At 35.6% G+C, this 144,179-nt stretch overlaps 6 protein-coding genes and 2 long non-coding RNA genes across 22 annotated transcripts; 6 read left to right on the top strand and 2 right to left on the bottom strand.

Moving 5' to 3' along the window:
• Window positions 1-21,139: 21,139 nt before the first annotated feature.
• Window positions 21,140-32,007, top strand: LOC18439927 (uncharacterized). Of its 3 annotated transcripts, XM_088863029.1 has the most exons (13): window positions 21,140-21,177; window positions 21,605-21,690; window positions 23,968-24,170; window positions 24,514-24,714; window positions 24,873-24,944; window positions 25,186-25,281; window positions 26,714-26,793; window positions 27,246-27,321; window positions 28,532-28,742; window positions 29,039-29,235; window positions 29,652-29,751; window positions 30,499-30,588; window positions 31,101-32,007. In XM_088863029.1, the coding sequence occupies exons 3-13, from the start codon at window positions 23,991-23,993 to the stop codon at window positions 31,811-31,813; spliced, it is 2,016 nt and encodes a 671-aa protein (XP_088719155.1). In that variant the 5' UTR covers window positions 21,140-21,177; window positions 21,605-21,690; window positions 23,968-23,990; the 3' UTR covers window positions 31,814-32,007. The 3 variants fall into 3 exon arrangements, with proteins under 3 accessions (XP_088719155.1, XP_006850145.2, XP_088719156.1); XM_006850082.4 differs by lacking the exon at window positions 21,605-21,690; XM_088863030.1 differs by lacking the exon at window positions 21,605-21,690 and having other exon boundaries at window positions 23,968-24,208.
• A 10,724-nt stretch (window positions 32,008-42,731) lies between these two features.
• LOC18439925 (uncharacterized) lies at window positions 42,732-54,429 on the top strand. Of its 2 annotated transcripts, XM_006850080.4 has the most exons (12): window positions 42,732-43,304; window positions 46,403-46,605; window positions 46,943-47,140; window positions 47,300-47,371; window positions 47,620-47,715; window positions 49,172-49,251; window positions 49,673-49,748; window positions 50,996-51,206; window positions 51,488-51,684; window positions 52,104-52,209; window positions 52,898-52,987; window positions 53,451-54,429. In XM_006850080.4, exons 1-12 carry the CDS (start codon window positions 42,743-42,745, stop codon window positions 54,170-54,172), a joined length of 2,613 nt encoding a protein of 870 aa, XP_006850143.2. In that variant the 5' UTR covers window positions 42,732-42,742; the 3' UTR covers window positions 54,173-54,429. The 2 variants fall into 2 exon arrangements, with proteins under 2 accessions (XP_006850143.2, XP_088719154.1); XM_088863028.1 differs by lacking the exons at window positions 42,732-43,304; window positions 46,403-46,605; window positions 46,943-47,140; window positions 47,300-47,371; window positions 49,172-49,251 and having other exon boundaries at window positions 47,685-47,715.
• On the bottom strand, window positions 54,179-57,895 carry LOC148782699 (uncharacterized). Its single transcript, XR_016052828.1, has 2 exons — window positions 56,981-57,895; window positions 54,179-56,002 (listed from the first exon to the last, which is right to left on the bottom strand). It is a non-coding gene; the product is annotated as an uncharacterized LOC148782699 (long non-coding RNA).
• LOC148782698 (uncharacterized) lies at window positions 56,856-60,147 on the top strand. The gene is made up of 2 exons (XR_016052829.1): window positions 56,856-59,559; window positions 59,872-60,147. It is a non-coding gene; the product is annotated as an uncharacterized LOC148782698 (long non-coding RNA).
• A 6,503-nt stretch (window positions 60,148-66,650) lies between these two features.
• Window positions 66,651-70,664, top strand: LOC18439923 (uncharacterized). The gene is made up of 6 exons (XM_020670767.1): window positions 66,651-66,731; window positions 67,471-67,714; window positions 68,178-68,374; window positions 68,744-68,849; window positions 69,702-69,791; window positions 70,198-70,664. Exons 1-6 carry the CDS (start codon window positions 66,651-66,653, stop codon window positions 70,662-70,664), a joined length of 1,185 nt encoding a protein of 394 aa, XP_020526426.1.
• Window positions 70,665-75,496: 4,832 nt separating this feature from the next.
• LOC18439922 (large ribosomal subunit protein eL31) lies at window positions 75,497-91,053 on the top strand. The gene is made up of 2 exons (XM_006850077.4): window positions 75,497-75,672; window positions 90,590-91,053. Exons 1-2 carry the CDS (start codon window positions 75,590-75,592, stop codon window positions 90,867-90,869), a joined length of 363 nt encoding a protein of 120 aa, XP_006850140.1. The 5' UTR covers window positions 75,497-75,589; the 3' UTR covers window positions 90,870-91,053.
• Window positions 91,054-110,537: 19,484 nt separating this feature from the next.
• Window positions 110,538-119,809, top strand: LOC18439920 (uncharacterized). Of its 10 annotated transcripts, XM_088863020.1 has the most exons (10): window positions 110,749-110,945; window positions 111,050-111,105; window positions 112,355-112,445; window positions 113,956-115,130; window positions 115,385-115,673; window positions 116,015-116,224; window positions 117,008-117,181; window positions 118,223-118,423; window positions 118,755-118,868; window positions 119,303-119,809. In XM_088863020.1, exons 4-10 carry the CDS (start codon window positions 114,070-114,072, stop codon window positions 119,654-119,656), a joined length of 2,403 nt encoding a protein of 800 aa, XP_088719146.1. In that variant the 5' UTR covers window positions 110,749-110,945; window positions 111,050-111,105; window positions 112,355-112,445; window positions 113,956-114,069; the 3' UTR covers window positions 119,657-119,809. The 10 variants fall into 10 exon arrangements, with proteins under 10 accessions (XP_011625465.1, XP_088719145.1, XP_006850138.2 ...); XM_011627163.3 differs by lacking the exons at window positions 110,749-110,945; window positions 111,050-111,105 and adding an exon at window positions 110,538-110,639; XM_088863019.1 differs by lacking the exons at window positions 110,749-110,945; window positions 111,050-111,105 and adding an exon at window positions 110,538-110,639 and having other exon boundaries at window positions 112,355-112,528.
• A 4,731-nt stretch (window positions 119,810-124,540) lies between these two features.
• LOC18439919 (ESSS subunit of NADH:ubiquinone oxidoreductase (complex I) protein) lies at window positions 124,541-140,612 on the bottom strand. 3 transcript variants are annotated; one of them, XM_088863027.1, is made up of 2 exons: window positions 140,143-140,612; window positions 124,541-124,924 (listed from the first exon to the last, which is right to left on the bottom strand). In XM_088863027.1, exon 1 carries the CDS (start codon window positions 140,514-140,516, stop codon window positions 140,154-140,156), a length of 363 nt encoding a protein of 120 aa, XP_088719153.1. In that variant the 5' UTR covers window positions 140,517-140,612; the 3' UTR covers window positions 124,541-124,924; window positions 140,143-140,153. The 3 variants fall into 3 exon arrangements, with proteins under 3 accessions (XP_088719153.1, XP_020526244.1, XP_006850137.1); XM_020670585.2 differs by having other exon boundaries at window positions 124,803-124,939; XM_006850074.4 differs by lacking the exon at window positions 124,541-124,924 and adding an exon at window positions 139,769-139,999.
• Between the last annotated feature and the right edge of the window lie 3,567 nt (window positions 140,613-144,179).

Here is a 144,179-nt window from a genome sequence, read left to right as displayed (position 1 = left end):
TGGGGTGAAGCATTGCATACTGCTATGTATATTTTAAACCGAGTTCCCTCAAAATCTGTAGAGAAAATACTTTATGAGTTATGAACTAGACGTAAACCACTATTAGAACATTTAAAAATTTGGAGTTGCGATGCTCATGTACTTATCCCGAGCCATGAGAGATCTAAGTTGCAAGCCAAAACTAAAAAATGCTCATTCATAGTGTACTCTGATACTTCTAAGGGTTATAGATTTTATGACCATGAGATCAAATCTTTGGTTGAATCTAAAGATGCACATTTCTTAGAAGAATATATAAAAATATGCAAACTATCTTAAAGATATACATGAGTTAGACAAAAACAAAAGAGTAAATGAAAATATAGAAAATTATAAACCTAATGTAGAAAGCCTTGATAACTACATAGATAGTGGGAATGATACATTTGAGCTTACTAATGTAGATGATAATGAACCTAGGAGAAGTTCTAGGAACAGAAGAACACCATATCATTTAGAACAATGGTTTAAAAAGCGGATCGGTGACTCGAATCGGGCGCCTAAAAAACCGATCCGGATCGGCGAATCGGTGATCCGGATCTAGAATCGGCTGAATCGATCGGATTAAAGCTTCAAAAAAATTCGAAAAAATTATTAAAATTCATTATAAATGTTTTTTTTAGGAATCTAATAAAAAATGAGGGTACTACATTATTAACTTTCTTTTTTTTTTATCAATTTGTGAATATTGAGATGTTCTTTCCCCGTATAAACTTATTTTAACTATTAAATTTGCATCACATGAAAGAAAAATCATAGAATTATCATGGATTAAATATAATTATATATGGATGATTATAAAGAGTAAACTAATCAATGAAAGAATGGCCATTAAAATCTCGTTTTGGCGAAAAACCCTAACCCGCTAAAAAAACCCAAACTATTACAGCCTAACTAAGTATAATCCAAAATTATTACAACTTCACTAATTATAATATTATATACTAAAATTATAATTATTAGTTTATATTTTATAATTATTTTATTAGACAAATAATAATAAATTTAAAATATTTTATACTGTTATCTAATTTAAAATGTATTATTGACAACTGTGAGAAAAATAGTACATTACATGATTTATAATGTAAAAATTCATAAATAAAATAAAAGATTTGGTTATCAATGTTAAAATTAATAAAATACGTACAAATTTTGGAAATAACACTTCAATTTTTCAAAAATTTATTTTTTTAGGTTTCTATGATAAATTTAGTTAAAGAGATTGTTATGGAGATTTCAAATAGAATAAAATTTTTATTTTTATTTTTTTTATACCTTTCATATTATTTACAAAAATAATTATACCACTATATACAACAAAAATTAACTGTTATATAAAAAATTAATTTTTTTATTTTTCATTTTTTTATGTCTTTCATATTATTTACAAAAATATTTATATTTATACCAACCACTATATACACAACAAAAATATTTATATTTATACCAACCACTATATATACAACAAAAATGCAACACATGCCCAAGGGGATTCGAATACAACAAAAATATTTATATTTATACCAACCACTATATACACAACAAAAATGCAACATATGCCCTAGGGGATTCGAATGCAACACATGCCCAAGGGGATGCCCAAGGGGATTCGACCTTGGGAACTCAAGTAAAAAAATCAAAGGCATAACCATCAAGTCATCTAACTACATGTAATTATAAATTGCTGATTAATACACTATATTTACATTTCGTTTTCATTTAATGATGTTTGGGAATTATCCCACATCGAAAGATGGGTATTCAACTTTGGTATATAAATACCTATGCAATATGAACTATAAAATGTGTGTAAAAATATTAAGGCAACCTCACACGTGCGTTTGGATACACGTGTGCACGAGTGAGTGTGCGTGGGGCACGCTCGCATGTGCGCTTGGACACACGTGTGCACGCGTGAGTGTGCAGGGGGCACGGTCGCAAGTGTGCTTGGAAACATGTGGGCACGTGTGAGTGCTTGGGGCATGCTCACACGTGCGCTTTGACACACGTGTGTGTGTGTGTGAGTGTGCGTGGGGCATGCTCGTACGTGCGTGTCATGCGTTACGTGTGTGAACCGAGCTGAACCGGATGGGAACCGGCGGTTCCACTCTAGAACCAGGCGGTTCCCGATTTTTGGTTGAAACAGGCACGGGCACGCGTGTTTCCGAGTCGAACCGGGCGATTCCAATTCGACTCACCGTTTTTTAAAACACTGATTTAGAACCATATTAGGGTTTTATTTGCATAGACACTTTAGACCAATACCATAACTTTACTTGTGCAGGGGGGCACGGTCGCACGTGCGCTTGGAAACATGTGGGCACGTGTGAGTGCTTGGGGCACGCTCACACGTGCGCTTTGACACACGTGTGCATGTGTGAGTGTGCATGGGGCACGCTCGCACATGCGTGTCATGCGTTACGTGTGTGAACCGGGCTGAACCGGATAGAATCGGATGGGAACCGGCGGTCCACTCTAGAACTAGGCAGTTCCCGATTTTTGGTTGGAACCGGCACGAGCAAGCGTGTTTTCGAGTCGAACCGGGCGATTCCAGTTCGACTCGCCGTTTTTTAAAACACTGATTTAGAACCATATTAGGGTTTTATTTGCATAGACACTTTAGACCAATACCATAACTTTACTTGTTAAGTTATTCTTGAACCTTCCAATTATAAACAAGATAGTAATTATGATGAATCTGATTTTTGGAATAATGTTATGAATGAAAACATGGATTCTATAACTAAAAACCATGTATGGGATTTGGTAGATTTGCCTAGTGGGGGAAAACCCATTAGTTGCAAATGTATATTAAAAAGAAAACTCAAGGTTGATGGTAGTATAGATAAATATAAAGCCAACTTGTTGCTAAAGAGTATAACCAAAATGAATGTATAGATTTTATTGATACTTTTTTTCCAGTAGTTAGATTTCTTTTTGTTATGATTTTGATGTCTATTATGGCTAATCTTGATTTAGAATTGTTTCAAATAGATGTTAAAACTACATTTCTCAATGGAAATTTAAACGAAGAGATGTACATGTTACAACTTGACGGATATATTGTTGAAGGCAAAGAAAATAAAGTGTGCAAACTAATTAAATCACTATATGGATTAAAGCAATCTTCTAGACAATGGTATTTAAAATTTCATGATGTAATTATGAAACTTAGTTTTATTTCTAATGAAAGTGATAATTGTATTTATATTTAGATTAGTGGGAGTAAGATAGTGATATTGTCTTTATATGTGGATGATATTTTGATTATTGGAAATGACATAGATATGATTAATGAAACAAAATCATGGTTCAAATATAATTTTGGAATGAAATATATGGGGGTTGCATCATATGTTTTAGAAATTGAAATTACAAGAAATAGATACAAAATGATGCTCAGTTTATCTCAAGAGCATTATTTAGAATTCGTTCTTAAAAAATTTAAAATAGATTTATGCAAGCTGGTCTCTACCCTTGATGATAAAGCAGTTAAGTTATCCATTGATTTATTCCCTACTAATGATAATGATTATATAAGAAATATTCCATACACTCAAACAATTGGGTGCATTAATTATATTGTGGCATGCACTAGGCCAGATCTATATTTTGTTGTTGGACTTGTTAGTAGGTATCAAAAAAACCTCAGAGTGATACACTGGCAAGCCTTAAAAAAGATATTAAGATATATCCATGGAACAGAGATGCAATCTCAAGGTTCTTCCGTTAGACCTCAGGGTTACTCTGATGCAGATTAGAGGAGTGACTATGATGATAGTAAATCCACTTCGGGTTTTATTTTCACACTTGATGGAGGTGTTATATCATGGTGCAGTAAAAAACAAGATTGTGTTGCGTTATCAACCTTGGAAGCATAATATATGGCTTGCAGTTTAAGATCACAAGACGCTATTTGGTTAAGAAATATTATCATGGATTTAAAGTTGGAATGCATTGAAAATGGGCCTATAAACATGTTATGTGATAATAAAGCAGTCATTGCCGTTCTCAAGTATTTAAAAATAAACTCTAAATCCAAGCACATTCGCAGAAGGTACCACGATATTTGAGATGTAGTGGAATATGGAGATATAACAGTTAATTGTATACCTTCAAATGAGATGGTTGCAGATCCATTGACTAAAGCTTTGAGTCAAGAAATATTCGAGAAACTTATAGCAGCTATGAGACTGAGATAAATCCAAATGAAAATCGAATAATGGTGTATAAAACTATATTGATGGGTTTATGAAAATCCCATGTAGAAAACATGAAGCAATGCCATATACAAATGTCAAAGAGCCTTCAGTCTGGGTATATGGAAATCCCATGTAGAAAGCATGAGACGATGTCATGTACAATAAATTAAAGGGCCTTCAGGCGAAGTAGGAGATGTTGGAAATATGGCCTATCAAGCCTTTTTATCCCGAGAATTTATTTTTCAATAATAGTACATAATTCATATTGTATAGTATATGTGAAATCCCATGTGTTTGACATGAGCCAATGTTATTTACTAGGATCCATTTTTGGAGCTTTTATAGGATGTTGCATTAGAGGGAAACCAAGTGTAACTGGAGGGAAAACCTGGTGATGTGTTTGGATTCTTTGTAAGAATTGTTTTTCTATATTATAAATATACAAAATTATATAATTTCTAAATATATTTTATCAAATTGTAATAATGATTGGATGACATCCTATTATGTAAGTCATTAGTGCACTAATGACAAGTTTAGCTCATTAAATAAGATTGATACTTTAGTGACAACTTGTTAATCCTAATTAGCTGCACTTAAGGGAATTAAGGCAGGAGTTATACTTAGATTTCAACTTCTATAAACCATGAATATGAGGGTTACAAACTTAATGGTTATCTATAAAAAGGAGGTTAACCCCTCAAGATACAGACGGATAGAAAAGAGGTGAATGATATTCATCAAAGAGGACTCTCAAGGTTGCCTGTCACCGGATAGCTTGGTCTATAAGATTTGGTATGGAACCTTAGGTCCCTCATGTGATTTAAGGACAAATCAGAGTAAGTTGTTTGTCGATTTCATTTTATTTATTTATTTATTATTGGGTCTAACAAACTGTCCCACATGGTCTATAGAAAAAAAAAATCTCCATACCCAAAGGATCTCTAACCACACCACCACATCCTACGGGACATGGGTTCTCAAAAGAGCTTCCATCAAAGTTAAACTTGACCCATCTGTGAAGGGGAGGAGTCCATCTACTTCTAATCGTAGGTCGGTGTACTTGCTATCGAATCAAATCATGAAGATTGAGAAGAAGATCAATCTTTGATCCACCAAAACCTTCGTTTGTATTAGATAACCAAAACCACACATTTTGAATAATCTTCTCTTTTACACGATCTATAAAGGCTCCTCTCACACACAATAAATAATAAATAAACATATGTTCATGTTCCAATATCGAGGCCCATAACTCATTTCTCTTCCTCTTTTTGTTCTAAGGCCACTATTCTTGGTATTACTTCACTTTAAGTTCAGCTTTCCTAATTTAATTATGGGTGCGGTTTGTATAAGGTTACCTCCTTATACTGAAATAAGGCACACCTCCTTATATGAAAATCTATTTTATCCATAGTTATAAAATTTAAAATTACAAAAAATGGTACATATCAAGCTAATAAAAAAAAAACACTTGGAAATCCTAAAAATAGACGGTCTAGATAATTTGTTATAAGATGCACTATTTTTTAACTTGAAATTATTTTTCTTCATATCCATACATCTTGAGATCGAGATGAATAATGGGAAGGTTGTCCGACAGCAAAACACCCTATTCTATAGTAATTTTTGAGGTGCACCTTATTTCAATTGTTTGGTGCAACTTATTTCAATAGTATAAAGTTGCACCTTTATATAAACTTTTTCCTGTAGTTATTCCCCTTAACATTGCATATGGAGTTTTTTTGTTTTTGGTGAGTTAGTAGGGAGAGGGCACCTATCCTTGGTAGGAATTGAGCCTAGGACATTTTGCTACTTTGTTGCTTCTCCAAACATTCCCCTAAACTTTATATAAACATTGCATATGGAGTTTTTTTTCTTTTGGTGAGTCGATGGGGAGAGGGCCCCTAAACTTTGTATAAACATTGCATATGGAGTTTTTTTTCTTTTGGTGAGTCGATGGGGAGAGGGCCCCTACCCTTGGTAGGAATTGAGCCTAAGACATAACATTACAAATCGTCAAGTACTAACCAATTCAGCCCGGGTTCTTTTCCTAGGACATAGCATTGTATAATTGAGTTTACTCGCAATTTGTTTTTCGATGCCTTTCCTCTATGAGCATTTTGCTATTTTCTTAGCTCAGTGCATATGTCATAGACTTTGTTGCTTTCATTATTTCACTTCACTCCTGTATCCCTATCTCAAAGATATGCATAATAATACCTTTTGAATTAGTTGAAAGATTTTGCTTTTTGAATATCAATTTTTTCAAAATTTAGCTTTTAGATAAACTTGACCTATATTAAGGTTTATCCCACATCACATGACAACAACCTATGATGTGTATGTTAGCTTAGGGTTTGCCTTATAGAAACCATACAGCATTTCAAGCTTGCAATATGGACCACAACGATTTATTCCTCACAACCACGTCATAAAAACATTTGCTTCCATTTGCATAAATCAATGTCCTACCTTATGTTGGAGGTGTACATAATAAGATAGTATGATAGAGATGTTCAGGGTTTGGAAACTTTTGGGGAAGCATTCGTTTGAGTGAGTCCACTCTCCTAACATCTATTTTGGACATGGATTTATTATTCAAAATTTTGTAGGTCCATCATCCAGACCATAAATAAATAAAAAAACAGCTTTCAACTTTCCAAAAATGATTTGTTTTTGTTTCTTTTTCTTTTTCCCTGTTTTTTTTTGGGTTCTTTGTTTTAGTTCTTCAAAATCTTGAGATCTACATGGTTTTTAGAGTTTGAAATTCATCAATCTGAAATGAAAATGAACTTACAAATGATTTCGAATTGTATTATAAATCCTAATTTGAAAAGAAGAAGAAAAGAGTTACACATGTGTCTGTACCGAATGCTTTTTTGATGCTTAGTGACAATTATCACATGATATTATCGGTGGGGAGTTTTATCAGGATATTGTCATATTTGTTTTTTGTTGGGAATTTACAGGGATAATTATCTGGACTTAAAAACATCAAACCCATATATTATTTAGTACGTAATAAATTTATATCAATGTTAGTAAATATAAATTAAAACTATACATAAGTAAATACATAAATATATTGAGCATTTCATAATGATAAATTTGACCATAAATTTTAAGGTACGACAAAACTTAAAGAGTGTGTATACTTTGCTCCCTCAAGAGCATAGTTTACTTGTACTCCCTTCGTCCAAAGACTCCTTTGGGATGATATCTATAGGTTTAAGAGGTTATATTCCCAAAATCTGGGATCGTAAAATTAATTATAAGTAGGATTTTACCCGAGGGAGTAAATGAACATTCTACTCTTAAGGAGTAGAATATCTTTTTAGCCAATTAAAATATCAAAAAATCACCATCCAACTTATAGCTTTTATTTACATGTTGAATGTCAATTCCTTTGCAAATTGTTTCTTGTTTGACATGATAACATTTTGGAGCTATTTTTAGGTAACGACATGTTTCTTCTCAAATTCAAATTGACTGTTTCTTTTAGAACACATTCATGATGTTAGGGTTTTGAAACCCCAATCGGGAGGCTGAATCGATCAACGGACCGATCCAGATTGTCGACCTGGGCCAAATCGCATCAATTCTCAAGTGAGAGAATCGGTCCAAAAAAATTAAATAAATAGTTTAAATCTGAAAAAGAACTGAAATTTTGGGAAAAAAAAAGAAGAAAAAACTGGAATATGTGGGAGCCGAGTGATCCGGCTGACCACCCTAGTTCCTGATTATCTAACAAAAAGGGGTGCTCAAATCAGATCGATTCTGAGTTCCAACTAAGAACCAGGTTGTTCCCTATCAGCTCCTAATTTGGATAAGTGATTCCCTGGCTGAAAAATTATTTCCTCATGATAATAATGGCAACCTTAAATTATTGTGATATATCAATTTTCAAGATTATATAATATGAGACCTTTTACTTGTAGTATAAAGCAATCACAATCAACTCGACCCAGTAAAATTCTATGGCTTGGACTACGTCATTAATTTCGAAAATTTTTATTTAAAACTTTGAGCCAAGTCAATAGCAAACTCCTAGCTACGTGCTTTGATAGCCACCTGATTTGACATCCAAGCGGTGGTAACAACTGTCCTTGTTGAAGCAAATATTAGCATATACTTTCCCTTGAGTAAATTTAATTAGGATAATATTTGAACTATTATCAACATTTGCAATCATCTTAATAAAATAAGAGAAAAGTTTATATAAAGCCAAGGTTCTAAACAATCAAATTCGAGCTTACCTCATCATCTCGACATCAAGATGCATGAACCTGAGAAAAAAATGGATTTCAAGTTTTGAAAATAGTATATTTTGAAACACACTTTTGGATAGTCAAATTTCAAGATTTTCAAGTTTTCATAGATCTCTCAATCTACACTATTTTTAAAGCTTTAAACTTTATAAATAAATGCTCTAAACAATCAAATTAGAACCTACCTTCACAAATAGTATCGAGAAATATGGTTTCAATATTGGAAATCTTTATAATAGCCTTAAAATATATTTTTATTTTTATTTATAAAGTTTAAAACTTTAAAAATAGTGTGGACACTATTTATTAGATAAAAAGTTAGGGAAAATAAATCAAATCAATTAAATAAATATATTTATTTATCTATCGAAGATAATTATAACTCGAGGTAGACACTAGACTAAGAAGAGACAAGTGCTCATTATGACGAAGTTATATTCTTCTCAAATGCTCTCTCTCTCTTAATATTAAGTACAAGTGGCGACACACACACACACACACTCTCTCTCTCTCATTCATAATGGTAAGTGCAAGTAAAATGTCGTCCCAAAGGCTGCGTTGCACATAAATGACGTAAAATCTCGGTGGTGCACCGTTCGAAAGCGACACTGGCTAGGAATTTCGAGATAACGACTCATACAGAAGGAAAAGCCAAAAAGATATTATACTCCTGCGGGATTATATTTTTCATTTGCTTCCTTGGATACAAGGCAAATTTTGGGATGCAACATCTTCAACTTATAGATTAATCTCAATACAAAAAGTTTCTTAATTGCACCCTCTGCGTGATTGAAAGAAATGTTTTCTCAAGATTGAATAGAGGCTGTCTAATTTTTAGAAAATTCAAACTTTATTTTTTTTCCATTGAAATTGTTCTTAGATGGTTCCCAAAATTTTAAGTTGAAAAAAATCTTCCAAGTAAGTCTTCTGATCAATGAAGTAGATATAAACTATGCTCCAGCAGGAATAGGAAAAATAGAAAAAAATGTCGACCTAAAATACTACTCAATTTTGAAAACTCATCATTTTCAATGCTAATAAAAGGAGGGAAAAGTTTATATGAGACCGGGTTCAGGATATAAATACATTTTAAATCGTTCTACATTAGATCTATGTATAATGTTGTGTCAAAAAGTCTAGAATTTATTCATCATCGGTTGATGACCGAGAGGTCAAAAGGGATGGACTTAAGTTTAAAATAACCAATTTATAAAGTTTCAATTAAAACCTATTTTTATTGAATTCATGATAATGATGGTCGAGATTATTAAATTATAAATTTTTTTAAGAGAGTTAAAACATAGATGTTAACTTTCATGGGCTTACGAAGAATACTTTTGAGATTTTATCTTCTTGTTTAACATCCCCAAAATTTAAGCCATGAAGAATACTCTTTTATTAAAGTTGGGAAAGTAGAGAATGAGACCATTTAGTTTTTGTAGAAGGTGAGACATTAATCTTGATCATTGGATGTGAAATTGGGTGGCTGCAGTTATTCCATTGATCAAGCCCAAACTTCAAAAGAAATTTTTTTGAAATTGATGATACATCCAAGCCATCACACTTCACATCAAATAGTTATAAGTAGTTGTGACCGCTTTGTATCAAAGATAAATGATCTCCTTGCATACAATCCCGTTAAAGTTTACCAGAGAAAATAAATAGACACTATGCTTATGAAAAAGGTTTAACCCCACATATAATCATCAAAAGAGAACCATCGGACCCTCTCTCTCTCTCTCTCAAAGAGATAGTCAAGTGTTGCTCCTAAATGGTCCTTTTAAAATGTTTGAAGATATTAATTTACATCCTACTTTCCAAAGTGAATGTTAAGCAAGTCACATTACCGTCATAATATATTAAAAGCCAGTACGGGAAACGGGTTGGGTTGCAGTAGTAGCACTCTCCTACCTCAATCATCACGTTTCTATTTCCGTTGATACTGTCCTACTAACATCTTAAAAAAACTAACTATTTTTTTAAAAAATAAATAAAGAAATAATTAAAAGAAAAAAAAAAGATACCTTTTTTCTAATCAAATGGAATAATAGTCCCCTTAATGTGTCACTTTTTTCTTTTTTTGATAATATATATATATATATATATATATATAAGCAATGATCCAATGCAACGGTTGTATCATAGTATAATGAAACGGCACTTCTAAAAAATCATGTTTGTGGTATTTGTATGACTCCAAATTTTGCACGCACACTCTCTTCATTTCAATAATCAATCCCCCCAATAAAAAAGTTCAATTTGAATCCTAGATATGGTAACAATGAGTCTCATCCAAAAACGAATCTAGACAATTCATTTTGTGAATTTCAAGTTCTTAGCCTTTATAACTTCAAAATAATTTGTTTTTTTTAAACATTGTTTATCTAATGATAATAAAGCCATCCAAAAAAAATAGAAATGAAAAAATCCTTCTAAGGCTTAAATCTAAGCATCTTACCAAAATGAACGGCCTATATTAATTGGGCTAAAAAAATACTTTCTAAATTGTGTTTTCAATTTTTTCTTTTTTGTGAGGTCATAAGTCTCAATATGTTCTCACATTACTTCTAACTATATACTTTTGGGCCTATTCATTGTATTTTTTTAGCCTTCTACTTGAACCAATTTGCACTTCCTAGCATGTTTTATACTGCATATGTGTTGCACACACCCAACCCATCTAATTCTATTTTTTCTCATTTTACCACCTATTGGAACCACACTTAAGTTTTTTTCTAATGTATTCTTTTAAAATTCTATCATCTCTTGTCTTGCCACTCATCCATCTCAACATTTTCATCTCAGCTACACTCATCCTATGAGTATATTGTTTTTTGACAGCCCAACATTCTGCCCCATAAAATAACGATGCTTGTGGGCCCAATTTGGTGGGTTTTAAAACATGGAGAGAGAGAGAGAAAACATTATGTGGAAATGTGTAATTTTGGAAATGGTACAAACGTGGACAATGGGCCATCTGTTAAAAAATATCTATTTTTTTGTATTTCTGGGCATTAAGTCCCCATAGTAAGTGTATTACAGAACCCGCGTTACAAAATCCAAACAACAGTACCCCATGATACAAAACCCTAAAACCCAAAAAACGTGAGTACAAAAGCCTTATTGTAATGAGGAATAATCCAATGCAACGGTTGTGTCGTAGTATAATACAACGACACTTCTAGAAAACCATGTTTGTGGTATTTGTATGACCTCAAATTTTACACACACACCCTCTTCATCTCAACAATCAATCCCCCCTTCCTCCTCAAAAAAAAAGTTCAATTTGAACCCTAGATATTATCAAAATGAGTCCCCTTCGAAAACAAATCTAGACCATTCATTTTGTGAATTTCAAGATCTTAGCCTTTATAACCTCAAAATCATTTTTTTTCCTTTTTTAACATTGTTCATCTAATAATAATAAAGCCATCCAAAAAAGTTGAAAATAAAAAAAATCTTTCTAAGGCCTAATTTAAGCATCTCATCAAAATGAATGGCCTATGTTAATTGGGCTAAAAAAATACTTCTAAGTTATGTTTTAATTTTTTTTTTTTTTTTGTAATTGTTCATTAGAATATAAAGAGTGTATATTTCAAAATTTGGATCAAACAAATGGCTACAAGATGGCTTTTTAAAGTTGTTGCATCATATTACTATACAACAGTTGCATGAAATCATTGCTCTATTGGAATATTTTCCTAATTCACATAAACAAGTAGGGTGTATACAGTTGTGTTTGTATACAAATCAAATAGATACTGTACATGTTCACAACATCACAGTCAAGAAGGAATCTTGGATGGATGGGAGACAAGCTTGTCGCCGTTAGGGTCATTATCTACTTGACCCCACATTTGTGGCCTTGCTTGAAACGTTAACGCTTTAATGCTATTCTTAGGGTTTTTGAGTCGACCTTACCCACCCAAAAGGGAATTAGAAAATGAAAGTTATCTACAAATCTTCTAAATATTGCGATACACATTAATGTTAGGGAAAATTGCATAAAATCTTCAAAAATAGATTTTTTAATCAATTTACCCTAACCTAACTTTTTCTAGCAACTTCTTCCCAAAAAACCATGTTTTTTCGCAAATACCCCAATACAAAAAGTTTATTATTATTACTTTTTGACAAACATATCCTTCCCGTACATAATAAATCATTTTTGTATCCCAATAAAAGAAAACGTCGGACCGCACTTGTAGAACACCGAATTGCTCACTTCAAAACGCCGGATTGCACCTTCAAAATGACGTACCGCCACTTCAAAAGGCCATACTGCCTCTTCAAAATCCCGAACCGTTATTTCAAAATGTCTAACTGCCCATATCTCCAATACCATAATCCCTGGACTGCCACATTGAAACGTTGGACCACCCATTCCAGACCGTCTCCTCCAAATGACGGACCGCCCCGTTATTTCAAAATGTCTAACTGCCCATTTCTCCAATAGCATAATCCCTGGACTGCCACACTGAAACGTCGGACCACCCATTCCAGACCGCCTACTCCAAACGACGGTCATAGCATAATCCTCGGACTGCCACAATGAAACGTCTGACCACCCATTCCAGACCGTCTCCTCCAAACGACGGACCGCCTCTCAAGCGAAAATAATTTGTTAGGTAAGGGAAGGGTATTTTCGTATTGGAGGGTTATTTGCTAGGAAATATAGTTTTTTAGAAAGAAGTTGTTAGGAAAAGTTAGGTTGGGGTAAATCTATTTTTGGGGTTTTTTTTACAATTTTTCCTCGATGTTATTTCAAGGTATTATCTACTTTGAATAAAAAATGCAGCTTTAAGCCTTTTTCCTTTCCATGATAAAAAGTTATACCAATGCATTGAAAATTTCACTTTCAAGAAATGCCTCTTTTCACCTGTTGTCCTTCTCTTTTGATGTAAATAGTTGGATGATTCAATCGACAACAAGGTATCGTAATTTAACATTAATTTAGGTGTTTTGTTGGAGTATGGTTCCTTTTTGTTTGCTTTTTTTAGTGTTAATGAAGTATCTTTTCAAAAAGATTTCCCTTTTAATATGCCCCTCTTTATTTTTGTATTAAAAAGTGTTATTCTTTTAGTGTTTTTTTGGACTATTCAATATTTTTGCCCATTTGCAACTATTTGAACTCAAAAGATATGGTAAAGCATTAAATTGTTCATCTCTTATAGATAAATTTGATAAATTCCATTTTTAAATAATAAATATACGTTTGTTAGATCAATCGCTTGTGAAATATGTTTTTCCAGATGTATTTCAAAGGATGGATAACCTTAATGTTGTTTTCCGAATGTATTTCAAAGGATGGATAACCTCAATGTTGTGATTCCTAATACGTTTGAGATCAGGGGTAATCAGGTAGTGTGGAAAATTAACCTCCCTTACAATAGGATATCGGATGAACTATTTGCAAGGATAGATAACCCTAATGTTGTTTTTTCGGATGTATTTCAAAGGATGGATAACCTCAATGTTGTGATTGCTAATACTTTTGAGATCAGGGATAATCAGGTGGTGTGGAAAATTAAATTAACTTCCCTTACAATAGGATATCGGATGAACTATTTGCTGAATTTCCTGCCTTGTTATCGTTACTTAATGATGTATATATCCCTCAAAATGCAGTTGACGAGGTAGTTTGGGATATTGATGCAGATGGAATATTTTCCATGAAATCTATGTATCTATTCCATGATCGATGGAAATGGTCAATACCTGAAATTGCCAAAATTGGTGGTCAACACCTGGAAGTGCCTTTACCGCCAAAAGTTAAGCTTTCTTATGGTTGGCAGTTCAAGATAAGGGGTAAACTATTGATAATCTTATTGAGAGAGAAGAGGTAAACTATTGATAATCTTATCAAGAGAGAAGATTAGGCAGTTGAAGATAAGGGTCCATTGATAATCTCATCAGGAGGGAGGGAAGATTTCATTGAATATACGTCTCTTGTGTAAGGAGGAAGATTTTGTCGAAATCTTGTGCAAGGAGGATGGTGAAACAGGTGCTCATTTGTTTCTCCATTGTCGATTCACGTATAGAATATGGCTATGTTTCTTTACCCAGATTGGGATAGTTATGGTTATACCTCCGGGTATAATTTTAAACTTATCGCTCTTTTTTTTTATCTCTCTTTTGTATAGAATAAGGCGATGTTTCTTTACTCAGATTGGGATAGTTATAGTTATACTATAATTTCAAACTTATCGCTCTCTTTTTTTTTGCCGCTCTCTTTTTTTGCTTGGTGAGAGGATGGTATTTATCTGTTATAAAAGTAGGGCATATCGCTCTCTTTTTTTAGCAAGCAAATGGTGAGAGGACGGTATTTATATGTTATAAAAGTAGGGCAAGATATTTTGGAAGTAAAAGTAAGGAGAAATTTAATGAACATATTCCAAGCCAAGATATTTTGGAAGTAGACGTGAGGAGAAATTTAATGAACATATTCCCAATGGGCTTTATCAAATGTAGACCAAAGGCATGAGACCATTAAATGTAGACCAAAGGCATGAGACCATTTTCGATGGGTGACCAAAGGCATGAGACCATTTTCGATGGGTGACCAAAGGCATGAGACCACTTTCGATGGGTGTCAAACTTAACTTTGATGGTAGTTAGGTTTAAAGTGTTTAAATTTAACTTTGAAGGTTTTTAAACTTAACTTTGATGGTAGTTTGTTAACTTAACTTTGATGGTAGTTTGTTAAGGAAACCTGGTTAGATTTAAGGTGTTTAAACTTAACTTTGATCTTAGTTTGTTAGGGTAATCTGGTTAGGCGTTTTTAAAATTAACTTTGATGGTGGTTAGGTGTCTTTAAACTGAATTTAACTTTGATGGTATAATTTGGTTAGGTGTCTTTAAAATTAACATTGATGGTAGTTAGGTGTCTTTAAACTTAACTTTGATGGTAGTTTGTTAGGGAAACCTGGTTAGATGGTTTTCGAGGAGTTTGTTGGGGAAACCTGGTTAGATAGTTTTGGAGGAGTTTGTTAGGGAAACGTGGTTACATGGCTTTTTTGTTTGGAGGAGTTTGTTAGGGAAACTTGGTTAGATGGTTTTTTTGTTTGGAGGAGTCTGTTAGGAAACTTGGTTAGATGGTTTTGGAGGAGTGGGAAGGGATTAGGAAGAAAATGGTTTCGGAGGAGTGGTAAGGGACAAAGAAGGAAATACTCTGTTTTTACTCATGCAGGTCTACTCGGAAGAAAACAACTAACCATACAAAATTCATGGTCTAAAAAATGACCTGAAAATGTTTGTGACAATAAATTTAGGTACTTAGGACTTGAGGGAGCTTAGGTCTTGCTGCAGATCTTGGACTTATCAAACCGCCTTGAGAGAGCTTAGGTCTTGCTCCAGATCTTGGACTTATCAAACAGCCTTGAGAGAGCTTAGGTCTTGCTCCAGATCTTGGACTAGAGAGCTTAGGTCTTGCTCCAGATCTTGGACTTATCAAAGTTTTCTTTTGTGCATGTTTATCGCGTGGGTCTTGCTACAGATCTTGTACTTATCAAGGCATTTATTTTGTGCATGTTTATAGCAAAGCAAATGTGCTGCTGTTTGGCTGATTTTTTGGCTAAAGGGTATTTCCTTAACATAGGGAATTCTTTCTGATTATGTAATTTCTTTCTAGTTACTTTTTTTAATAAAGTTTTAGTACTTCTATTAAAAAAAATTAAGGATTTGAGATAAGTGAGAATTTATATAAAGCCCTATTGTTTGAGGATAAATAATTTTTTACATGGGGTAATTTTTCAAATAACAAAAATTCACGTATCTTCCTTTTTTATGCATGTCATGTATCCGTTATATTAAATTAGTAAATTTTTAAACAATAAAAAATAGTATTTCAAACATAAATAATTTTTACAAAATAATTTTAATATTTGATTGGAAGTAGAAAATAAAAAGATTCATGAAATTTTTTAACTTTAACAAATCTTACCTATTAGGACCGTATTATTGAATGATCAATTATATTTTTGCGTCCTTTATTTTAAATAAAAAATTTAATTGAGAAATCCAGAAGTTAACCTATTATGCATGTATTGAAACCTTATTTACATCCCTTTCATATCATTTATTTTATAATATCAAATCATTCGCAGCAATAAAAAATATTGTATACGAAAGTGCCCAATTTCTTTTTTGAAAGAAAGATTAAAAAATAAAAATAAGAAATATGGCATATTGTTAATTTCTTTTGATTGTTTAATTAAGAAATTTATTGATAGTTTAAATAAGGGATATGATACTTTCTTAATTAAATGAAAGATTTAATAAAACATTGAAAACCTTATTTTTGGTAAGATTTAACCCATTTCTCAATGCCCTTACTAGAAATCTCAGCATCACTAATTACGTTTATATCGAAACTCTCTATTTAGTAAGATAAGATTGTTTATTCCTAACGGCTATGATCAAATCAATTGAAAACGAATGTCTACGATTGCACGATGACATGAATTTTAGGAATAGATACAATTTAGAGAAAGATGGTTTGGTTTTGGATTTGGATTGGGAGAACATTCACTCTAATGTCTCTCTTAGGACGATGTTACATAGGAATGGATCTTGAGATGTAGGGCTATCAAAACCCGGCTACTACTGTCTTAACCCAAGCCCGATCTCTCTCTCTCCACACACGCACAAACTCACTCTATATCTCACAAACTCACTAACAAATACACAACATAGGCACGAACATGCATACTCATTATTTTGTATTAATTATCAAATACACATTTTTTCAATTATTGAAGATTTAACCCTTTTGTACTATTCCAACTCTTTAACATTTAACCCTTTGTACTATTCCAACTCAAAATCATGGGTAGGTGGGCATTTTGAAATTAAATCAAAACAGATGAAAAAATTTAAATATTTATTATCTTAAGTGCATTTTTTGATAAATTTCTCTATAATAAAAGACACTTTCAGAAAGAAGTTAACAACAAAATGTATACAATGTGAGGAGTTTTTGGATAAATAGGAGATAAATTTATTGTCAGCTTTTTATATATAATATGTGTAGGCAAAGTAACTAAATAATGAAAGGATATAACTATAAAAGAACCATAGGACTCTTCCTAGTTCCTTCTATGGGGAGAATTTATGAGAAAGGAAAGTAGTAGTTGAATCTCTCTCTTTTTAAACTACTCCCATCGCCCACTGAAATATGAGAGAGATCACAAGTCTTACAAAAGTTTATGCAAGTGCGGGGCTCTGAACAATCAAATCATGGTGTACTTCAAAAATTTCACTAAAACGGTTTGTTTTGATGCCCAAATATCCATAAATTGATCATCTTGACCTCAAAATATATGGACAGAGAAAAAAAATGGATTTCAAGTTTTGGAATGCATTTTTTGACCGTCAATCTTCAAGTTTTCATAGATCTGTTCGATCTATGCTATTTTTTAAGCTTTAAATTTTATAATTAGAGATGAAAATATATTTTAGGCTATCAGAAAGATTTTTAGAAACCACATTTCTCCATACTATTAGAAGGTGTGCTTTACTTTGATTGTTTAGAGCCTAAGCCTTACATAAATCGTGAAAGAAAAGTATATATTGTATATCCAGTTAATATGAAATGTGTATATTTTAATCTGATTATTTAAAAAAAGTAGACACAATATCTTGTATTTATTGTATTTTCCCTTTCCAAATATACAAATTACAATATGCACTTTTCTGGATAGACCATGTATATTTTCCTTTCACATTTCCATTCGTTACAAAATAGATAAATATATGGGATAGACACTAAAGAGTAGATAGACAAATATTTGATATGTAAAAAAAACAAAAAAGTATTGGATATGTATGGTTCTTGCAAAGCATGTCTCCAAACTCTCATCCTTTTTTTTGAATTTTTGTGGAATGATAGTTGTAACTCCGTACTCACTTGTCTCTCGGGTTAAATGGATGGTAGACATTTGTATTTATAGCATACACCTGTGGGAGCAAGCTATAACCTTACTCCACCGGGCAAAAGATCGACATAGGATAATTTATTTTTCAATCCAAATTCTTGACATCTACTTTAGTACCACCACATGAGTAACTTAAAGAAAATAAAAAAAGAACAATCATTTACTAAACACTGATATCTAGGAAAGGGGTTGGGTTGTGCTTGTAGCACCCCCATGTTTAGTTACCACATTGTGCGATTCCAATCTTGTTTATGAAAAAAATATATATATTATGTATCTCGTTAATATGGAAAGTATATATTATAGTCAATATGTATATATATATATATATATATGCCTAATTACCACATTGTGCGATTCCAATCTTGTTCATGAAAGGAAAATATATATTGTGTATCTCGTTAATATGGAAAGTATATATTGTCGTCAGTATATATATATATATATATATACTTACCAAATTGTGCGATTCCAATCTTGTTTATGAAAGGAAAATATATATTATGTATCTCATTAATATGGAAAGTATATATTATAGTTCATTTGTTCTTGTAAAGCTGTTTTCTTTTCCATTCTCTATTTTTTTTTTTTTAAAGGCTGGTCGCTAGGTGTGACTGAATATTATCCTCCAGCAGAAGCAAATAATCTTTTTTTTTTATGGGCAATACAGTCTTGTTACAAAACAATTATCCAAAATTTTCTTGTAAAAAAAGAAGAAAAAACAATCATCCAAATTAGATAGAGTATTTTATACAGATTTTTTTGTCAGCACGTAATCTGAACTTCCCTACTTTGTCACTCATCCATCTTCTTCTACTGTTTTTCTACGTGGACTATGCCCAGCCCCTCGTATCTACAAAGATAAGGCCATTAAAAACAAAACGCTTCAAGATTAGTACAGTATAGTTAAGATAATTAGCCCCTAATTTAAATTTGAAAAATGCTTAAGCTCTCTACAAATATAATGCCATTAAAAACAAAACGCTTCAAGATTAGTACAGTATAGTTAAGATAATTAGCCCCTAATTTAATTTTGAAAAATGGAATATTTATTCTATACTAACTCTTACTCACATTATAAAAGCCACTCTTCTTCTTCTTCTTAATCAGGGTTTTTTGGATTGTCCATTTGTTTTGGTGTTGGCTTTTGTTGGTGTTGCTTTGGGTTTTGAGAACACTCTCTCTCTCTTTGAGTTTTTTTTTTTTTTTTTTTTTATGATTTTCTCTCTTTTAAATTTTACTTCTCTCTTAATCATAAATTTTACTCTGCATTTTGCATTTTGCATTTTAGCACCTGTTTTTCTTTGCATTTGGATACTCCTGTAGTAGAAATTTTCTCTCTTAATTTACTATTTCTCATCTGCGATTTCAGTGTTTGTTTTTACTGGTATTGTTGGGTTTGAAATTACTGGTATTGTTGGGTTTGGAATGTTCTCTCTCTAAATTCGTTTGGCCTTGCGATTTCAGTGTTTGTTTTTACTGATATTGTTGGGTTTGAAATTACTGGTATTGTTGGGTTTGGAATGTTCTCTCTCTAAATTCGTTTGGCCGTACTTTCTCTTTTTCGATTGCTGTTGTTTTTTTCTTTAAATTCGTTTTACCGTACTTTCTCTCTCTAGATTGCGTTTGGCTCTTACGTGATTCAAAAGTAGAAGTTAAAGAGAGAGGCATTAGAAGAATCATCAAAGAATCCGAAGAGAGAAAATAAGTTTAAGGTTATGGCAGAAGAGTTATCTTCAAGCACTTTGACCCAATGTACGCCTCTCTGTTAATTTCTCTCTCTAGAATTTCTCTCTCTAGAATAAGAACACATTGTGTAGTTAGTTTCTCTCTATAAGATCAAGTTGCTGATACAGTGTATTCGTGAGCCTACTGTCAAGTACACAAAACAAAGCAAACAGTTCTTCTCTCTACTTTTTCTCTCTAAAAAAAGTTAAATTTCTAAAAATGAAGAAAAGGACATGAAAATGAACAATTAACCCGTGAGCTCTCTGTCTTAGTCTGAAATCTATTCCTGTAAACGTACGTCTCTTGTTTAGATCACATGCATTCTTGATTCAGACGTTGATCTCTTTCTCTCTCTAAAAACTTGTTTTTTAGCAAAATTCAGTTCTCTCTCTCCACTATAAATCGACCCATCACTCCTTTTGAATCAGGCCATTTTTCAAGGAATGAATTTAATGGGTTTCTCACTCCTCTCTCTCTCTAGAATTCTCGGGATCTTCCCTGTGTTCTTACTGTTTTTAGCCCAAGTTTTCAGCAAAGAGTGCACCAACTCAATAACTTCCTCTCACTCAGCTCGTTACGCCCTTCTCTCGTCTTCAAATGACACTTTGAAAGAAACAATTTCCTCTCCCTTTCATCTCACCCACACTGATGATGCACAGTGGTCCTCTCTCCTCCCTTCTCAACTCTTGAGAGATAAGGACCAATTCAGCAACATGGGTACCGGCGTCGAGCTCGACTGGTCGATGATGTACCGACAAATGAAGAACTCTAACAAGGGAAAACAGAGTAATTCTCTCAAGGAAGTGGCCCTGCAAAATGTGCGTTTGGATCCGGATTCGATCCATGGGATGGCTCAACAGACCAATTTAGAGTACCTGTTAATGCTTGATGTGGATAATCTGGTTTTTAGTTTTAGAAAAACAGCAGGTTTGCCAAATCCTGGTGTAGCTTATGGAGGCTGGGAGGCTCCAGATTGTGAGCTTAGAGGCCATTTTGTTGGTGAGTTTCTCATATGATTTTACTACTTCACTGAGTTTTTTCTTGAGTCTTTTTGGGTGTTTGATTTAGTGTTAATAATGGATTTTTTGGTTATAAATTGTTTCTTCTGTTTTTGTTACTATATATTGGTTTGTTGTTATAATGTTTCTGGTAATTCATTTGATTTGGTTGCTTTGTTAACATGATTTTCTATATATTTGTACTGTTATTATATTGTTTTCTATATATTGTTTTTTATTTCGTTTATGTGTTATGATGGTTTATTCGTTAGTTGTTTGCTGAGTAGTTATTTGTTTTTATTGATGTGACTGAATATTAGATTTGCTAATGTCATTAACAATTTGATTTGGTTAGGGGCATCGTCTGATTCAAAATTGTTTGCTAATGTGATTTGATTGATGAGATTTATGTGATTTGGCACTTTTAGAATCTTGATTGGTTCGGCGAACCGATACGGGTTTGGTCCGAGTCAAAACGGGTCTATCCAGTACGTCAAGACCTGCTGAGGCACTGGTTAGTTAAAACTCTATTATAACTTTGATAATTGTGTTTTGGGTGCTGTTTTTTTAAAGTGGTTTGTAATACGGTTTTGAAGTTTTTCTTGGAGTTAATTTGGGCAAGGTTGCAACTTAAAAGGCAAGAATATCATATAATTAAGGGTGCGGTCAGGTTGCAACTTTAATGGTAGATTTAAGGTTATTATAATATACATTCTGTATTTTAATTGAACAGTGTAGATTTGGTGTATTTTTTTAGACAACCTTAATATGTTGATATTTAGTTATTGGAGCTCAGAAGCTTAGATTGAATCTAAGCCGATCCAATGATCACGATTTTATTTTATATTTTAATTTCAATTTTTTTTATAAATTCAAATCATTTAAAATTAAATTTTGGACGTGTATTAAATCTAATAAAAATATCAAATAATAATAATTCACAAAAAATAAATTGATCACAATACCCTCAAAATATTTTAAAGGTATTTTGGTTATTTTATATTTTATAAATTATTTTTAAATAATTAGATAAAATTAAATTAAAAAATGAGATCGTAACAATCAAATCGACCCAGATTTGATTCATATGTAACTGTGAGCTTATGGGCCTACGTCATCATTTCCTTTTAGTTATTACAAATAAATACTTGAGAGTACGAAGCTCATGTTTGGAATTACTTTGTTATGACCCCATATTTTAAACGAAAATTGTTTCATGTAGACTGGATTTCTACATATGTGGTCCAAAAAGTGTGAAGCATCCATCTTAAAGATGGATGCAAGTAGGTGTTCCATCTAAAAATAATAGAAACTAACGATCGAAATGTTTTCTTGCTAGAATTATTATTTCTAGTTTTTTTTAAAAAAAAAAATATTTCATACTCATGATCTCCATGTTAGAGATTACATATCCTTAAAAATGAAGTCTTAAAATCAAAATAAATTTATTAAGAGGCCCACATTTCTAGGCTTAGCAACATAGAAACCGGGTCCTATTTTAAATAGTATGACTCTACTAAGTGGTCCATCTGAACTCTTTTCTACGCTTCATCAATTGGATAACTGTGTCATGGTTCAATGGAGTACAGTGTACAGTACTCCAGAGAGCCATCCACATTCTGTTCCTATGATTGATGGCTAAGATTGATTGTAACTGGGTGAATGCCCTACTGTCCAATATCTACCTTTCATCAGCAGGAACAGATAGTGCACTCCCTTTGGAGTACCTTACACCATAGTCATTTGATAATGGTACTTTTTTTGCTTTTCTATGCAAATTCTTTAACCATGTCTGGTTTATAACTTTATATTACTCTTTAATTATTATATTATTTTTTTAGGAGTTTTAGCTTTAGAAAAAAGTGGAAAGGGTACTTTATTAAGGATGAAAGTTTCTATATGGCCTTGGCGAAAATAAAATAAAGCCTCATGTCAAATCCCGGAATACACTTTCTGCAACAGAAGTCTCCATAATGGCTCTAAAATCAATTACCAACACCAACGATAAAACTTGAAACTCAAAAATGGTGCAGCCCATGCGGATCTTTGACCACTTATTTTTAGGGTGAAATGGATGGTCTAGATAATTTGTTACAATATAATCCTAATTTTTTTTCAACCATAATATTCAAGCCGAGATGATCAATGCAAAAGCTCTCCCATCCTTGAATTGCAATTTCTTATGAAGTGAGGCTTTACTTTTTTTTGACAGGGATCAAACCATTTTCCTTTTATTAATGTTCAGAATGATGATATAGTAGTTGTAGCATGTAAGACTTGAAAAATGAGCACACAGTCTGATTAATGTGATACTCTTAAATGCTAAGAAAAATTGGCAATTCAGTGTCTCTCTTGATTCCACTCACACAAAGGCATGCAGATATGCATTAAGAGAGAGAGAGAGAGATTCAGGTTTTGACAAACTAATACCCTGTTGGTAAATAACAATTCTAAAAGGTGATAAATACTTAGTGGAGAGCATTGATACCTTTTTGGTCCTATAGTTCTGTTATTGTATATAGCTGACTGTTTATCTCAGATTCTCATTATCTTCAGATTCATTGTCTTTATACATTAGCCTATGCATATTCTTCAACTAGGATCAGAATATGAAAAAATTTCATTAGCTTATCGAAATAGGCCTATATGCTGAAAGAAAAAAGCATGTGTAATAGATTGCTATAAGATCACCTATCCTTTTGAAATTGCTTAAATCCCCCTACTCTTAAGGAAGGATCAGAAATTCTTTTCTTGCTGTTGATGTTTAATGATCACAATTGGCATGATGCAGGACATTATTTGAGTGCTTCAGCTATGATGTGGGCAAGTACCCACAATGCCACTCTCCATGACAAAATGACTGCAGTAGTCGATGCACTCGATGAATGCCAGAAAGCCATGGGATCTGGCTATCTTTCAGCTTTTCCATCTGAGGCATTCGATCGACTTGAAGCTATAAAGCCTATTTGGGCCCCATACTACACAATTCACAAGGTAGAACATTGCATGCGTATAGATACACAATTCACAAGGTAGAACATATGCATGTGTAGATACTTAAATATGTGAACGCATATTTACATTTACATGAGCATGTACTGATGGTTGGGTTTAAATAAATGTGATTTGATATTGGCAAATGATAAGACCTGTTTGGCTACCATACTACAATATTTGCAAGGTGCCTCTATAGATACAAATACCTACCTGTATGCGTAGAAGTGTAATCATGTTGGTTGAGCTCAAGGGAATGTGAATCAAGACATAAAAAATTACATACAAGTCTATTCCCCTGTTTTTTTTATAGACTTGGTAAATGAATGACTATGTTTGACAGATCATGGCTGGTCTTTTGGATCAATACACTTTTTCCGGAAATGCTCAAGCCTATCAAATGGTACTTTTAATGGCCGAGTACTTTGGCAATCGCGTGAAAAATGTTATAGAAAAATACACCATTGAGAGGCAATGGACAATACTTAATATGGAGGAAAGCGGTGGCATGAATGATGTCCTCTATCGACTGTATGACATCTCGGTAATCTTCTTTGGATACTTATTGATGTTGCTGTCCTATTTCATACTTTGTAGACCTCTGTCCTTTGCAGTACTAGTTAATCAGATAACTCCCTGCAATTTTTAACCTGTTTTCCTTTTTTCATTAATAAGTTGTCTTTGAATGTCTTACAAATGCAGGGAGATCAGAAGCATTTAGAATTGGCACATCTGTTTGACAAACCATGCTTTCTGGGGATGCTTGCATTGCAGGTCCAATATTCTACCTATCTCCATCCATATGTTCTGTTCTGTTATTTGTGAGAATTTCTTTTTTCAGTTTCATCCCTTTCACACAAACAAATATTAATGCATCTTTGTATATATATCTATGTCTGTGTATGTGTACTAGCGTGCATATGTGCACTTGACCAAAAGTAGAATGGAGACATTTCATTTTTTTGGTAATCAATAAATTGCTAATAAATGCTGGTCCTTCTCTCATTTCGTGCAGGAGGATGATCTTTCTGGTTTCCATACTAATACACATATTCCACTTGTTGTTGGAATTCAAAGGCGTTATGAGGTTACTGGTGATCCACTTGCCCAGGTGAGTAGTCTATGACATGATAATATCTTTATGTGAAACTTTTTGTCAGATAAACATGTTTGAATCTGTATGTTGTTGGGATTGTGTTTCTTTTGTAAATTCTTAGCAATTGATTGTTTTAATTTTTAAATATGTTTCTAAGACTAGAGGAGAGATTGATACCCTCAATGCTTATGTTTATATATTATAACAATTTGTTCAAGGGCATTTCAAGCATTGTATGTTGTATCCTTCCCATTTTATCCTCGAGGATAGCTTATCATTTCCTTCATTCTTCTTATATTTATATTTTAGCTGAAGGCCTCTTTCTAGTCATTGAGTCCTTACACTTTGACCTAGTGGTACACACATGGTTTGTAGCAGGAGGCAAGGGTTTGACCCTTGAAGTATGTTCATGAAAACAAACCAAACTGGACTCCCCTTTTGGTATTCTCATTCTATTCATTGAGAAACATTGCAGGTTCTCTGTTATTCTGATGTTGTCTGACATTATAGAATGAAATGATACATCCCTCTATGTCATAATTTACCCCATGAACACCATGTAGAATTAGCACTAAAAACCATGGAGGAGGTCCACATCAATGTGGATAAAGATATTTTATAATTCAAGGTGATGTATGTGAACGTACACTTGTAAAGGTTCTATGGATATCTACATTCTATGCTCCAGTAACATGTGAACAGGACATGAGGCCTTAAAATGATCTACCGAATTGCGTGGGAAATATTTGTCTCCTCCCTTGCTAGAAACTTAGAAAAATAAATAATGGGACCCACAAGTTATTTAGGTGTTTCTCTGCGAACAACTGATTTTAGCACTTCTAAAGCATTTTCACGCATGCGGTGACTGGTTTTAAAGGGCCCAAATTAAGAGAATCTGATCTATGTTCATGTTAGCATGAATCAACTCCTTGATGATATCTCCATGGAGATTACTAATCTATTTTTTCATTGATGGTTTTCTATTTTAATAAGTCTTTTTGTCACGAATCGTTGTAAATGTTGTGTTTGTCATATTTATAATGTTCATATCCAATTGATAGGTGTTTTCTTTCTATTTTGTTATTATTTCTCGTATTGTCTTAGTAATACTGTAAAGTTTTTATATCATATGTATAAGATGTGCTATAGACCCATCTCGGGATCCTAAATGGATGAAGATATATTTCTCGTTAAAAGATATGAGATATTCCTTAATTTATTTGTTGCTTTTCCAATTCCTACATTATATCAAGAAGGAAAATGGTTCGAATGAAATGCTTATAAGCCAATTCATTCCATGCTAGAATTTCTGCCCATTCTCTTGGTCTTGGAATGCCAGTTTAAATGTTGAAATGCTTTGGAACATGTGCTCTCAAACACAATAGCTTCAGAAAAATCATCAGAAAGTTACGTGGGTATGAGCTAATTATTACTTTTGGTGTAATAGGCAATGGGAACGTACTTTTTGAATATCGTCAATTCATCTCACACCTATGCTACTGGTGGTACATCTGTCCACGAGTTCTGGTAAGAAACTAAGGACACTGAGAATTTTATTTCCTTCTTTTTTGTTTCAATGATATCCAAAAAATTGAAACACTTCATTAAATAAATTAAAAGAGAATGAGGTGACCCTCTCTCTCTCTCTCTCTCTCTCTCTCTCTGTGAGTGTGTGCGCGCCTGCTGCTAGTGCTCAGTTCAAGTCCACCTCACCCTCCCGCATTCTCGCACTGAATTGTAACTGATAAAGACCAGGAGGGAGGGAGACGCACCCATTCTAGCTATAACTATTCCACTTATGTTATTACAATTATGAAGTGTTGAATGTTTCCTTCGCGATGAACATTGAATGCTTTTAACGGATGCCATTTAGAAGAACAAATTTAGGATTTGATCTATTTTCAGCTTGATTATATTTCAAATCCTGTATATACCATGCATTGTTCGATAATCTCCTAGGCATGATTATTTGTTTCCAGGTCTGACCCAAAACGCCTTGCTACAACGCTCGAGACAGAGAATGAAGAATCATGTACAACTTACAACATGCTCAAGGTCTGCAATTCTTTTCTATAGTTTGAAAGCCCAAGATATGTTTCTCCTAATAATAGTTCTGATGATTTCTTGAATAGAAAATTCTTCAAATTTTAAGACACTCTTGGAATAATCATGTCATGTGAAATGCACTATGCTAACCATATTTAGATGTTTTCTGCAATTTAGAATGCCAACTAAATGTGGCATTAGGACCATATTTGCTTAAAACTTCGTATGTCTCCAACTATTTTGGAAAGGAAAAAAGTTTCCTAAAGTTTCCAGAAATTCCGACAAGTTTACATCAAAAATGCATTCATACACACATAGAAAGATATATCCATATGTTTGTGTGCATGTGTATGTGCATGCATGTGCATGAGTACACATAAATACATCATCTCAATATCGATGCCTAAATATGCATGAGTTTAACTACACCAAGGCCTCAATATGGCATACAACCTTGCTAAATGTGTAATGAATGATTCTGGTCAGTGTTTATAGAACTGGTGAGCTGGCTTTAAGGCCTGGGTTACTGGTCCAGGTTTAAAGACACCCGAACTCACCAGGTTTCCAACGGTTTATTTTTTATATTTGGTTTCCATAGAACTTTTCATTCGAGAAACAGCCGGTTCCAATCTGGTTCACTGATCCAGACTGTTTCAGCTAGCGACCAGTTCGATAGGCCAGCGAAGCTTTAAGGCCTGGGTGACTGGTCCAGGTTTAAAGACACCTGAACTCACCAGGTTTCCAACGGTTTATTTTTTATATTTGGTTTCCATAGAAATTTTCATTCGAGAAACAGCCGGTTCCAATCTGGTTCACTGATCCAGACTGTTTCAGCTAGCGACCAGTTCGATAGGCCAGCGAAGCTTTAAAACACTAATTTCAACTATGGCTGATTTGTTGATGCAAATTTTTCTTTGGAAGTAGTGCAGGAAACCAGTAGTGCACCTAATTGGTGCCTAAAACAGAGTTTGGAACTAATTTAGACCTTTCTTGATATATATAAGTCCATAATTGTTTCTTCTAATGGTAGTTCTGTTTAATTGCTGATATCTTCTTGATAATTATTTCATTTCAAATATGTTGTTTACTTCTAGTATATGTTCATTTAATTTACTGTTGGATCAATATGGTTTACATTTGCATATATCTATTTCTGAAATATAGTAATCTATCATTAATTTGCCCCTATAACCCCTGTTGCCTGTTGTCATGATTATAGGTTTCACGTCACTTGTTCCGATGGACCAAGGAAATTGCGTATGCCGATTACTACGAGCGCGCTTTGACAAACGGTGTTTTGAGTATCCAAAGAGGGAGACAACCTGGGATCATGATTTATATGCTACCTCTAGGTCGCGGGGTGTCCAAGGCCATATCTCTTCATAAATGGGGAACTCCATTCACTACATTTTGGTGTTGTTATGGAACAGGTTGAATTATTTCTTCCTTTGGTTCATTTTTCCTCAATTGGATGTAATATCTTACAAAATAGCTAAGTATTTTATGATTCAATTTTCCATGGTTTTTCTTAGTCCATTGGATTATAGCATACTTTCCCTTTTGTAGTAATTGCATCACGTTAAAAGTTTGTTTAGTGTCTGGTTTTTAAAATAATTTTGCTTGCTGATGTTCTTGATTTGTGATGTTTATTGCTTCATCTTGTGCCTTCTGTAGTCATTAATAAGAGTCTAAGACACGTTTCAATTGTGAATTTGCTCTTTTATAGGTATAGAGTCATTTTCAAAGTTAGGAGACTCAATATACTTTCAGGAAGATGGTGCCACCCCCAAGTTATACATTGCTCAGTTTATATCAAGTTCTTTTAACTGGAGTTCAGGAGGACTTACATTAACTCAGAAAGTTCAGCCTGTTGTTTCTTCAGACATGTATCTACACATTTCTGTGAAATTCTCAACAAAGGAGGTATTGTTTGAAGTTTGATTCCTACCCAGTTTTCCTATCGCTGAGATGAACACCATGGGATGATTTTTTAGGTTTTTTCATTAACATGATGTTTAGAGTGAAAGTGAATTATAATCTAATGGACTGTGGAAAACTATGGTCCATTGGGGGCATCACCATTCAATGACATGGAAGGTGATGGTGATAGAGTGGAACCTACCAATAACGGTATGTTCCATTCCAGTAAGACCCACTCTCACTATCACTGTTCATTTCTTTTGGAGGTGAAGACCCCAAACGATTTTCTTTAGTCCCTTGTGTCATTTTCTGCATTCTTCAAATTCTTAGCCTCTAACGTCTTTGCTTCTTATTAGGATGCAACTACAAAATGGGTCGAACCAACTGTATATTTTTTAATTTATATCAACTATGTGCAGGGGAATAGCCAAGAGTCAACACTAAATGTACGAATACCAAACTGGTCAAATAAGGCATCAGCTACTCTAAATTCTCAAAAGTTGGATGTTCCATCACCAGGTACTGGTCTATGTTGGCTATTCTCATCTTTTGATCTCCTTTAGTGAGTTAAATTCACTGTTGATTTCACCATTTGTTTACTTGATGTAGTTATGTTGATTGTAACTAATCTAGATTGAAGAAGAATTTTCAAAAACAAAAGTTGGGGTAACCCTGATATGGATAAAATGATTCAATGCTACTTATTTTGTGAATAAAAACTGCAACATCTCAGGGTGGTGAGACAGTGATAGTAAATTTGTCTGTGATATACTGGCACCAATTTATTATCTTAGATAAGCTTTGGTTTGTCGCATTTTAAATAAGAGTAACCATAAATGAACATTTCCTTTTTTAATTTAGGTGAACTGTACATAGTACAATGGAGTTTGGTCTGTTGAATTCCAAGCCACCAATGATACATCCATCATATGTTCCCACTGATGGATGGTTGGGATCAACTGCACCTCGTGAATTTCACTACGGCCCCAGTCCTTCCAACATATATCAGTGGTGATACATGGTGGTTGTAGCCTGGGACAACCATATATCACAGTCCAATGGAATTTGTTATACATGTGCCCAGAGTTCTCTGGGATCCCTACTCTCCCATATGCAGTAAATATCAGCCATCACCTTATACATTCCCTGCACATGCTTCTGCTTACTTTAATCTTTGATTCAACAATAATAAGTGCTTCTTCTAATATATTGTCGTTTGAAACCTGTGGTATGGACTTCCAATGATGTTTTTATTTCTATGAACAGGCAATTTCCTGACTGTCACTAGAAAATGGACCTCAGAAGATGAACTATTGTTGGAACTCCCTCTTGAATTGAGGACCGATGCAATACAAGGTATCACCTCGGTTGCCTATTTGTGATCAACCTAGTCTTTTTTTTTTAATTTCGTTTGAACCCACAATGCCAAAAAAGACACAAAAAGGTCTACTTATTGCTTTTAATTTCACAGAGTTTATGATTTCCCTTGGAACCCATGAAAATGAAAGAAAATGGTTTCTAATCACGAAATTAGCCATTTTTCAGAATTTCCTTTGAACCCCTTCCCCCATATTAAGGGGGGGAAATTGCCTCCTTCCATTCCACAGATTGGATGATTTGCATGAAACTGAACTGGAAAGAATCTCCAAAACCAAAATTATTTTCTTATTTCTTACTAACCCCTGAAGCAAAAAAGGAAAAAAAAAATGGTAACCATTACTTCTAATTCCTCAGATTTGATATTTTTCCTTGAACCCATGTAGAGAATATTTTTCCTTGAACCCATGAAGAGAGAGAAAAAATTCTCTAACTATGAATATTCTAATTCCTCAGATCACTTCTCTAACTATGCACTTCTGATTCCACAGATGATCGCCCTGAGTATGCTTCCATTAAAGCAATTCTATTCGGTCCTTACCTTCTCGCGGGGCTAAGCCATGGAGACCGGGACCTAAACTTGGGCGCCAAAGAATCTCTATCTGACTCAATAACACCAATTCCACCCACTTATAACTCTCATTTAATAACTCTCACTCAAGCGCAAGATTCAGGCCTTGTCTTGTCGAAGTCAAATGGCATTATAACAATGGAGCCTCTACCATTGCCGGGGACTGATGAGGCAGCGAATTCCACCTTTAGATGGGTCCCAAAGACCAATGGAGAAGCCAATGATACATTCATCATTGGAAAGATCATGGCTTTGGAGCCATTCGATCTTCCAGGGACGACTGTGATGCACCGGGGCCCAGGCACTGAGCTTTTCTTGTCAAATTCAGGAAACGAGTCGAATTTCATGGTGGTTGCTGGGTTGGATGGGAAGAAAGACAGTGTTTCTTTCGAGTCAGAGAGCCATAGAGGTTGTTACATTTACGCAGAAAAATCAGTCCAGTTGAAGTGTAAACCAACTACTTCTGGTTCTGATTTCGAAAGTAAGGCGAGCTTTGGAATTCATAAGGGGTTAAGCCAGTATCATGGTATAAGCTTTATGGCCAAGGGACCCATGAGGAATTTCTTGCTTATGCCTCTATTGAGCTTGAGGGATGAGTTCTACACTGTGTATTTCAATGTCACAACAGCTTGATGATTCTCTTTCTTCTCCTTTTTTTTCTTTTTCTTTTTTTTGGCGGATGGGGGCAGTTGATTTTGCATTTTGAATAAATTATTCATTTGGTGGGTTGCTGCAAGCTTCTTCAAATTTGAGGGCAGTTGATTTTGGATTTGGCAGTGGATTTTGGATTTTGAATAAATTATTCATTTGGTGCGCGCTTCTTCTAACTTGGGGGTAGTTGTCCTTTTTCTCATTAATGGAATTACTTCTCATTCAGAACATCGTTTTTATTTGTGTTTTTCCCGATTTCATATTATTTTTTTTCTAGTTTGTCGGTAGGAACCTGGTCTCCACCTTGGTATCGGGCGTAAAGATATTGAAAGAGTTAATAGAGAATAGGGTCCCGTAAAAAATTTGACGAGAGTCGAGCCACAAGACCTCCTCTCGCTAGGACTGGGACTGCTGGCAGAGCCCGCTTCGAATGCACCTTAATCTTGAAATTCGAAAGAAGTTTTGAATTTGGGTTAAGAAAAGAGGGAGGTTCTACCGAGAACTTTCAAAATAGAAAAAAGCAAATAAATAAACCCAAAGTATTTCAAAAAATGAAAAAAGAATACCTTAGAAGCAAATAAATAAACGAAAAGTATTTCAAGAAATGAAAAAAGAATACCTTAGAAGCAAAAAAATAGACGAAAAATATTTCAAGAAATTAAAAAATAATACCTTAAGCATCAGGGTTTTGCCAACCTTTTTCCAATCCTTTGGGGGCTTTTGCCAGCGGAAACGAGTATAGTTGGAAGAGGTTTGAAAGGTGGGGGTTTTGCCAGGGGAAATGAGTATAGGTGGAAGAGGGTTTGAAAGGTCAGATTTTTCGGACCACCTTCAGTTAGGGGGGTTGAGTCTAGGCCCTAAGGCTTGTGACTTGGGGTTTGGGTTTGATTTTGGTTTGAATAGATTTCAGGATTAGAGCGAGGGGGTTGAGTCTAGGCCCTAAGGCTTGTGGTTTGATTTTGGTTTGGATAGATTTCAGGATTAGAGCGAGCTCCTAAGGCTTGTGACTTGGGATTGGGTTTGATTTTGGTTTTGGATAGATTTTCTGCTTTTCTGGGCTCGAAGTCCTCTTTTCCTCGGGCTCGAAGGCCTCTTTTACTCAGGGAATTGCCTTCTATCTATAGGAAAACCAGTCATGCAATCACCGTTCGGTCTTGACATGAGTTTTGAAATGAAATCTGGGTCTAGACATGAGTTTTGAAATGAACTCTATTTTCATATCTTATTATAAAAATTTAAACTTCAAAAATAGTTAAAATCAAGTAAATCTATGAACATATGAAAATATTGAACATGGATAGTCTTAGATAATGTATTGCTATATGCACTATTTTTGGGACTCAATTTTTTTTATATTTTTATATACATACATCTCGACGTCTAGATGATTAATTAGAGGGTTTGTAAATATTAAAACAACATTTTCAATGGATTTTTGAGGTGCATATGTAATTATGCATTTTAAGGTTGCAACTGTGAAGAGTCCCAAGTTTCTCTGAAGCGACTCAGTATCCATTAATAGTACGAATATACAGACTTGTCATATATAAACAATTACAAAAGACAAAATAGAAAAATAAATCAGACTTGTCATATATAAACAATTATAGAAGACAAAATAGAAAATAAATTACAGACACCTAAACTATAACCAGACTTACCATAAAATATAGATATTGTACCTACCCTTCCATATATCTATATTGATTTCAATATATGCCTTCCACATTAACCAGATACACAATATATATTTTCTCCTTTCATACTCCCCCTCAAACTCAATATGTTATGAGAGAGAGCAGTTGTTTGAACACTAAGTTGCGGACGCGAGCAGTTGGATGAAGACTAAGTTGCGGAAGCAAGTACTCAAATTGCTTGATCAACAAGCACAGAAGAACAAAACATGACAGGCTCAAGCACTTACAGATCAACAAGCCTTAAAAATAGAAAGCTTGAATAGAGTAGTCATGAACAACAAACAAAAAAATTCAGATATTCTCTAGAGATAGAAAAACAATGGCTTGAAAGTGTAGGGATTTCGGGAACCCCCAGCTTGCAGAATCAAGAATCTCAATTATCGGGATCCCGTCCAAAATCGTGTACATGATTGGCTAAATGTGAAGTAGATTAATACAACTCGAAATCGAGTGCAAGAAATAAAGCAAACATAAAAATCACATCACAACAACATACACTTACGTGGTTCACCCCATATAGCTACATCCACGGCCTCGACAAGTTGAAATTCATTATTTCAATAAAGATTATAAGTTACAAGAGATATACCTCTCTATAAATATTGGTAAAAGACCATCACTAATTTTTTCTTCTAAACTCGTTCTCCCGATCGAGCAATACTGTCGATCAATATCTTCTAAACTCGTTTTCCCGACCGAGCAACACTGTCGATCAATACCTTCTTTTCCACCACAATACTGCTACTGCAAAGATAACCTCGTCTTTCCTACCACAATACTGCTATTGGAAAGAAAACCTCAAGAGCAACCGAGTGACTTTGTCTCTTTAAAAGTGAAAGCCTTAACCAATCTAAAATCATGGGAATACCGTCTCTCTCTCGGAGGCCATGTCTCTCTCTCTTTGAGGGAATACCGCCTCTCTCTCATCTTTGAGATACATCAGCATATTAGAGATCCATTCCTACAATACCATTAATCTTTATAAAAAATATATGGGTATGTGATTTGGTAATCACCAAACCCAAAAGAAAGAGGCAACGGTACATATCCGAGATAGATTGGACTAGACACTCGGATAAAGTGAAAATAATATCAAACTACATTTTTTCATTAAAAATTGATAGTCCATCATTGTCAAAGAAGACTACTAAAAATCACTAAATGGACTCCCCATCTTTCTAAACTATAATCGAACTTTAATCATCTTTCTAAATGACATAAACGGTGGGTGTTTGGACAAAAGGAAGGGAGATGCAATAAAGACAAGTAATGAAGATTGCTTTGCTTTGGAAGGGTATGGGTTGGAGTTCGACAGAGAATGGGATGTGGAGGTTGTTCAGTAAGGTCACGTCTCGTCTCATCTCCAATTGGTTAGACAATAAACAAAATCCACTCTCTCTCTCTCACACACACACACACACACAAAAATACACTCCTACTTCTCGTTTTTCCCTGTGTTATCAACTCTGATGACTTGAACTGCGTGGAGGAGAATGTAATTGAGAAATAGAACCAGCGAATGAAAAAAAAAAAAACCCAAAAAAAGAGCGGAAAAATATTTGAGATGGAAGGCTGAGAGAAAAGGTTTTAGGCAGCACAGAGAAAAAGATGCAAGAAACTGAGACGAACGGAGGAAGAAGATATAGATCCGGACAAGGAGATTCAGATCCGGAGGAGGTTGAAGAAGGTCAGAGATTTAGACCAGATTTCAGAGGCGATTTCTCGGAGATCGTTTCTCATAGGTTTTTTTTTTTTTGTTTTCTTAGGCATTTTTTCGTTGACCGATTTCAGATGCCACTTCACAGAGCCAATTTTCGGTAGTAGCAACTAAGGTGGTGATCTCAGATCTTGCGTTTTATATTTATTTTTCTTCTACAGCGAGCTCAGATATGAAGGCAACAACTGAAATGGCGGTAACTGAGGATCAGAAGAACGCAGCAGCAACTGAGATGGCCAATGGTTTTTGTTGAGGTTGAAAAGGTCATTGATGCAATTAATTGGTCGGACAACAAATTATTTGGTTGTATGCACCACCTTTTTCTCGTTTAATAAGTTGAACCGTCAATGCTTAAAGATTTGCACGGGACAGCGGTAGCAAGACGTTAAATATTTGGACGGGCAGCAAAAGTTTTTTTTTTTTTGGCCATTTTTGGTTGCACCGCCTTTTTCTCGTTTAATAAGTTGAACCGTCAAAGCTTAAAGATTTGCACGGGACAGCTATTTTTCATATGGGTCAAAGAGACAGTATCGAATAATAATAACTTAATAGATTTGAAGGCCAAATTGGATTTTTCGAAAGGTGGAAGGACTATTTTCCAGATGGGTCAATTCGAGACTAGATCAAATAATAATAAATTAATAGACTTTATCGTACAAGAATATACACTGCAAAGAATATATACGGCAAAAGAACCTGGCTTTCATACCATGTGACGCGTCTCTAAGTGCCAATTGTATGTATCTCAAACTTGTCATATATAGACAATAACATAAGATAAAATAGAAAATAAATCACAAATACCTAACCTATACTTAAACTTATTGTAAGATACACAACGAAGAACCTCTGATACCATGTGAAGAGTCTCTTAGTGTATATTAATTGTATGAATGTACAAACTTATCATATATAGACAATTATAAAAGACAACATAAAAAATAAATCACAAACATCTAAATTATACCCAAACTTAGTATAAAAACTGTACCCAAACTTATCTTAAAATCACATACACCTAAACTCTACCCAAACTTATCATGAAATACACAGCAAAGAACTTGGCTTTGCTACCATGTGAGGAGTCTCTTAGTGTCCATAATTGTATAATTGACAAAATAAAAAATAAATCACAAACACCTAAACTATACACAAACTCACCATAAAAATCACACCCAAACATACTATAAAACACACGACGAAGAACCTGGCACTGAGACAATGTGAATGTGAATGCGAAGAGTCTCTCAATGTTTATTAATTGTATGAATATACAGATTTGTACCTACCTTTCTAGATATTGTACCTACCTTTCCATATATATATATATATAGAGAGAGAGAGAGAGAGAGCGAGAGAGAGATAGAGGAAAGGTTTTTATACTTCCCCCACAACATAGAAGAACCATCCTCCCCTTACCATCCAGCCGTCCAATTTTGATCAAGAGACCCACTCATTGTTTGATCTTAGATCCGATATCTAAAAGTATTCTATTTTTAGTTTTTTTTTATACAAATTGTATGAATATAAAATTTGGTATGTGTCATCTTCTCATTGGGGCGCACCTATTAAAAATGTTAAAAATAATTATTGAATAAAATATAATAACCAAAATACCCTTTGAAGCTTTCAGGGGTATTTTGGTTATTTTGTTTTATTGAAAATATTTTTTTATATTTTTCACTAGTGCAAGTTTAATAGAGGATTGGATGTCCAAAATTTGGTGTCAAAATAGTTTATAGAAAAAAATTAAAAATAAAATAGTGTAGAAACGTGACAATGTGATTGGGACAATCTTAGCCCTCCATTCAGAATGGACGGTTGGATAAGGGGAAGTATATAAGTTTTATGCTGTAAGGGAAACGTAGAAAGCTTGCCTTATATATATATATATATATATGATTTCATGCAATTGTTGTATAGTAATATAATGCAACAACCTTAAAAAACGATCTTATGGTCATTTGTTTGATCCAAAATTTGAAATATACATTCATTTCATTCTAATGAACAATCACAAAAAAAGAAAAAATTGAAAACACAACCTAGAAAGTATTTTTTTAGCCTAATTAACATAGGTCGTTCATTTTGGTGAGATGCTTAGGTTTAGGCCTTAGAAGGATTTTTTCATTTCCAATTTTTTTGGATGGCTTTATTATCATTAAATGAACAATGTTAAAAAAGAAAAAATGATTTTGAGTTTCTAAAGGCTAGGATCTTAAAATTCACAAAATGAATGGTCTAGATTCGTTTTTGGATTGGAGTCATTTTGACCATATCTAGGGTTCAAATTGAACTTTTTTATTTTGGGAGGATTAATTATTGAGATGAAGACAGTGTGTGTGTAAAATTAGGGCTCATACAAATATCATAAACGTGGTTTACTAGAAGTGTCTTTTGATGGGATTAACCCACTAACTCATATGAACATATGAGCCCAACGGCCCGGATTGATTATAGGCCAATCTGACGATCACGGATATCCGATAGTACCTGAATTTTAGTTTTTTTTTTACGTATCCAAATTATTTAAAATTTTATATATGTGTTCTTCTCATCAAGGCACACCAAATAAAAATATAAAAAATATTATTTGCAAAGAATAAAATGACCAAAATACCCTTGAAATATTTCAAGGGTATTTTGGTCATTTTATTTCATGTAAAATATTTTTTTGATATTTTTCGAAGATTCATCTATTTTTTATGAACACACGTATAAAATTTCGAGTGATTTGGACCCGTAAAAAAAACTAAAATTCAAACACTACCAGACATCCGTGATCGTTAGATCAGTTCAGAATTAATATGGAACGTTGGGCTTATATGTTCATATGAGCTAGTGGGCTAATCTCATATTTTTCATATATATATATATATATATATATATGGGAAATGATCTAATGTAACGGTTGTACAGTAGTATAATGCAACCACACCTTTAGAAAACCATATTTTTGACATTTGTATGACCCCAAATTTTGCACACACATTCTCTTCATCCTCATAATCAATCCTATAGAAAAAAATTTCAATTTGCACCCTGGATATGGTCAAAATTAGTACCCATCCAACAATAAATCTCGACCATCCATTTGATGAATTTCAAGATCTAAGTCTTAACAAATTCAAAATAATATTTTGTTTTTTAGCAATATTAATCTAATGATGATAATGCTATATAAAAATTTTGGGAATAAAAAAATCCTTCTGAGGCCTATATCTAGCCATCTAAATAAAATGGTCGGCTTATATTAATTAGTCTAGTGAAAAACTTTCTAGATCATTTTTTCAAAATTTTCTCTCTTGTGATTGTTTTTCAGAATGAAAATATATACATTTAAAAATTCGTGTCACACAAATGTCTCTAACGTAGTTTTTGAATATAGTTGCATTATACAACGGTAGAACCATTGCATGAAATTATTCTCCTATAGATATATAAAAGTAATAATCCTATGAGACCCTCCACATCTATGTGTGTAGGACCCCAAAGGATCACCATTAAATTTGTCATAGATATCTAGAAAAGTTATGACATAGGTGTGGGACTTGTTTTCTTGAGATATGTGGCAAATTTAATGGTGATCCTTTGGGGTCTTATACATATGTTAAAATTTCAATTTTACCACTTATGGAGATGACAAAAATACCTTTTGTCTTATAATAATATTTACAAAATTGCCCCACAAAAGTATCTTTTTTAAAAAAATACACTTCAAAATTAATAAGTCCACCATTCACAACTCTCTCTATCTTGAACCTTTGTAATTTGAAGGATTGTCAAGTTTAAAAAATATATATATATATATATATATATATATATATATATATATATATATAGAGAGAGAGAGAGAGAGGGGGGGGGAGAGAGAGAGAGAGAGAGAGAGTTAACAACCTTTCAAAATACAAAGGTTCAAATTAAAAGGGGTTGTGATGGTTGTATTTATTAAAACAATCATTACTGTTTTATTAAAAGTTTATTTAAATAGGTAACTTTATCATCAAGGAAGACAAATTTGAAATTTTTACAAAAATACAATGACATTTTGGAAGTTAGTGTCATCAAACTTTATTTGTAGAGTGTCATTGTCCTTAAATTAAAATTTTAACTTTACCTTTTATGGAGATGACAAAAGTAATTTTTGTCTTGTAGCAATATTTACAAATTACCTCACAAAAGTAATTTTTTTAAAAAATAGACTACAAAATTAATAAATCTAACATTCACAACTCTCTCTATCTTGAACCTTTGTACCCTATATATATAGGAAAAAGATATGGTGTGCAGCCTAATGTAGATAAGCTAAATGCACCAACGGTTCAGATTGAACCTGGGCCAATCTGACGATCACAGATGTCTGATACTGTTTAACTTTTGTTTTTTAATAAATCAGAATGACTTGAAATTTGAAGCATGTGTTTTTAAAAAATAGGCGAATCTATGAAAAATATTAAAAATATAATTTACAAAATCCATTTTGACCAAAATACCTCTAAAACTTTGTGAGTGTATTTTGGTCAATTTTTTTCATGTAAAATATTTTTAAAATATTTTTCAAAGATTCTCCTGTTTTAATGAACACACGCCTCAATTTTCAGGTTATTATGATTTGTAGAAAAAGCATTAAAATTCAAATTCTACTGGACACTACTGAACATCCGTGATCGACCCATATTCAATCTGGATCATTGGCTCATTTAGCTTATCTACACTAGGCTGCACACCATATATATATATATATATATATATGAGAAAAGTTTATATAGAGCCGAGGCTCTAAACAATCAAATTTGACCTTACCTCAAAAATTTCATTAGAAGAGGCTATTTTGATAACCAAATATCTTCAAATTGATCATCTCGACATCAAGATGCATGGACATGAGAAAAAAATAGATTTCAAGTTTTGGAAATAGTGTATTTTGTAACGCATTTCTAGCTCGTCAATTTTCAAGATTTTCAAGTTCTCATAAATCTGTCGATCTACATTATTATTGAAGCTTTGAACTTTATAAATAAATATGAAAATATATTTTAAAGCTATCACAAAGATTTTCAATAGTAAAACCACATTTCTCGACACTATTTGAAGGTAAGCTCTAATTTGATTGTTTAGAGCCTAGGTTCTATACAAACTACACTATATATATATATATATATATATATATATATATATATATATATATATATATATATATATATATATATATATATATATATATATATATATATATGAGAAAAGTTTATATAGAGCCGTGGCTCTAAACAATTAAATTCAAGCCTACCTCAAAAATTTCACTAGAAGAGATTGTTTTGATGCCCAAATATCCTCAAATTCATCATCTCGACATCAAGATGCATGGATATGAGAAAAAAAATGGATTTTAAGTTTTAAAAATAGTATATTTTGTAACACACTTTTGGACCGTCAATTTTCAAGTTTTCATAGATCTATTGATCTACACTATTTTTTAAGCTTTAAATTTATAAATAAAGATAAAAATATATTTTAAGGCTATCAAAAAGATTTCCAATATTGAAACCATATTTCTCGACATTATTTGAAGGTAGGCTCTAATTTGATTGTTTAGAGTCTAGGCTCTATATAAACCGCACCTTATATATATATATATATATATATATATATATATATATATATATATATATATATATATATATATATATATATATATATATATATATATATATATACCTTCTACATTAACCACTTTTTATTTTTTTTTGGGTAAATCAGTGGGGGAGAAGCCCCCTACCCAGTTATCAATAATCCAAGATAGAAAAAATTACATCATACTATGTTACAACCCTGTATTAGGGTAATTGCGCCACATCATGAAGTAAAGGAAGATGAAGGAAATTGTGAGGTCTGGAGCACCAAATGGTGGCTTCCATAAAAATTGTAGCCTACTTGGCAAAAACATCAGCCACTATATTAGCGTCATGGTATTTATATTTATCTTGTATAACCCCAATAAGTAAGGATGAGTCACTTTCAATTTATAAAGAAAAACGTTCCATTTAAATAGCTAAATTGATGTCCTCTCCTAAACTATGAAATTCTACATAATTATTGAAAGCATTACCAAGTGGAACAGAAAATACATCTATAAAAGAGCCGTCATCCCCTCTAATAATACCCCTACAACCCGCTCTACAACCCGCTCTACCTAGATTCTTAAAAGAAGGCTCATAAGTACTTAGCTTAAACTATTGTACATGTAGGAATGACGTTGCTACTACTATGGGTAACTTGATTCTTTGCTACTATAATGTAAGTCTGAAAATTCTCAACAATAATATGATAACTCCCTACCTTAGCATCTCCAAATCCCAAATTCCGAACACCATAAGTAATCCTTCTGATCAATTTTTCAGCCACTGATATAAACTTTTTCCCATTATAGAAGGCACTCTTCTTCATAATAAAGAAGTGAGTTTCTTAGATTTTTTATTTGTTTCAGTGTGGGCCTATGTTGTTGTTGCTTTGGGTTTTGGGAACACTTTCTCTGTCTTTGGTTTTGGGTTTGCCTTAGTTTTTCCTTTAAGATTCGCTTTCCTAAGATTTTATCTCTCTTAAATTTTACTTCTCTTAACTTTTACTTTGCATTTTGCATTGTAGCACCTTTTTTTTTTTTTTGCATTTGGATACTTCAATCGTAAAAAAACTCTCTCTCTCTCTTAATTTACTGCTTCTCATTTGCGTTTCAGCATTTGTTTTTCTTGGTATTATTGGGTTTGGATCACTTTCTCTCTTTAAATTCCTTTTGGCTCACTTTCTCACGCTAAAATCCTTTGGCGCTTGGCCAGATAATTCCTGTGTCTAATCATTTGTAGAGAGAGACTTAGAAGAATCATGAAAAGAATATGAAGAGAGAAAATAAGGCAAGCCGTTAAAGTTGTTGCAGAAGAGTTATCTTCGGGCACTTCCTCCATAGCTGCTTTTGTCTCTCATCCAGTATGACCCTCTCTGTTAGTTTCTATCTCTAAAATAGGAACAAAGTTGTATAGTTAATTTTCTCTCTATAAGAACAAGTTGTGCCTACGTGAGCCGACTGTCAAGTAACACAAAACAAGGCAACCACATCTTCTCTCTACTTTCTCTCTCTAAAAAACTTTCTATCTCAAAAAAAATATTTTGAAAAAGGGACTGGTTGATAAAGAGCCTTGAGTCAAATTGAAGAAAACGACATGAAAATGAACCATTAATCCGTGAGCTTTCTGCCTTACTCTGAAAATTACTCCTGCAAAAGAAAGAAAAACTTTAATTAAATTGCTTCACGGGCTTGCTTATACGCTCTCAATTATTGCTCTCCTTTGCATACGTCTTGTTTAGATCACATGAATTCTTGATTCAGACGTTGATCTCTCTCTCGCTAAAAACTTGCTATCTTTTATTCTTTTTAGCAAAATTCTGTTCTCTCTCTCCTCTATAAATCGACCCATCGGTCCTTTTGAATCAGGCCATTTTCAAGGAATGAAATTAATGGATTTCTCACTCCACTCTCTCTCTAGAATTCTCGGGTTCTTCCCTGTGTTCTTACTGTTTTTAGCCCAAGTTTTCAGCAAAGAATGCACAAACATACCGACACAGCTCTCCTCCCACACAGTTCGTTACAACCTTCTCTCCTCTTCAAATGACACTTTCATTGAAGAGATTTTCTCTCACTATCATCTCACCCACACTGATGATGCACAATGGTCCTCTCTCCTCCCTCCTCAACTCTTGAGAGAGAAGGACCAATTGGGCAACATGGGTACTGGCGTCGAGCTCGACTGGTCGATGATGTACCGGCAAATGAAGCACTCCAATGGGGGCGAACAGGGTGATTTTCTCAAGGAAGTGCCCCTGCAAAATGTACGATTGGATCCGAATTCGATTCATGGGGTGGCTCAACAGACAAATTTGCAGTATCTGTTAATGCTTGATGTGAATAATCTGGTGTTTAGTTTTAGAAAAACAGCTGGTTTGCCAAATCCTGGTGTAGCTTATGGTGGCTGGGAGGCTGCAGATTGTGAGCTCAGAGGCCATTTTGTAGGTGAGTTTCTCATTTGATTTTACTACTTCACTGAGATTTCAATCGCGTTTTTGCCTTTCTTTTCCCTTTTCTTTTTTAGTCTTTTTGGATGGGTTTTTTTTTTTTGTTATAAATCATTTTCTATATGTTTTTTACTATATATTTGGTTGGTTTTTTTGTTACAAATCATTTTCTTTATTTTTTTTACTTATTATTTGGTTCGTTGTTATAATGTTTTTGGTAGTTGATTGATTTGTGTTGCTCTGTTAATATGATTTTTTATGTATTTGTTCCGTTATTATATTGTTTTTCTTTTTTCTTTTTTTCTTTTTTTTTTCTTTTTTTTTTTTTCTTTTGCTAAATTGGCGTTTGGTTTAGGGAAAATTATTTTAAAAAAACAAAAGTACACTTTTCAATGCAATTTATCATCAATCTAACTTTTTATTGAGAGTTTTTTTCCAAAATACACTTTTTATACAAATTTCTTTTACCAAAAAACAAAAAGCCTAAACTACCCTCCTTTACGTTTTGGTTACCTACACCTCTCTCTCCTCTATTCCACCAAAATAAAGCCTACACCTCTCTTTCCTCTATTCCACCAAAAAAGGCTCAATGATAGTAGGGCTCCCGTATAGTGTAAAATGCGGTCCGACAGTTGTAAAAGGTGGTCCGGTAGTAGATGTTATTAAATTTCAGGCTCCGACACTATGTAAATGGCAGTCCAACAATATTCAGTTTCGGTTTGATAGTTGTTTTAGTGCAATCCGGTACTTCTGCGCTTTGACAATGTGATGGTGCGCTTTTACAATGTGCTATTGGCGTCCAAGAATAAACAATGTGCTTAGTGTCCAAAAGTTAACATGGCCAAAATGATATGTATGTACGAGAAAATGAACTTTTTCGCTTGGGCTGTATTTGAATATAAAATTTGTTTCAGAAAAAAAAAGTGAGAAAAAAATTAGGTTGGATAAGTTGCATAGCTTCTTGGTTTTTTTTTTTTTTTTTTTTTGTAATTTTCCTTTCGTTTATGTGTTACGATGGTTTATATTGTTTCCCGTGAGTAGTTATTTGTTTTAGGGAAAATTGCTATCCTTAGGCCCAACTCAGGCTGGGTAGAAAAAGTCCCTCCGATCAAATTTTTTATTCCATTTTTACCCCAACACAAATTTTTAACAAACACCCCAGGTAAAAAGTAATAGTTTTAAGACCAAATTTCCTTCTTTCTCTCTTCTCATAATACTCACAAAAAGGCGTTCTAGCAATGTAAACGAGTGGTTTAGTAATATCCTAAAGCAATCCGACATTGCCAAAGAGTGGTCCGACAATATCCCCATTCCATTTGGCTATTATTATGTAACAATGTGCACTCGGTCAAGCATATTGTGGACATGGTCCGGCATTATCTCTAGTCGTTGAGCATTCTACATGGATGCATCACCATCACGTATGAACAAGAGCATTTTTATCAAAAAAAAATGATGCTCTTTTTTTACTTGGGAGTATTTCCTAAAAAAGTTTGTTTGGGGTAAAGATTGTGATAAAACGATCGGCTGGGGGACATTGTCTAAAAAGCCCAAGTTGGAGGTTTCCCATTGTTTTATTGATTTGAGTGAGCATTAGATTTGATGATGTCGTTAATAATTTGATTTGGAGTATTGATAGATGAGGTTTATGAGGTTTTGAGATAAGGTACTTTTAGAATCTTGATTGATGTGATAAGATGTTAGGGATATAGTTTGAGTAAAAATCGATAAAAAACTAGTCAAATATTGGTTTTGACCACAAGATTTATCGAAGCATTGGCTCGCTGTCCTCCTGGTAATTCGACTGCACCATTTATTTTCTTAAACTCATTTGTGGTCAATATCGTAAGTTTTTTTTGGATTCCCTGAGTCAATGGCAACTTGGCCATTGATAATTTATTTAGGCAAGAATAGTGGTTTGCACAAGGTGTACCTCCAAATTTCATTATAATATTTATTTTGGTATAAAACATTGTTAGGATGGCCTGAAATTTTTATTTTATCTCTAATTAAAAAAATTTAAACTCTAAAAATGGTTCAAATCAAGTAGATCTATAAACATATAAAAATCTCGAACCACTAAATATACTATTTTTAGGACTCAATCTTTTCATTTTTTTTCATATTCATACATTTTGATATCTAGATGATCAACTAGAGTTAGCATTAAATAAGCTTTTCCGATGGATTTTTGAAGTGCACCTTAATTCTACATTTGAAAGTTGCAACCTTATATGAGATTTCTCTAACATCTAGGCTTTATGAAAACAAAATAAAGCCTCGAAAAACACTTTCAACAATGAAAATCTCCATAATGGCTCTAAAATTAATAAATTAATTTCCAACATGGACAATAAAATTTGAAACTCATAAAATGGTTCCAATCTTGCTGATCTTTGACCACTTATTTTTAGGACGAAATGGATGGTCTAGATCATTTGTTACAATATACGCTTTTTTTTAGATCCTGAAATCTTTTTTTTTTTTTTTTTTACAACCATGATGTTCATGATCGATGTAAAGGTTTTCCAATACTTGAATTGTAATTTTCGAGTTATGAGGTGAGGTTTACTTCTTTTTTTATAAGGAGCACTCAGTCTGATTAATGTGTTACTCTTAAATAAAACAGTTTGCGAAGAAAAAATGGCAATTCAGTGTCTCCATTGATCCCACTCAAAAAGAGGCATGTAGATATGCAGAGAGAGAGAGCTTTGACAAACTAATACCCTGTTGGTAAATTACAATTCTAAAAGCTGATAAAGACTTAGCGGAGAGCATTGATACATTTTTCGTCCTATTGTTTGGTTATTACTCTGTCATTGCATATAGATGACTGTTTATCTCAGATTCCCATTATCTTCTTTATACATTAGCCTATGCATATTGTTCAAATAGGATCAGAATCATAAAGAATTTCATCAGCTTATCAAAATAGGCCTTCAGCATGTCCATGCTGAAAAAAAAAAGAGCCTGTGTAATAGATTGCTATAAGATCATCTATCCATTTGAAAATGCTTAAATCCTCCTACTCTTATCAAGGATCAGAAATTCTTTTCATGTTGTTGATGCTTAGTGATCACAATTGGCATGATGCAGGACATTATTTGAGTGCTTCGGCTATGATGTGGGCAAGTACCCACAATGCCACTCTCCATGACAAAATGACTGCAGTAGTCGATGCACTCGACGAATGCCAGAAAGCGATAGGGTCTGGCTATCTTTCAGCTTTTCCATCTGAAGAATTCGACCGAGTTGAAGCTATAAGGCCTGTTTGGGCCCCATACTACACAATTCACAAGGTAGAACATATGCGCGAGTATAGATATACAATTCACAAGGTAGAACACATGCACAAGTGTAGGTACGTAAGTATGTGAACATATACTTGTATATACATGAGCATGTCGTGTTGGTTGGGTTTAAATAAATGTGATTTGATATTGGCAAATGATAACACATGTATGGCTATCATACTACAATATTTACAAGGTGTTTCTACAGATAAAAATACCTACCTGTACGCATATTAGTGTAATCATGTTAGTTGAGCTCAAGACAAAAAATTGCATGCAACTCTGTTCCCCTGTTTGTTTTATCCTTCGATGGACTTGATAAATGAATGACTATGTTTGACAGATTATGGCTGGTCTTTTGGATCAATACACTTTTGCCGGAAATGCTCAAGCTTATCAAATGATACTTTTGATGGCCGAGTACTTTGGCAATCGTGTGAAAAATGTTATAGAAACATACACCATTGAGAGGCAATGGACATCACTTAATGAGGAAAGTGGTGGCATGAATGATGTCCTCTATCGACTATATAGCATCTCGGTAATCTTTTTGGATGCTCATTGATCTTGCTGTCCTATTTCACACTTTGTAGATCTATGTCCTTTGCAGTGCTCCTTAATCAGATAACTTCTTGCACTTTTTAACCTGGTTTCTTTTTTTCTTTAATAAGTTGTGTCTTTGAATGTCTTACAAATGCAGGGAGATCAGAAGCATTTAGTATTGGCACATCTTTTTGACAAGCCATGCTTTCTGGGGATGCTTGCATTGCAGGTCCAATATTTTCCCTATCATAAGTTCTGTTCTGTTATTTGTGAGAATTTCTCTTTTCAGTTTCATATCTTTCACACATAAACACATATTAATATATTTATGTATATATATATCTGTCTGTGTATGTGTATTTGCATGCATATGTGCACTTGACCAAGAGTAGAATGGAGAGATTTGCTTCTTTTTTCGTAATCAATAAATAGCTAATATATATCCGCACATGCTGGTCCTTCTCTCATTTCGTGCAGGATGATAGCCTTTCTGGTTTCCATACGAATACACACATTCCACTTATTGTTGGAACTCAAATGCGTTATGAGGTTACTGGTGATCCACTTGCCAGGGTGAGTAGTCTGTGACATGATAATAAGTTTATGTGACGCGTTTTGTAAGGCAAACAGGTTGAATCTGTATGTTGTTGGGATTGTTTTTCTTTTGTAAATTATTAGCAATTGATCGTTTTAAATACGTTTCTAAGGCTAGAGGAGAGACATTGATCTGTGTATCACTATCAAACCCTCAATGCTTATGTTTATATATATCACAATTTCTTGAAGGCCATTTCAAGCATTGTATCCTTCCCATTTTACCGTCGAGGATAGCTTATCATTTTCTTCAATCTTCTTATATCTATATTTTAGCCGAAGGCCTCTTTCTAGTCATTGAGTCCCTTAGGCTTTGACCTAGTGGTGCACAGATGGTTTGTAGCAGGAGGCAAGGGTTTGAACCTTGAAGTACGTTCCTGAAAACAAACCAACCTGGACTCCCCCTTTGGTTTTCTCATTTTGTTCATTGAGAAGCGTTGCAGGTTCTGTGTGTTTGTGATGTTGCATAAAGTGTAGATTGAAATGATGTATCCCTCTATGTCATAATTTACCCCATGAACTGCACACATGTAGAATTAGCAATAAAAACCACGGAGGAGGTCCACATGAATGTGGATAAAGATATTTTATAATTCAAGGTGATGTATGCAATGTATTTATGCTCTGAGTTGATGGATGAACTTATACATGTAGAGGATCTATGGATATCTACATTTTACGTTCTATTAAAATGTGAACAGGATATGTGGCCTTAAAATGATCTACCCGAATTGCGTGGGAAATATTTGTCTCCTCCCCTGGAAGAAACTTAGAAAAATTAATATTTTAGGTATTTATCTATGAACGACTGATTTTAGCACTTCAAAGCACTTCCACAGACACAGTGACCCATTTTAAAGGCCCAAATTAAGTAGAATCCGGTCTATGTTCACGTTAGCATGAATCAACTACTTCATGATATCTCCATGGAGATTACTAAGCTATTTTTTTATTGATGGTTTTCTATTTTAAGAAATTTTTCTGTCAGGGATCTTTGTAAATGTTGCGTTTGTCAAATTTATAATGTGCATATCCAATTGAATTAGGTGCTTTCTTTCTATTTCCTTATTATTTCTCATATTGTCATAGTAATACTGTAAAGTTTTTACGATCATATGTATAAGATGTGCTCTAGACCCTTCTGACGGTCCTACATGGATGAAGATATGTGTCTCATTCATGAGATATGAGATCTTCCTTAATTTATCTGATGCTTTCCTAATTCCTACATTTTATCAAGAAGGAAAGTGGTTCGAATGAACACTTATAAAGCCAATTCATTCCATGCTAGAATTTCAGTCTATTCTCTTGGTCTTGGAATGCCAGTTTAAATGTTCAAATGCATTTGGAAAATATGCTTTCAAATGCAATAGCTTCAGAAAATTCATCAGAAAGTTTGGTGAGTATGAGCTAATTATCGCTTTTGGTATAATAGGCGATAGGAACATATTTTTTGGATGTTGTCAATTCATCTCACACCTATGCTACTGGTGGTACATCTGTCAGCGAGTTCTGGTAAGGAACTAAGGACACTGGGCATTTCATTTCCTTCTTTTTTTTAATGATATCTAAAAAATTGAAACACTACATCATATAAATTAAAAGAGACTGAGGTGATCCTGTGTGCGATCGCGCGCGTGCTGCTAGTGCTCACTTCAAGTCCATCTCACCCTCCTGCATTCTCTCACTAAATTGTAACTGATAAAAACAAGGAGGGAGGGAGAGACACCCATTCTAGCTATAACTATTCTACTTATGGTATTACAATTATTAAGTGTTGCATGTTTCCTTGGTGATGAACATTTGATGCTTTAACAGATACCATTTAGAAACAAAAAGTTAGGATTTGATCTATTTTCAGTTTGATTTTATATCGAATGCCTTTTTATGCCATGCATTGTTCGTTAATCTCCTAGGCATGATTATATGTTTCCAGGTCTGACCCAAAACGCCTTGCTACAACTCTCGAGACAGAGAATGAAGAATCATGTACAACTTACAACATGCTCAAGGTCTGCAATTCTTTTCTATAGTTTGAAAGCCCAAGAAATGTTTCTTCTAATAATATTTCTGATGATTTCTTGAATAGGAATGCTTCAAATTTTAAGACACTCTTATAATAATCATGACATCTGAAATGCACTATGCTAACCATTTTTAGAAGTTTTCAACAATTTAGAATGTTAATTAAATGTAGCGTTAGGACCATATTCACTGAAAACTTCACATTTCTCCAAGAATTTCAGAAAGAATAATTTTTTCCAATTTGGAAAATGCAGAATATCCTAAAAGTTTGTGTCAAACATAGAAAGATATGCCCATATGTTTGCATTGTGCATGAAAATGCATGTACATAAATACATGATCTCAATACTGAGACTTAAATAGGTTTGTATACAATGAGACCATTTATCTTTATTATAAGGACGTCACAATTACTCCTACTCATTAGATGTCCAATTGAATGGCTTGAGCTGGTCACAAAGTCCGAATTTTATTTATTTTTTGAACTTTGAGTCTTTGCAATGACACCCTTACAACCACCCAATTTAAAATCCAAGGGACAAGAATGATTGTGACCTCATTGTACAAAAAGTAAATGGTCTCTTTGTATACTTTTCCCCACTTAAATATGCATCATTTTTGCTCCACCAAGGCCTCAATATGCTTTACAACCTTGCTAAATTTGTAATGAATGATTGTGGTCAATGTTTTAGAACTGCTGAGCCAACTTCAATGGCTGGGTGACTGGTCCAGGTTTAGAGGCCCCCAGAACTCACCTGGTTCCCACCTACTTATTTTTTATATTTGGTTTCCATAGAAATTTTCATTGGATAACTTGCCGGTTCCAATCTGGTTCACTTATCCAGACTGGTTCCGCCATTGACGAATTCGATAGGCTAGCGAAGGTTTTCGACTCTGATTTCGATGATGGCTGATTTGTTGATGTAAATTTTTCTTTGAAAGTGGTGCAGGAAACTAGTAGTGCACCTAACGGTGCCTAAAACAGAGTTTGGAACTAATCTTAGCCCTTTCTTTATATATATATATATAAGCCCATAATTGTTTCTTCTATTGGTAGTTCTGTTCAACAACTGAACTCTTCTTTATAATTAATTCATTTAAAAAATGTTGTTTACTTCTAGGATATGCTTATTTAATTTACAATTGGATCGATATGGTTTACAATTTCATATAGCTAGTTATGAAATATCAAAATCTATCATATAATTTGCCCTACCTGTTGCCATGATTATAGGTTTCACGTCACTTGTTCCGATGGACCAAGGAAATTGCATACGCCGATTACTACGAGCGTGCTTTGACAAACGGTGTTTTGAGTATCCAAAGAGGGAGACAACCTGGGATCATGATTTACATGCTACCTCTAGGCCGCGGGGTGTCCAAGGCCAAAACTTATCATCAATGGGGAACTCCATTCACTTCATTTTGGTGTTGTTATGGAACAGGTTGAATTATATCCTCCTTTGGTTCATTTTTCCTCAATTGAGTATATTATCTTATAATAACTAAGTATTTTATAATTCAATTTACTATGGTTTTCCTTAGTCCATTGGATTATAGCATACTTTCCCTTTAGAAGTGCGTCAGGTTAAGAGTTTGTTTTAGTTTCTGGTTCTCTAAACGAATTTTGCTTGATGATTTTCTTGATTTGTGACGCTTATTGCTTCATCTTGTTCATTGGTAAGAGTCTAAGACACGTTTCAATTGTGAATTTGCTCTTTTATAGGTATAGAGTCATTTTCAAAGTTAGGAGACTCAATATACTTTGAGGAAGATGGTGCCACCCCCAAGTTATACATAGCTCAGTTTATATCAAGTTCTTTTAACTGGAGTTCAGGAGGGCTTACATTAACTCAGAAAGTTCACCCTGTTGTTTCTTCAGACCTGTATCATCACGTGTCAGTGAAATTCTCAACAAAAGAGGTATTGTTAAAGTTTGATTCCTACCCAGATTTCCTATTTCTGAGATGAACTGCAAAGGCCGATTTTTTATGTTTTTTGATTAGCATGATGTTTAGAGTGCAAGAGAATTATAATCTAATGGACCATGGAAAACTATGGTCCATTGGCGTCATCCCCATTCAATGTCATGGAAGGTGCTGGTGATAGAGTGGAACCCATCGATTACGTTATGTGCCATTCCAGTAAGCCCCACGCTTTCCATCACTGTTCATTTCTTTTGGAGGTGACGACCCCAAACGGTTTTCTGTAGTCCATTGTGTTATTCTCTGCATTCTTTAAATTCTTAGCTTCTAACATAGTTGCTTCTTATTAGGAAAGCAACTGAGAAATGGGTCGAACCAACAGTATTATATTCTTTAATTTATATCAACTATGTGCAGGGGAATAGCCAAGAATCAACAATAAATATACGAATACCAAACTGGTCAGATGCAAATAAGGCATCAGCTACTCTAAATGCTCAAAAGTTGGTTGTTCCATCACCAGGTACTGGTCTATGTTGGCTATTCTAATCTGTCCATCTCCTTTAGTGAGTTAATGTCACTGTTGATTTCCCCATTTTCTTACTTGATGCAGATTAAGTTGACTGTAACTAGAGAAATCTAGATTGGAGAAGAATTTTCAAAACTAACCATGAGAATAAAAACAGTAACATCTCAGGGTAGTCATAGAGTGATAGTACATTTGTCTGTAATATACTGACACCAATTTAGGATCTTAGATCAGTTTTGGTGTGTCCTGTTTTAAATAAGAGCTACACTAAATGAACGGTTCCCTTTTTTATTTAGGTGAACTGTACATCGCACAATGGACTTTGGTCTATTGAATTCCAAGCCAACAATGCTACATCCATGATCTATTCCCACTGATGGATGGTTGGGATCAACTGCACTTCGGGAATTTCACTGTGGCCCAATCCTTCCAACATATATCAGTGGTGATACATGGTGGTTGTGGCCCCACTCCATTGGAGCATGTTATAAACGTGCCCACAGTTCTCTGGGATCCCTACTCTCCTATATGGAGTAGATATCAGCTATCACATTATACATTCTCTTCACATGCTTCTGCTTACTTTAATCTATGATCCAACAATAACAAGTGTCTCTTATAATATATTGTTGTTTGAAGTCTGGGTTATGGACTTCCAATTATGTTTTATTTCTATGAGCAGGCAATTTCCTAACAGTCACTAGAAAATGGACCTCAGAAGATGAGATATTGTTGGAACTCCCTCTCGAGTTAAGGACCGATGCCATACAAGGTATCACCTCGGTTGCATATTTATGGTCAACCTACTTTTGTTTTTTGAATTTCGTTTGAACCTACCAAGCCAAAAAAAAAGAAAAAAGTCTAATTATCGCTTTTAATTTCACAGAGTTGATGATTTCCCTTGGAACCCATGAAACTACAAGAAATTAGTTTCTAATCACGAAATCAGCCATTTTCTGAATTTCCAATAACCCCTTTAGCCAAATTAAGGGGGAAAAAATTGCCTAATTTCTTCTATTCTACAGATTGGATGATTTTCCTTAGTATGCATGAAACTGAACGAGAAAGAATCTCCAAAACCGAAATTATTTTCTGATTTCTTAACCATTACTTCTAATTCCTCGAATTTGATGATTTTTCCTTGAACCCATAAGAGAAAATAAAGAAAATTCTCTAGCTATGGATATTCTAATTCCACAGATGACTTCTCTAACTATGAACTTCTAATTCCACAGATGATCGCCCTGAGTATGCTTCCATTAAAGCAATTCTCTTCGGCCCTTACCTTCTCGCAGGGCTAAGCCACGGAGAGTGGGACCTAAACTTGGGTGCCAAAGAATCTCTATTTCACTCAATAACACCAATTCCACCCACTTATAACTCTTACTTAATAACTCTCACTCAAACTCAAGGTTCACGTCTCGTTTTGTCGAAGTCAAATAACACTGTAACAATGGAGAATCTACCATTGCCGGGAACTGATGAGGCAGCAAGTTCCACCTTTAGATGGGTCCCAAAGAGCAATGGAGAAGCCAATGATACAAACATCATTGGAAAGATCGTGGTGTTGGAGCCATTTGATTTTCCAGGGATGCCTGTGATGCACCATGGCCCGGACACCGGGCTTTTCTTGTCAGATGACTCAGATTCAGAAAACAGGTCGAATTTCAGGGTGGTTGCTGGGTTGGATGGGAACAAAGGCAGTGTTTCTTTCGAGTCAGAGAGCCATAGAGGTTGTTACATTCACGCAGAAAAATCAGTCCAGTTAAAGTGTAAACCAACTAATTCCGGTGGTGATTTCGAAACTAAGGTGAGCTTTGGAACTCAAAAGGGGTTGAGCCAGTATCATGGCATAAGCTTTATGGCCAAGGGACCCAAGAGAAATTTCTTGTTTATGCCTCTATTGAGCTTGAGGGATGAGTTCTACACTGTATATTTCAATGTTACAACAGCTTGATAATTCTTTTTCTTTCTTTTGGTGGTTGGGGGCAGTTGATATTGGGTTTAGAATAAATTATTCCTTTGGTGGGTAGCTTGCAGCATTCAGCCTGCATCACTGCATGAAGAACTAGGGGACTTTACTTCAAATTTGGGGGGTAGTTTGGTTATCTTTCAAAAAGTGTTGGGTGATTTGGTCCTTTTTCTCAATTTGGGCGTATTTATCATTTGTAAGAAAGTGACAGCCATTAATGGAAATCAGCAACATTGTTTTTCTTTGTGCTTTTCCTGATTTCATACTTTAGTGAAGCTTGGCGTTCGATCTAAAACCCAAATTTCTAGTTTAGGGAGAAAACTCAATCAAAACTAGGAGAAAAACCTGAAATCTTAGCCCACCTTTATTTATGGGATTTTCAAATTCCCTATCTTTCTTCAGGGTTTGTCACGAGAGCAGGTTTTCTGCACTTCCCCTAATATACAAAATTTATATATTTCTCCCTATCCAACCATCCATTTTGAATGGATGGATAAGATGGCCCCAATCAGGTCATGCTTCTACACTAATTTATTTTTAATTTTTTTAAAAAGATATTTTCAACACCAAAATAACATAACCAAAATACTCTTAAAAGTTTTATGGACATTTTAGTTACTTTATTTTATCAAAAATATTTTTTAATAGTATTTTTAGGTGCACCCCATTAAGATGATGGCACGTACCAAATTTCATATTCATATAATTTGTAAGAAAAATTAAAATTAAAACATTTTGAAGTATCGAATCTAGATCAAACATTTAGTGGCTCACTTAATCAAAATTGCAAGGCTGGATGGTAAGGGCGATATATCATTAATACAATAGGGGAGCATAGAAACATTTCCCTTGACATAAACCAAACTTCCCGTATCCTCTCATTTGTGGGGTTTTGGCTTCTCTATGTTTGTACATTGTGTCGAAGTGTTCTTATTTCTTTTGTTCTTTTTAATTCTAACTGGGTAGGATTTTTTTTATTTTTACTGGGTAGGAATGAAACTCAATATGTCATATTGTAGCACTCCATTATCCCAAGCCTTGGGTCCGTTCCTCGTACCGATGCTATACAAAGTTGGCACCACTCACCTCATACCACCCAATGATAACTAGAGTGTATAGCTTAGGGAAAATTACTGAAAACCCCCTAAAATATACTTTCTAGACACTACCTCACCCTAAATTTTTCTCACTTCTTTTTCTCAAGAACCATATTTTCTAACTAATACCCTCCCAACTCAAAAAGTGATATTTTTTTAACGAAAATACCCCTTCTCATACCTTCATCGTACGGACAAATCATTTGAAAGGACCCCAATAATACTTTCGTCGGACCGCAGTTGTTATTTGCTGGACTTACGACATATGCCGGATTGCATATCCACAATACCGGACTGCTTATTTAGACAGTGATACACCAAGCCACAGACTGCTAACACCGGACCACCCTACTCATGTATCTAAAATACCTAACCGAGTCTGTGAAGTGCCGGACTTACATCTCCAGTAGTGAAATCACCGGAGCAAAGTTCTGTAACACCAGACCATGAGTAAGATATTGCCAGACTGCATCCTCCCAGTGCCGGATAGTTCGACCATAACGCTGGAGTGAAGCTGTAAAATGCCGGACTTAACATCATTCAAAAAACACATGCCGAACCGCACATTGCAAACGCCGGACTGACCCCATTTCAGTAAGTAAATTGCCGGAGCACCACTTCAAATCGCCGGACTGCCCACATTACAGTAAACATATCGCCGGACTGCCCACATTATAGTAAACATATCGCCGGACCGCGCACATACACTGCTGGACAACTGCGTCAAAACGCCGGGGTGATTTTATTACAGTACGCAAAACATCGGACCGCACCCACAAAATGCCAGACTGCATACGCAAAGGCCGGATCGACAGTCACAAAATGCTGGACTGTCTACGCAAATGCCGGACTGCCTACACAAATGCCCGACTACCTACGCAAACGCCCTTTCCAACGTAGAAGTTAAAAAAAGGGGTAATTTTGTCTTTATTTCTATATTTTTTTAGGTTGGGGGTATTAGTTAGAAAATATGGCTTTTGAGAAAAATAAATGAGGAAAGTTTAGGGTAGAGGTAGAGAGCCTAGAAAGTATATTTTAGGGGTTTTTAACAATTTTCCCTACTTGTTACCGTCAGTAAAAGAGCTACTTGAGAGTATTAATTGGCTTGAAATTTTGGGACCGAATTGATAACAACAAGATGCGAGTCATTATCGTCATCCAAGCTTTATCCCAACTACTTGGGGTCAGCTATGAACAACCAAATGCGCTCAATAAGTAAGATTATGAGTTCGTAGATCTACCTATGTGAAATTGAAATCTCTATCCTTCGATCTTAGGTTGTTATTGTTTTTAGGCAAATGTAAATGAAATAATTATTGATATGATTGGTGACTAGGTTAAGGAGGGTACATATTAAAAAACATTTAAGTTCTAAAACTACCCTATTAAAAAAACATTTAAGTTCTAAAACTACTCCTAAATAAGGTTTTAATCAATGAATGAATGTACTCCCATGAAGAACAATTACGATTCTCACATTTGGCAACTACACCCCTACTACCACGGGATTTATTGTTGACCATCAAATGTCTTTGTAACTTATATCTAACTCATTTTCTATTTTCTTCCTGTTCCTCCTCATCATATTATCTCTCTTCTTATTTTCTTCCTATTCCTCTTCATATTATCTCCATGCACAAACCCAACAACCATCAAGAAAAGAAAAAAAAATACAGAGAAAGAGGGGGAGAGAAACCTTGCTTTCTTGTTCCGTGGCTTGGAAGACGGTTATATTTGGCAAAGGATCCTCAATCTCCTTGGTGCAGAGTTCACAAGAGTAGATCTCTTGGTTGAGGCAGAACCATGGGTGGCCTCATTGCTTTTCAACAGACTTATCTCACTAGGTCGGCTGCTATTTGACCATGAGCTTGGCCTTGCACTGCCTCTTTCATATAATTCAGATGGGTTTTCGTGCCTGTGTACAAGAATATCTCTCTATTGTATTTGCTCTTGTTACACGAACTGATTACACTCTCTCTCTCTCTCTCTCTCTCTCTCTCTCTCTCTCTCTCTCTATACCCATGACTCTTTCTCTCTCTACGCGTTCTAATTTTTTCCCCTCTGCTCCGCCTAGCCACTGCCATCATTCTTTCTAGGGTTGCAGTGAGAGCGGGAGAGAAATTGCAGGCTCCCATTTTTTTCCATCAATCTATTGGGTTTTCTTCTCTCCCTAGATTTCAGCAATGGAGGAAGAAGATGTTTGCAAAAGCTTTTGAGTCCTGTTGCAAAAGCTTTTCTGTATCAAAATCTCTGTTTGCAGCAGTTTGCAAAGCTGGGGTTTCTAGGGCTTCTACTACCTTCAAGCATAATCCTTTGAATTTCCCATTCCTCTTGCCAAAATCAGCTGAGCTCGGTATTTTGCCATTTCCCTCCTTCCCTCTAGAGTAGAGAGAGTGAGAAGTCCTCGGAATCTTCATCCAAAAGTGAGCGGGTTCCTTTTTTTTTTTTCCTGCTCCTGGTGCTGCCTGTGTCCCACACTCCTTGAACAGTGTACTCAGTCCACATAGACTCATTCATCATCGTTTTTATCTGTAAAGCCTTCCAACGTCAGCAAGAGTTTTCTCGCCCCTCGGCTTCTTTTCAGCTAGGGCTTTCTCCGCTGGTTTCTTCTAAGCGGACTTCTTACCAGCCTTATGCTAACTATACCTGCAAAAAGGTCTTTTTTAGGATAAGGAAAAGAGGTGGTCCATAGGGACCATATTGCATCACAATCATGTCAATGGAAAGTGGATACAAAACCAATTATGAAGGAAGCTATGAAGAGACGATTTCCTCACTTCTTCTCCTTTCTATGTTCATCATTCGGATAATCCAGGGATGATGTTATCCAACAACTCACTAAAGAAAACTATCTCCTATGGAAGAGGGCTTGCAGCCCTCAAGGCCAAACACAAGCTCGGTTTCATCGATGGAACCCTTGTTCAACCAAAGGAGAATTCGCCCTCACAACGGTTCGCTCATAGATTTTGAATGCTATTTGCAAAAACCTCACGAACAATGTCATTTACTTCGGCACAGTGAAGAAAGCATGCGAGGATCTATGGGAGCGCTTTTCACAAGGTAATGCAACCCAAATCTATCACATAGGTAATGCAGCCCAAATCCATCGCATTACTCGTCGTATTTTCCAACCATGTTCAAGACCACCATGCTCTAGGTATTGGGATGAATTGGATTCCCAAGTGTTCTTGTGGTGCTATCAAAGAAATCTCTATGAGCTGAGACAAAATGACAAAATGAGCGGGTATTTAAGTTCATCTTGTGGTGCTCTCAAAGAAATCTCTATGAGCAGAGACAAAATGAGCGGGTGCTCTCAAAAAAATCTCTATGAGCTGAGACAAAATGACAAAATGAGAATGAGCAGGTATTTAAGTTCATCTTGTGGTGCTCTCAAATAAATCTCTATGAGTTGAGACAAAGCAGGTATTTAAGTTCGTCTTGTGGTGCTCTCAAAGAAATCTCTATGAGCTGAGACAAAATGACAAAATGAGTCGGTATTTAAGTTCATCATGGGGTTAAATGAAACCTATTCCACTGTGAGAAGTCATATTCTCACTATAGACCCCTGACCATCCATAAGTAAAATCTATGTTTTGATCTTGCAAGATGAAAGATAGCGCAGGTAAGTAAAATCTATGTTTTGATCTTGCAAGATGAAATATAGCGTAGCATTTAACAATGTTTAACACAGCCCTTAGAAGGTGTTGCTATGACTGCTTCCAATGGCAATAGAATGGTCGTAGACGTGGTACTTACGGGAACGTTACTTTTAACACAACCCTTAGAAGGTGTTGATATGGCTGCTTCCAATGGCAATAGAAGTGGTCGTAGACATGGTACTTATGGGAACGCTACATTCAACACAGCCCTTAGAAGGTGTTGCTATGGCTGCTTCCAATGGCAATAGAAGTGGTCGTAGACGTGGTACTTATGGTACTCACTCTGGCAACAGCAGAGGAGGACGTGGACGCGATAGACCACGTTGTGACCAAAGATAGACCACGCTGTGATCATTTTGGTTTTTCGGTCACGACCATTTTGGTTTTTTTTGTCACATTTGTGATCAATGCCATAAGTTGCATGGCACGCAAGGAACTCGGAATAGTGCTATTGCTGCCAACAATTCCAGCAAACCTGTCGACAATTCCATTGTTGTATACATTTCTCCATCACAGCACTTTCAGCTCATGTCTGCTCACTGCTAATCACAGCTTGTCTGCAGCAGCTCATGTCTGCTCACTGCTAATCACAGCTTGTCTGCAGCCAACGTTGCAGGTATGGCAGTACCTTGTGCCTCTTTACCCTCTATGTCATGGATCCTCTTTACCCTCTATGTCATGGATCATAGACACTAGAGTTGGCATCTCCTTCAGATCTTTTAAAACCTACAACCAATTTGCATCACACTCAATCTGTTTGTCCCCCTAATGGTGCAAATGTTTGTGTTTCACATAAAGGAAATTGCTCTATTTCTTCTTCGTTGTTTTATGCATTCCTAGCTTTGATTTAAATTTACTTTCTATTAGCAAACTAACCAAAACTCATAATTATGCTGTCATTTTCTTTCCAACTTTCTGTGTGTTTCAGGACTTAGTAACGAAGAAGGTGATTGGTTTGGGTGAGGAACGTGACGGATTGTATTTTTACAAGAACCCAAGAATAATCTTTGCTATCAAATGTCTTCCAACTCTGGCACAACCGACTTGGACATCCATCCAACCAACGATTAAAAATAAAATTATCCACCGAATTTTCTATTTCTTTTTTTGAAAATAATTGTTGTCCTGTGAAATTTGTCCTGTTGCCAAGAAAACTAGATAACCTTTTCCTCTTAGCATTAATAGAAGTATTGTTCCTTTTAAACTTATCCATTGTGATATTTGATGTGAAGCCTCGATCGTCCAAGTAAATAAATAGAGAAATTGGGGGATCCTCGACAGGTTGGTTCTCGGCGGTACTAACAGTTTCCCCTTGCGCCACTACGGCGGTACTAATAGTTTCCCCTTGCGCCACTATGGCGGTACTAACAGTTTCCCGTTGCTCCACTACTACACCTCCAAATAGTTAAGGGAAGGTGTAAAACAAGGGAAGGTTTAAACAAAACAAACAACACAAGGAAGGAACAAAATGTGAAACAAAAAGCCATGAGGAAGCAAGACTTGAATAAGCGAGGAATAATGGAACGAATTCCATCCTCCGTTAAATTGATGCGAAATCAACATATTGAGATGATAAATAAGCCCATAAATTTCACAAGGGAAAAACTCAGATAGTTCGAAGAGCTCAAGGTACCTTCCATGGTTTAAGCAGTATCGTTGAACTCAGAATGAAGATTTTGTATCTAGCATTGTAAAATAGAGGGCTTCATTCACAAATTCTACTTTGGGATTATTTTGGACATCAAAGAAAAATATTTGGTGTGTATCCGTGATAAGGTTCGATTTAAACTATGACAAACTGAAATCACTTAATTTTTTTAAACCAAATCCAAAATTTCTTCTCCCATATGTAGTTTTCTCTTCTCTTTTCTCATTGTGATTTCCTCTCTTGTTTTCTCTGTGTGTGATTTCATCTCTCATATGATTATAATATCCATCATCTCATGAAAGGGAAAATCCCCACCACACATTGAAAAACCATTGCATTGTTGCTATCCCGTTTGCTAAGACAGAGTGAAAATCTTATGTATCATCTATGTCACTATACACATCATACAAAAACCTTAAGCTCTTTTTATTTTCTAAGTTCATTGGTGGTGTACATGATAATAAAATGTATTAGTCAATAAGAAAAGGGAAGATATGCCATAACCCAATTATGAGAATAAAAAGACTTAGCCACAGCCAAAATTGAGTTGAATTGCCCAAGTTTTTTAGTTTTGGAAAGAACTTTCTGAATTCTAAATGCAGAACTTGCCGAATTCTAAATGCAAGAGAGTGTGTGTGAGCTCAGTGAGTGTGTCCAACATTGATATGAGACCAAATCTAGCGAGTGTGTCCAACATTGAACTGAGACCAAATCTAGACAGAGATCCGACTGCTTACCCGAAACCCACAACATATAATTTGGTATTAATTTAGATTTTATGCCCCTAACAAAACAAAAAAAAGTAATAATCTAAAGAAAAAACATTGAATTCCATTGGAAAAGGAATATAATAGTACTAATGATAGTAATGACAACATCAACTCATAAAATTTAGCTAATTAACAACAACTCCTTGATGGCTTTTATAAATTAAAAATATAAATACGATCGAATACAAATACTCCAAAGAAAAAAAAAGGATTACCATTGTTCATTAAATGCAATGAGGTATAAGACCAAAAGGCTTACCAAATTATTATTCGTATTATAAAATTCCAAAACCTTGATAACAATGATCTCATTCAAACGAATGCACAATGTCCTAAAAAATATTATCTCTCCCATATGTACTTTTTTAGGCATTTTCTATGGTGATTTAATGAGTAAATTTTGATTTAAACTCACTGATTTTGTATCTAGCACTGTGAAACAGAGGGCTTCATTCCCAAATTCTATTTTGGGATCTAATCACAAACTTTGGCATTATTTTAGACATCAAAGAAAAATATTGGTGTTTATTCATGATAAGGGTTTGATTTAAACTGTGATAATCTGAAATCACTTAATTTAGTTTTAACGAAACCCAAAATTTCCTCTCCCATATGTAGTTTTCTCTTCCATTTTCTGTGACTGTGATTTCTACTTCCGTTTTTGGTGATTTATTAGGGAAAAACGTAGGGTTTTATTAGAACTCTTCAATTTGGGATCTACTAAAAAAGTTTGAGTTGGTTTTTTTTTTTTAAATGGGTTTTATTCTTGATTTGGGATCATTGTTTATTCAAAGATTGTGGCTTCGTATTTGAGCAAAGAAAATAATACAAATGAGGTAGATGCATGCGATTTCAACAGGAAAAAATGAGTGATTCAAAAAATAAAAGTTTTCCAATCAAAATTAGGGTTTATATAGTGATTTATAGACTCTAAATCAAATAAAATTGTATTTACTCGCCGATTTCGGTGCCCTAATCCTGAGTCCAATGTTTCTCAATGTGTTGCTTGAGATGCCAATAGCCACAGCTACTTAGAGACGAGGGCAAGCCACAACTACTCAGATATTAGAGCAAGCTACATCTACTTAGAGATGAAGGCGAGCGAGAGAGGGGGAGCTTCTCAGAGATGAGGGCAAGCGAGAGAGGGGGAGCTTCGCAGAGAAAACCTTTGATTCCAGAGACAGGGAGCACGCAAGGGGAAAGGGGTATGGCTTATATTAGGTGAGGTTTGAAGCTTTTCAACGAATGGCTCCTTCACGCGCGGGGGTTTTAAAAATAAATCACGGCCTTATGTGTTGAATATTAATTTAACGCACGGTGGATATTGGGGGGCGAAAATACTGTTCCTTAACGCTATAGGCGTTGGGAAGACTTTTCCATATATATATATATATATATATATATATATATATATATATATATATATATATATATATATATATATATATATATATATATATATACACACACACGTACTTAATAACCGTGTCCGATCTGGATCGATTATTTGTGCTTGGATTTGATTATTATAGTAATTTGGATCTAAATTTTAGATCCAGATCAAAATTTCGGATCCAAGTCTTGGATCCATACCTAGATCCGAAATGCGGGTTTCGCATCCTCGATGAACCAAAAAAATTCTCAACCCTATAGTGTAGGATTCTCTGGAACCCCTAACTTGCAGAACCAGGAATCCCAAATATTTGAGATCCCACCCAAGATCGTGTACATGATTGACTAAATGCGAAATAAATTAATACAACTATAAATCGAATGCGATAAATAAAGCAAACATAAAAACACACCACTACACACAAGATTTACGTGGTTCACCCTATATAGGATTACATCCACGGCCTTGGCAAGTATAAATCAACTATCACAATGAAGATTACAGTTTTGGGTTACAAGAGATACACATCTCTAAACATTGGTCAAAAAACCCTTACCAATCTTCCCATTTACTTGCTCTCCCGACTTAGCAAAATCATTGAACTCTCTAGAAGTAAAAGTTTAACCATCCCCAATGAACGAAAGTCAGCCTCCTAGGTGGACTTTTTCAAAAAACGCCTAGGTGTGGTCAAGGCGGTCTATATTAAATAGAAAACTAGGTGCGCAAGGCACCTTTTTGGGCATCGTAATAGGCGGGTGGCTAAGTGCCGTCTTGAAAATATCGTAATTAATTCGTAATTTGCATCTAACAATAATTATTAATTTATTGGTAAACCAAAAGATAGTATTTAGTAATCATTAATTTATCGAAAATACTTTTTACATGTAACATTAATTATTAATTTATTAATAAACAAAAAGGTAATATTAATTCATAATTATTTATTTATCAAGAATATTTTTTTACATATAACATTAATTATTAATTTATTGGGAATTAAAAAATATTATTAGTTCGTAATTACTAATTTATTGAAAATACCTTTTTCATGTGATAATAATTAATTTATTGAAAATCCAATAATAATAATTATGAAAATACTTTTTGCATATAATATTAATTATTAATTTATTGAGAAATAAAAAATAGTATTAATTCATAATTACTAATTTATCAAAAATGCATTTGCACGTGATAATAATTAATTTATTAGAAAGAAAAAAATAATAACTTCAAAAATATCTTTTGCATGTAACATTAATTATTAATTTATGAGAATATTAAAAAAATAGTATTAATTTGTAATTGATAATTAATCAAAAATACCTTTTGCATGTGATAATAATTAATTTATTGAGAACCCAAAAATAATAACTGCGAAAATATTTTTTGCATGTAATATTAATTATTAATTTATAGGGAAATAAAAATATAGTATTAATTTGTAATTACTAATTTATCATTAATATATTTTGTATAAGATAATTATTAATTTATCGGGAACCCAAAAATAATTATGAAAATAATTTTTACATGTAACATTGATTATTAATTTATTGGTAAACCAAAAAAATAATATTCATTCGTAATTACTAATTAATCGAAAATGTCTTTTATATGTGATAGTAATTAATTTATTAGAAACCAAAAAACAATAACTACAAAAATGCTTTTTGCAAGTAACAGTAATTATTAATTTATTGAGAAAACCAAAAAATAATAATAATTTGTAATTACGAATTTATCAAAAATTCCTTTTGCATGTGATAATAGTTAATTTATTGAGAACCTAAAAGTAATAACTATGAAAATGCTTTTTGCATGTAATATTAATTATTAATTTATTGGTAAATAAAAAAAATAGTATTAATGCATAATTATTATATAGTATATATAATAAATGGGGGGAGGTGTGAGGGATCCAAATTTTTTATAATAAAAAAAATAGTAGCCGCCTTTGGGTTTGGGCACCCGCCTAGAAGGCCCAGACCCCCACCTAGGCGGCCGCCTCCGCCTTCTTGAACATTGACCAACCCAAAACCCATGGGAATTCCATCGCTCTTGGAGGCCATGTCTCTCTCTTTCTTGGAGACCCATCTCCACCTTAGAGATCACTTCCCATAACCCCGAAGAGGGGTGACTTTCAAAAGGATGTGTATTATGTTTTCATTAACTCTTTTGATAGATATCACTTTCTTGGTTCTCAAGAAAGTTCATTTTTTTTTACAACAATATCCTTAATCTTTTAGAAGAAAATATAAGTATGGTGATTTGGCTATCACCAAACCCAATAATCTCCACCTTGATAGCAAAATCACCATAATTGCCTTGGCAACTTGAATATATTTCTTGATTTATTCTCACTTGCCTCAATTGTGGAATTTTCACAAACACTTTGCCTTCATATTTCTCCACTTCAAACAATGTATCAATCAAACTTCACCATTCATCTTTTTCTAACTAAAGTTTTAGCCCCTTACACACGTTGTGCTTTGATACCAATTATAGCGTTATCAGGAACTCCTCGCTTATGGAACCAAGATTCTCAAATATCGGGATCCTACCCAAGATCGTGTATACGATAAAATAAATATGAAGTAGATGAATACAACTATAAATCGAGTGCGATAAATAAAGCAAACATAAAAAACACACCACTGCAACACACGATTTGCGTGGTTCACTCTATAGGGTTACATCCACGACCGCGGCAAATAGAAATCCACTATTACAATGAAGATTACAGGTTTGAGTTACAAGAAGTATACCTTTTTAAACATCGGTAAAAAAAACCCAAACATCGTCGATCAAGAACCTTGAGAGCAACCAAGAGACTTTTGCTTTCTAGAAGTAAAAATTTGACCAACTCAAAAGTCATAGGAATACCACCTCTCGTGGAGGTCATGTCTCACTATTTCTTGGAGACCTATCTCTACACCTTGGAGATCACTTCCCATAACCCCAAAGAAGGGTGACCTTCAAAAGGATGGGTATTATATCTTCATTGATTTTTTTTTATAGATATCACTTTCTTGGTTATCAAGAAATTCCATGTTTTTTTTACAATAATACCCTTAATCTTTTAAAATAAAATATAGGTATGGTGATTTGGCTATTACCAAACCCAACATATAGCCAATAGAATCATTCCCTTCACCTAGTACCAAAATATGTTAGCACTGACGAACACCATTAATAAATGACATAGTTTTATGTTTGGATTGAGACGCAATTGATGGTGACTATCCCTTCCAAAAGAGCTTCAAAGAGAATACATAAGAAACCAAAGATCTGCCCATACATTATTGCTCATCACCAACCCATCAAATTACATTCCCTCCTAACCAATCTAAACTTAGGGAAAAAAAAAGGAAAAAATTAGGAAAAAGTTTATATAATGTTGCAATCTTAAAATGTAGAATTCCAGATGCACCTCAAAAATCCATCAGAAAATATTGTTTTAATGTTGAAAAACCCTCTAATTGATCATCTGGACATCGAGATGTATGAATATAAAAAAAGAAAAACATTTTGAGTCCCAAACATAGTACATCTTGCAGCACATTATCTAGACCGTCCATTTTTAAGATATTTATATGTTTATAGATCTACTTGATTTTAATTATTTTTGGAGTTTAACATTTTATAATTAGATGCAAAAATATATTTTAAGATAATCCTAAAAAAAAATTAGTCCAAAATTTCATGTTATGATAAATTTGGAGGTGCGCCTTAATTGGATCGTTTCAGGTTGCAACCTTATAGAAACGGGAATAATTATTTTTCTCACTCACCACACACAAGAGTTAGGAAAATATATTGTTATATTTCATGTTCCATGTGATTACTTTGAGTGCTTTCTATTCCATGTACTGTTTGATAACAAGTACAATGATATGTGTGCTGAGGTGAATCGCCTCACTGATTATCTTTCAGCTAAGACTCAAGAATCTTGTTCAACTTACAACATGCTCAAGGTTTGAGTGCTCTTCAAATTCTTGTTCATGATAGTATACATTATTCATCACATACACATATATTCAATGAGAGCCATATTAGAGAATTTTCAGGCGTTTTTTAACGTGAGCTAGCTGTACCATAAGGATCATACTTCATTTAGGCAGGGTATTTTTCGAAATAATATTGTAAATAAGAGAAATTTATCACTAACGTCAAAATTTGTAAAAGACCAAATAAGTTTGTCTTAAACATGCATGCATACATACATGTATTCACACATATGTGTAAACCCAAAAATACACATGCATGTACTTATGACTTAACATTGACATGAAAATGCAAAATTTTCTATAACTCCTATGACCCAACATGGTAGCATACAATCTCTATTGAATAGGTAATGAATGGCTACATTCACAGTTTAAATTTAATTAGCTTAGGAACTGATGCAAGAAAGCATTAATGCACTTCTTAAGTTCCTAAAACAAAATCCAAAACCTAGTATTGGATTCTTGCAATATGTCTTTAATTATCTTCTTTCTTATAACTCTCCTCAAATATCTCTTTTTTCTTTTTCTCTTCTTAATTGTTAGATAATATTAGTTATAATGTTACTTCTAGAGAATTACTTTTCAGTTATTAAATCAATGTATTTTATATGTGTTCCAGGTAACTTTTGAGAATTGTGAATCTTATCCAATATAAGTCTCAAATAGTTATGATGTTAACATTTGCTCTGTACTGGGATGCCTATAGATTGCTCGGAACCTGTTCCAATGGACCAAGGAATTGGCATATGCTGATTACTATGAGCACGCTTTGATAAATGGTGTTTTAAGCATCCAAAAAGGGAGAGAACCTGGGCCCATGATTTATATGCTGCCCCTAGGTACAGGGGTTTCCAGGGAAATAGTGATGCCACATTCTGGTGCTGCTATGGAACAGGTTGCATTACTTCTTCCTAGATTTGGTTCCACTGTTTCTATAGCTGAATTCAGAAGTTTTAGTTAATGTGAAAGTATAAAACATGGAGTTCTCCAGATCCAGTAGGGTATCGAGTCCCATTGAAGAAAACTCGGGAACCGGCTTCGTCTCACAGGTTCCTGAGGTTACTGTAGATTCAGCTGTCTTGTTGAGACTCGGTTGAGTCGGACCATCTTATTTGGGCTTAAGCGCTGCTCAGTATTATGGCTGACTCAAGAGTTTTCAATCATTGCTATGGTCCCATGCACTATGAGCAACCATATCTCATGGGTTTCATCACTGTTTGTCGATTCATTGAACAGTAAAGACCGCAATGTACTATGGTTTTCCATGCTTCATTGGATTGTAGTTTCCCTTTCATAATAAGTGAAACGGGTTTTAAGTTTCTTTTAATTTCTTGTTTTTGAAGCGAGTATTCTAAATTATTGGTTATTTTGGGATGTTTCTGACTTTTGAATTGTGGAATTGCTGTTTTGAAGGTATCGAATCATTTTCAAAGCTAGGGAACTCAATTTACTTCGAGGAAGATGGTGACCACCCCACACTATACATCGTTCAGTTTATATCAAGTTCTTTTAGCTGGAGTTCAGGAAGGCTTACATTGACTAAAAAAGTTCAGCATGTTGTTCCTTCTGATCCGAATCTGTGTGTTTCTTATAAATTCTCAAGAATGGAGGTATTGTATTGTTTTAAGCCTGCTTCATTTTGCTAAAAACAGTCCTAAGAAGATTTTTGTGTTTCCTTACTAGCACATAAACTAAAATCCAGTGGACTATGGAGAACCATTGTTCAATGCTGCCATCACAACTCTCATTATGTTCTATTTGGTGGGTCCTTCCTTCTTTCCCACTCCACCACCACCCATCATTTCATTACATGGTAACGAAGCGAATGGATATGGTTTACATAAATGCCTAGATCCCAACGGTCCTTCCCGTGTTTAAACTCTGAACCCTAAAGAGTTTTTATTATTAGCAAAATTATTGAGAATGGATTGAAGCGAGTGTATTATTCATTTAATGGACATTACCTCTTTTTTGTACAGGGGCCTGGCATACAATCAACATTGAATATACGGATACCAATTTGGATAGATGCAAATAGAACAACAGCTACACTCAATAATCAGAAGTTGATTGTCCCGACCCCAGGTGGTTACCGGTCAATGACTGCTATTCTCATGTGTTGATCTCCCTTAATTAGTGTGTGGCTCTAGTATTTGCTTGTTTATTTGTTTTATGGTCTACATCTAATTGATTTGCAAGAAGGATTCCTAAGATTTAATGAGTTAGTGGTTTTAATCCTTGGGATTGTGTACAAAGAGACTATTAATCTTTTGTACATGGAGGTCACAATCATATACACTCATTAGATATCAAATTAGATGTCTTGGGATGAGTCACAAAGTCCAAGAAATTGTTTTTTGGAACTTTGTGTCTATTCAATGCCACTCTTACAACTATCCATTTTGAAATTTAAGGGACAATAATGATTGTAACCTCCATATACAAAAGATAAACGGTCTCTTTGTAGACAATCCCTTAATACCTAGTCATTTATTTTTTGGTATAAATCTAGTTTATTAGTGAGGTGGATTGTTATACCAGACAAGAACTTTCTCACTTGAATAATTGATGCCTTTATTTAAGTACTGATCAAATTCAACTTTGTGAGGAACTCCGAACTTTAATACACCTGAATGGGTGTTAGCAAATCATTTTGTGATTCTCTTATAACATGTTCATGTGTTACCTTTTCATTTTATCTGAGCTTGAGCGAGTTTCGGTGAAACAGTATCAATACTGAATAGTCATTTCCTTTTCCTAAGCATCTAGATTTCTCTAGGATCCCAATACCTCCCCATATAGAACATAGATCAATTGAGTGCAATTAAGAGCGATACTTTTGCTTACTATTATCATTCATGCTGTATGTGTCAAGCATATTGTTGTTCGACTTTTTGGTATGTGGCTTTTGTAATGATATGTTGTTCCTATGATCAGGTAACTTCAAAACAGTCACTAAAAAATGGCGCTCAGAAGATGAGCTATTGTTGGATTTCCCCATGAAACTGAGGACTGAAACCATTAAGGGTATGATTCTCTGGCTTCCACTCCCAGAGATTTGTCGAATTTCCTTGAAGCCTGTGAAATTACAAGAGAAAGAAAGATCATCTAACTAGAATTAAGTTTTTCCCTTGATCTTTTTTCTTAATCCTTGATGCCAAAAAGGAGAGAACAACAACCAAATTATTACATCTAGTCTCACAGTTTAGATAATTTTCCTTGGAATCTATTACCCCATAACGGAAGATGGTTACTCTAATCATCTACTTTATTATTCATCCAGTGTTCCTACAAGTCCAGGAGCCAAAAAAGAAAGAATATGAAAATGTCTATTCATCACCTCGAATTCCACCACAAATAAGAGATAACAAATGCAAATATAAAAGGAAAAAGGTAAAAAGATAAACTTCTAACTTAACTTTTAATTGAACAGATGACCGCCCCGAGTTTGCTTCCCTAAAAGCAGTTCTCTTGGGCCCTTACCTTCTCGTCGGTCTTAGCCATGGAGACTCTGAGTTATACTTGGGTGCTGAAGAATCTCTTTCTGACTCAATAACACTAATCCCGGACACTTATAACTCTACCTTAATAACTCTTACTAGAGATTTTCAACAACTTTTCACTACGGGCAACACTTTAGCAATGACACGAGTAGGTTTCTACATTGTGAGTGAGCCAGATGCCACTTTTAGATGGATCTCAAAAGGCAAAGGAGATGCTAATGATACAAGCATTCTTGGAAAGACAGTGTCACTAGAGCCATTTTGTTTTCCGGGAAAGGTTGTGATGCCCCAGGGGCTGGATAAAGAGCTGTTAGTAGGCTTCAAAAATTCATCTGATTCAGGCAATGTGTCCAATTTCCCGGTTGTTGCTGGGTTGGATGGGACAAAATTCTTTTGAGTCTGAGAGTCAGAAGGAGGAAGTTATTTTGAGAATCGACCGGCTTCATTGAAGTGTGTGTCAACTAATCCTGATCCCGAGTTTAAAAGCCAGGTGAGCTTTGAAATGACAACAGGGATGAGCCAATACCACAGCATGAGTTTTTGGGCCAAGGGACCCAAGAGAAAATTCTTGCTTATGCCCGTCTTTAGCTTGAAGAATGAGCACTACACTGCGTATTTCAATGTGACAACAGTCTTAAGGATGTAAATCGTTTTTTTTCCATCTTCTTTCGGTGATTAAATTGGGTTCAAAATTTATCTATTTATTTGTTTCCCCTTTCTTTCTTGTTAGGTGGTCTTTAATGGGTTCAGAATATTCCTTCATTCATTAGTTACTGGTTTGGGTAGCAACTTATTAGGCTGTCTTCATGCATAATCATGGGGGTCTCTTCATATGCTGGGGTTAGTTTGGTATCTTGCGAATGTAGGGATAGTTTGGTCCTCGTTTTTTTATTGGGATGCTTTAACAATTAAAAGCAATTTATCAGCGTTATTGTTATGGGAAAGGTTTCTATACTTTCCTTACAACATAAAAGATATCCCCCCTCATCCAGCTGTCCAATTTATATCAAATGAGTCATTGACTGCTTGATCTAGATTCAATGCCTCAAGGTATTTTAGCGTTAGATTTTTTTTACAAATTGTATGTATAAGAAATTTGGTATGCTCCAGCTTCTCAATGGGGTGCACCTAAAAACTATACTCATCTTTCATGTTCATTTTAGCCTTTTGCCAATTAATTGGGGCCGTCTACATGAATCGTCGTTCTCCATTTTGCTTTAATAAAGGCCATATCCTCAGTGATGCCATAAGTCCCCATATCTTTTCGGACTACTGTCAACCACGTCTTTTTTGCCCTATTCCTTGCTCTTTTCAGTCCTTCCACTTTAACTAATTCACATCTCTTAATAGATGTTGTACTTGGTTGGCGTCACACATGGCCAGCTCATCCTAAGTCTACTCTCTCTCATTTTATTGTCTATTGGTGTCACGCCTAAATTCTCTCTAACAGATTCGTTGTGAATTCTATCCCTTCTTGTCTTGCCACTCATCCATCTCAACATCCTCATATCTGTTACACTCATTCTATAAGTAAATTGTTTTTGCCTACCCAACATTCCGTCCCTATAGAGCAAAGTTGGTCTCACCGGTGTCTTATGGAATTTGCCACCTAAAAATATTATTATTATTTTTCCATAAAATACAATGACTAAAATAACCTTTAAAACTTTCAAAGATATATTTGTCATTTTATTTTATTGAGAATATTTTTTATAAGTGCGAGTTTAGAAGATGAGTGGATGCCCATAATTTGGTGCAAAAATATTTTGCAAAAAAAAAGTAAAAATAAAATAGTGTAGAGATGTAACATTGTGATTGGGGCCATCTCAACCATTTATTCAGAATAAACGGTTGGATAGGGAGGATTCTATAAGTTTTATGCTATAGGGTAGCATAGAAAAGCTTGCCCGTTTGTTATTTAGTCTACTTTAGGAGCCTAGTTTACATTACTTTTAATACAGACTGTGGAGAATGGCATATCTAATAAATTTTATTTTTGTTTGTGCTTTTTTTTTTATTTTTTATGTTTCCATTTCTCTATGCATATCTGATTTTTTTTATTTTATTTTTAATGTTAAAATTGGCCAAGACCCATGCATTGAGACTCTTTTCCAATGGCTAAGATATTATAGTTTTTAAGCCAAAATTTGGTTCTCAATGAATTTGAAATAAATAAGAATCGAACCTTGGATCAAATAACAAATAAAATTATTTTCTCAACCCAAAAAACGAACATAACATGGTTAGTGTTTCTCTTTATAAGAGTGTGGCAGCATTTACTCTAGCTTGAGACATGTGATAGATCAATGCCAATACTTGTCATAATGTCTTGCTCCTATACAATCTTGGTAGACATGGATTCTTTTTTTTTTCCCCAAAAACCGAGGTAAAAACGCGGACGAATGGAAGATCTCTTCTCAATTTTGGGCATCAATGGGAAATCATTGGAGTTGCCACCCCTAGTCTAGGTCCAGATCCGGACCCAGCCAGGTCAACCTGACCCATTTCCCACCCCTGGTCTCATGTACTTGAACTTAGATTCAATAAATTTACTGGGGTTTTGCTTTGTGATCCTTTCAATACTGGTTTAGATGTAATTTTCTTATTCAGGCTAGTATATCAAAGTTTAAGGGTGTGTACAGATTTAATCCAAATAAAAGCCCTAGAACGTAGTCAAAACTTTATAACCACCAAAATTTGTCTCAATGACGTAAAATCTATGCTACTTTGGTAGGAAATCAAATAAACTTTCCAATGGTCCATGTTTCATTGCAATCCGGTATATACTATGCTTCCATGGGAGCATACTATTCATATACTCCCTTTGGCAGAAAATATGGGTGCATTTTTTTTTGGGAAAAGTTTATATAGAGCCGAGGCTCTAAATAATCAAATTAGAGCCTACCTCAAAAATTTTACTAAAATAGGTTGTTTTGATGCCCACATATCCTCAAATTGATCATCTTGACATCAAGATGCGTGAACATGAAAAAGAAAATGGATTTCAAGTTTTGGAAATAGTGCATTTTGTAATGCATTTTTGAACCGTCAATTTTCAAGATTTTCAAGTTTTTATAGATCTGTTGATCTACACTATTTTTTAAGCTTTAAACTTTATAAATAAAGATGAAAATATATTTTAAGGCTTTTACAATGATTTCCAATATTGATACCACAGTTCTAGACATTGTTTTAAGGTGGCTCTAATTTGATTGTTTAAAGCCTAGGCTCTATACAAACCGCACCTTTTTTTTTTTAAAGGAAAAATTTTATATAAGGTTGCAATCTTGAAATGCATAATCAAATGTGCATCTCAAAAATCCATCATAAAAGGTTGTTTGGATGTTGGAAAATCCACTAATTGATCATCTCGACAACAATATGTATGAATATGAAAAGAAAAAAAATTTCAAATATGATAAATAGTTTATCTTGTAATACATTATTTGGACCGCCTATTTTTAAAAATTTTCGAGTTAAGTGCTTATGTCTAATAGGAAGTGCTATAGCACACAAGGCAGCTAGAACTTTTATACGCCCCAAAAGATATGAATTGCGGCCTTCCATAAATTTGAATTTTATGAACTCCGGCATCTTTTTCCAATTTGTTTTAAAAAGCCGGTTCGACGTATAATTCGGAGGGTTCGTATGTCTCATCGGGCAGGATCTATTAATGGCTTAAAACAAATATTTTGATGTCAAATTACCAAAGCACCTATAAATTTTTTTGAGGTATTTTGATCAGTTTATTTTATTAAAAATATTTGATTTTATAATTTTTATAGATACATGAGCATTAAAAGTGAAGCGAAATTTCACCTTGCTCCCATGTAGCCGTTAAGATCAAATTTAAATGCTCTCAACCAGCCAATCATGATTGGGCGGTTGAGATAAATAGACTATTAGGTGAACTACAATAATCATGTTTTGGTTAAGCAAACTTTCAATGCTTTCCCGACTGCATAAAGCTTCTATACTTCCTTTTTTTCAACTGTCCATTCTAAACGGACAATTGAGATAGTCCCATTAACAATGTCATGTCTCTACAATGTTTTATTTTTTATTTTTTTCTACAAAAATATTTTTATATCAAATTTTGGGTGTCCACTCATCTCTTAAACTCACACTTGTTAAAATATTTTAAAAAAATTTCCAACAAAATAAAATGACCAAAATACCTCCGAAAGTTTGAAAGGATATTTTGATTATTATATTATCGAAAAATTATTTTTTGGTGTGCCCCATTGAAAAGATGGCACACACTAAATTTCATATTCATACAATTTGTAAAAAAAAAAAAAAACTAAAAATAAAATACCCTGAGGCATCGGATCTAGATCAAACGGTGAATGGCTCACTTGATCTAAATTGGACCGTTGGGGGGCGACGTATTTAAAAAAATGTTGGCTTTACTTCGTTTTTATTTATTTTTTCCAATATCATATTGAAATGAAGTTTGTGTTTTATTTTTACGTTTCAGTTTGGAGCATCTATAAAAAAAAATATGAAAATAATTTAGATGACCAAAACACCATATTTTCTAAAATTCCAGGTCCTCTTAAACACAGGCTCTCAACCTCACAAAAATTCAAAACATGTATCAAACACAATATTTATAGATTCCAGGTATACCAAACTCCAGCTTACAGAAGTCTAAACTTCTTTTTCTCAAGGAATTTTGAGCTACCAGTTATCTAGAGGCCCCAAATCTCCTTTATCTAGTCAAATTCTAAAGGGTGCAATTTGCATACGGATGCATCCGTAGGTGTAGAGGTAAGGTGCACATTCAAATTTTATCATGGTGTATAATTTTGATGCAAAATGTTCTTAGGATTATCTCAAAATCTATTTTTATACCTAATTATAAAATTTTAAATTTAAAAAATGGTTAAAATCAAGTAGATCTATAAACATATAAATATCTTGAAAATGGATGTCGAGATGATCGATCAAAGAGTTTTTCAACATTAAAGCTACCTATTCCGATAGATTTTTGAGGTCTACATTTATAAGATAGCATCTTTATATAAACTTTTTTCAATTCTAAATTCTTGTCTCCAATAAGATTTGTATCTTTTAACTAATTTATAATAGTTGTCAATTGTTACCGTCCATCATTGAAATGGACGGCGATGACAGCAAGGGTAGCCATGTAATTCCTTTCCAATTCGAAGGCCCATGTGCAACAGCGAAAACGAGTATTAGAAAGCCTCAAAATTAGGGTTTCTTATACCTCAAGGGGTGAAATTTACGGTATTCATGGTTTGGGGCTCTTTCTAGGTTTTTTTTTTTGAGTTTAGGCAACCTAGGGTTTTTGCAGCCATGGTGGAGAAAAGCAAGGGAAGGAAGGAGGAAGTGGTGACCAGAGAGTACACCATTAATCTTCACAAGCGGTTGCATGGCTGGTACGCTCCATTTCCGTTGTTTTTATGTGGACAAAATGGAGGTTTTGTGAAAATTTAGGTTATCATTTTTATTCATCAATTCATAAATGATCTGTATCTAGTTCTGCTTCTGTGGTTTCTTTAGTATTTCGCTTTTATGCTTGGTATCTCTTTTGGAATGGTTTGATCTAAAGAAGTTATTTAGTCCATATTTTGAGTAGACTGATAAAAATAGTTAGCTTTTACTTGGTATGCACTTTTTATGATGCTTTGCGTATATATTCAGAAATTTTGTATGCTTCTATATGCATGTTCTGGAGATTTGGAAAATGAAATGCATCTATGAAGATCTGCTAACTGGGGTGAGGAATGATGATATTTAGATAGTTTCCTATTTCTCACGACTCTTCTTTGTTTTCTGAGTTTAATAATAAACACTATTAGTGCTATGCTGGTTTTATGCTGGTGGGAAGTCCACCTCAGGATAGTTACAGGAAGAACCTTAACAATCTATGTATCTTGTTTATCTCTGTTCCCTTTTTTCATCTATATGTTTACGTAAATGTTTCTTTTTATGGGAGTATGAGAAAACTCGGCATGTCCGACTCATTGCCCAACTTAATCAGACTCGACAGGCTGGCAAGTCCGGAACCAAATCTATGGGAACCGGCTCAGTCTGGCTGGTTACCAATAGTTTGTAATTTTATTGTTTGGGCTTTGGCATAACGCATGTGGATCTATGTGCATTTGGCTCTTTGTCTGTAGAAACCTAAAAGCATATTCACTTACATATGTAGAAATTTAAATGCATTTTGTACTTGCATACGAATGCATGTGATACGCAATTGTCCTTGCATATGATCATCTTTTCCGCCAGCAAACCTCTTGTCTCTTGTAAAAATTACTTGCTTAAATAGTGTCATTTACATAACAAATCCTTCTGAACAACTCGGGCTCTTAACAAGCAGATTATTTAAATAAAACCAATTTCTATAAAAAAAGTAGAGTCAGGTTTCCTATTTAGAGCATTTGTAATAGGAGTGTATTCTATGTAAAAGATGGATATGGGGTGTTCTCAGTCACATCATTCATCTCTTCATGGGGATCATTCTAGGAAAAGGGGTCAGGAATTTTGTAGGCAGCCTTATATGTAGCTATTGGCCTTGTATTGTGGTTGAAGTTTCAAATAGTTGACAAGGGATTATTTTCTTACGTCTTAGAATTGTTCACTTTGGAAATTGTGGGCTACCTTTTGCTAGGTTATCCTCTATATGTGACATGCTTGAAGTTACCTTTTGCTAGGTTATCCTCTATATGTGACATGCTTGAAGTTTGATTGTTAGAAAAGGTTAAGGAGCATCTTTAGGGGTAGGATCATGAAAGGGGTGAATAGCCAAATTTTTATGTGAATTTCAGTGGAGTAAGGATTGATGTTGGAGTTTTTTATTTGGGAGAACAAGCCACCAGTGTAATGTTCGTTCGACTATGAACCCAATTTTTTAACTTACTTGAAATTGGCTCGGTGATGACAAAATTTGTGGTACTTTTTGTGGGGCTATCATCTGGTTCATTGTTTCCAATGAGAAGTTGAGTTTTTTGGTATGTTTGTGCCATGATGGGCTTTGGGGCGTTTAGGAAAAAGAAAATAAAATTTAGTGGCATTAACTTGGTGACATGGTATTGAGAAAACGAATTAAAAGTTCAACAATTGTTTTCAGGTCTCAGTCTAGGAAGAGCGTGGGAGTTTTGGACTTGATGTCGTAGTACAGGCTTCAAGCATGATTGTATTGGTATTATTAGAAAACTAAACCTTGTGCTTGGTGTGTCCAGCCACCAGTGGGCTACTTCAAGCCCCATTTGGATGATAATTCTTCAGAGAATACAGGTGCAATGACAACCTAGAAATTGTGAAGGTGGAGTTCTTAAGGTCTTTATTTGAACCCTCAATAGACCTTAGGATTCTTCTCTAGTCCTTGACCCTAGGTGGATGGTGGCCACCCACTTCTCATTCTCAAAGAAGCACATTGATAAAGGGAATACCCATGGATAATAGCTAATATTATCCGAGTGATCTCATGTTTACAGGAGAGTGCATTACTTTATTCCACAGGTTGTAGGATTGGAACAAAAGCTCTTATCCATGGGATCAGATTTCTTCCCCCTTTAGTTTGTTTATTCTGTACGTGGCCCTGGATTACATCTTTGATACAGTTTGAACTGTGTCAATGCTGGAGATTTATTATTATTGCCATGAAAACTTCTATTTGTCTCTAAGAATATAGTTATGGAGAATTGGCCAGGGGGTTTATGGAGTTAGGACCTACTCCATACTCTCACTTGAGGTTTCTTTGTGTATTAATGGACTGGCCGGTTGTTTGTTTAACCATAACTTGGTTCGGTCCATTTTTTTAGCACTTCAATATAATTGCGGAGTGTTTTGGAAGAAAAGACAAAGGGATAGCGGCAAAATTGTTGTCTTGCATTTGTGTGACTGTAAGTAGAGTTTTGCCTAGATCTTTAATCAGAGTCACAAGAAAGGAGTTTCGATGCTCGTTAATCTGTAAAATATTTCTAAAATATTTCTATTATGATATCAAGGCTGAAATAAAAAAAAATCAACGGCAAACCAGAGATGTCGTACACCTCAAGAATGATAGAGTGGGAATTTGCATGTTGAGGTTCTTTTTCATGTTTAAATGCAATTTGAGACAAGGACTAAAGTTGTTTAATGACCCCTTCAGAATGATTTAGCTTGAATGGAAGATGTGATGGGTGGTTATCATTCGATTGCTTAAGTTGAGATCAATGGTCTAGGCTTGCTAAGATTCCATTGGGTTGGTAGCTAGATGTTTGCTAGCTCCTTGAGCTTTTATGTGTTGGTGGTTGATTGTATCCTTGTGGAGTTGACACTTGATGGCTGGTGGGCTTTCCTTTTTTAAAGTTGAGGTGCTTTTGGATCAATTGGTTTTAGTTTTTGCTGTTGATCTAATTGTGACCTTTGATTGTCTTTTCAAACCACATGCATGTCTCTCTAGACATTGCATACATGTTTTAGATGCCTTTACTATTGTTCATATCATTTCTCAAAAAAAAAAAAAAACTATTGTTCATATCCTATTAACGAGTTTTGGTCTAATGAGGATGACAACATTAAAATTTCCCTAACCCGTCCCAAGCCTGGGTAAAGGAGGTGGGTTGTGTTAGGTAGGCAGTCGGTGTAAAACTTTTGCCACATCTTTTCTTGAATCCTAGCTGACCCCAAATATAAGCTTGATAGTGATGATGATGATCCTATTAATGATTTTTATTGGTTTTCAACTTGATGGTCTGATTAGTGGTAATCATCTCAAGGTACATCCATTGCAGGACCAATGATCTTTAAACTAAGTGGGCTGTTTAGCTATCCACTCATGTTCCCACTCAGCATATGTGATTTTAAATTTGAAAGAATGACGTTGCCCCCTTCTCTCAAACTTAGTGACCAAATGATCCCTCAGGTCCACAAAAACCCCTTGATACCCGTCTCATGGTAATTTATTAGCCAAATACCCCCTCTCCTCCTTTTGGTATATAAAAAGTAACATTTATAACATTGTTCAATCCATGAAGCTCAATGTAGTCCATATTAAACCTAAAAATCCATTTTTTTAGCTTGCTCTCTCTGTTCACTCATCTTTTATTTATTGTAGTGGGTCCTCCTCTCGTACTTCAGTCTTTCTCCCTCTACCAAAGCAAGATTCTCTGTAGCAGTCTCCTCTTTTCACTCTCTCTCTAACTAGGCATGTCTTGCTCCTCATATTATAGAGGCGTACCCGTTTCTGTAGATAGAGAAAGAGTGAAGAGAGGGAGGCTTGGTTTAGGAGAGAGACTGGATTAAGAGGGGGAGACTTGATTTGGTAGAGAGGGCAAAAGTTAAGAAAGAAAAATGAGCCATGAAATGGCTTTCTTGTGTCCAATTTGGACTAAATTGCATTAAGGGTCGTACATCATTCATAGTTTCGACCTATCAAAAAAGTAGAGGGGGGTCTTTGGTTTATAAATTATCATGAAAGGGGTTCTATAGGATTTTGATGGACCCAAGCGTTTATTTGGCCCATAAATTTGGAAGCAAGCGGACTATGTCATTGTCCCCTTAAACTATGTTGTTTCCTACAATCATTTGTGGAGAGGATAGGGTTTGAAACACTTGAGAATCATATCAAGAAAAAGTAGCATACCAACATCATGTCATCATCAACTACTGTTGCTAGACTTGTGGCTTGTGGAGAACCAACGTACTCTCCATAATGTTGAAACTATATGTATTTTATTTGCAAGGTCTCATGATGATGATTGTAGTTACCAGGGTCTTCCAACTAAGGTGGCAATCCTTCTCTGGGATCACAATCCGATGTTCCTTTTTGGGGGTCACCATGAATTTTGATCCCTAGGATGAGGGATCTTGATTCCTAATATTGGGAATCTTGTGCGAGACTTACCACATCATAATGATTGCATAAAGCTGTACACTACATCATAATGCTATAAATGCATCAATTTGTGCCTCATCATAATATTATTGAATGATAATGTATTAAGCATTGCATTTTAACTTTCAATAATTTCTTTATTTTTAATTATTATTTAGTTACTTAATACTAATATTATAGAATGATTGGATTTTGCAAAACCTTTTTAATAATTTTTTTTATAAATTTAATAAAGGGTGAGGTTTGTACAAGCTTGGCGCCTGAGTCAGTCAAAGTAAGGTCATCTCGAATTGATGTCAAAAGATGCGGTTTTAAGTGGCGAAAATTCCTATAATCTCGTCAAAGCCAATTTTATATCTAATTATAAAATTTAAAATTTCAAAAATAGTGTAGATCGAGCATATATGGTCCAGATAATACATTACAAGATGCATTGTTTACAGGGCTTAAAGTCTTTTTTTTTTACACATCCATGCATCTGGGGTTGAGATGATCAATTAGAGGATTTGTCAGCATCAAAACAACCTTTTCCACAAGTTTTGAGGTGCACCTTATTTTTATAGTATAAGGTTGACACCTTATATAAACTTTTTCCTTTTAAAAAATGAATTTATTGATTAATAAATTGTACGAAATGCCGTCTCGATCTAAGGAGCTTGCTTCATATGTCAATCTGTCGACCTCACTCCCACCCTTGCCCCAAGCAGCTGTGGTTATGACATCGCCCTAGTGCTGGCCCTTTTCCTTTTTGAAAGATTGTGTGAGGAAGATATGAGCTGACTTTGTTTGACTTGTGCAAGTCAGCCCGAACACTTCTTCAAAAATAATATAATAAGAAAATTCTGAAAACAATTCCAAGAGGGCATTTGGAGTAGTTGATGATGGTAATACCAATATGGTGTCCCTAGAATGGAATGGTTTGCAGCTACATTGAGGCCAAGAGTTGTGTTTTTGTTGTGGAATTGAGAAATCTAACAGAGCAACTATAAAATCAAAAGGTGCAAGTATGACTTATGGTCTTATTCTCATGCAAAGTCTCTCATGTGGAAGGTGAACCACTTGAAGTTAGGGAAGTTGTAGATAAAATAGGCTATACCATCACTATTTGAGGTGAGAAGGTAAACCAGGGTCTTGAGCTGGATGGAAACCAAGGTTTTAAAAACCATATTAGTGACCTGGATTAGGGGTGGCAAAAGGTCGGATCAGCCAGACCCGGACCTGAAAAATATTGTGGGACTTGGATTCGGACCTAGACCCGATCAGACCCAACCCAAAAATTAAAATATCTATATATTTAAATATATTTCATAAATTGGGACCCAAAAATATCAGATAGGATCCCAACCAGGACTTAGGACTTAGGACTCAGACTCGACGAGACCCGAATAGCGTTTGGTTCCAAGATTTGGACCTAGACCCTACCCACTGGGTCCAATCTTTGGACCCATATCTGGATCCGGGTTGAGTTGTATTGATCGGGTCCCAAGTCAAGTTCGAGTCCATTGCCACCCTTAACCTGGATCGTCCATTTGGAAAACTGAATCGAATCGGTGGATTGGCGGTCCGGAGTAGAGAATTGACTGGATTAGGCAGATCTGGTCTTAAAAAAGTTTCAAAAAATTCAATTTGTTCGAAAATATAGTTTGCAATTTCCAGAAAAAGGGGTATTCCATTATTAATTTTTATTGTTTTTACCAAAAATATGTAAATATTGAGTACTGGTTTCATGTCTGAGTGTTTGTTGTCCATTATATTCATTTTACAGTGAAAAATGAAGTTTAAAATGCAACTCATCGTAATAAAATGGATCTTTCTTACTCAAATTTTTTACTTCTATATGTTTTTAATCTCCATTGCAACTCTCGCTTGAAAAGACAGGGGGTCTTGCCTACTCATTTCTTATTTTTCTTCTTAACTCTGAAAATTAATTTATTTTAATTAATTATTTATTTCTATTTTTATTTATTTACTGTTACATCTCTCTAGAGGTGCTGTATTTAATGGGACTGTCTACAAAGAGACCACTTAGCTTTTGTACTAGACGTCACAACCATTCTTGTCCCTTCAATTTCAAAATGGGTGGTTGTACGAGTGTCATCGAGTAGATGCAAGGTTCCAATTTTTTTTTCCTCAGACTTCTTGACTCATCGAAGCTATCCAATTTGACATCTAATGAGTGGGAATGATTGTGACCTCCATGTACAAAAGATAAATGCTTTCTTTGTAGACAATCTCGTAAATTTTTTTCCTTAGACTTTCATGACTCATCGAAGCCATCCAATTTGACATCTAATGAGTGGGAATGATTGTGATCTCCATGTACAAAAGATAAATGATCTCTTTGTAGACAATCCCGTATTTAATTTATCTCGAACGGTATAATATTGAATTGGTCTCTCTAGAGGCGTCTATGCTTGTAATTTATGCATGCTTGATGCGGAGTCTAATGGAAAGATGATAGAAGCACAAATTTATTCATGTTAAAAATGTCTCTCTTTAATCGGTTCTACTTGTCAAATATACTCTCAAAATTACAAAAAATTTGTCATTCCCCAAAGTCCTTTTTGGTTGCTTAATTATACGTTAATTGTTAAGTATTGTCTTATAGGATAGTGTCTCAGTTGGGAACAAGTGTAAATTCGTTGTCGAAGCATCCATATGAAATTCACCATCTTTTTGCTTCCACAATATGTATTCGCTCATCGATAAGTCGATGAAATGGTATTATATAAGAAATACCCCACATCATAGATATACGATGGGTATGCTGAGAACAAGTAATTATAAAAGGGGGTAAAGAGACATGAGATTCTCAAGGTTCGTGGGCCACTTCTCTTTTGGGGAGGTGGGGTGACTTTTAATTAGAAGTGGTATTGAAATATAAAATTCAAATTAAGAAAAAAAGTATTAAAAGACTTTGTAGGAAGGTCAAAGTTTGAAAAATATAAAATAATACAAACGTGGGAAATGGGGATTGAGATCAGTCTTATCAAACCGGTTCTTAACAGAATCGGCCGGTTCCGTTAAAGAACCAGGTGCTTCGTGGGGGGAACTAGCTGGGCTTGATATTTGGCGGGAATCAGTTAGGCCTCACCGATTTGCGATTCCGATCTGGATCGTCGATTTTTAAAGCCTTGATGGAACATTATATGGTTCTCCTTGTTTAAGACGTGATGGACTCCAATTAGCTACGATCGTAGCCATCTGTGTTAGACTAGCTACACAAATCTTCTAGCCTTTCCTTCGAAAATGTTCTCAAATGGAGCCCTTTTAAATCTGAGTACTCAAAATATATTTTCCAAGAGAAGGGGTTTTTGGGAATTCAAGGTTTGAATAATTAGTGTGACCATGAGGAACCCTCTACAGTAGGAAAGGATGGTCTGTGATTCTAACTTCTAACCAAGGTTTTAAAAACGGATTGGTGACCCACATCGGCCACCCCAAAAACCGTGTCGGATCGGTGGATCCGCTATCTGGATTGGAGAATCGGCCAATTTCGGCCTAATATATATATTTTTTAAAAAACTCCTATTTCTCAAAGATCTAGTTTTTTAAGTTTCTAAAAGAAATAGTGGCGATTGCATCATGGTTTTTCATTATTGTGTCAAAAATATGTAAATATTGAGAAGTGTTGTTGTTTATTAAATTTATTTTATAATCAAAATAAAGTTTAAAATGCAACGTGACAACAAAAGTAAACTCTCTAACTCAATTTATTTAATTTATTATTGTATTAACTTAGGAGTTTTGATTTTTGAAAGAAGCTATATAAAACAAATTTATTGGAAGAGGTTGCCAATAGAGAGAGAATTTTAGTGGAATTATTTGTTTATACTTGGCTTTTATTGATCTGTAGAAAGCTTATGATAGAGTACCTCGATATTTGATTAGGTTTCAATTATGATAGTTATACGAGCAACTAGTGGACGGACGATTGAGTTTTCAGTGACAATTGGTCTACATCAGGGATCAACATTGAGCCCATACCTCTTTGCCTTAGTTATAGATGAGTTAACTAGGCACCTATAAAATGAGGTACTGTGGTATATGTTGTTCGCAGATGATATAGTTTAAATTGATGAGACTTGAAATAACGTCAACACAAAGTTAGAACTTTGGTGGGATGCTCTAAAATCTAAAGGTTTTAAAATTAGTCGGACTAAGACAGAGTATATGGAACGCAAGTTCAGTAATAATGGGAGTAGAGACGAGGAAGTAGTTCAGATTGACAGCCAGGAAATAACAAAAAGAGCGTACTTTTGATATCTTGGGTCGGTAATCCAAGAAAATGAAAAGATTGAGGAAGATGTCGCACATAGAATTTAGAGCTGGGTGTGGGAAGTAGAGGTGTGCAACCAAATTTTATGGGATTGCCGCATACTAATGAAGCTGAAGGGCAAGTTTTGTAGGACAGTTGTGAGACCAGCTTTGCTCTATGGGGTGAAATGTTGGGCGGTCAAAAAACAATATACCCATAGAATGGCGTTGTGGAGATGATGATGTTGAGATGGATGAGTGGCAAAATAAGAAGGGATAGGATTCGAAATGAATACATTCAAAAAAATTTAGGTGTGGCACCAATAGGTGATATGATGAGAGAGAGTAGACTTAGGTGGACTGGCCATATGTGGCATAGACCTAAGACAACACTTGTTAGGATGTACAAGTTAGTTTAGGTGGAAGGTGCAAAAAGGGTAAGGGGCAAGCCCAAAAGTACATGGTTGGAAGTAGTAAGAAAATATATGGGGACTTGTGGCCTCATTGACGGTATGACCCTTAATAGAGTAGAATGGTGGACCAGGATTCATGTAGCCGACCTCAATTAGTTGGGAAAAAGGCTTTGATGATGATTTGTTTGTACTAAGTAGAGAGAATTTTAGTAGAATCGATTTTTGTGGAATTATTAATGGAGCAAATTTCGTAGAGAGAGAGAGAGAGAGAGAGAGAGAGAGAGAGAGAGAGAGAGAGAGAGAGAGAGACGCCAAGGTTGGGGGGGGGAGAGAGTCATATAATAGATCAATGACTAGTTATATAGTGCATGGAATAGTGCACGGTGATGGTAAATCGTTTCATGTGGTTTTCATGAAGCCAAAATAGTGCATGGTGTAAGAAGTAAGAAGAAAAAACAAAGTCCCACATCGGGGGTTCACGAACCCAAATGCTTTATAATAGCTTTAAGCATACACTTGAGTATACGCGTTACTTATGCTTGCAAGTTTCTTAGCTATATTCACAAAGGATTGGGAGGTACACGTGGGATGATGTTAGTGATTGCGTGATTTCCAAAAAAAAGATGGGGTGGGCTGCTCCTGTTCTTTTTTAAAAAATTTAAAATTATGCAAACTTCAAAAATAAAAGCGATTGTTTTAGAACGATTCTGTTATGACAGAACCAGTTGATTCTTGATAGGATCGGGCGATTCTATCAGAGAGCCAACCAGTTCAAGGGGGGAGTCTGTTGGATCCCGATATATTGAGGGATTCAGAACGGTGACGATGATTCTTGATTCAGATCGGGTGATTTTGATCCGGATAAGCGATTTTTAAAACCTTGCTTCCAACACTTTCGAGCCTTTTGGAATTATAGAGCGGTTTTATCCTTTGGAGAAGTTTCTGCTGCCCATTGAGGGCTTCAGAGCTATAGTGGACAAACATTGTTCGAGAAGATGGGATTATGGAATCATGGCAAATCAACTTTTATGGTCAGCAAAGTGCCGAATACCCTACACCATAGTATTGAAAAGCATTTTCCTTTGGCTACCAAGAGGCACCTTAAGGCGGGACATGGCCTAGGCACCTCTCCTTAGGTGAGGCGGGTCCCTTTATGTGGCCTAACCCCAATTACTTCAAGCCTCAGCCGAGGATCCTTTATTGAGCAGCCCATAGCTTGAGGGTGGAAAATGCTCCACAGTTGCTTCTAAGTAAATTTTTTTGGCAGATAAATACTTAAATATCCAAAAAAATGGAATTTTGAATATTTAAAAATCTAACTTGGAGAAATATTGTAAAATGTGGACTTGTGTTTACGACTTGTGTATTTGAGTATTTTGAGTTTTATGGTTTTGGACATGTGGCCATCAGATTCAACTATATGGCATTGAGATTTGAAAATGCTTTTATCTTTGAATCTTTGTGGTTGTTATGTCTTACATGTGCCAGATATGATTCAACATTTACCTAGTTCCTTTCAAAGTTTGAAATTTCCCTTTTTAAAATTTTTCGCATGCCTAGTTGGCCGCATCACATCTGAGAGGCCAAGCCACCTTGCTGCCGAGGCATTACCTAGTGCCTTTCAAAACATTTGGTCTACATTTCAAACTGAGGTCTTAAAAATCGTTGATCCAGATCGGAATCGCTCAATCCGGATCAAGAATTGCTGTCATTGTTTCGGATCCCTTAATATATTGGGATCTAGCCGACTTCCCCTTTGAATTGGCCGGCTCTCTGATAGATCCGGTCAGTCTTGTCAGGAATTGACCGATTCTATCAGAATAGAACCGGTCTAAAATAGTTGCCTTTTTTTTTTGAAAGTTAGCATAATTTTAATTTTTTTAAAAAAGATTTGGGGCAGCCCACCCCACTTTTTTTTTGGACGTTGTGCACTCACTAGCTAGCATCACCCTACGTATACCTCCCAATCTTGTGCAAAGATAGCTAAGTAACTTGCACGTGTGGCTAATGCGTACACTCGAGTGTATGCCTAAGGCTCTTCTAAAGCCTCTGGCTTCTTGAAATCCGTGATGTGGGATTTTTTTTTTTTACTTCATACTTTTACGTCGTGCACTATTTTGGTTTCGTAAAAACTATATGAAATGATTTACCATCATCGAGCATTATTGCATGCAGTATATAACTAATTACCAATCCACTATATAACTTTGTTTCTCTCCCCCCTCCCTCCCAACCTTGGCATCTCTCTCTCTCTACAAAATCTGTTTAGTTATTAATTCCACTAAAAATAATTCCACAAATTCTCTCTCTTTACTAAGTAGTACAAACAAATAATGCCACTAACATTCTCTCTTTCTCTATTAACAACCTCTTTCATTCAATTTGTTTCATATAGTTTCTTGCAAAAATCAGAACTCCTAAGTTGATACAATAATAAAATAAATAAATTGAATTTGAGAGATTCATTTTATTGTCAGTATTTATATACTTTTGACACAATAATGAAAAACCATAATGCAATTGCCACTAATTTTTTTGAAACCTTAAAAACTAGATTTTTGAGAAATTATAGTGTTTTTTGAAAAAAATTTAGGCCGATCCGGATCATCGATCCACCTATTTAACACGGTTTTTTGGGTGGCTGATCTGAGTTACTGATCCATTTTTTAAACCTTGCTTCAAACCCCACATCCAAATATATGGGAACTCTTATTTTCCCTTTCAAGACCTGGGAAGCCTTAGTTTATAAAGATTTTTTATCTGGACTCAATTCCGGATAGACATGGTCCCGATCATGATGTCTGGTTGACTCGACCTAGTCTTAACAAGACCCAGCCAAATCTGTCTAAATAGACATGAAAGGCCTGGAAACTGTTAGACTTGGGTGAGCCTTGTGGTATTTCCACAGGACTTTGCAGGGTTTGAGGTGAGTCGACTTGACTTGGGTGAGTCTGGAGTTAACTTGCCAAGTTTTTAGACACTTCAAAAAGAAAAAAAGAAAAGATGCTGAAAAGCCTTTTTTCAACTTGGAGAAAGAGCATCCATATCCCTTCTTTGGTCCCAAAGCAAACACATGGATAAGCCCATGAACCTACATGTTTAGGAGGTTGGACATGCACTCGGAATGTGATTGTGCACGTGCTATTTGCTTTTCTATCATCACTCTTTTAGGCCGATCTGGATCACCGATCCATCGATCCGACATGGTTTTCGGGGAAATTCGGGTTACTGATCCGTTTTTTAAACCTTGCTTCAAACTCCACATCCAAACATATGGGAACTGTTATTTTCCCTTTCAAGACCTAAGAAGCATTAGTTTATAAAGATTTTTTTTACCTGGACTCAATTCGGGATAGATAGGGTCCTGATCATGGATCATGATGTTTGGCTGACTCGGCCTAGTCTTAACAAGACCCAGCCAAATCTGTCTAAATAGGCATGAAAGGCCTGGATACTATTAGACATGGGTGAGCCTTGTGGTATTTCCAAAGGACTCTGCAGGGTCTGAGGTGAGTCGACTTGACTTGGGTGAGTCCTGAGTCAACTCGCCAAGTTTTTACACACTTCAAAAAAAAAGAAGAAAAAAAGAAAAGATGCTAAAATGCCTTTTTCAATTTGGAGAAAGAGCATCCATATCCCTTCTTTGGTCCCAAAGCAAACACATGGCTAAGCCCATGAACCTACATGTTTAGGAGGTTGGACATGCACTTGAAATGTGATTCTACACATGCTATTTACTTTTCTATCATCACTCTTTTAATGTTGATATTTATGCATTAACAAATAAAATTTGTATTTTACAATTTTAATGCTTTTTACTATCTTCCATGTGTAGTAAATGAGTTTGTTTATTTCAGATTTGTTTTGTAAATCAAATCATTGAGCTGAAGTTCTGAACCTTGCTTGCTTGCTTTCTGATTTGACAGAGCACTATTTCTATACTTACAAACCTTGAAATCCATAAAAATCTGAAGCCTTTCTTTCTCCCTTTTCCAATAAAAATTACGTCACCGTTTTTATGTTTCATAGGGATTTGTAGTGTAGTGACCTTGTTTGCGTGACAAGGCACCAGAACCATCCTCAACCCTCTCCCTCTCTCTCACATACGCACACATTCAACCAAATATTGAAAAATTGGTGGCTCAGGCTTGGATTTGCTCCAGTCACTTGGATCTGGCAGGATGCTGGGCTGTATAGAAAACACTGAGATATGGGCCTAGTCTCAATGTGTCACAACCTATATGTGTCTAATTTGGTAGAGAGTCTGTCGGGTCAGACTGCCGACTCGGTCGAGTCAGTGTCTGACTTGGTCCCGGGACCCTGCCTAATCTGGGATTTTAATCATTGCACAAAGCACAAAAACACGCACAAACTCTATCTTCATGCACAAAGATGCAGATGCCTACAATTGCTTCATCCTCATCACCTGTCTGTACATGTCCTCCTCTGGCCAGGATTCAGACTAGGTTACATTGGTGCCTTCTAGAACCCTAATGAAGCTCTGATACGCTTACTGCTGGTTGCACCTCTAATTTTGCTTCCTAACCACTTTGTCTGCCTCTGTCTAACTTCAACCATCCCCATGGCATTTTTGTTTTCCTGTCCATGATGCACCCACAGGGTCCCCAATGATAAGGTTACTTGGATCTGAAGTAAAACCGAATGAAGCTTGGCCATTCTTTTCTGCTAACTTTCAAATTTCATTCTTACATTTGGTTTGAGTCTAGAGAGACTAAAGATAGATAAAACATGTAAACCAGTCAGCCTTAGGAAATGTATAACTAGAGTGAGATTTATTTATATTAAAAAAAAATTGGGGGTCAGGTTTGCCAAAGATGCTTGGTATCACTTCCTTGTTCATGCTGTTGACATGACTATTTGTTTTCCATCAAGGGACCTACCGCAGTCATTGTTGAGTTGTTTCTTGGAGACTACCAGTAGTGGTTTGGCTAGATGCAACCTTAATTTTCAAAGACAAAAACAAGAGAATAGTTGGACAGCCTTTTTCAATTGAAGCATTTTAACTCTTACTGGACAACTATCACTCATGGTGGGTCATGGCCTCACTTTATTATGGATGTTATCGTGGCCATGTACAAGTATTGGATACTTGTATTACTTTTGAAAAGAATAATAAACATAACAGAAAATAAAATACAAATCTTAGAAGGAATTATAAAACCAAAGATAATGAATAGATTTAATTTGGGAAAGGATGTTAGCGTTTTGGTGGTGGCTCACTGGATCTTATGGAGTGATCTTTTGGACTCTTAACTATTATCTTCTGAATCGGAGATGCAAAACAAAAATGATGTAAAAAAAGTTATCCTTCTCAACTTAATTTGATTAGTTTTGTAGATATCTGAAATATATTTTTATATAAGTTTCTGTATCGTTTTATTAGTGACGCTTTGAAGCTCCTGCTTCTTAAAGTGCCCAATGTTTTAGTCTCTTTTTTTTTTTGGTGTAATGCCTATGGTTCTTTAATCCTTTGATCTAGTTTGAGGTGTGAAGACTTCGTCTTCCTTTTTTTTTTTTCTATTAAATATCAACTCCTGCCATAATACCGAAGCTCTGCATGCTATTATAAAGCAGTGGATACATGGATATTCATTAACCACTCCGGGATCTTATGCTTTATTGACGAGGTCCTTATAATATTCCTTGTGCATCAATTGAAGCTTAAATATCAAAAGCATGCATGTTGAGAATTAATAACACCCCCCTTCCTGGGGTGGTCTCTATGTGTATATGTGTGTGGACACACGCGTGTCTGAAACATATTTGTGGCTTGAACAGCACATTCAAGAAGATGGCTCCCAAGGCAATCAAAGAGATAAGGAAATTTGCTCAGAAGGCAATGGGGACCACAGATGTTAGGGTGGACGTTAAGCTCAACAAGCACATCTGGAGCCGTGGAATTCGTGGTGTGCCCAAAAGAGTGCGGGTTCGTATTGCTCGTAAGAGAAACGATGAGGAGGACGCAAAAGAGGAGCTCTTCTCTCTTGTCACTGTTGCCGAGATCCCACACGAGGGCTTGAAAGGTCTTGGCACAACGGTCATCGATGAGGCAGATTAAGTCCCCTCTCTCTAGTTTAAATCCTACTCTCTTTTTGCTCCTAGCATAAAGACAAAATGGTTTGGTTTCTTTTGCTCTTGCTATTCTTCAGTTCTAGAGTCTGTCTCTGTGTGATTTATATATGGATGGAAGTTCTGGGTTGAGATATTCTTTATGAAATTTTGGTTTTGTTGTTTGGTTTGCAGTTATTTTCAGTGGTCTTGGTTCATGGTCTAGAAACCGATCCCACCTTTGACCATGTTTTACCTAGTATTTGATGGTTTTAGAAAGCATTTATTTTCTACGAGTGCTTTCGATGCATTTTTGTTTTCTAATAGCCCTTACTAATTGAGGCATGATTATATAATATCTTGGACAGAAGTGGCCCCGGCTTCTGTTTTTGGGGTTCTCCTTAAAATCTGAGATCAATTTGGGACCCCCCGTGCCAACTGGAAGCAGGATTTGGGAAACATCGGGTTGGGAATTGATTGAGTTGGGACATATGGTTGTGGCAGTGTGTAGTAGAATTGAATGCATGATATTTTGTTTATTGGATTATGGGGTATGGGGCTTAAACTATGAGCTGGCCATGTGCAAGAATCCAAGGGATGTGTATGTGAGAGAGAGAGGGAGCCTTTTTTGGGTTGGAGAGTTATTTCATCATCGGAAAAGCATACAATGAAGATGGCGAGTATAAAATAAGATCATTAACATATATGATACAAGGTCGCAATCACCTTTTGGCCATCTGGGGCTTAGAGATGCGTTTAGGTTGTTTGGGCGGTTGGATGTGTTTAGGTTAAAGAAAGTTTTTTAAACTTTGTAATATAGACAATGCCTTTAGCCATCACATAAGAAAGAATAAAGGATGTTTTGCATTTGCACTCTTAAGTTGAAAGATTTTGTTTGTGACAGCTAAAGGCGATAATAATCTTTTTTGTATCAAATAAAACTAATTTAAGAGACTTTAATTTTTTGTTGTTTTTTGCTTTTTGTTTTTGGTGGGTTGCCGGGGTGGGAGGGTGATATTTTTTTCGAGTATCATTGTAGGGGTTCAAGAGAGGATTTTCGGCGATAAGGGTATCACCTTATGTGCATAAAAAATTACCTACATAAAAAATCTGTGTACCTTGATTTTAGAGAGAACATTTATATTAGTAGCACGTGAGAGAACCTATCTTGATCCCTGAGGATATGCAAAGAATCGCATTTTGATACTTGAGAGGATACAGTTTAAATGTCTGATACCCCACGAAATTTTAGTCTACTGTGCCCACCCACTATATAACGCCATTTAATTTGATTATAGTATTTGTTACCTTTTAATTAGGTGTTGGTGGGCTCCTTCCCAAAGACCTGTCAAGTAATTACCTTGGTGCATTGGATATTTGAGGATAATATTTATGACGCGTATGTTATCCGGAGTTGTAGCGTTCCATCTATTAGATATGCTACTTCCATAACTCCATTTAGAATTTGACAAAAATATTAGATGTAAAATTGTAAGACAATGAGTAACGAAAACACCGTCACTTGTTCAAAATAAAAAATAAAAAAATTTGTAAGAAAATGCAATAATTTTGTTTGGGGGTCTGCATAAACAGCCTGCTAGAGAATTTCACTAGTATGATGTCAACAATGTTAGCAAGTATTGTTTTTCTACTAATTTGTCAATTTTTTCTTTTTGGTGGGTATTGGAAAAGAAATAAGTCACTAGATATTATATTGACTTAGTGAAAGATATGTACAAGGGAGTGCTACTCTTAACTAGTGTGCGAACAATTAATAGAGATGAGTGAGCTCTAAGTGACAATAAACCCACACTAAGGGTTAGCGTTGAACCCATATCTTTGTATTAGTTATGAGCGATTTAACTAGGCATCTACAAGATGAGATACTGTGGTGTATGTTGTTTGCGGATGACATGGTTTTAATCAATGAGTACCTAAAGCAACTCAACACAAAGTTCAAATTTGGATGAATGCTCAAGAATCTAAAGGTTTTAAAATTAGCCAGACTAAGACAAAGTATATGAAATACAAGTTTAGTAATAATAGGAGTAGGAACAAGGAAGTAGTTAATATTATTGTCCAAAAATAACGAAAAGTGTGCATTTTCTATATCTTGGGTGGATAATCCAGGAAAATTGAGAGATTGAAGAAGAGGTCGCGCATAGAATTAAAGCTGGGTGGGTGAAGTGGAGATATGCAATTGGACTTTTTTTTTGTGATCACCGCATACTGATGAAACTGAATAGGAAATTTTATAAGACAGTTGTGAGACCAGCTTTCCTTTATGGAGCGAAATGTTGGTCAGTCAAGAAACAACATATTCAAAAGATGAGTGTAGCTGAGATTGAGGTGTTGAGATGGATGAATGACAAAACATGAAGGGATAAAATTCAAAATAAATATATTCAAGAGAACTTAGGTGTAGCTCTAAGATGACATAAAGTAAACTTAGGAAGATTGGCCTTCTGTAATTTAGTAGAACACATGTTAGGAGGTGGGAGTTGGTTCAAGAGGACGATACAAAAAGGGCAAAGAGTAGGCCCAAAAAGACATAGTTAAAAGTAGTGACGAAATATATGGGGATTTATGGCCTCACAAAAGGCATGACCCTTGATAGAGCAAAGTGGCTTATTACAATTGCTGTTGTTGACATCAAATAGTTGGAAAAAAACTGATGATGATTACGATGTTGAGTTTTTCTTTTCAAGCAGGTGATATTTCTCAATAGTTCATTGTTGACAATTAGAATGTTCTTCTCTTTTTTTAATGTTGTTGGCAATGGGACATATGAGGACCTCCAAGTACATTGTTAGAAGTCGAATGCTAACATATCATGAAAACTTTTTATGAATATAGTACTATTTTGGTGCATCCCTATAAGTCCCATAACTTAATGCGTTTGTCTTGAACATGGATTTTGGATCTAAAATTCACGTCTATCTCATGAACCTGGAACAAAATAAAATATGAGGCCTAAAATTTTTTTTTCCTCCCGTCTTTTTTTGTTTGGACAACTCATTTCAATTATTTCATAATTAGCTCCAAATTCATTGATATGTGACGAAAATAGATCTACAGTAGTTTAAAATGTGTTTTGGATCTTAAAATCATGACTTTAGTCATCATCATCATCATTCGAGTCTTATCTCAACTATTTGGAGTCGGCTTTCATAAAAAGTTATGGTAGAATTTTAAGCTGGTTGCTAACTTAACATAACCCTTCTCCTTTCTTTGAGCTTGGAACTGACATGACCAACTTAGGACCGGCAATGGCTAAAGGGTGTGTGGTTTGTATAAAGGTGAGGCCCTAAATAATCAAAGTGAGGCACACTTTTAAATAATGTCTCAGGATGTCATTTCAATGCCAAAAATCTTTATGATGACCTGAAAATTTATTTTTATCTCTAGTTATAAAATTGGTATTGAAAAATCTTTATGATGGCTTCAAAAATTTATTTTTATTCCTAATTATAAAATTTAAAGTTTCAAAAATGGTATAAATCAAGCAGATCTATGAATACTTGGAATTCTTGAAAATTGATAATGCATTACAAAATGCACTATTTCTAAAGGGAAAGTATAGAATGAGACCATTTACTTTTGATACAAGGTGGTCACATTAATCTTGACCATTGGATGTGAAATTGGGTGGATGCAATTATTCCATTGACCAAGCTCAAACTTCAAAAAAAAAATTATCGAACTTCGTGACACATCCAAGATATTAAATTTCACATCAAATGGTTGTAAGGAATTGTGACCACCTTGTATCAAAGGTAAATGGTCTGATTGTATATAATCCTATTTCTAAAATGGTAAGTATATGATGAGACCATCTACCTTTGGTACAAAGTGGTCACAATAAATCTTGACCATTGGATGTAAAATTGGGTGACTGTATTTATTTCATCGACCGAGCTTAAAGTTAAAAAAAAACTTTGTGTTGCACTTAAGCTATCAAATTTAATATCGGATGGTTGTAAGTAATTGTGACCTCCATATTTCAAAGGTAAATGGTCTCATTGTATACAATCCCTTTCTAAAAATTTCAAATACACAAAAAAAAAAAAAATGAACGAACCACAAAGGGAGAAACCGCCAATACAAAGTCCCGCAAGGAGCAGCGAGAGAGGCAGGAGACTTTCTTCTGTTCGTCCTGGAGTAGCACCGAATAATTCTCTGTAATCCCGGCACATCAACTGATCCTTGAATGAAAATCTCGGGAGAGTAGTCTACGATTGAAAGAGAGAGACAATCGTTCGCGAGGTAACAAAGAGAAGATCTTTATTATTAACGTAATATTCATTTTGCTCATTCTTGGAGTTGTATTTAATACCTCTAAGAAAGATGGTTATCCATCTGCATTTATTTCATTGACCAAGTTTAAAGTTAAAAAAAAAAAAAATCTCGAACTTTGTAACACACTCAAGCTATCAAATTTCAGTTGTAAATAATTGTGACCTCCATAATTCAAAGGTAAAAAATCTCATTCTATACAATCCCTTGCTAAAAATTAAAACCTCTTTTCTCTACGTCTATGTATCTCGAGGGCGAGATGATCGGATTTGAGAGTTTTACGGCATGAAAACAATTTCTTAGAGTGAATTTTAGAGGTGAGGTTTTAATTTGTGATTGTTTAGGGCTCAGCCTTGTATGAACATTTTCCACGGCTAAAATGTTGATTTTAGTTGGATAATGAGAACTGTAACGCATATGATTGAAAACCAAGGTGCGCAGGACACCAGGGCCACCACACATTCCCACTTGTGACTTGTGAACGCCAAAAGGAAACAAAAGACGATGGTGTAAGTCACTTTTGCCACGTGGTGAACTCCATCCCACGTCATCTGCCACGTCAGGGACAGCTTATCACTCAATTCTGTGGACCATGGTGCACCGCCACTAAGTTGAACGGACGCCATTATTTTGACGCTACGTCTTATTATTTGTGGGCCGCAATTTTCCGAAATTTCGTGTTATTAAATCTTTCCATCACCATGATTTAGCGACGTAGCCACTAATAAATGTCCCAAAGGTTTTCGTGTTATGAACGGAGGTTCAAATATCGGAATCACGGATGTTAAGGAGATGGTGGATATATCGTTACGTAACGTTGATTGTTTGTTAGGACAGAAGATACGGAAAAGCCATAGGAAAGCAAGAATAAATTGGAAGTATACGAAATAATGGAGCAGGGTTTTGAAATAAGGTGGTTTATGATCCGAATCCCCGAATCGGATGAGAACGGTTGAAACCAGGGTTTTAAAAAACGTCAAGTCGAATCAGACTCGCCCGATTCGACTCGAGTATCGGCACAGTCCGTGTCGGTTATGGTATTTTACACGGAATCGCCCGATTTCAGAGAGAACCGGGTGATTCTGTACAGCGAATCGTCGATTCACTGCATCGAATCGGCGAGTCTCGTGAAGAACACGGGCTGTACAGTGTTTTTCGTTTATTCAATTTTTTTTTTTGATCATTTTTTTTCTTTTTTTTGCCATGCGATCGAATATTTAGGCTTTATGCAGCTTTTTTCAACCTTTTCATGCATTAAATGGTAGAAAAATTTCAAGTTTTTGGAACATGAAAGCTGCGGGTTTTAGAGTTTCCGCTTTTCGTTTTGTTTCATGCCAAATAGGGCATGAATCTGTGAAAAGTTTGAAGCATATTGATCGTAAATGTGTTCATTAGAAATTTCTGTTACGAATTTGAGATTATCTTTGAGAAAAAACAGATTAATTTGGAGATTGAAGCCACGGGTTCACGAAACCAGGTAAGAACTCTGCGTATTTTTTTTTTTTTCCGCCATTTGATCAATTTCAGTCCATATTTTGAAAATAATCAGTTAAATTTGTAGGGTTTTAAATCTTTATCGTGTCTTTTATCATTTACCATATTTAATTTTATTTAATTTACTCAATTATAGCCTGAGTTTTGAGAAGAACACAGTGATATCTGTGAAAAAAAAAAATTTGCTGTTTTTTTTTTTTTCCGCCTTTTGATCTATTGTTCCTGATATATTACAAATAATGTGTTAGATTTCTAGGTTTTGAATAGTTATAGTATTGTTTATAATCAGATGTATTTAATTTGATCTGATTTATTCAATTTGAGCGTCATTTTTTAGATTCAATGACTGTTGCCTGTGAAGAACTACATTTTTTTTTTTTTTTGCTCAATTTAATCGATTTGATTTGATTTATTGATGATAATGTGTTCATAATTTAGGGTTTTGATTCCTTATAGTGTTGTTTATAAAAATATGTACTCAATTGGAAGTAATTTATTCGTTTGGAGGTGGATTTTTTAGTTGAAATGACTGATGTAAGGTGGCTTTGTGAAGAACATATATATATATATTTTTTGGGTAATCATGATCGAATTTTTTAAAAATTTGTGATTTTCAGAAAAGATGTGAAAATCATGGCAAGGTTTTGATTATCATGAGGTATTAAACCATATTTTGAATGTTTATTGTTTGAGTTTGCTGTACTTTTTTTTTTTTTTTTTTTTATCCATGATCAAATTTTTTGAAAAATGACGATTTTCCTAAAAGATGTAAAAATCGTGACCAGGTTTTGATTATCGTGAGGTATTAAACCATATTTTTAATTTTTATTGTTAAAGTTTTGTTGAAAAAATTGTATGTTGATAGATTATTTATTAAAAAAAATGCATGTGATTATATTTTTAATGCAAAACTATATTTTTTTAATTTGTTGTTAATGCATTTTTGAGTTGGAATGACTGATGTTAGGTGGCTCTGTGAAGAATAGTTTTTATTTGTTTTTTTTTTTAGTATATGATCAATTTTTTTTGAAAAATCGTGATTTTCCGAAAAGATGTGAAAATAGTGACAAGGTTTTGATTATCATGAGGTATTCAACCATATTTTAAATTTTTATTGTTAAAGTTTTTGTTGAAAAAATTGCATGTTGATAGAATATTTAGGCAAAAACATACATGTTATTATATTTCTAATGCAAAACTGTGTTATATTTTTAATGTAATTTTGCATTAAAAATGTATTTTCAATTTTTAAAATTTTGAACGCAAAAAATACATGTTTTTAAATTGTACTATCGTGAGGAATTAAAGTGAATATCATTGTAAAAAAATCGTGGCATGTATGACAATTATATTATCTTGCATTTTTTCAATTTTATTATTAAATTTTTAATGCAAAAAATGTATGTTCTTGATAATTGAGTTGTTGCTATGTTTGGAGCTTGCATTTTATATTATATTATCCTGTATATTTGTAATTGACATGTATGAAAATATTATTGTCAATAGAAGTATTTTGCAATAACAAATATAACTACATGAACTACCCCAACATATTATCATTACACATGGTAATTGTTTTTCTTGTTGAACTGCTAGGTTAATTTTTAACTTTTTACATATTAAAACAGTTGAATCATGTCAAGATCTGCATAAGACCCTGCATGGCAACATGGGGTCAGACTTGATCCTTGTAATTACTGCCAATGAGTGATAAGTAGTGGGGTACATAGGTTCAAATAACACTTGGCAGGGGTTAAGAGAGATGTTTCTGCATGTAGTTGTGTCCCTAGTAATGTAAAAAAATAGATGGTGGTATTTCTTAAGGCTAACAAAGGTAAAAAAATTGCCAAACATAAGATGAATGAGGAGATAGCTAGTTTATATACGCCATTAAGCATGAATGATCCAGAAAAACAATATAATAATGACCTAGAAGAGCAATATAATAATGACCTGGAGATGGCCACAAGAATGAGTTTACACGAACAATATCAGAAGGAACGTGGGTTTAGAATGCCTGGTGGTTATGACATAGGCATGCATAGTGGGTCTAGCTTAGACATACATGGTGGGTTTAGCTCAGACATGCATGGTGGATCTAGCTCAGACATGTATGGCGGGCCCAGTTTAGACATGCATGACGGGCCTAGGTCGAGCATGTATGGCAGGCCCAGCTCAAATATGTATGGAGGGGTTGGTGACAGTATGTGTCAACAAGAATCAAACGTTGAAGAAATAGTTCTTAGCTTATATAGGAGTATCAGTATTGCAGGTCATGGTCGTATAGACCTATTTCTCTCAAAGCCTAAGTCACAACAGATGATCCTAAAAGGCATGGTTAAAGGTACAAGAAACATGTTGGAGATATATGTTGGTAAATGGTTATACGATAAAGGGATTCCCTTTGATACAGCCAATAACCCATATTTTCCACCTATAATTAGTGCAATCCAGAGAGCCGGGCCCGGGGTAAAACCCCAGACGACATATGAGCTCAGTGAGCCAATATTAGATGAAGAGGTGGAGGAAGTTACAAAGTGGATTGAAGAATATAAACAGAGTTTGCCAAAGACAAACATTACTCTCATGAGTGATGGTTGGTCGAATAAAGTTAGCAAAAAGGAGTTTTTTAAACTTTTTGGCCTATTCCCCAAAAGGTACAGCCTTTTTGTCTAGCAAAGAAGTATTAGGGATAAAGAAGGACACAAACTTCTACTTACGACTATATGATCAGATAGTGGAGGAGGTGGGAGATAAACATGTAATCCAGTTTATTACGGATAATGCGCGTACATGTGTTTCTGCGAGCGGTAAGTTGATGGATAAGATGAATCATCTAGTATGGACCCTGTGTGCTGCACACAACATCAATCTTATGTTAGAGGAGATCGGTGAGATCAAAATTGTGAAGGAGACTCTAGAGGAAGCAATGTTGGTGTCGAGATTTATAGACAACCACTCTAAAATTTTATTTATGTTTAGAGAACACTCTAAGAAAAAAGAGATAATCAGGCCTGCCATAACTCGCTTTTCGATCGATTACTTAGCTGTGGACTCCATTCAGGAATCTGAAGGTGCATTAAAGAGATTATTTACCTGTGAAGAGTGGTTAAAGGATCGCCTCTCGAAGTCCAGTACCGGTATAAAAGTGGACGGCATAGTCTCAAATAGGAGGTTCTGGTCTCGATGTTCTAGTGTCGTAGATGCTACTGTCCTTTTGCTCACGATGTTAAGAATGGTGGATGCTGATAAGAAAGGTACCATGGGCATCCTTTATGAAGGTTTCGAGAGGGTGAAATCAGCTATTGGGGAGAAGTGTAGTTTTGCTAACAAAATGATTGAGATTATAGAAAGGAGGTGGAACACCAAATTTGGTCGTCCAATTCATTATGTTGATAAATATATATTTATATCATCAGAATGTTTCATTTTAAATTTTTTTTTTATGAAATTGTAAATGACATTTTTCTATCTATATATTTTCTAGGTTACTACTTCAACTCAAAATTTTTCTATTTGATACCTGAACATCCCTACAAGATTATGGAATGGGTCAGATACATTATTGTAAGGTTGGAGAGAAGCCATTGAAACCAAAGAGGTATTAGTTAATGTTTGGGTAAGAACTTCATTGAGTTGTTATATTTGTGAGGAATAATGTACTAAAATGAAATATATTTGTTTTAGCTTGCTTTGTATAGGGATGCAATAGGATTCTTTGAAACTAGATTTGCCAGGAATTCTCGAACTAAGATGGATCCAGGTTATCCCCTAGTTAATATTTTGTTCATTCATATATTTAATCTTATGAATTGTTCTTGCCCTTACAATGTTTTTTGCATTTTAATCTAGCTGAATGGTGGGAGATATATGGTATTGATGCACCTCACCTAAAGAGGGTAGCAATCAAGGTGTTCTCCCATACATGTTCTGCTACTGGATGTGAGCGCAATTGGAGTACGTTCCAATGATTGCACACTACTAGGAGGATCGACTCGCTTCGGAGAAGCTTCATAAACTAGTCTACGTTTATTACAACTTAAACCTTCGAGAATGACAAATAAGAAGGAAGCTTGAAGACTATGGGCCGATAGACTTAGACACAATATTTGTCACAGACACAGCAGACCAATGGGTAGTAGAAGAGGAGGAGCCAGTATTGCACAAGAGAGCGTTCATTGAGGCTATTGGTGAGGAAGATCTTGAAGAAGGTGATGAGTAGCATGAAAGAGGAAGCAGCCAGCCAACGTATCCACAATTCGTCGGAGATGTCAGTGATATTACACATAATGAGGGAGAGTGGGAAGGGAATCTAAGGAAAAATGAGAGAGATCATATTATTCACTTATCGAGTCCCAACAACAATAGGGTATGGATGAGCACGACAGTGTAGGTGAGCATGAAGGATGGACAAGCTTCGAGGATTTTGGATTGGAAACACAACAGAACACTAACACTGAGGGATTTGGGTATAGTATCAATGATTCGTTTTTAGATCGAATCAATAAATTGTCAAACGAATTTAATCAATGGCACCATCGTGACCAAGAAGAAGAACGTCGTCTGTCATTTTATTTTTAGATCGTATGTTACTAATTGTACGTTTTATTGTAGTCCATGTATGTTGATATACCTATTCCATGATAATTCTATGTTTATCTTTTTGTCTGATGTAAATTAAATGGTAAATAGTAATTCAGGCAGGGAAAGAACATATCAATATTCACATATTCATGCAAAGAAATGAAAATTCTTAATGGAGTACCCTCATTTCTTATTGAATTCCTAAAAAACAATATTTATAATGAATTTTAATAATTTTTTTGGATTTTTCAAAAGTTTTAATCTAACTGATTCAGCCGATTCCCGATCCGGATCACCGATTCACCGATCCAGTTCGATTTTTTAAAGTGCCTAATCCGAGTGACCGATCCACTTTTTAAACCATTGATTTTTATTATTGAAATTTCTCAATACTATTTGATGGGTGCTTTACTTTGATTGCTAAGAGCCTCGGCTCTATACAAACCGAACCCTTTCAAGTTTTGACCTCCTGCAAATTTTTTGTATAGGACCTCGGCTCTATACAAACTTTTTGCAAGCAGTGAATGTGCCAGACGCCATCATTTAGCCGCTGAGCTTTGTCTTCTCGGGCCGAAACTTCCCGAAATTTCGTATTATTGAAAACACTTGTAACGGTCAACTTGACGTAATGGTGGGTCCCACGAATGCAGCTCCTAAATACCATATTTTATGCCGGGCGGCCGTACGACGGTGGGGAAAAGGACAGGCGCGATTAAAAGCGGGGGAGAAATAATTTGATTTTATAAAAAGGCAGAAAATAGAAAATGAATTTTTTAATAATAAAAAAGACGGAAAGCGAAGGCAAGAACAGTAACGGGGACACGTCGGTGCGGGAACCCCGTGGGGAAAGTGACATACCTGCTGAACATTTTGTATTCCTATGCTGCCCTTACTACTGTTTGGAGATGACAATAATACCCTTAGCGTATCGATGTATAAATGGGAAGATTACTTCTCTGGAAACCAAACTGTTTACAAAATCATCAATTGGGTCAAAAATATTATAGGGTTGGGTTTGTATAAGGTGCCATCAATATAATATAATGTAGAAGTAAGCCGCATCTTGAAAATTTATTTGAAAATATAATTTCAGTGTCCAAAAACTTGTAACGTATCGATAGTTATGAAATTTAAAAATTTAAAAATGTTATGAATCAAGCAGATCTTTAAATGCTTTTAAATATTCAAAATAAATAATCTAGATAACTTGGTACAAAATACATTATTTTTAAGCTCTTAAAAATTCGTTGTTTCTGCATATTCAAATATCTCGAGGTTGAGATGATTTCCAATGTCGAAACATTCTCTTTTAGAGGATTTTTGAGGTATACTTTACTTGAATAATATAGTTTGCAACCTTATATACACTTTTTCTTTTCTCATCATCAATATCACAGCCCTTTTCCAATTATTTGGGGTTAGCTACATAATAAATCCTAATATGTCATTTTACTCTATCAATCGTTATATCCTCGATTAGGCCATATGTTCGTATATCTTTTCTCGTTACTTCCAATCATGTATTTTTGTACCTTCTTTTATCTTTTTTGAGCTTTCTAGTTAAACAAACTCATATATCATAAGAGGTGTTGTATTGGGTCTGCATTGCACATGACCAGCCCATCTAAGCTTACTTTCTCTAATTATATCGCCTATTGAGGCTACACCTAAGTTCTTCCAAATATATTATTTTAAATTCTATTCTTTCTTGTATTGACATTCATCTATCTTAACATCCAATCTTAGCCACACTCATCCTATAGGTATATTATTTCTTGATCACCCAACATTCTGCCCCATAAAACAAAGCTGATCTTATAGTTGTCCAACAAAATTTTTTCTTCAACTTCATTGATATGTGATGATCACAAAAAACTCTGGTTGCACATTTCCATTCGACTACTCAACTCTAATTCTATGTCCTCAACCCAAGATATAGATATTGATAATTTTTTCTTTCTCGTAAGATTTATTTTTTATTTTTCATCATACCTAAGCAACTAGTAAAAAAGTATTCAAAAAATACCTAAATTGTCCCCTATTAAACGATGGGAAACCTAATCAGACAAATATTCAGTACTTTAACCTATTAAAAGTAGGGTGCGGTTTGTATAGAGCCTAGGCTCTAAACAATCAAATTAGAGCCTATTTTCAAATAGTATCGAGAAATGTGGTTTTAATACTATAAATCTTTATGATAGCTTTAAAATATATTATTATATTTATTCATAAAGTATAAAGTTTAAAAAATAACATAGATAGACAGATCTATGAACACTTAAAAATATTGAAAATTGACGTTCCAAAAATGTGTTACAAAATACACTATTTTCAATACTTGAAATCCATTTTTTTCTCACATCCATACATCTTGATGTCGAGATTATTAATTTGAAGATATTTGGGCATCAAAATAACCTCTTCTATTGAAAGTTTTGAGGTAGGCTCAAATTTGATTGTTCAGAGCCTCGGCTCTATAGAAACGTTTCGCTTAAAAGTAAGCCGGAGTGCCTCTATTCAAAGAGGGTCAAAGGTCAAATCATTGATACGCCTATAACTATTTAAAGTTCCTGACCTCAACAATGGCAATTTGAGTATTTTGAAAAATAATTTTTTGTGAAGAAGTGTTAAGGGAAATTAAAATAAAAAATAAATTGTATGATGTTAATTGGGTTCTTCTGACCCTGTCAAAGAAATTTTAAGGGATTTTGACCAGGAATAGTATTGTCCTTTAAAAGAACTTGACATTTGGTTTATTTTGAGCTTTTTTTGTTCTTTCTAAATTTTAGGTTTAGGTTATAGTTTAGAGAGTTTCGATAGGTTGGGCATTGCAAACAAAGTAGTAGTAGGGAAGGTATGAATGAATGGAAATATTGACAGGTGAAGTCATAAAAGATAGGGCTGGCTATGGGACCCGGCCCATCTCTAAAAGGCTGGGACTTGGTGACAATTTGTGGCCTGAGAGCTGGGCTAGGACTAATGCCGACCGAGTTCAACCAAACCTGATCTTTTATTTTCTTGTTTTTTAGTTTTATTTTTTGTTCATTTGTGGTTGGCCCGGCCTGGCTCTAATAGGGCTACGGCCCCGCCCGTTGGCACCCTTAGTGAAGATACATGAAGCAGAATCAACGCAGGAGCCAGTAGAAGCTTCAAAAAGAAAAAGGCTAAAAGGTCGATGTGAAAGAAAGAAAATAAAATGTAAAGGATAAGAAGGGATCATCAACATAGGGAAAGAGTAAAAGAAGAAATAAGGCACGTAAGCAATCGAGAAAAGAATACGAGAAGAAAACTAATAAATAATAGCAAAAGATTTTTGCTCGGGAAACATTTATTTTCTAATTCTTTATGGGAAAATCATTATTTCATAATTCATTTACTGAGAATCATCGGTCTAGATAGGGAATTGTTGGCGACCGACTTGGGAAAATCATTATTGATGGACGGTGGATATTCAATGTCCTAGGGTAGATAGATTATAATGTGAGCTGTGGCCGTTATGTACTTCTTTATCACTGGTGATGGGGCCGCATCTTCTTATTGTGCACTAATACTACTGGATATGGTTTTCTTTTTTAAAATATGGGTGAGGTTTGAATAAGGCGATCACCTTATATTATACAAGTATAGTGAATAAGGTGTTGTTTTGGTAGGTTTTGCGGATGATGTAATGAGACTTTGATGAAATGAGTGGTTATTGTTTCTCAAAAAAAAAGAAAAAGAAAAAGAAAGATTTGAATGAGGTGCTCACCTTATATTATACAAGTAAGACACATATCTAAATTTTGTCAGAGTATGTAGTTTTGATGTTGAAAATCTAGTTTGAAAATCTATATTCAAGCCTAATTATGAAATTTAAAATTTTAAAAAAATACAATTAGAGCAGATCTATAAGAATAATTGATTCATGCAGGCTGGATCGCATTTCTACAATATGTGATCTAGAGGTATAAAGGTATAAAGCATCCATTTTAAAGATGGATGCAATAGGTGGTCCATCTAAAAACAATTGTAACTAACAATCCAAGTGTTTTTTTAATATAATTATTCTTTCTAATTTTCAATTTTTTTCATATTCATGATCTCCATTTTAAAGATTATATATTATCTAAAAATTATGATCAAATTATTTTAAAAATATATTTATTGTCAAGCCTGTATTTCTACATGTGCAGGTTTGGCCGCATGCTAACCATGTCTAATCTATAAACACCTGGAAATCATGAAAATAGATGGTCTGTATAACTTGTTACAAGATGCACCATTTTTAGGATTCAAAAGTGTTCTTTTTTCTTTATATCATTATATCTCAAGATGATAAATTGGAATGTTTTCCAACTTCAAAACAGTCTTTTCTAGAAGATTTTTGAAGTACACCATAAGAAGTTTCAACCTCATATAAACTTGTTGAAATTATATATATTTTATTAACTTATGGCAGTATGGTACATCATGTCATCATCCATCGTCGATTGAAGGCCGATGATCTAGGTATTCATTGCTAGGAATGAGCCATACACGTTGCATGGATTGTGTGCATGTATTATTTTGTGCATGTATTATTGTACCCATAAGTAGAGAAATGATCCTATAGGACCCTCATCCACCAATATGTGTAGGACCCCAAAGGATCACCATTAAATTTGTTACGGATCTATAGAAATGTCAAGTCTCACACTCATATGATAATTTTTTTAGATATTCGTACTAACTTTAATGGTGATCCTTTGGGGTCCTATACATGGGTGGGGGAGGGTCCTATATGATCATTACTATATATATATATATATATATATATATATATATATATATATATATAAACGTGATGATACTATGAGACCCTACCACACCCATGTGAGTAGGATCCCAAAGGATCACCATTAAATTTTGACACATATCTCTAGCAAAGTTATCAATAAACCCATTCACCCAAGTCCCACATTCATGTGATAACTTTTAAAGAGATTTGTTTCAAAATTTAATAGTGATCTTTTGGAGTCCTACTCACATGGGTTTGGGAGGGTCTCATAGTGTCATTACTATATATATATATATATATATATATATATATATATCTAAGGTTTATCTAGAGTTAACACCCCTCAAAATACAATGGGTGTATTTATCAAAACAATCATTATTTTTTTATTAAAAAATCATTTAAATATGTAACTTTACCATCAAGCAAGAATAAATTTTAAATTTTCATAAAAGTACAATGGTATTTTGAAAGTTAATGTCATTGAACTTTATTTGGAGAGTGCCTTTGTTCTTTAGTTAAAATTTCAACTTTACCCTTTATAAATATGACAAAAGTACATTTTGTCTTGTAGTAATATTTACAAAATTACCCCAAAAAAATAGACGACAAAATTAATAAATCCACCCTTCACAGCTCTCTCTATCTTGAACCTTTGTAGCTAGACCCGCCTTTGAAAGCTTCAAATGTGATTTCTTTATTGAGAGACATAGAGAGAGAGTGTGTGTGAGTGTGAAAGAGATAGAGAGAGATTATCAAAGATATATACCCTCGAGTAAAATAAAATCTTTTTGTTGGGTGATTATAAAGTAGATCTCATGACTTCACATGAAAATCCTTATATATATATATATATATATATATATATATATATATATATATATATAATTTTAAACTTGACAACCTTTCAAATTACAAAAGTTCAAGATAGAGAGACTTGTGAAGGATGGATTTATTAATTTTATAGTCTATTTCTTAAAAAAAATTCCTTTTGTGGGGCAATTTTATAAATATTACTACAAGACAAATGATACTTTTGTCATATCTATAAGGGGAAAAATTGAAATTTTAACTAAAAGACAATGGCACTATACAGATAAATTTTCAGGACATTAAAGTCTAAAATGCCATTGTATTTTTGTGAAAATTTCAAATTTGCTCTTGCTTAATGGTAAAGTTACATATTTAAATAATTTTTTAATAAAAAATAATGATTGTTTTGATAAATACACCCATAACAACCTCTTCTAACTTTAACCTTTGTATTTTGAGGGATTGTTAACTCTCTATATATATATATATATATATATATATATATATATATATATATATCCAAGGTGGTCACAATTAATATTGACCATTAGATATGAAGTTGGGTGACTGTATTTATTTCATTGACCAAATGATTATTATTATTATTATTTTAACATTCAAAAAAATATTCCATTGATTTTTTGTTCTTCCATTGCATACGTGGTGAGGGGCTTCTGATTTCTTATTAAAGATAATATTTTTTAATTTGAATGTTGATAGTGACTTCATTGTAAGTGAAAGATTTTTTTTTTGGTGAGTCAATGGGAGAGAGTCTTTACCTTCAATAAAATTGAGTCTATAAGGTAACGTTGCAAATCGTCAAGCGCTAACCAATTAAGCGGAGAAATTGAGTCTATAAGGTAACGTTGCAAATCGTCAAGCGCTAACCAATTAAGTGGAGAAATTGAGTCTATAAGGTAACGTTGCAAATCGTCAAGCGCTAACCAATTAAGCGGAGACTCTTTTCCTATTGTAAATGAAAGATGACCAACGTGGTTTACAACTTCTTATTTAAGAAAACTATAGAGGGGTTTGGTGATGGCCGATCATTTTCCCTTGTCTTGCTTCTATCTGAAATAACGGGGAAATATTTTTTTCCATTTTCCTGATTGGTTAGTTGAGTACACACCAATATTTTCTATTTTGCCTTCCAAACCAATGATGCTTCTTAGTTCCTGGTAGTTGGAAGTTGGAACTCACGTTTAAGGTAGTTTAAAGACGTGAAATTCCACCCGAAATTTTCACACTTTGCTTTCTCACGCTACTAACCATTCATGCCTATGTATGTGGCTATGACCTAGGGGTGGCAATGGAGTTGGACCCGAGCTGGGACCCACCTTATATAACGGAGACGGTTCCGGGTATAGGTCCAACATTTGGAATCGGCAGGTAGGATCTGGGTTCAAAATTTGGACCCGAACACTCTTCAAGTCTAGGTCTGGGTCCGGTTGGACCGGATGTGTATCTAACCCGTACTCGTAAACTTTTGGAGATAAAATACTTCAAGTTCTATTCGTTTGGGTGTAGATCGTATAGACTAAGAACTCATAGTCATCTTTAGCTATTAAATTACAAATCAAACGACTTGAAATCTAATGACGGGTAATTGTGACCTTGTTACCAATATATGATGGTCAAAAAAAGCGAAAAAAAGAGAAAATGCTCATAGTGGGAGTGACAAATGGACCCGACCAAACTCGGGACCCGATGGGTACTGGTATGGGTCCAACTTTTGGACCCAACTGGTAGGGTCTAGGTCCAAAAACCTGGATCCAAATATTATTCGGGGTCTAGATCCGGGTCCAGCTGGACCTGAACAGTATCCGACCCATTGCCACCCCTAATAAGGCCATGTATAATGAGCTCCTGCATGAGCATATACTGTGTGTCCACTCCCTCACTCAAAATTATTTAATATGATTTTTTTGGTCTAAAATTATGGGGACTATGTAATAATTACTAGATGATTATTTTTCAAAAGAAAAAATGTAAATTTTGAGTCTGTAACACTTAAAATTTATAGATCTAACCATTAAAAAATTGGATTGTTTGCCTTCAATCGTAAGTATTACTTTTTTTTATTATATAGAGTTTATTTTAGATATTTTTTTTTGCTGAGATTAGTCTATAATAGAGATTAATCCCCAAAACTTGAGATCTAAAAAATATCCCTATTCTTTGCCCAAGAGAGTTGGGAGTAGGAAATCTTTTAGCTTTTATTTTTGAGAAAAATAATTTTGATATGGCCTTTGAACCATTTGCTTTCCAAAGTATTACATACGTTACATATATATGTATCCAAATCATTGCATGACATGCACAATTATAGACCAAGATGTATGTGCACCCACACATTTGTCCTCTTGTGTCATTCAGTGTGTAAACTAAAAATCACTGATTCAACTCAGAATCGCACAAGTCGTTCAATATCGAAGAGATAGGCAACTTGAGTATGAGGAACCCCATAATCAGAAGTATCTTCGGATTATTTTTTTGAGTTTCTATGTTAATTTTAGCCCAACCAAGTATCACCTAGTTGTATCAGGTGAATCGAGAACGAACCTGCGGTGATTTAGGGCTCCATTTCAATTTTTCAGTTATCTATTTAGGTTGAAGGGTTAAAATACGTCAATGGCATATGATATATGGTACGTCACATGACAATTCGCCGTTCAAAGTACGGACGGTGGAGATTATCGCAAAATTGACTTATGTTGGGGAAGCACTCTTAATCTCCATTGTCCATCATGGTGATATAGCGATAAATGCCTTTCTGGTTAGCCATAGACCAGACACATGTGGTGCACATAACTGTTAGTTAAATAGAGATTTTCTACAAACCATTTATATTTTGTACATGAAGGTCACAGTCATTTCTACTCATTAGATGTCAAATTGGATGGCTTGTACCGAGTTATGAAGTCCTAAAAATTTTATTGTGGAACTTTGCGTTTATTCAATGACACTCTAACAACCATCCATTTTAAAATTTAAATGACAAAAATAATTGTGACCTCTTGTAGACAATCCCCTTAAATTAGCTTAATGAATAAAAACTTTATTTATAAAAGCTATTTTTTTTATTGGTTAGAAAGAAAAGAGAAATCACCTTTAGCTTTATAGCTTCCACACCTTTCTCAAAGACAAAAATACCCAATATCCTTTAAACTCCTGAGCTAGCTATCAGAAGTGTGGGCAAAATAGTCTTTTGCTACATGATAAATCTAATTTCGATCTTACAACAAATTACAGGGGCTAATTTGGCCACGAATGGCATATTTTGGGGGCTATTCCTGCTAATTTGAAGCAAATCAAAGGGCACTTCAGTAACCATTCAGGAGAAAATGGAAACCAGCTCTCCCAGTTTCCTCAGTGCACCGACAGTTTCCTTTGCGGCTACTGAGCCATAAGGTGACCGGCCGTACACCAGTTTCCCGGTAACTTCGACCGAAATCAACCAGCCGTACACGAGCCAGCCCCCATAAAAGACGATCACTCGACGACAGAGAGATGCAAAGCCGGAGACACTGTAAACTTCTTTAAAGAGGATTCAGAACAGATAGAGTGAGTGTGACCTCACAACGCATGAGAAGCAGTAATCAAATCTGATTTTTCAGAAGAAGCGGAGGCCGCTTGTAATGCTTAAATAATGAGGCTTTTCGTTCTCCATTGAAAAAGGCTCGATTGTCAAGAAATGAGGCAGGTTTGAGCTAGCTGCTCTTTACTCTTCAGTGGCAGGCTTAATTGGCGATACATTAGGTGGACTTTGAGCTGGGATTGGAGCTCCTGGCTATAGACTGCAGCTTCCTTTGACTCAGAGAGAGTTCTGATCTTGGTGTAAGTTTCAGCTTTTCTCTTAAAGAGTAGGTTTGTGTCAGCTTCTTTTTGTTCTGTTCTCGCCTTTACAGATATTGATCTGGGGCTTTAAAAGCGTGTTCATGGATTATTAGAAGAGATTGTACCTAGTTAATGCGACGCGTTTTCTATCTACATTTTGATATTTCACAGTGAGTGATGTTCCTGTTTCTTCGTTTTTGACGAATCTTTATTGTTTGCTCGAGAGTCACGAGAATCAGCAATTGACTGAGTCGATGGCCTATTTCTATTAGTAACGAATTGCTTGTTTTTGAACGGTTGAAATCGGTGATTATTTTACAATTCGCAGCTTGAATATTTCATATTGTTTGCCTTGAACCTTTGAATTACTGTTATTGCTAAATTGCTTCTCGTTTTGCTACATTGAGCAGCATAGATCGAAAAAAAGAGCTCGTTCTTACAAAAGGAAACTCAAAAGGTTTTGCAGGTGATCCCTCCAGATCGTCGGATGTCTATTGTAAATTTGTAATTAAGTGGAGGGAGTTCCATTTTGGCCGCATTGTGTCTTGTCAATTCAAAATATTTTAGGTTATTTTCTAGATTTTTATGGAAATTCACTTAGTTGGCCATCCATAGAAACTTGACCAGCTATGACCTTTTCTGATCTACGATTCGTATCCTACATTTAGTTGCAGTTTCACTGTATCAGGTCACTAATCTGTAGAACTTCAGCTTTTCATTACTTGTAAAATTGTACTACTTTTCTTCCTCACCGATGATTTCTAGGCTGAATCACTCTTTGAGATGAGTCTGTTTCATCTGAAATTTAACTTTGGTGTACTGAATTTACCTCTTTCACGACATTTTGTGGTTTTTGAGTAATTTTATGTAATTATGTTCATATCTTTATTTTTACTGGATCTTTATTTTCCTTTGCTATATTTGTACACAGTCACTTTATTGCTGTATTCTTTGATGTGGTTTTGGTCTTTCCTCACTGATTTTTAAACTTCTTCTCTTTACTTGGTTGGATCTTTATTTTACCTCAATTTATCTGCAAGATCTTGCTTTTTCCATGCATTTGCTACTGTATCTTGAGCTTGGAGAACATAACAAGGTTATTTTTCTCCATTCGTGGATTTTTAGTGCACATTATGGTGTTTGTGCTATGTTTTGTGTCTATGTTCTCTTAATTTCTTGTGGATCTTATAGGCTTATTGCAATTGGCCTTGATTTTTTCTTCTTCAATCCACACTTCGATTCTCCTTTCTGTCTTCTTTTTTTTGTTTCTTCTTCTTCTTCTTCTTCTTCTGAAATCTCTCTCTCTCTCTCTCTCTCTCTCAGATTTTTTTTTTTCTGTTTTCTCAATATATATGTAGATATATTTCATGTCATTTAGATCTTATATGCATAACAGTCTCTTCTGTACTTTTAGCCTTTTTCACTTTCTTAATAAGAAAGAAAACAGAGTTTAAGGCAAAATTCTTCTTGATCTAGTCTATACAGTTCTTTCTAGTAATATTGAAAATGATGGCTCCTTCTTATGCACATGTTGTCTTGCCTTTTCCTTTTCTTTCCTTTTCACCTGTAGTTTGGTTCTCTTATGGAGGTTCAGATATTTTTAGCTGTAGTAGTAAATCTTTATGTCTCTTATGCTTGGTTTGTAGATTTTTAACGTCAAACATGGCCAATGTTAGAAGAGAACTAAATTTATATTATGTTATATTTTCATGCAGTACTTCTTGTTCAGTATACGAAGATCTATGTCTTATGTGAGTGGCAAGCAATCAACAGAAAAGTTCAAATCTGCAGTCTTATATGTCTTATGTGAGTGGAAAGCAATCAACAGAAAAGTTCAAATCTGCAATCTTAAGAATTTCTGTGGTAACTCTTATAGTGACCCAGTTTTGGTATGTTAAAATTTGAACTGAGGACTATCGCCATTTTTCAGCATTTTCTTTAAACAATTGAGCCTTTATGGTTCTCTGATTGAAGGAGCATCGTATTATCAACCACTAAATATTATATCAATGGATGCCCTTTTTGTCTGGTAACTGAAAATTTGAAACGTAGGTTGGTGGCTATGGTGTCCATCATTTAGATTAAAACTACATCCACGCTGTTTAGCATTTCTGCATTAAAAAGTCAATGGAAGTTATATGTGGTAGAATGTGCTCTGTAGATTTGAGGTGAAAATTTTCTTTTAAATATGCAAAATCACTTTTAAATATGCAGAATTTTCTTTTAAGTATGCAGAATTTTCTTTTAAATATGCAGAATTTTCTTTTAAATATGCAAAATTTTCTTTTAAATATGCAGAATCTGCGTATTCATGCCAGTGAAATGTGCTTCACTTATACATTTCTTGTTCATTTCCCAATTATAATGCCATGCTTTCTGCAATAGCTTAATTGAAATTTGTGGTATTGTTTTCCTGTCTGCACAATTGCTTGTTGAGTGAGCTTCCATGCTTACAGATTGTATGGAAGTGGTTCTCTTCCCTTATCCTAGTCTTAATTCACATGGCACATGTTGTCATTCTGCAGTAAATTATTTTATATCCTTGCTCATGGGCAACCCTGAGCAACAACTCTTGTTTCTAATCACTCATATGTTCTATGTTACATTGTCCTGCACGTTGATGCTTTGGGTTTCTTATTACACAAACATTCAAAAGCTAGTTTTATTCTTTCGCTTTTTGCTGTAATTTCCTTATTGAATTTCATTGTGCATGTCTTATGAATGCGAGTTATTAGCAACAATGCCTAGTTGCCTTCTATATTTGATCAGCTATGGTAATCATGTTTGCTTAAACAATTCTCATCAGGCTGCATTCATTGTGTTGTATTTATAGTCATAGCTCATGGTAATTATATATCTGGGAATTATTGTTTACAATGACTGGCAATCATACCTAGGTATCTTTTGATTCTCTGAGTTCATTTTCTCTTAGCCATGGCTCTGGGTCTTAGCTGATATGTAGAATGTTGCATTTTTCCAATAGAGACCTGCTGTAGAATTTCTGGGGTACTTTAGTGTTGTGAATTTAGTGGATGAGCCGAAGATGCCAGGACCAGAAGCTGACATCATGAAAAATAAATGGTTTATTGACATGAAAAATACAAACTCTGAACAACAGACTCTAGCATGTTATATGTCATAGTATGCAAAGGGATGATCTCTGGCATGCTGATTTCTTATTGTCTACCTTCTTTTCCATTGGAAACCGAGCTATTTGGAAATGGTGGCTCTTTCTTTCCAATGTACGAATCATCTGTACAGTATAAGAATTTCTTTCCTATTGGCTTCTGACATACTTTGTTGTTTCCATGTACAGAACGCTTGAATTGCTCATAGACCGTGCCAGGGCTAGTCACTGAAATGCTTGGAAAAGAAGTCTCATTGCTTAAAGAATCCATGTGTTGACTTGTTTTGTCATTCTTATGGGCTTATGGTAGGTCTGGAAAGAAAAGTTTCAATGCCCGATCTTAACGGGAAGAAGCGCTCCAATGGTGATGAAATAAAAAAAGGGAAGCCCAACTTGGAACAGGAACGTAAAGGCTCGAAGAATGTAGAGGGTAGATCTGATAACAAAGATCCAAAAGCTGAAGTAGGTTCTTATCAGTGTGTTGCAAGCACGGGTATTGATTCTACTGAAGTTTACGAAGAAGTAGATATACACTACATGGATGATGCAAACAGGTCTGAGGGGACAGTAATGGAGGCAAATTTCAATGATAGAGACAACCATGCTAACGAATTGGGAAAGCAGGAAACCAATGGGAATTCCACAAAAGCAGAGAAACCATCAACTAAGGAGGAAGAATCTGATGGGGATACAGGATCGCAGGCATCTGAAGAGTGTAAGAATGAAAGGTCCTCAGGGGTTACTAAAAAGCAGACAAATGGTCGCTCACAAGAGTCTTGCCCTCGTGCTTCAAGAGCAGCTACAGATAGGCGTGAAGCACAGAAGCCAAATTCCCGCGATGCTCAAAAGAAGGCTTCAAAAGCCCGTAGGAAAGATCCAAAAACAAAGTCCAAAACCACTGATAACAAACCCAAGAACCCAAAAGTGCCTGCAAAACCTTCATCTGACTGTTCGACAGGATCAGATGAGAAATCCATTGAAGAAGTGAAGGAAATTGATGTATTGGAAGAGGCGCCAACTGGTGCTGGAAGCATTGCAACTGATGAGGAAAAAGCTGATATGGAAGATATTCCTTTGGATGAAGACCCCATTGCTGTTGCCGATAAAATTGAAGACATGGAGAAAAGGGTTGAAAAACTTGAAGGGGAACTCAGAGAAACTGCTGCCCTTGAGATTGCACTCTATTCAGTGGTTGCAGAGCATGGAAGCTCTGCGCACAAGGTCCATGCACCAGCCAGACGCCTTTCCAGGTTATACATTCATGCTTGCAAATATTGGGGTCAGGATAGGAGAGCAAGTGTCGCTAGAAGTGCAGTATTAGGGCTTGTATTGGTCTCAAAGGCTTGTGGTAATGATGTTCCGAGGTATGTAATGACATTAACTCCTGGTTTTGGTTTCTTATTCGATCTTCTTACTCAAGATACGAAATCAAATGGCTTTACTTGAACTTGAACTTCAATACTAGTAGAGCACAGATATTGGGAAACTACACCTCTAGGTTGGGTTTCTAGTTATTCTATTTTTACCTTCTGGATTTGGATTTCAATAGTTACTACTTATGGGAGATAATTACTACTTACCTTTCATTTTCTTATCCTTTTTTTGCTTCTTATTTAAGGTTGACCTTTTGGTTGTCAAACACGGTTGTCTTGAGGGAGATAATTTCTCAAGCTTTCAACAATTCCCATAATTCAAATCTGGCTACACGAATTGTTGAATCAAATGGGGGTGGGAGGAGAAAATCTTCCGCACTGACATGGAAGGGGAACTCAGGCAATAAGCAAGGAAAAACCACTGGTTTTATGCAGTTTGTTGATGACTGGCAAGAGACAAGTACTTTTACGGGTGCATTGGAGAAGATTGAATCCTGGATCTTTTCCCGTATCACTGAATCTGTGTGGTGGCAGGTAGAAGTTTTATTTAGTAATTATCAATGATGTACTGCCTTTGAAGCATTAGTAAATGGGACCGTACTACCTAATAATTATCAATGCGAATACTTCTATTCAAGACAGAATTATCAAAGCTTAAATGGGACAAAAATTGTTCAGAAACAGTTGAAAAGAACAATTACACTGTATCGAAATGCAACTGTGATTCTATTTCTGTTTTCCTTCTCTTGGATTCTTTACCTTAACTTGATCCATTGATGTTGCTTTTAAGACAAAATGGTTTCTTTTAGAATTGTGTTTTTGCTAAGCATTTTGATGATTACTGGACATGTTTTTACATTTTCATGTGTTTGTAGGCATTAGCTCCACACATGCAATCTCCAGAAGAGGACTTGTTCACAGAAAAGAGACATGTTCGGGTGCTTGGACCAGCTCTAGGTGACCAGAAACAGGGTAGCTTTTCTATAGATCTTTGGAAAGGTGCTTTCCTAGAAGCTCAGCAAAGGTTATGTCCTGTTCGTGCCGGGGGTCATGAATGTGGCTGCTTACCAGTGTTGGCAAGAATGGTATGAGAATTATATTACTTCTTCTCTGTTTTGCTTTTTCTTATCTTAGAGGCAGTTGGTTTTCTTGTTAAATTTTCTCCATACAGTTGTTCTTTTTATAATGGGTGCGGTTTGTATAGTGCTTAGGCTCTAAACTATCAATTAGAGCCTACCTTCAAATAGTGTTGAGAAATGTGGTTTCAATACTGGAAATCTTTGTGATAGCCTTAAAATATATTTTCATCTCTATTTATAAAGTTTAAAGCTTCAAAAGTAGTGTAGATCGACAAATCTATGAAAACTTGAAAATCTTGAAAATTGACGGCCCAAAAATACGTTACAAAATGCACTACTTTCAAAACTTAAAATCCATTTTTTCTCATGTCCATGCATCTTGATGTTGAGATGATCAATTTGAGGATATTTGGGCATCAAAACAACCTCTTCTAGTGAAATTGTTGAGGTAGGGTCTAATTTGATTGTTTAGAGCCTCGGCTCTATATTAACTTTTCCCTTTTATAATAGCTCTCCTTTTTATTCTTCTACTATTGGTATTCTGTTATTTGACTGATTGTTTGCATCCATTCCATTTCTCTCCTATTAAATGCTGAGGGCCTACCTAAAACATGTTGCTGGTTTTCTTTCTTTCTATGTTTATTTTTGTGATAATTGGCCTCTTTGTTCCTTTAGAAAATTGGTTTTATTTTCTCCGTTTTGATAATTGGTTTTCTCTCTTCTTCTTTTTTTTTTTTTTTTGCTTCTTTTTTTGACATGGTTTTCCTGTTATTTTGACATTGTGAGCAGGTTATGGAACAGTGTGTCTCAAGGCTAGACATAGCCATGTTCAATGCAATTTTACGGGAATCAGTGAATGAAATGCCAACTGATCCTGTATCTGATCCAATTTGTGATCCCAAAGTTCTCCCAATTCCTGCTGGAGATTTGAGCTTTGGTGCTGGTGCTCAGCTAAAAAATGCTGTATGTTTCCTCTTACTTAATCTCATGGCTTATGATGGTTAGTTTGCATGCTTCTTCTTGAATAGTGCCTTTCCACGAACTCCTCTAAAGATGCATTGTTGTGATGGTAATGTTCGATAGCGATCCCTGCAAGTTCTTTCTGGATGCTTAACACATTGGATTGGGCAAATTATTATGAGGAATAGTAGTCCATACTGCCATCTATGTTCCCTTGTATAAGTGGAAACAATTGGTATGGGAACCACCATGCTGAGGTTATTATTCAACATGCATAGACTCTGGGCTCTGTCACAAGATTCCGCAACTTCTTAAGAAAAAGGCTAGGTCACCCTTGTTTGGTCTTTCCAGGACATATTTGAAGGGATTGAATTCTTGACTTCCCTCTCACCCAACCCGATATCTCTACCTCTTAGCCTAAGCCTAAAGGACATTTCTGCAATGTCTATATTATAATATTCTAGAAAAATCGAAATGGAAATTCTGTGAATTATTATTGATATATTTATCTTTACTATAAACTTCTATTGATTACTAAAAGAAGATGTACGATGGTTTAAATTTAAAAAAAGCCCAACTGTACAATTGTTGAATTTGGGAGCTTATTTCGTCTGTATATATATAATACATCAAAAACTGCATGTTATATTTTGACATGCATGATCTGATTGTGTTAATTTAAAGTTCGTTTTTAAATTAGTTGTTGAAACCTTGGTTGCGAGCAAGTTCTTCTAATATTTGTATTCTGGATTTTGATCACATGCAACCCTTAACCCTCACTCACATGAGAGAGAGAGAGAGAGAGAGAGAGAGAGAGAGAGAGAGAGAGAGAGAGAGAGAGATGCAGTAATCATGGATACTGATTGTCGTGTTCTTTCTGGTGCCTTTGCAATCACTCTCTATCCTCTGTGAATCTGGCATTATTGAGACTTGAGAAGCATTGTGCTATTTTCTAATATTATATTGTGTGCTATTTTCTTATATTGTGTGATACTAAGGATACCTATTTCCTAAAAGCCAAATTGTTCTTCAATTCGCATACAGGTGGGAAACTGGTCTAGATGCTTAAATGACCTTTTTGGGATCGAAGCTGATGATTCCCCATCAGATGCCAAAACCGACAATGAGAATGATGAGAGACAAGGCAATGACATGGCATCCAAATCATTCCACCTTATCTCCATTCTTAGCGATCTACTGATGCTCCCAAAGGACATGCTCACAGATAAAATGATCAGGAAAGAGGTAAATCTCCATTAAGATTAAGTACACTACATTCCAATGGACTATGAAAATTACATACTGCATTGAGTGATCATTGTCCAATGAAGTGATCAGTGGTGGTGTTGGCAGGGGGATCCACTAGAACAGGACATAAGCCCCAATAGTGGATCTCACTCTCTTTCTATCGCTCTGAATCATTTCATTCGATGGCCCATTGACTATGGGTGAATGGCTAGTGGTGTAATAGTCTTTTGGACTATGAGATATTCTTCTCCCCGAAAATTTAACCTTCTTTATCCTTGATTTGAATGAAAATTGTCTCATCTAATCTCTTGCTTTCAAATTTATAAAGGTGTGTCCTGCATTTGGCCTACCTTTGATAATGCGCATACTCTGCAACTTTACACCCGATGAGTTTTGCCCCGATGCTGTCCCTGGAGCTGTTTTGGAGGCGCTTAATTCTGAGGTACCAACTCCCTCTCTTTGGCAAACATGCTCTTCTTCTTCTCTTTGCAATAGTACAAGTATTACATTTTTGTACTGCTAAGTTCCGCTAATATTTTAGTCCAAAATTATAGCTGGAAAATAGCATTCTGGTGATATTTGATTGTGAACTTAGCTTGGGAAAACAGTAAGCTTGATGTGAGATACTGCGCTATGTGCTTTTAATTTAAAAATATCCCTACAATAACATGTTGCAAGGAAATATTTTCTCCTACATTTATATAATATTGTAAAAAAAAGTGGTTGGGCTTTCCAACACAACGGGGATTCTTGTCCCTACACTCTCAGTTCAAATTTGAAGTCCATCTGTACAAATGCTGACATGCAAATGCACAAACATGAGGAAGAGAGAGAGAGAGGTAGGTTCTAACCATTTGTGAATGCAAACATGTACAGATCATTTCAGAGCGAGTCATTTCAGAGCGAAGGCCGTCAGCTGAGAACAAAGAACTGATAAACAGCATTCCATGCACCGCCTCTTCAATTGTATACAGCCCACCTTCAGCTGCTAATGTAGCCGAGAAGGTCGGTGACTCACATTTTCAAAGAGCTGGGCTAAACAGGACTACATCAATGGTTTTAAGGAAAGGCCACACAAGTGATGAAGAATTGGAGGAGCTGGACTTTCCTCTAGTCTCGGTCATCGAAAAAGCCCTGGTTTCTCCTACCATACTCAATGTAGGGGATCACGGTGGTGGCTCAAACGTTAGATACGAGCTCTTGCGTGAAGTGTGGTCAGCTGGTGTATGAAGGTGAGTTTTGATGAGAGTTGATTCATGCTTTTGATTATATATTCTTGTGTATAGAAGAAGAAAATAAGGAAATTGCTGGTGCTTTGTAATAGTCAAGAGATTCAAGGCTGCCTTTTTGGAAAATGGAAGCGGTAGTTTTGGGTTTTGTTCACTTCTTTTTGGGATATAAGCATATAAGATGAAAGTTCAATTCCTTGTCAAGGGCATTACTCCTTGCCATTTGAAGACGAAGAGACCAAACAATTCGGGAATCTCTCGTGTAGGAAGCAGGGGTTACCATAGCAAATTGGGGAATAATAATATATTGGCTATAAAGTTGGTGATATATTGGTTTTGGTCGAAAAAATCAGAGGCAAAATTTGGGGCAAAAACATGATTGCAAAGTAGGTGAGCTCAGATTCTCTTGCTAAAAGGGGGTGCCCACCAACAATTGGTGATCACTGACCTTAGCCCTCCTTTTTGGTAATACCTTTTTGTGTTATTTATGTATGCATAAAATCTCATAATTAAAGTTAAAAAAAAAAAGAAAAGAAAAAAAGGTATGTTAGCTAGAAGATGGCGAATATGTCGTATTTATTTGGCTAAAAGAACAGAGCAAAAGGTTGTCGGGATATAAATGTGCATTTAACAAGTAGATTGTATATTAGGAGATCATTTACCGTATGTCAAATCATTTATCATATGTCAAATTGGATGGCTTGAGGTGTATGTTATCCCTTGGCCTTGTTGGCACTTTGCCAAGTAACGGACACTTGACTTCTATCTTTCTTTGCTTTGCCCGGGAGGCAAAGGTGCCAAGCCAATCAACTGTTTCAGCTAAGATACCTGGGACCGAACCCTAAACTCGAGGGGGGACCTAGTCCATAAACTTATCCCGAAAAAAGGCCAAGTGAGCAAGTTTGAAGTTTTTTCTTTTTTTAAACTGAGTCTAGTCAATGAATACTTAGAACCACTTGATTTAAAATCTGATGGGCAAGAATACTTGTGACCTCTTTATACTAAAAATAAATAGTCATTGTATTATATATTTTTTTCTTTAACAAGAAACTTGTTTGGTACTGCCGCGGGAAAAAGAGAGCTGTGTTTTGCAGAATGTACACAGAGAGAAATCCAATGTACATTGAGAGAGGGAAAGAGAGAGAGAGAAGGGGAGAGAGATTGGTAGGTGTCGTGGCCAAATCCTTTTCGATTTAAGATGGCGTGGTCAGAAGAAAAAAGTGGCTGCGGAGATCACTAAACAAGTATGGCTATATTGCCATTTCGGGTACATGTTATCTAAAAAATTAAGTTGTTTGAAGCTCCAATTGATTCGATTATAGGCCGCAATATAGTATACTTCAAGACCGTCAAAGTTTTATAGCATATAGCAGGATCAATTGGGCTTTACGAGTGAACAAAATGTGGAGAGGTTGGAGTAGCAAAGCACCTGGCACAAGTGCATAAGAATGGAAGAAGTTGATTGGAGGTAATGGACTACAGTAAAATGCGCAAAGGAACACAAAATGCCTTAACTCAATGGCCAATGCTAGAAGGAGAAATAATAATATAACGGGATTATACCTCCCAAATATTGAAGAGGAGATCAAGACGGATGGGAAATTGCTGTAATACTATTATGAATTATTTCAAGGCAGCTTTCACAGGTTGAGAAAAGTTGAAAGTGATAGTCAAATGTGCCATTTAAAACTTTGGCCCAACATGTCGTTGTTCAGCTAGAGGAGGATGCATCGAAGGAGGAAATTAAGAAGGCAGTTTTCGAGATAAGATGCCGGCGCCTCATGGGTTTTCATTAATTTTTTTTGAGAGTTTGTCAAATTGATATTTTGTTGATGGTGGAGGAACTTTTTAAGAGAAATTATCAACAAGAGGTTACATGCCACATGTTTCTCTTATTTTTAAAAAAATTTACACGTTTCAATTCTTCATCATATTTGGCCACTTAGTCTATTCACAAGCTATATTAGCGACTAGACTACGGAGAGTCTTACCATTAATTATTTCAGGGCCACAATTAACTTATATACAAGGGAGATTAATTATAGACAATATTCTTATAGCACAGGAAAGCATTCATTATCCAAAGTTGGAAAATAAACCAGGAATACTCTTTGATTTAGATATAGAAAAAGCTAATGATAGAGTAAACTAGTATATGTTACATGAAATTATAAGTGATAGGATTTGGAAAAAAATGGAGGTTGTGGGTAAAAGGATGTTTATCTGGAACCCATTTCTTAGTGCTAATTCGGGGCAGTTATAAAGCATTTTTTAATGCATCCAAAGAAGTAAGACAAAGGGACCCCTTGTCCTCATTTCTTTTCACACTAATGGTCGAGGGTTTAAGTATAATGGTGGAGAGAATTGAGGAGAGATGATTCTTTAGAGGTTTTCAAGTCTCTCAAGATGCTTCAAGAATCTCTCACTTCCAACATGCCGATGACACATTGAATCTTTTTTTTTGATACTGAGTTGAATCAAAGTTTCCATTCCAGTATGTGTTTGTAGTGTTGTGAGGTTTGGGACTCAACCAATTTTGAAGAAGTTACTATTTGAGTGCCTGGAGAGGTTTAGTAGAGGTTGGCGAAAATGTTTGGGTCCTATGAGGTATCTGGGTATATGTATATTTTGGATTCTAGATTATTGTATGACCCCATCATTCAACATTTTCATTATAAAGTAAATCTATAGAAAGCAAAATATTTTTCGGCTTGTATTACTCTCATTAAATCTAGTATCCCAAATTTACCTATCTATATGATGTCTTACTATACTTACCTACAGGTATTACAAGTAGGCTAGAGAGATTGATGATGAATTTTTTATGGGGATCTCTTGAAGAAGGAAGAAAGTATCATCTAGTAAAGAAAGGAGTATGGGAATTCGACGGTTAAAGCTTATGAATCAAGAGCTTCTAGTTAAATGGTGATGTTTGCATAAGAAACAAGGGAATGAACAACCATAGAGTGAGGTCCTTGTTGCCAAATATAGGGTAGATAGAAATCAATCTTTAATAGGATGAGGGAGAAGAGGCAGGAAAACTACTTCGGAATTTCTAATGGTAAGCCTCTACTAAACAGAGAAATATTCGATGGTTGGTAGGTTATGGTGATCATATCAGTTTTTGGATGCAGAAGTGAATAGGAGGGAATTGAAGGTGTAGTCAAAAGAAAAGTGGGAGGAAGTTGTGTACCACCACAGGTAGTTTTAAACTTAATTTTAATGGCAGTCCTATGGGAAAACCAAAACCAGTGATAACGTCATTACTACATTTTCGGGACCTTATGGTATTGTGACTGCTAATTATGCTGAATTGTGTATTATACTTACAAGCAGGCAATTATTGAAGGGAGGGGAGGGGAGGCGGGGATTCTCTAAATGCCATTAGACGATGCCAAAAAGAACAATGCGTGAGACGATGATAGTCACTTCTACTCATGTGGCTAGAGAAGCCAACTAGAAGCTGCTAACCTCTGAAAAATGGGAGTCTCTCCGTCACAACTGACGTTTACTTTTTGATATTTTTTAATTGATCTTGTAACTAGTTAGATTTAATGAAGCCATGTAATTCTTTCAAACAATAAATTAATAAAAAAAAGCAAGGTGTGGGTCCGATTCCCATCAATTGAGAGAGATCATAATTAGCAAGTCTCCGATTAAGACAAGATTTTTTTTGAAAAGCTCTTTAAGTTTTTGAAATCCATTAAAAATTTTGAGTTTTTCAAAAATTCTTCCAAATTTGAGTCTTTTATCTTTTTAAAAAAATCTTCTTCACCATAATTTTATTAAAACTTCCATTCTATTTATTGATTCGATACACCTTTGAAATTTGGTCTAGACATTAAAAGTGAGACTAAATTACAATTTTGATTATCTGCTAATGTTTTGTTTAGTATTGCAGTTGTTTCAAAGTTTTGTATCGTAACAGTAAAATAAGCATTATTAATGCATTAAAAAAAAATCTAAACAAAGATTTGTCAATTATACCCTAATAATACTAGTCAAGAACGAAATATTATTGTCCAATGACTTTCATGTATCAATGCAATAACGGTAAATCATATCTTATCTTGTGTGTGAACTATATATATACATTTTTTTATTCAACCTTTTCGAGCCAATTCCAAAATATTCACAATTCTTTAACTCACATAATTTTTTACAAGGTGCGGTTTGTATAGAGCCGAAGCTCTAAACAATCAAATTAGAGCTTACCTTTAAGTGGTGTCGAGAAATATGGTTTCCAATACTGAAAAGTTTTGTGATAGCCTTAAATTATATTTTCATCTTTAGTTATAAAATTTAAAGCTTCAAAAATAGTATAGATCAAGTAGATCTATGAAAACTTGAACATTAACGGTCCAAAAATGCGTTACAAGATGCACTATTTCCAAAACTTGAAATCCATTGTTTTCTCCTGTCCATGCATCTTGATGTCGAGATGATCAATTTGATGATATTTGAACATATAAACAACCACAGCTAGTGAAAGTATCAAGGTAGGCTCTAATATGATTGTTTAGAGCCTTGGCTCTATATAAACTTATCCCTTTATCTTTAGTTTAGCCTGATTTTTTGCCTCCAACTTTTAGGAACAAAAACGATTTCTTACCGACATTTTTGCAGCCGAATTCTTAGGAACGTTTGGATCCCTGGAAGTTTCGATCCTAAAAAAAGTCAATCTTGGAATTGAGATTTATTGGAATTGACATTTCCTGGAATATTGTTAAGGAAATTGTTCTTATGAGGCTGCGGCTACACCCAAAACTGCATAGCTGCACCTCATTTCACTAATTTTCTCAACATCTGAAGACCTGAAAGCAAAGTCTACTTCTTCTATAAACCCAATAAAACCAATCTCCAGCAAAGAAGGGAAAAAAAGGACTTGGGGCACTAATAATGCTCTATCTCCATTTGTCATAATCAAAACCATCCATTTCGATGGACAATAGATCCATTGGGCTTTTGGAGCTTTTTAGGAGCTCAAGATCAATACTTGCGTTGGGAAATAATTTACAGAAACTTTGGAGCTTGTCTAAATACTCTTATATACAAAAGAATGGACAAAGAGGCACGGTTGCATGGTTCTACAGTGTAAGCAAGGCTACACCATAACCTAAGCTCCTTTTAAATTGGTTTCTCCTCCAAGAGAACATGGTTGCATTTAATAATGCAGTCACAAGGAGGGTCAAGCATCACAAATTCTTATGTGGGACTCATCGAACAAACTCTCACCAAACGACGACAAGGGCTGTATGAACAAGGTTACCTGCACAGCAAACATCTGAAGCAAGAACATTCACCATACACGACCTCATACAATGACATCCCTACTGAAATCAGAAAGCAATGAGGAAGCAGCTGCGCATTAAGATGAATAGGACATTTGAAGTAATCGAAATGGAAGGATCAGAAAAGTAAAATTTATATGCTCATAGCATCTTCATAGCAAATTGATGACTCAACCAGTTCCTCCATTCCTTGTCCTACAAAGCCCCAAAAAGAAAGACACTGAAGAATATGAGTTGATCAATGGGAGAGGGATAAGAAAGTAGAAGTTTGCATCAAAGAGGATCTACATCCATCACCAACGAACAGTTTGTATGGTTGCCTTTGCCAATTCACAGGCACAAGATCAACAAGGACGGAACCCAATACACGAAATACAGAAAAATCCTCTGAAAGATCATGGGCTTGATGTTGAACTTTCTAAAAGTAATATTGTGCTGGAATCTAAAAAGCAAATGAGACTTTCCAACTTAGTTTATCCAGCAAAAACTCATATTTGCTGCATCTTTACTGCTGTAGTGCTGCCACTAGACGGATTACTAGCATAGTGCAAGCAGAACAGAAGACCATTATAAAAATAAGCATGACAATTGAATACACCGGTTATTTAGATTATATGCAATAGTCCAGCTCACACCCTTTGTAGTAAATTATTCTTGAACTATAACAAAGTAAAATCAAGTCAACAGTCACTCATGTTCCCATTGGCTTCAAAGCAGAGAGCAGATAATGACAAAGCCAGGCCTAAATTGTACATGGTCACTTATCATCCCTGCTATCACATTCTAATATGGTCCCAATTGGAAGATATACAGCGTGCTAAATAACAGAAATGCGAAACCAATACTAAGAGCAAAGGCACATGAAGATCAAGTATTTGGCGAACAAACAGCATACCATTCCCCAGTGTTGGTTGGTTTGTGGCACACCAGAAGGGCATCCACCATCCATTCCTGATGATAGGGTGGACACTAAACTTATCCACGAGATATCTGTCATGTGAAACTACACTGAATTACCCGATATTTAGAATGGATGGTAGATATCCCTATATAGTATCATGTATACATATTCCACTGGCACATGGCATACTTTCCGCTCTTGAAGATCACCAATAGGGGTGTCGGGTTCCTGCTTGACCCGGGCTTGGACCCGAATAGGCAAAGGTGGACCTGGACCCAACAGGTCCAGAGAACCCTATACCGTACCCGTACCCATAATAATGCTCTGGACCAGGGACCCGACCGGTACCGGGACTCCAACCACTCCCAATTAGCTCTGTTTCATTTTTGTTTGACTCTGTGCTTTCCTAAATATGCAGAAAGAGAGCGAGAGGGAGAGGGAGAGGAGAGAGAGGGAGGGGAGAGAGAGAGAGGGAGAGAAGAGAGAGGGAGAGGGAGCAAGGGGTTAGGATTTACGGTTTTGGAGTGTTTACAAAGGGTTAGAGACCTGGAGTTCAAGTAAGGGTTAGGATTTACGGTATTGCAGAGAGATCTCCCCCTTTCTCCCTCTCTCACTCTCTCTCTCTCTTCTAAAGTGTTCACAGGGTTTTTGCAGTGTTTGCACTGCAAAACCGTAAATCCTCAGTTTCCTAGTTCCTCAGTAAAACCCCAAACCCTAATTTATCTAATTTTCTCGTATCAATGGCTTCTCGCCACAAATTCTTTGCCAAAGCAACCGTTTATTCCATCAAATCTGCAATGAAATCAAAAGCGTTTTCAGCTCCAATCCACGCTCATAGGAGTTCCATCGACAAATCGCTCTTCTTCTTCACTAGCTTCCAGTCGCTCTTATTCTGCAATTGGGATCGATGAACTTCACTGAAATTTCAGCAACCTTTTGCTAGACAGCAGTCGAATTTCATACCATGGGCGACAAACCTAATAATTTACATGATGGAGAAGAAGCCATATCATGGGCCACTAAACCTAAAAATTTACATGATGGAGAAGCCACTTCAGTGAGTACCACCACAAGTTGTCGACACGTTCACCGAAACATGGCCGAAAAACTGCACACAAAATATCCTTGGCTCCTGGTCAAAAGGCCAGTAATGTTAAATTGTTAAAACCTACAGGTCGGGTAGCGCAGAACCCATACCCGGACTCGGGACTATCCGGGTAAGCTAAGTTGGATCCGCCCTTGGGTCCAAAACGTGGACCCAAATCTGGACCCATTTCGGGTATACCCACTGGGTCCCGAGTCGGGTCCAAGTCCATTGCCAGCCCTAACCACCAAGACCTTTGTCATCCTAAATGAACCACCAACTCTCCTCTAGCCCGACTAATCACATCAGTAACTCAGGGTCAATAATTGGGGGCCTAAATGCTAAGAGAATACTCAAAGACTAGTCAAAGGTGTCTTGTTACACCTCAATAGTCACAAAATCCTAGCATGCTGCTAAAACCTTCACCATTGAACCTTCTGCTCCTCAAGAAGCAAACCTTCCTTTCCACAATGGTCCAAAGCCCCAAGAAAGAAATCATAGTTGCTCAGATTAGGAGCGGGAACAGTACCGGGATCGAGATCGGGATCGGGATCGGGATAGGGAGCGAGGGATTGTGCAATGCTAGAAGATCCCTATGGTTGGGAATGTCGTTCGTACAATGCACATGTTAGGAATCAAGATCCCCAAATATTAGGAATCGAGATTCCAACCTTTTGGGGAACTTGATCCTGGCCTTTTCGGATCTTGATCCCAACTTTTTGGGGATTTAGTTACCAACCTTAAAGTGTATAATAATCTAGGATTATGTATACTTTTTAAAGTAGGGATCTCATTATTAATAGCAAGCAGGCAATAGTTGTGTTGCTAGTTGGCTATAAACAAAGAAAATCATCAGTTTGGTTGTTGTCTTGGTATTTAAGGTTGAGATCGAGATCCTTAACAGCAGAAATCAAGATCCATATCAGTGGGGTTCGAGATCCCAAAATTTAAAAATCAAGATCCTTGAGAAATCCTCTCTGAGAGCGACAAAATCGAGATCCGAGAAGGGATTGCCTACCAAAGTTGGAGATCCTGGTAACTATGAGAGAAACCATCAATGTGTTGGCAGCTGACCTCTTTGAACCTTACGGACTTGAAACTCATGACTTCATAAACCAGCAACATCATATGATATTATCACATGCCTTTCGCCAGTGCCTATTTGATGATGAGGGCCCAATCAGTATCAGTACAGAAATACTTACACCTCTAAAGATTTTAATATTTCTCTTTCCATAATCTCTATATATGGCACATTTTGGCACATTTTTCTGAGATTGCAACCTTATTTTAGACAACAGCCAGGCAAGCAACTATCTAGATAGAGTTGTAACCATCGCCAAATCAGCCAAACCACACCAATATACCTACAAAGAAGCTTGAGGTTGTTATCCCAACTTACTGCACATAAGACGATCAATGTTTCCTATATGCCTATACAAATAACACTAGCTTTCAGCCCCTACATGAAGATGATCCCTGTGACAAGATAATCTCTAGAGGTATCCATGTCTAGAGGTATCCATGCTCATAGAACTCTGGGAGAAAGATTGCAAGAGACTTTGATCTCTTGAACTTAGTTCTCCAAAAAAATATAACCATCAAAGCTTAAGATCTTTGCCAAACAGGAAGAGTGCCGCCAAACACAAATCAATAGTACACCCCACTTGAAGGCAGATGAAAACTTTAACGTTGTTGGGAGTTCCTTGGGACAATGGGAATACATGCCCTTCAAATGTTGGTGCATCTTAAGGTCAAATGTTGGTGCATCTTAAGGGTAGAATGTGTCCTGTATTCAAATATGGGCGCATTCCAAGGGTAGAATGAGTCCTGTAATCAAATATGGCACATATCAAGGGTAGAAGAGGTCCTATTTGGGCTACTATCTCAAAAGCAAGATCAGGGCAGAAGCTCAAATGCTCCTTCTCTCAGCCAATCTTGGTCTTCTCAATATCATGACATGCAGGTCAGATTTCTCATAAGCATAAAATTTGGTCATTCGTGGTGGGTGGCTGATCTCTTTGCACCATACATTATAGGAAGCTAATTTGAAGTTGACATATAGTATTATAGGTAGTTCCTTTCCCCTCACATGAGACCATTGTTCACAAAATTGCCCAATCTAACTGCTAACCACCCGGTTGCCGGTTCCGGTTTTGGGTGGTTAGGGTGATCAACCGGTATTAAAAAAAAAAATTCAAAAAAATGTATATAAATTCTCAAAAATAAGGAATTTGATTTGTACTGCATTTTTAAATATTATTTACATCATGGTAAATATTAAAAATTGTTTTGGTCATTAATACTCACTTTTATATTTTCCCATCTTTTTTAGAAAATTTTAAAAATAGCCATTGGAAAATATAAAATGGGTTAAAATCCATTTTTTTCATTAATTTTCAACTTCATTTGAATGTGTTTTGTTTTAATCATTCTTTATATGATTTTCATATTTTAGTAGATTTTCTTTTGCATTTTTTTATTTTTTTTCAACACTTTTTTGACCGCCCAGGACTTGCCTGGTTAGAGCAGTTGCATCAGCCGGTTTACCTGTTAGGCCAGTTAAACCGCTTCCAGGCCCATGTCCGAATAACCGTTCCGGTTCGATTTTGCGAACACTGCATGAGACATTTCACTTCTTGGGTTTTACATCACATATTTTTTTGTTGTCATTTTTTTGGTGTATTTCTTCTACTGATAAATAAATCATCAAAAGAAAAGGTAACTCCTAGTCAAGAATAGTCCCCATTCCACCAAAGGCAAGCAGCCAGCTGAGATGTCCAAGTTCAGACACCTAGGAGACATTTTGACACACGAACCCCTCAAAATGTAGAAGAGACTTGACATGTAATAAATCCTATGAGTTCCCACTTCCATATTTCTTATAGAGATTTGATCACTTAAAATGAAGACATCTTCAAGCCTACCAACAACCTGCACAGCTCTAAAATCTCCTCGTCCTTACCGTAGACACAAGGAAACCACACTACAGGAAAAGCACCTTCCCCCAAGAAAGTAAATGAAACAAAACAAAAATAATCCTAGCTTCTAGCGAGGATGCAAAAACCATCATTCTTAAAAGAGAACTACAAGCATCCAATTTTAACTTCTTATGCCAGAACTAAATAATCACTTCTCATACCACGCAGTTCCTTCTTGACTAAGATCCCGTTTAATGTCAAAGCCTTGATAATTTCCTTGAACACCTCACTGTTAGTGCTCTCTTTCTTTATATATATATATATAGTTTATATAAGGTTGCGTCCTTAATCTGTACCTAACAAATCTATCGAAAAAAATTGTTTTGATGTTGGAAAACTCTCTAATTGATCATCGGGACATCAAGATGTATGGATATGAAAAGAGAGAGATTTTTCGAGTCCTAAAAATAGTATATCTTGCAACACATTATCGGGACCGTTCATTTTCAAGATTTTCATGTGTTTATAGCTTTACTTGATTTGAACTATTTTTTGAGCTTAAGATTTTATAATTAGCGATGAAAATAAATTCTCAAGCCATCCTAAGAATTTTTTACATCAAATTTCTTTGTTATAATCAAATATGGAGGTGTGCCTTATTTGGATTGTTCAAGGTTTCAACCTTATGCAATTGAGACTATTTTCCTACTTAGGCAACTGATTGAGAAGTTATAGGACAGAAGGAAACGACCTCCACATGATTTTTATTGATCTAGAGAAAGCTTATGATAGAGTACCATGAGATTTAATTTGAAGGGCGTTGAAAAAGAAAGGAGTCTCCAGATACTACATTGACTTAGTAAGAGATATGTATGAGGGAGCGTTAACTAGTGTGCGTACAACCGCGTGAGTTTCAATGACAATAGGTCGACATCAGAGGTCAGCGTTGAGCCCATATCTCTTTGTCTTAGTTATGGACGACTTAACTAGGCACCTACAAGATGAGGTACCGTGGTGTATGTTGTTTGCAAATGACATAATTTTGATTAATCAGACTTGAAGCAGCGTCAACATAAAGTTAGAACTTTGGAGGGATGCTCTAGAATCTAAAGTTTTTTTTTTTTTTTGATAATGTTAACCTAGAATCTAAATGTTTATTAACTGGACTAAGACAAAGTATATGGAATGCAAATTTAGTAATAATAGGAGTAGAGACGAGGAAGTAGTTAAGGCTGCCGACCAAGAAATTTTCAAAAAGAGCACACTTTCGATATCTTGGGTCAATAACCAAGAAAATAGAGAGATTGAGAAGATATTGCACATAGAATTAAAGCTGGGTGGGCGAAGCGGAGATGTGCAACTAGAGTACTATGTGATCACCACACACCAATGAAGTTGAAGGGCAAGTTCTATAGGACAGCTGTGAGACCAGCTTTGCTTAATGGGGTGGAATCTTGGGCGGTCAAGAAACAACATACCCATAGGTTGAGTTTAGCTGAGATGAGGATGTTGAGATGGATGAATGTAGCTGAGATGAAGATGTTGAGATGGATGAGTGTCAAGACAAGAGGGGATAGAATTCAAAAAAAAAAATAGTCGAGAGAACTTAAGTATGGCTCCAATAGGCGATAATATGAGAGAAAGTAGATTTATGTAGGCTGACTATACGTAGCACAGACCTAGTACAACACCTGTTAGGACGTGCAAGTTAGTTCAAGTGGAAGTCTAAAAGCAGGCAAGGGGTAGTAGCCTCAAAAGGGCATAGTTGGAAGTAATTAAAAATATTTGGGGACCTATGGCCTCATTGAAGGTATGGCCCTTGATAGAGCAGAATGGTGGACTAAGATTCGTGTAGCCAACCCCAAATAGTTGGGGAAAAGGCGCTCCATAAGTAGGGCTTTCTATACAACAAGAAAGGAGGCCCTATAATTGTGCGCTATACCTCGTAGGGAAGTTGTACATCTAATGGGGAACCGTGTCGAAAAGAAAACAAAAAGAAAACAAAAGTAGACCCATTGATTAAAAAAATTCAAGATAGTCTTAATAATGTTCCCTGCTACAACATTGTCTTTAACGAGTGAATCGGCTTCAGCATTGGCCTCTTGCCAAGTACATTGAAAGGAAATACATATAGGTTTGTTCAGTTCAAACACTTGGTCAGAAAGATCATCTAGTAGCCAAGGGCAAGGGAAGGATCTTGATGCCCATGGGATGACATTCTTGGAATTGGAACCCCGTTCCACTATTGGAGGAGAGCCCCATTCTAGGTTGTATATTTTGATACCCTCCATAGGGTCATAGACTCATAGTCACGACCATTGTAGAGTCTGTGCATCTAATGGTTCCCTTGGTAATCTCTATAAAGGCTACCGTAACCAGCTGGACTTGGATTTCAAGGGAGCAGCAATCAAAGTTAAGTTTGATGGACCCTTCTTCCGATGGCCTCCATAAGGGGAGAGAGATATTGGGTGATCCTGCCTTGAATAAAGTCTCCAGTAGCACAGTTTCTGTATTCTTTGTGTTTTTGGCCCGAAAGATGAACAAGGCTTTATTGTGGCCCTTTAGTGCGTGTGGTGATGATGCCCTCCAAACCCATTGTTTCATTCCATCCAAACCACCCAACTTGTAGAAGACACAGCTGCATGCTACAAGAATAGGTCTGCAGACTTTAGGATGTTTATGGAAGCCTGAAAGAGTTGAGAAATGGGACAGTGGCATCTTCCAGATCCATTGGAAGATCTGAAGGTGTGACCATATTTTGCTGATCTCAATGCAACGGAGGAATGGTGCTCATTGGTTTGTTCAGCTAATTTGCACACCTATTGGGAATGTGAATGCCTCCTTTGGGTTGATCCATGGTAAGAACTCTTATAAGGCTATCCATTAGAAAGCCTGAGTTTTGGGCGGGATGGCTTCAGCAAGGCTCTATATGGCTATAGAGGGGAGAGGATATGGCTGTTGCTGCAGGGCATGATAGAAAGGAGGCAACCATGAACTTACCTAAAAGAGGAGGGGGACCGTAAGAACTTGTCGGGTCTGTCCCCTGGTGGAAATTTTGTTTTGCGGAGATCTGATAATGCCTCAAACTCCATACACTATTATTTCATGGTCTCCTCGAGGCTAGAGCTCTTCTAAAGTTTGGACTCCACACCCATAAGTTCCCAAGGATTTCAAAAGAAGTGCTACTATGACATTCTGGTCTGTAGCAACGAGAAAGAAATCTACATAATGATATTGAAAAGTGACATTATCAAAGCATGAGTCCACCCAAAATCTGACTCGGTAACCTCTTTTGGGCCTGAAGCAAACATTGCCAGGAACTGGCTAAAACTATCCACAATAGAGCAACACAGTGCAGAGGATCTAAGTTTGTTGTTGCCCTAGGGAACCAAATGAAAGCCTCAGTATGGTATTTATGAGGGACTGCATTTTGCCATAGGTAGTTTTCTTAGGTTACGAAGTGCCACCACCATTTTCCCAGAAAAGCTTTATTTGCTGCATTTGAGATTTCGGGTACTTCCCAAGAGACAAGGTGGAATTTGTGAGAATCTACTGCCCCAAAACATAGGAACTTTATCATTAGGTGCTCTAACTTGGTTGCATTAGGCTGGCATTTGAAATAGAATCATCTGATAAATGGGCAGATTAGGGAGGATGGCTTCGATAAGCGTGACACACTCGCCCAGCTAGGGAACCTACGTCGCCAAGTCGCTGACTTTAGGACAAATCTTCCTACCAGAGATCCCGTAGCTGTTTTCAAGGTTTGCCTATGCACACTGGTGAATTGGGGTATTTGGTTGGGAAAGACTCGACACCACAGCCCAAATGTTTTGCTAAGAATCTGGATTGCTTGGTTGTCAGTGACAATGCTATTAGATGCCACAGAGTGTCAACCTTTAGCCTGGATGAATTGCAAAAGCTGAGGCTATCAATGGCATATTAAAGGTGGAATATCACAGAAACCTGATTTCTGGTTTGAAGCCATCTAATAGCCCTTATTGGTATAACCTTTCAATTGATCGGATAAAAATGGGGATAGGAGGTCCCATGTCTCAAACCTGTCGATGAGGGGAAAGTAACCCTAGGGACTCCATTGACAGCGATAGAAAAATAAGGTTGACGAGATACACCCACGCGTCCATGATCTCCACTTTTCTCCAAAACCCATTTTCCTTAAAATTCCATCTAGCAGGTCCCAGTCGACATGGTCATAGGCTTTCTCCCAGTCAAGCTTAAAGGACCAGTCCTGGGATGTTTATAGATATCTGGAATAGATACATTCATGGGCCACAAAGGCCCATCTGATATTTGCTCATCTTTAACGAAGGCCCCTTGAGAAAGGGGAGATGATCCACTACAAGACCTCTCTTAGGAGGGAAACAAAAACCTTAGGGAGTAACTTATAGAAGCTATTGGGTGGCTCAAAATCTTCAAGGACTTTGGGCCCATAGATGTTGGGCCACAAACATGACGTTCATGGCTCATTGGATTCTATATCTAAGATGGAACTTATTAAAGAAGGCAATCATGTCTGGGCTCAAAGTACCCCAAAAATTGCTAAAAAGAGGTATTGGGTAACCATCCAGACCACAAGCCTTATCTTGCCCAATATGCTTGATTGCTTTGAGGATTTCCTCCTCAAAGAGGGAGCACTCTAGCCAGGAAGCTAACTCAGTCGGAAGGATAAGGAAGGAGAGTTCCGAATCTGTCTAGGTCCTCTCAGAACCGAGAAGAGTTTTCTGAAATTTTTTTAATAATTGCTTGTTCAACCTTATGGGGCTGGTCATACAGCCAATGTACTACTTTGATGTGGGAGATCATGTTGCACCCACTCCTACGATTAGCAATTTCGTCAAAGAAACCAGTATTTCAAATTCTTAACTTAAGCAATTTCACCCTGGAAAGCTAATACCAACCGATCTCCTCTTTCTCAAGAAGGTATTGGTTATCGATTTTGGCTCTAGTTCTTCGGTTGCTTTTTTTTTTTCATTCCTAAAATAGGTCCCTGGATTCCTAAATGGAGTCAATGTCCTTGATTTCAATTCAAGATTGCTTCTTTTGACAACCCTAAAGAGCCAGGGAGCTGCCTGCTCCATTGTTTGAGAGAGTGCTTTAACCGCTGAATTTTTTTTTCTGGAGGCAGAATCCAGCACACCCAGGGCTGAAAACGAATTCCACCATTGTCTGACAAGGTCAAGAAAGTTAGGTTCCTCTAGCCATGAGAGCACAAATCTAAACGTACTTGGCAGTTGACCAGAGGCAGAATCCAGGACTGTCTATGGTCTGAAACTGGTTTTGGAGAGCAAATGAGTAGGATCCTAAGAATTGTCCAACAGAGTCTGTGGATTCGAGGTAACCATTGTTGATTGGGAACACATACCAAGCGCATGCCGGAGGTAACCATTGTTATAGACTCCAAAAACTCTGACTTGGTATGAACTCCCAATCACATTGGGAGATAAATGGTATGATTGGGAGTCCATACAAAGTGATAGATACCTCTGAAAATTACCTCTAAAGATTATTTCATTGGGAGATAAACAATGATAGAGAGTCCATCCCAGGTGCATTCAGAAGGTAACCATTGTTGAAATCAACCAGAAACGGCAAAAGTATCTAAAAAAAAATCTCTAGGTTACCCTCATTGAATCTCCATGCACAGGAAGATCAATGATTTTCCTCCACTCTCCATAATACACATAACACAATAATTCAGCTAATCCTGATGTCACTGATCATATGTATGATATCTCTAAACTATCCTCGATAGTAGCATATTGGTCCATGAGACTTTGTTCTCTTCGGATTTGGTTTTCTTCAAATGCATCATTTCCTACCCACATTCCTAAGGCGTATTTTAAGGCTGCATCCCACATTTCTTCCTGGCTTTTGGTGTAGAGCATTTTTCCCTATGGCTTTTTGTACAGGGCACCCATTTACTGGGTTAGCCTATTTTTTGTGTCCACTACTGTTTGTATCTCTTTATACTTACTAATACAATAATCAACTAATTCAAAAAAAAAAATGCATCGTTTCCAACCCTCTTCAACTAGGCTCTTGATAGGCAGGTCACCACTTACATCGAACTCTCAGAGAGCAAGACTTCTAATGGATTTCTAACTTCATCACAACCTCAACAAAAATGAGGTTTTCAACACTCCTCCCTGATCAAGTTGCTACATTATTTTTTCATTTTGAGGCAAGGACATGACAGGATTATCTGGACCCCTACCCGAAAGGTATGTCATCAGTCTCCTCTTTCTACAAGGTCATCTCCCATATGGTTCTTGCTCAAAACACAGCCATTGAAGACTGGCTCCCTTATGCCCCCCTCAATGTCCAAGCCTTTGGTTGGATCGCAATTTCAGAAAAGACCTTAACCATCGATCACCTCAAAAAAACAGTGTTCCAATCGGCCAATAGATGCATCATGTGCAGCTCGGAAGAGGAATCCATCTCCCATCTGTTTTTGGCCTTTCTTCCAACAACGTTTTTACATGTCGGTCATCCCTCAAACTGCTCCAAATCTTTTCAAACTCCACTTCTCCCTTCCCCTACCCACCGCAGGCAGGTATTATAGTTTGACATCTGACCATTTAAGAGACCATTTGGTCCATCTGGCTCGAGAGAAATCACTATATCATCAAGACCTCACAAACCCAAATCTCCACCCTCGTCAATCATACCAATCAACGGTTATTTTTGGACAAGTCCATGAAAGGAATAAAAATACCTTTTGACAACAAACTTCATTACTCATCGGAACCAAATCATTCAGAGCTTACCACAGTTGACCCCAATATCTTCCTTGTGGGAGTTTTCAGGACCCTTACAAGTCTCATTTGCCAGGCCCAAGGCCCTACTAGTTGGCATGCAGCTGTTTCAACACAATATGGGGCTTGGCTCATGGGTGATTCCAAAATATTATCTCCAGGGCCAGGAAATAGAACCCTGCTGAAGGAGGCCCAAGAACCTCTTTGAGAAATTTCTCAATTATCCCAAGGCCTCTCAATCTCACTCAAGCAAAAATGGTGAGAAGCCAACTCAATGGCTGATCACCAAGCCAAAGATGGGGTGAATCGTTCCACACTCCTTAACACCCAACCTCAGTCTCCACCCTTCCCCTTTACCCTCTGAGTCACAATTTTGTAGAGGCATGTTCATACGATAGCCGTTTGTGCATCTAAATTTCATAACCCCATATACGTATTTTGGTTCTTTCCTTCTCAGTTACTTATCAAAAGAAAAAAGGTGTGTAGAGGTAAGAGCTCAAGCCCTTTGCATACACCACAAGCTAGCTGCAATAAGTAATTCTGTTTGTATCCCGAGTTCCCAACTCATGAAAGGAAATGATCATTTCCTGTCAAAATCTTGTCAATAATTTAATGAAAGGGCAACCACCCCCATATGGAGGCTGCCAACAACCAAGAGAAAATTTGGCTCGCCAACCTTGCAAATTGTAGAACGACTTGAACAAGAACAATCCTACACGTTCCCACATCCTAATGATTCCATCTCCCAACAACTAAAAAAATTTGATGTATCCTCATTCCTATAGTCCCCCACAAACAAGGACACAGCACAACAGCACACAACCCACCATCTTGTTCCCCCAATTCAAAATAATCACTGTCCCTTTCCTATGAATGAGTTGCAAAACCTACAAGTCCCAAAAGAAATGTATAGATTGTTTTTTTAGCTTTGAATGTCACGGCAAGAAACAAATATTCGAAATCCACTTCAAGAAGACAATGTTACGCCTGCACTTGGTCAGACTCTTGACGCAGAAAGATACAAAAACAAAACTATGCTAATTTCACAGTTTTCACCTAATGGATATATCTCACAAATTTGAACAAGAACAATCCTACACGTTCCCACATCCTATTGATTCCATCTCCCGGGATAGACATCTCATCCAGCCTACTCAACAACTACAAAAATTTGATGTATCCTCATTCCTATGGTCCCCCACAAACAAGGACACAGCACTACAGCACACAACCTACCATCTTGTTCCCCCAATTCAAAATAATCACTGTCCCTTTACTATGAATGAGTTGCAAAACCTACAAGTCCCAAAAGAAATGTATATATTTCGTTTTTAGCTTGGTATGTCACGGCAAGAAGCAAATATTCGAAATCCACTTCAAGAGGACATTATTACGCTTGTACTTGGTCAGACTCTTGATGCAGAAAGATACAAAAACAAAACTATGCTAATTTCACGGTTTTCACCTAATGGATATATCTCACAAATTTGCTGCCAAACTACTCATGCAAAAAAATCTGTGCATTTATTTGTTTAAAGCTGGTAGCCAACAGTGACCTCCACGTAATAAGTTTACATTTGGAAGCAAGGCCATAGAAACACATTTGAGAACATATTTGCAGTACAATGGTCAATTCTAGTTCTTTAAGTCTCCAACAAATATAACTGCCACCACTATACAAAGAGCTTTCTTGCTTTGTTACACTTATAAAGGCATCACTGACCACTTAAAGGGTCAGATCATATAATCTTAACAATGCTGGAGGAGACTTAATATATAGAGAGAAAAAAGGTGAAGGTTAGTCATCATAATGGAAGTTGAACTCAGAGTAATTGTTGGTGCATTACGACATGTAAGTAAACTTAAGTTCAGAATGACCCTACAAGATACTAGTTAACTTCATCAATCAGGATTCATGCGGTGTATGCAACTTATGAAAACCTAATCTTAAACCCATTCATAAACCTATAAATCCAAACGCAAGTTTCACTAGCCCTAACCCACAAACCCCAATGCCCACTTGTGTGGGAACTGTCTCATTGCTTCAGCATTATCATGCTTAAATTCAAAAGCATAACTCTCTGTGAGAGATGAGCATGAAAATATCCAAAAACTATATATATGCCCATACTGAACTACTCTCTAGATTGTCATGCAAATAAAGCTAAGAACAACAATTTTTCATATCCCAAAAAAAAGGAGCTTCCACATCAATTATGTGATTTGGAAACCCACTAATTTCTTTTCTTTCTACTCACATCTCAGTGAGGATCTTTGATAGATATTCTATAATTGGGGGTTCTAGTATACCAATTGATCAAAGTTTTGGTAAAACTACATCACTAACAAGAGGAAGAATGGGTAGGATCTTAAAATATTACCTCAATAGCTGTTTGGCTAAGAAAAAATATTAAAAATACGTGTCAATCAAACTTTAACCAAGACAAAAGTGCCTCCTGGGAACCAACACCAATGAAGGTGACCTTGGTTCATTTAAGAAGAAGGAAGATAAGTTATTGCAACTTTAATCTTGTGGAAGTTGGTTCACTTTTGCACCTTGTTCAATTGGTCAATTTTCTACTACCAGAAATTTATTGGTCAATCGATCATGTGAACAAATTTCACTCCTACATTAAGTCATTTTTAAATATAATTTCTAGATGCACTTCCTGAGATTTTTTGCGCATAAATGCCCACTAGTTGCTTATGCTTGAACGGCAAAGTCATTTTCCCTTTGCATTATTGATAACAGAATGAGGAATTTGTACGTTATGGCAGGCAAAGTTCAACAAAACTGAAGGGAGGTGCAGTTGCTCTATTCAATTTCAAACTGCAAATAAAAAAAAAAGGAATTTTTACAACCCCCCAATCATAAAGTACCATAATATCGAAATATTAGAAATTTCTCACTACATCGTCAGGAGTTAACTAGAGAACCGATTTTCATATTCAACACCATAATTAATGGGAAATGACCGATCCCCTCCATTGAGAGAAACAAAAGAAAAGAAAAAAAATCAAATCAAAGGAAAACACAAGAGATTAAAAAGGTCTTCAAGCCGTATGCATAAGTAAAAAATCATTGCGTTATGCCAACAAAGGATGCATCCGAGAAGCATGCAACATCACTAAGACAAGTCAGATTCACGGTTGATTCACAGTTTAACTTTATTAACATTACAGACACCATGCCAATTCCTAACCACCTTGAAAATTCTGAATCACCAGAATCACATCGATCTTGCATCAAAAAAGAAAAGGGAGAGCGAGAAACAAAGAGTATGTATTAGGTGACGATCAGAGATGCCAAGGGCCTCAGTGTTCTTCTGGGCTTTGGGGACTCATCACACCAAGCTCTAACAGGCTCACAAACCCTAAATTAAGACAATTACATGAATTGTTCTCTCGCAACGCCAAAAATCAGCACAAAACAAAACAGAGAGCGAGAGATATATATAGAGAGAGAGAGAGAGGGAGGTCTACAGAGACAGAAAGAGCTAGAGAGATGGAGGAGTACCATTAGGGGCTTCATTTTGCGTCCTCGGGAACAGAAATTCCCTGAGCCTCAAGGCGTTCTACGGCTTTTTTGTGAGCCCATGTCTCAAGAGTGAGATCAGGCTTAGCATTGAGCCCGATTCCGAGAATCACAACAGTGAGAAACGCAGTAACATAGTAGGGGAGCTCCCAATCCTCCCATTCCCTTGATTGACCAGGAGGTGGAGGAGTCCTGTTGAATAAGTAGCCATTACGCCTCTCCTGCGTTCCTTGACTGCTCCATCTACTCTCTCCATGGCCATGGCCATGGCCATGGTCTCCTCCTCTGATGCGATTGTAGAGATTCAGCCTCTTTCTAAGCATGCCTGAGCTCAATAAGCCCTTGAGAGATGACATTTTCTCTCTCTAAAAATCCTTCCTTTTCCGATGGTTCTGATAAAACTCTTTCTTCTGAGCCTCTTTCTCCTTGTTGAGAGTTCGAGGGTCAGCCATTTGGGGATGGCCTTCAGTCTTTGCCAAAAGATAGTCTACTCCCTCGGGGGTAGAATGCGCATTTACTCCCCCGGGTAAACCTCACCAAAAATTAGTTTTTAGGAATGTAAAATTTAGGGATGCAACATCCTCAACCTATGGATTAGTCTCAATAAATAAATGAAAGTCTAACGGTACCCTCTATACACTTGGAAAAAATAATATCTCAAAATTGAATAGCAACCATCCAATTTTTAGATAGTAAGTGTTAGAATTTTTAATTTTTAATTTTTTTTAAAATTATCATCTAGTAATTTTTAAGTAGTTCCTAAAATCTCATATTAAAAAAATCCTCCCAAGTAGGTATTCTAACTATTATCATCATGAGAACCTCCTCTCAATTATTTTGGGTTGACTACACGAATCATGTTCCGCCATTCTACTTTATCAAGGATCACATCCTCAATGAGACAATAACTCCTCATACATTTTCTCACTATTTCTACTCGAGTCTTTTTGGGCCTTCTACTTGCCGCTTTAGAGCCTTCTACTTGAACCAAGTCACACCTCCTGACGTTTGTTGTCTTGGGTCTGCGTTGTACATGGCTAACCCACCTATTGGAGCCACCCTTAAGTTCCCTCGAATATATCCAATCCGAATTCTATCTTTATTGACGTGCTGCTCATCTATCTCAACATTCACATCTCAGCTAACTCATCATATGGGTATGTTGTTTCTTGACAGCCCGACGTTTCATTGTAGATTCAAGTTTCATAGAAAGTTGTGGCAAAGTTTTACGGTGGCCGCCACTTAACAATCCTCCCTCTTTACCCAAGCAAGTCTTCTAGCTGAGGGAGTAGAATAAATTATGCTCCGATGGGAGCACAATATACATGCCCTTAGTCTTTTACGAGTAGTGTGTTTGATAGGGGTGGCAATGGACCGGGACCCCACCCAAGACCCATCGGGTAATCGTCTAGGATATGGGTCCAACATTTAGATCCGATGGAGTGGATTCGGGTCCAAAACCTGAACCCGAACACTATTTGCGTATGGTTCTGGGTCCAGTTGGACCCAACCCGTACCCATAAACTGTTGGAAATAAAATATTTCAATTAGGGTATATTAAGGATTATATACAATAAAAACTCATAATCATCTTTAACTATTAAACGATAAATAAGATGGCTTGAAATCTAATTGCTGGTGATTATGACCTTTTGCCAATAATTTGGGTCTATGATGGGTGGCAATGGACCCCTTACCAAACTCGAGACCCGACTAACAGGTATGGGTATGCGTCCAACTTTTGGACCTGACCGGTCAGATCCGAGTCCAAAACCTAGACCCAAATATGTTCGGGTCTGGACCCGCATTGCCACCCCTAGTTTTTAAAGGTGGGTGCAGTTATGGCCTTGCAATACAAACTAACGCCCAATCTTAAAACCAAAAAAAATTATGTATAAGGTACCATAAGTAGAGTTGCAATAATCTACTCGGACATTTTAGATTTAACACCATCTTAAAAGATGTTCTAAACTTTTACGATTCAACAAAAATACCTTACTTCCACAATTAAGGTTGCCACCTTATACAACAATCTTACTTTTACAATTAGGTTGCCACCTTATACAAACGACACTCCTTAAAAACTCCATTGGAGAATGAATTTAAACACAAAATTGTTGGAATATGAATATCTTGGGTTCATATTGATATACATCATTATGGATGTATATGTATATATGTCTTGATAAGGTTAGGTATCTAGAAGATAGAGACCAAGTTACTTGGTCATCCAGTTATCATACCATAATTATCTCTTCTAATTGTGTGATTGTCCTCTATATATAGAGGTACTTCTTGATGTAACGATTCATCCAATATAATGAAGATATAGCTGGCTGGGGCTTTGGATCCGTGGACGTAAGGGTTCGGCTTGAACACGTAAATATTCTCTCTCCCTTCTATGTTCCCACAAATTCTAACATGATATCATAACATTCTTCTTGTTGACCTCGTGCCCCGCGAGAGTTCTTCTTGTTGACCTTGTGCCCCGCGAAAGCACCGGTCGGCCCTCCAAAAACCCCTTGCTCAATCTCATCTAGCTACGAGTCAAGGCAACCAGTCTGCTTTTCAATTTGTATGCCTCTTCTTAATCAGAGGACAAGGTGAAGTGTCGACACCTTTTGGATGCATGCCTCCCCTCAATCAGAGGACAAGGTGCAGCGTCGACTCCTTTTGGATAGGCCAAGGTGTAGCTATCCTCGAGCTTCCACTCACTCGTTCCATAATTCTTAGCCCTAATTGTCAATCACATAATTCATAGCTCTAATTGTTAATCACATAATTCATAGCCCTAATTGTCTCTTCAATAGGGGTTTGAACATCAACATACTCCATATCCAGCCTCTTCAACGAAACCTTAGTGCCTTCAATTATGTATTTTTGAGATAAACGAGAGAGTTATAGAGAGAGAAAGTGGCTTGATAAGGCTGTGTGAAAAACGCAGAACGACTTTCGCAATTTGGGATTGGTCAAGAGAGAGAGAGATTTTTATCAATTAAGGCTTTCAAGGGATTGATAATAAAGCGACTCTTATCTCCAAGTGTTTCTGATGAAGAAAGAGTTTCTTCTCCAAGGAAATGCAAGTTGTAGAGAGAGAGGACTTTTCAGCACCACCGCCATCAAATCCCTCCAATCTTCAAGGAGACCGGGCTTTTCAGCTCAGAATGTTCAGCCTATTCGTTTTGGGCTTGGCCACAAAAAAAAAAGAAAAAAAGAGGGTGGTATTTTTTTTTAAGATGTGGGCTATTGTCTAGAAGCCCAATTTCATTCACATTATTTTTTAGAAGATTGTACTCAAAAGAGCAAAAAGAAAAAAATTGTATTTTGCAAGTTGGGTGTTTCTTCGCAACCACACCCAACTTAAGGGGGAGAGTATAGGAGAGATGGAGATGAGATGAGTAGAGATGAAGTCAACATCTCTAATGTAACCGCTCTCCAGATTCTTGCTCAGTCTAACTACTATGCAAAGAAAAGTTCACAAATCCACCGTATCTATATTATGTTTGGAGCTTCATTTTATAATCAAAGAGAAAAAAAACTTGGTGACTTGTTTTCCAATGATATTTTTGTCAGAATTTGTGGGAACATAGAAGGGGAAGCGAATATTTACATGGTTCAGGCCGAACCCTTATGTCCATAGATTTAAAACCCCAACCGGTTATATCTTCATTATATTGGATGAATCTTTACATCAAGAATCTTTACATCAAGAAGTATCTATATATTATATTGGATGAATCTTTACATCAAGAATCTTTACATCAAGAAGTATCTCTATATATAGAGGACAATCACACAATTAGAAGAGATAATTATGGTATGATAACTTGATGACCAAGTAACTTGGTCTCTATCTTCTAGACACCTAATCTTATCAAGAGATATATACATATACATCCATAATGATCTATATCAATATGACCATGAATACTTGAAGACGAATAGCCCGAATAATGTATTATAAAAAATTGATTTTATGGTATGAAATATCAGGAATTTTTCTTTCCAATAGTTGTCAA

This window comes from Amborella trichopoda, chromosome 3 (genome assembly GCF_054954075.1).
Source record: "Amborella trichopoda isolate Santa Cruz 75 chromosome 3, AtrichopodaSantaCruz75HAP2 v2.0, whole genome shotgun sequence".
Taxonomy (NCBI): Eukaryota; Viridiplantae; Streptophyta; class Magnoliopsida; order Amborellales; family Amborellaceae; genus Amborella; species Amborella trichopoda.
This window is presented reverse-complemented; position numbering and strand designations above follow the sequence as displayed.

Bases quoted from the DNA above. Each gene is read 5' to 3' on its own strand.
- LOC18439927 (XM_006850082.4), top strand. From the start codon at position 23,991: ATGATGTGGGCAAGTACCCACAATGCCACTCTCCATGACAAAATGACT. The intron at 26,794-27,245 runs GTAAGAAACTAA...ATTTGTTTCCAG, and splicing joins ACATCTGTCCACGAGTTCTG to GTCTGACCCAAAACGCCTTG. The intron at 29,236-29,651 runs GTATTGTTTGAA...AACTATGTGCAG, and splicing joins TGAAATTCTCAACAAAGGAG to GGGAATAGCCAAGAGTCAAC.
- LOC18439925 (XM_006850080.4), top strand. From the start codon at position 42,743: ATGAAATTAATGGATTTCTCACTCCACTCTCTCTCTAGAATTCTCGGG. The intron at 47,141-47,299 runs GTAATCTTTTTG...TTACAAATGCAG, and splicing joins ATCGACTATATAGCATCTCG to GGAGATCAGAAGCATTTAGT. The intron at 47,716-49,171 runs GTGAGTAGTCTG...TTGGTATAATAG, and splicing joins CTGGTGATCCACTTGCCAGG to GCGATAGGAACATATTTTTT.
- LOC18439923 (XM_020670767.1), top strand. From the start codon at position 66,651: ATGTGTGCTGAGGTGAATCGCCTCACTGATTATCTTTCAGCTAAGACT. The intron at 66,732-67,470 runs GTTTGAGTGCTC...GGATGCCTATAG, and splicing joins CAACTTACAACATGCTCAAG to ATTGCTCGGAACCTGTTCCA. The intron at 69,792-70,197 runs GTATGATTCTCT...TTAATTGAACAG, and splicing joins GAGGACTGAAACCATTAAGG to ATGACCGCCCCGAGTTTGCT.
- LOC18439922 (XM_006850077.4), top strand. From the start codon at position 75,590: ATGGTGGAGAAAAGCAAGGGAAGGAAGGAGGAAGTGGTGACCAGAGAG. The intron at 75,673-90,589 runs GTACGCTCCATT...TGGCTTGAACAG, and splicing joins CACAAGCGGTTGCATGGCTG to CACATTCAAGAAGATGGCTC.
- LOC18439920 (XM_006850075.4), top strand. From the start codon at position 114,070: ATGGTAGGTCTGGAAAGAAAAGTTTCAATGCCCGATCTTAACGGGAAG. The intron at 117,182-118,222 runs GTATGTTTCCTC...ATTCGCATACAG, and splicing joins GTGCTCAGCTAAAAAATGCT to GTGGGAAACTGGTCTAGATG. The intron at 118,424-118,754 runs GTAAATCTCCAT...AAATTTATAAAG, and splicing joins ATAAAATGATCAGGAAAGAG to GTGTGTCCTGCATTTGGCCT.
- LOC18439919 (XM_088863027.1), bottom strand. From the start codon at position 140,516: ATGTCATCTCTCAAGGGCTTATTGAGCTCAGGCATGCTTAGAAAGAGG.